The sequence below is a fragment of the Prinia subflava genome, chromosome 2 (assembly GCF_021018805.1).
Source record: "Prinia subflava isolate CZ2003 ecotype Zambia chromosome 2, Cam_Psub_1.2, whole genome shotgun sequence".
Taxonomy (NCBI): Eukaryota; Metazoa; Chordata; class Aves; order Passeriformes; family Cisticolidae; genus Prinia; species Prinia subflava.
Window position 1 is genome coordinate 23,005,098 of NC_086248.1, and position 144,179 is coordinate 23,149,276.

Sequence of the window (144,179 nt, forward strand, 5' to 3'; positions counted from 1 at the left end):
TCTGTTATACATTCTCAGCCAGCTATTTTTTCTGCATGATTTACTTGGAAGTATCTTTGCAACTCTACAATGTAGTAAATTTGAATCAGAAATATGAAAATATATAATCTGAATATTTCTCACCATGACCATGATGTCCCTTCTACCAATCCTATCTGTAAGCAGAAATAAAATTCCCTATGCAAATCTGCAGGTGTTGCTGGAGAAAAGATTTACTGTTTGACTAATTTGTCAGGGACTCCATGTTTAACTGTATAATTATATACATTAGCACTAGGATTCCTCACGTGACACAGCTCTAAGTAGCTACTAAACATTTGAAGTGATGTAGACCATCTTTTGCTCCTAGATTATAATGCAGCATTTCCAGATGCAGAGCAAAAGATGACACAGTTAAATACTCTTAGTGTGTACCCTTAGTTTTCACTGAGATGGATTAATATGTCAGCTCCAGGCAAGCTGCCTCATTTGTCTGCAAACAAGCCAATATCCAAAGAACTTCACAAAACCAGGCTTCACCTCTTTTTGATTTTGTGGCATTAAAACCATTTTTATAACCTACTTAGTGATAAGGTTTTTTAAATTTTATTTTATACGAAGAGATCTGAATTTTCCAAGTGCTTGTACAATGAAGGATTTATAAGGCAGATTTTCAAACTATAGTTGGCTCACTAGACAGCATTCTGCCCAAGTCCTAAGTGATTGAATGGCTTTGAGGGATGATTTCTTCTGGTGCAAGTAGTTTGCTTTTACCACATAGAAATGCTATTTGCCATACCAGAACTTCATAATCTTAAAAAATATCTCCCCTCCACACCATAGTTTCCAACACGATCCACAAGGAAATCCTTTCACATTGAACCAATTCTAAAATTTAATAGATTTATAGCTTTAGAGGCAGATTATTTCATTTTGCTGTCTGTGAGAGAAGACCATATCATTCCAGTTTACAGTTTCTGAACTAAGACAGAAAGCTCTGGTGCTGTTGGAGAGTTCATCTTTTTCAAAAGAGACAGGCTTGATGCAAATCCTTCTAATAATGAAGAACCTATCATAAGTTCTCTGTTATAAAGTAAGTGTTTCTAGAAGTTAATTACTTTCATACCCAGACAAATGAGCCCTTTTCATGTTTGAATTATGCTGCCTTCAGCTTCCAGCCACTGAGGCTCACAATGGCTTTTCTAATTAGGCACAGCTCTACTGGCTGATACCTACTGTCCATTAAGTTCTAAAGAATTAAGTTATCTTATAAAATGCAGGTAGAAACTGTGCTCTCTCTTGTTTGCCCTTCCTCTGCCCCACTGAGCTCTGGCTGCAGCCCTAATGAACTGCATATATTGGCTTTTGTGACTTTTATGAATTTCACAAAACTTGTGAAATACGCAGGTGAAGTTGGTGAAAAAGGGAAGGCAAAGGATTGGCAAATCCTTATCTACAGTTAAGGAAGTATGGTCATTGAAAAGGAAGCATGGAAATTCTTTCTAGGTACAAGTCCTAGATTTCATCTGGTTTCTTTCAGCTACAATGAAGCTGAGGTGCACAGGGTTCCCTGTCTCAAATATACAAATTTTTTCTTTAGTGAAAATTGAAGAATAATAATGTGAGCAGAAATGTTTTGTGACTTTCATCAGAATAGCTTTTTTTCAGCAGAGTTAGTTCCAATAACACACTCTTTAACCATTCATATAACCAGACAAAGAAAAGTGTGAGATTTAGTTTGAAGCAGGACTATAAATAAACAACAATAACAAAAAACAAACACACAAAACAGACCCAGCTCACAATTAGATGGTTAGCCTATACCTCTTCAAGCTGTCCAAGGACTTTTTCATTTAGATGTCATCCTTAAAAAGCAGACATTATATTTTACATCGTTTGAGAAACAGAACTACAGGAAAATCAGAGTGTTAAGTGAAAAACCTTGGTATTGTATATTCAAGAATGATTTAGCATGCAATTATTGAAATCACCAGTAGCAACTGCATAGTTCAATTTGCTAAAGGTGCCATAGTATTAAGCTATACTCCCTTCTTTTTTTTTCTAAAATAAATCCTCCTGTATTTAAACTTGTCAGTCTCAGTGCCAGCTAAAATTGAACTTATTTTGGAAAATGTGACTACCCTTCCATATCAAATAATTATATCTTTCATTAATTTTAGTGTTATTTCACAGATATAAAAATAATTCTTCTGTACCTAGGTTAGACAACAATGTCCCTTCATGTATTTCACTAATGATCTTTTACATTACGAGTCAGTGTTAAATTATTTTGTCAAATTAAAAGAAAAGTCAATTCTTTGACATGCACGGGTAACATTTACCCGTTCTTCATCTTCCTGACAATAACAGGCTGTGGCAGAAATGCTAGGAGGAAGTATGTTTCCTCTGGTAAAATGACTAGATCAGGACTCAAGAGACTGACCCTGCTGCAGACCATCTGTATGACCTTTGGCAAGTCACTTGATAGATATATGCTTAATAGCTATATCTGCAATCAGAAAATTATACCTGTCAGGTATGGTAGGGATGTATCTGTTTTATATTTAGGGGTCTAGGAGTAGCTCAGGATGCTGAATCCTCCACAAAACCATGAATTTGAGAATATGGCTTGGAATAGGAAAGAAATAAAAGAGTTCTGAATTAGAGAAACACTGCCAATCTACTGAAAAAAAAAATAAATATGCTATTCAAAATAAAATCCATTACATGATAATATACAATGTCAAGAAAAGAAACTAACAACTACTAGGTATTTGGGCAAAAGCCTCTTGAGCACCAATCAGAGATATGAGTACTGTTCACAGCTGCTTTTCTCCAGGCCCTGTGTGTAATTTCTAGCAATTCTTATTAGGTATTCTTTCCTACTGAAAACATTACAGTGTAGTGTCATGCCTGAAAATGTTTCCCTCCACTCTTTTGTAAATCACTCCTAGTACTTGATTGTTACTGCAAAAGGATACCTGGAGGGAAAGGGCAGAAAGGGAAATGTTAAATTGGTACTACTGAGAGAAATTCAGTCTCTTGGCAATCCTGCAGTACTGATGATCACAGGGAAGGAGAAAATACCAGTATCTGATTTGGCTGGCATGTATCTGAGGCATTCACTTAGTACCAAAACAACATTGTACAGAGTTCTTTTTCTCTTAAATAGATTTACAGTCACTCCTAACATAGTAAAAGGGATAGGAAAATCATTTTTTCCCCTGTGTAACATAATGGCAGCTAAGTTTACAGGACTCTGGGAACCATGTCTTTTAAATCTCAGACAAGTTTAGGATGCCTATTGAAAAGAACTTATATTGTGTGACCAGTTTGCACTACATTCAAGGGGCAAGAGCTGCACTGATGCACAAAGGGAGAAGCTGCACTAATGGAAAAGTCAGATGAATCATCTGGGATGGATCACTCAGCAAAAGGCTGTTTTAAGTGAAGTGGTGCAAGAGAATTTAATGCATGAGAGAAGATACTGTGTACAAGGAGAAAGGGTGAGAGAAAATACAGGCTGGTGAATGATAGCCACAGACTATGTTGTAAATGAAGGAAAAAATAATTGTCAGTGTATTATAACTCTAATATAATAATTAATAAACCCTAATTAACTGATACTAGTAATGATTACAGTGATTGCTGTTGTTATTTCAATTGATGTTTTGTCATTTTAGAATATCTACATAAACTCTATTCAAGCGTTAGTACACTTTGAACCCTCAGAAAAGACAACATTACAAAAGTCTGAGGAGAGTTCTTGTTTCATAGGGAGAAAGGAGGAAAAAAAAAAGACTTCTTGCTTTCATTAACTTTTCTTACCCATGTTCTCTTCCTTTGTTGCTCATCCCTGCTACTGGGCACATCAGCCACCTGTCAGCCCTCTCATCTCCTCTTCTTTTTGTCTCACTTTTATGCAGGTTTCTCAAAAATAAGGCAAAAGAAAAGTAAATACAGTAAGTGTGTACTTGTTAGACAGATGAGAGAGAGTGGAATTCCTTCACCACACAGAGGAGGTTAGATAAGAGTAAAAACAGAGTAAAAACTCCTCTTTGGAGGAAGTGAATAATGTCTGATAAATCATGCACTGCTTACTCAAAAAATTCATTTGTATACAAGTACCTGGAAAGGAAAACAGGGTAATAAATATTAATTTTCATTGCTATGCATAGAAATTCTTTTAAGTTACTATATCAAATGCTATTTGAATGACTGCAATATCTTTTTGTTGTTGATTGGGATCAAAGCCATCTACTATGGCAGTCTGGGACACTCTCACAGTAAAAATGTTCGGCCCTCAGCTCCTTGCCTGCTAACAAAAACTGTGGTCAGATATAAGAGTATTAATGATATTAATATTCGTAAAGCTTAGTCAGAAAGCCTGCAAGTAGTCACCAAAACTCAAAAAAGTTAATTCTAAAGGGATGAGAAAGGATGCATTAAAATATCATGTATGATATAGAACAAATTTTGCATGAGTGAAAAAAGAAAACAAAGTTCTTCAGCCTAGTGGGGAAAACCAGCAAAACTAAGAGTGAGTGAAGAAATTCTTGTTTCCTAAAAATGCATCAGGGGAATGAACAGAAGAGAAGGAAGTTCAGGGGAAAAAGCTATTGCCTAAAATGAGCAAAATAACATTTTTGGTAAAGGGTAATGCTGACACAAGAACAAATGAGCAAAATCTAGATGTGACTTAGTTTAGTCTACAAGTTATGATATTTTGAAACACTAGAAGAATAAGATTTTGTAACAATATTCTAAAAGAAATATTGAGCAACAATCTATGCTTTTTGGTCTGAAATATAGCTTATTACGGTCAGGCAGATATGACTCCATAATAGAAACTGCAATATATCATTGGGCATTATGATCCAAGGATCTTTATGTTTCTATTGCAGGTGTCTTGGGCATGTAGATGAAGATGGCTGCTGAAATTGCAGACAAGGATTTGTTTCAGCAACATTCATAACCTTTCTCCCCATAAACTCTAAATTTAATGGTATTATTATTACTTCTCCAATTTTCCTTGTGTTGTGAAGTTATCACCAGAACAGCTCAGCACAAAGCCTCATGTTCTTACCCATAAAGTCCATTGCAGCAGCACCTGCACACATTGAGCACATAGAAATTGCTGATATTTACCTGCATCTATGAGTTTTTTCTGTATATATATCCACAGTTAGAATATCTTTTTTTAACCAATACCTGCTGTTTGTGGCTGCCTGTATAACATTCTATGTACCAATTACAAGCAAGGGAACTGTGTATAACAACTTCACCCAATGGGATGGAAATACTTTAGCATGAACTCTGAAGTGCAAGGATCGAACATATAAATAATTTTTAATGTCATAGGAATATTTATTGCTTTTTCAAACTCAGATACTATATTGGTAAGTGTAGATACAGATTATTTTGTTGTAGAGAAGACAACAGAGAATGGCTCTGCAGATACTCCATCCCAATCAACACTGAGTAAGGAGTAGCTACACACATGGAACTACATAATATGAATCAACTGTTACTTATAATGGAACTTCTGAGTTAAATCTGTCAGTCCATCATGTTACTCCTGTGCCATAAGTCAGCATGTTACCTTCAGTGAGGTGCTTTTTGTTCTTCAGTGAACACAGCTCCATGAACCAAAAGGGTGTTAAAAGACTTATTCATAGCTACAGTTAGAGTAAAACAATTATATTGTAAAACCCCTATAGGTATAATGGTATAACTTTTTTCCAGTACAGGTTTTCAAAGAGAGTTATAATAGGAGGTCTGTAAGAGTGTATTTTTTCTGTTACTGAATAACAGTGAGTTGCTGTGACCCTTCCTCATTTCTGTTTCAGAATGGGATGTCCCATCCAATCTTATTCTCTGTGTCTTATTCCTCTTTCCTACCCCTAAAAGAATAACATAAGAAAGTTGTGCCAATCAATTTGTCTATGTAGACAAGACGAAAAGGTCCTCAGTGTTCAGAAAAAAAAGGCCATACTCCATGGCAGTAAGCCAGAGGATTTCTGATAGCTGACATTCAACAAACAGTAGTGCTGTTGAGGGAACATGGCAAGCAACTAAGGATACACAGTATAATTTGTTTGCATAGCCTTTATACTGTACAATAGGTCAACAGTGACAGATGCAGACACACCTGAACTTACAGTGTCTTGCCAAAGCCCGAAAGACACGTCTAGAAGTGAGCTGGCAAGTCTGTCTGTGACTGCTGCACCAAGTGAACTTTCTCTGCTGGGCCTCAGCCAGGTGAGGAGTTTATGTACATCACATTTTTTATTAAGAACAGCATGTCCTGCACATCTGAAAGTCATCTTGATGCCCATATCATCAATACAGAGAACAGCCAAAACTGTAAGCTTCACAACATACTTATTATAAATTATAGTCAAGTGATAGACACTTTAATGCAGAGATGGCCTTCTGGGTTGAATTCATAGACAAAAACCCTGCAAAATATTTTATCCACTTTCTTGCTGCACAAAAAGGTATTTTTTATAATTTCCCTCAAGATTTGCTTGGCTTATTCTTAAAAAGCCTCTCTATAGCTATTCCATAACCTCTCTTACACAGAAACAAACATCCAGTTTGTAAATCTTTTCTCTGTTTCTTTCCTTCCCTATGACCCAGTATATCCTTCTCAATATGAGAAGAAAACATTCCTTTATGTGACAATTCAAGTCTCTTTAAAAGATTAAGAATGCAACTTTCTTACAAGTCTTCATCTTTTGGTTGCACATGGGTCTATCAGATATGGAAGAACCTCTGTGTTTTGATTGTCTCTGGTACTTCCTCTCCCATATTTTTCTATGCAAGCAGGTGCTGATTCAATGCTCACGCTCTTTCCATCACATGACAAGAAGCTGTGACATCACGTGGAGAAGACTGGCACATTTTGTTCACATGATAGATGTTTGTTTGTTCAACTATGTGGCAGCAGCACAAAATCTTTAACTACATCCAAAAAAGTGGCAGGTTTAGCTCAACTCTAGAAATGGCTCCTCTGATTTGAAGCAGCAGCAACATCCAGTGAAAAGCTGCTAGTCCTGCTAGTCCAGCTGGAGCTTGGTCTGTGCCTGTGATGGCAGTCAATATTTTTTCTGTCACTAAAAAATACATCAGTAATGGATAATATTTGGAGTAGAGAGCATGAAGGAGAAAGAGAAGGGCAGTGGATCTGGCTGCTCTCTGCAGTCCTGTAAGTCTCAATCCACAATTACTTTTGCCTCTTGGCCCTTCTTCATACAAGATTTCCATTTTGGAAACAAAATTATCTAGAATATACTGTCCTGAGACTGTATATTTTGTTTTCCACAGCAAACTTTCTTTAATATGCAAGTACACTTTTGTAGCTATATATATCATACAAAGCGAGATTTCTTCTATAAAAAATGTGTGTGTGTAAATATAATGGTATCTTGTTTTTTAATTTATGGAGTGTTTCCTTCTTTTGCTTTGGTTAAGGATAATCAAGAGATCCCGTCTGACTTTCTCCACAGTAGGACCTATTATAAGCACTGGTTTTGTTATATCCTCTGTTGCACTTATTCTCTCCATAACAATTAGCCCTCACTTCCTCTCTTCATGTGGAAGCTCCCATCAAAGGCTTACACACAGAACTGGATTTGGTTTTAGAAAAGAAAACTCGTGTTAAACTAATTGAGAACCTCTTTGAGGAAAATGGAACAAACGTATCAAGATAAAGGGGGACAGCATAAAAAATTAAAAGTAAGCTTTCTTTTCTTTGCATACTGGAAATACCTCAGGCTAAGAGCTTATTGAACAGGACACATATATTATTATCTCCTTCTCAAGGGACCTGCTACCAAAGGCTTTTTGTCCTCACTATTAGTTATGTTGGCAGGTGTTCCTCGCAGCTCAGAACTTGGCCATTTGGATATCATGATTTAAGTTATATCAGAATCTCAATCTCCTGACAGGTGCAATTTGATGTCATTCTGTGCTACACAAAAATATATTTCTTAAATGCAACACATTGGGCTGCTACTTTTTTCCTGGCATAGAGCAGAACTTTAGTGAATACCACCATTTGATCTCAGAACATGGCTTGGAGCTCAACTGATTGATTGTTAGTGTTCATCTTATTCTTGTGAACCTGTCTCTGCTATTATATGACTTTGGTTTAATCTCACTAATAAATCCATACTTTTAATTTTAGCAATATCAACACTTATCTTACGCAGTCATATTTTGCATTCTCTGGAACCTGAGGGCTTAAATAAAAAGGAAGTTCTGTCCTGTATATGGAATCTCATCAGAACACAGACACTGGGCTAGAGATAGTTTCACATATAATTTTGGTCAACACTAACTTGAGGGGGTTTTTTCACAATATATTTTCCATGAGAGTTTCAAATTGCATGTGTTATGATCATTCTGCCAGGAGACAAAAAGGACAAGGACCAACATCCTGTGCTCCTACTAAAAAGTAGCTGAATGCCACCACCTGTTTTCCATGGGAGCCTGAGAAAATATATCGTGTCACCTGAACACGCTAAAGAACAGGACTTCCTCACCTGAGTTAAAAAGGAGCTGAAGAGTTACAGTTTTATTAAGTGGGGAAGGATGAGAGAAGCATATTAAGGCAATTTGGAAAACCTAAGTATTTGAAAGAAAAGAACTTTGGTGCTTTGGACTTTGTTTATTATCAGCCTCCCTGCTCCTACAGCTTGTCAGTATCTTGGCAGAGTGCCCCTCTCTTTTCTGGGCTATTCACCACTCATGGTTTTTTGCCCAGCCTCAGAGAAATCCAACTGTTTCACAGTCATCTGCTGCTGTTCCTATGTGATGTACAGTTTCCTGGGACTTTATTAGCAATACGATCTGAAAGCGTTGCTGAGCAAGGAGCACCACAATTCCTGTCCAAGGCTGTTGTTTTGGGGACCTCAGCCTCAACAGCTGTTGGTTTTGCCCCTTGCTCTTGTCTGCTGCTGTGAGCCATTTGAAGTCATGTTTCCTGTCCTCTCTCGACTTTTCTGGCTACACTTCACAAGAAGTTCTGCAGCAAGTACGTGTTTATTTGTTTAGAATTCCTGCCTCAGAGACTTGGCAGACTTCTCATCCTAAAAATCCTGTATATGGCTTTCTTGTCCTTCCATTTTAAACCAGGGATAAAAATGTTGTGTTCATCTCAACTTTATGGCAAAATCTTCCTTTCCAAGACACCATGGCCCAAAGTGTTAGCCCATATGCACGCAGATGACATCTGATGCTGAAGGGATCTCTCTGCGTGTGCCAATGAGAGCTGGCAGCACATCCCTTCCCTCAGAGGCATGACTCTCTATCTGAAGTTCTCAAAACATATAGATTACCCCTCTCTCTGTTCCCCAACAGATGTCAACAATTGGATCCGGCCTTCAGGCTTACACCTGGGGTTGAGACATTTCCAAATTACATGAACAGGCCACAAACACAGGAAAAATAGAAGAGTGCATTTGAACAGAGCCATCCTCTGTGCCTATTAGTATATGTTGTACTTTCAACGTGGAAGAAGTGGGCAGTGGAAGACAAAACCCACTTATGGTTTGTCTGCTTTAGGACATAATTTTAAAGTACATTCCTGAAAGACAGTCAAGGTAATTTTTAAACTGTCACAGCATTTTTTTGAAAACAGGTACCTCAGTGGCTTTTCAGTGGAAACCAGTATTTTAAAGCCAGAGATTTTCTCAGAAGTTAGGACAGAACACTACAAAGTGTTGACTGGCTGGAAAATGAAATTTGCCAAATCAATTATGTCGTCGATTTATCTACATGCGTAGCTCACCTCCTGCAGTAGCCAGCAGAAGCACTTCCTCAGAGGGTAATGCACCAATCTGATAAGCCATTAGCTATTTGTGTTGGCTTTTTCTGGCATGCTATCTATCAAAGAGAAATATACACATTTCTTACACAACCTCATCAGATGGTAGTCTTTTTCCTGAGACAAAAGGCTGGATGTTTTATTTTCCTGGAAAAAAAATTCATATACTTAAAAAATTCTGAAAATGGTTTTGAATGGATTTGGGAAAATAACCTGTCCAAAGTTAGAGTCTTCCTTTTCCCAAAATTTGTGCTGGTCTGTATATTACAGCAGACTTGTGCCTACATGTCAAATGGAATAAATCTGTTCTTGCCTGAGCCTAATATGACCTACGTAGGGTTTGCGTACAGTGTTGACTGCATACAGATGCTTGGAAGAAGTGCAGGATGCAGGAACTAAGTAAACCCATGGGAATATCCTGTCTTACTCAGAAGTGATCAGAGTTTGAATCTTTAGAGGAGCTGGTGAAGATTGTTCCTGTTCAGTGGAAAAAAGGAAAATGACAGAGAAACTATATCAGAGGATGGGAGATGCTTGTTACACTCCTGAGACGATGCACCACTCATGACTCAACTCTGAGTTAAGGGTTTGCTGTACCCTAAATCTATGTCAGCAATTATGAGTTATAAAAATTATACTAGATCATATGTCCCTTGAAAAGAAGAAATCAAACCCAACAAACAGAAAACCCGCAGTGATAGTGGGTAAAATATTCCACTGAAAGAACTACGTAGAAACAGAGGGGATAAAAACTATAAATGGACAAGGCTGGGAGAGACATTTTCTCTTTGTAAGACTCCTTGTACTATTTTATTCTGTCTTTACTGGTCTATGGTCCTTTATCACAGCTTGCTAAATTTATGTACAGTTGAGCGTGATATTGAAAATGATTAATGCTTTTGTTGCTGATTGGATTACTCCTATCTCATCAGTCTAAAGCATACAGAAAAATATTTAGAAATCTGCAGTTCGTACTCTTTTCCAAGAATTATAAATTCAGCATCTACCATAGTATCTTACATTCCCTTCTTCAATATTTTGAATGTATTATACTTGATCTATTGCAGGCTATTTCTTGATTTATTTCTCCCAAATTCTCACAAAATTTGTCTCCACACAGTATTGTACAGTTAGCCATGGCTTTTCATTATTTTCAAATTAGGAGTGATCATGCTTGCAATTCAGGTAGGTATCCAAGACAAACACAAATAAAAAACCTCAGCTGAATACTGAATCAGAACTTTACATGTTCCAGTTTATGTCTATTGCCTCTCATCATGTTGCTGTGCCCCTCCAACTGTGAGGCTCTGTCCCCTTGTATCCTCCAGTCCTTCAGGTGTAGGCAGGAATAAGGTGTCCTTTCTATTTCCCATTTCCCGGCTGCACAAAAACAGGTCTCACACTGTCCTTGTCTGATGGGTGCTTTATTCCCCTTGGCTTGGGGTCTCCACTAGACTCACTTCAGTGTGTCAATGGCTTTCTTGTATGCACTCATGTCAAAGGAAACACTTTTTCCAAATGGGGTGAAATTTCTGCTTTCATCTAGATGTGTGGGAGAAGTGGCATAAGGGAGCAAGATCTCAGTGTTTACAGCCCTGGTAAAAGTCTTCCTGGGGGCACCAGAGGACAGAGCTGAGTCCAAATTTCAAGATCTATATTTTAATTTGTCCTAAGCAATAGAATTGTGCTTTTTTCTTCCTCCTTTTTATTTTTTAATCCAGTCTATTTGCTTTGTCAGGGTTTCATAAGTTGATTCCCACAAGTCAAAGATATAGGCCTCTGTATGACCCAAGGAGCATTCACACAACAATCAATTTCTGCCATAACCTCCTGGGAATTAAATCCTGTGTATGTTTGGAATTGCTAGTTAATTATCTATGGACTGTACGACAGCCATAAAATATTCCACAGAGATCTTTAAAAGTATTTAATACTATTTAAAATATATTGTTTTAAAAACAAAAAATAAACCAACAAGCAAAAGAGCAAAACCACAGACCAAACAAAAGACAGCCTTTATTTATCAATGTGAGAAATAGACTGAAACACACAAAATAATATATGACTCATTTCCCACATTTTCAAAACACTGTGTGGATTTATGGCTATTTAGGATCTTTGAGACCCCCAAAGCATTTGTCATCCTTGCACAATGCTAGGAGTATGTTATATTTCACAGAATCTCTTTCTCTGAGGCTGTAATATTAGTCTCATTGTTAACTTAAACTTTCTATACATGCTCTCTACCCTGCTCTTCTGAAGTGTTTAAATTTGCCTTAGCAACATTTCACTTACTTTGTTCCATCTCATGAAATTTCTAATCCATAAACTCTAGGCTTTCAAAGGGTATTTTCCAAGATCATTTTAAGAAAGTCAGTCAGAACTTTCAATGTATGTAATAGTCATCTGTGTGGAGACAACCTAGGCACAAGAAAAATCCCTGGCCATAAGCACTATTAATTGTGCTCATTTGCCTTTACTCAGAGGTCATAAAAATCTTTATTTTTTTAAATGGAAAAAAACCCAACTCCACACAGAGAATTTTTGGCTTCAATTGTTTTTCTGAAATAGAATATTCATTTTTTGTCAGAGGGAAACCCATTTGCCCAAGCCTCCTTCCTTGAGATGCAGGCACAGCTCTTCTCCCAGGACAAGGTACTGAGCAGGATCATCTAAGCATGGCAAGAAGACAAGGGACATGGAATAAAATTTACTATCTTTCAGAAGAAGAAGCCATGAAATTGGATGCTTAGTGTCACAGAAGTGTTGTGCATTAAGCTGTTTACAGGGAAGTATGTCTACATTCTCCTTATGGAAAGGGCAAGGTTCTTGTAAATTGTTATGCAGTTCTACTTGAACTTTATCTGAGTTATCCTTGACTTCCCTCAGTATTGCCTCCACTAACTTGTCAAGTTAATCTAATTGACCACTATCGACCCTAGATAATCACAAAATCCTGAGAGTCTAGAGGGTTTTCAATCTGAAGGTGTTGCTTAGACCAAGAGTTGATCCGTGTCAAAGTTATAACTCCTTGTGCTTGAACTAATTGTCTGTGGGGTAAGGAGAAAGAAATAGTCTCTTACAAAAAAACCACTACCATCCTACCTTTATTAGCAAGTTAAAACCTACCAGGACTATGATACTAGTGGAACTGTTGACAAAAATAGAACACTGCACACACTGTATGCAGTGAGTTCTACTTATTACACTAATCAGAAATGTCTCATTGTCGCTTTGGGCTTTCTGATGTTGTGTATGCCTGTTATCCCACTTTTGTTTCACTCTAGCTGTTTAGAGGATGTCTTTTTATGACATGCAAATGCAGCACCCAGCAGAATGTCCCCTAGCTAGGAGACAAGACACTATTACAAAGCTCTTAATAAAGGTATCACTAACAATGACTACAGCTATCACAACAAAAGGAACAACAACCACCAGTTATTACTTTACAATAACACTGAACAATGTCAATGGTCATGTTATTGTTATTGCTACCACTATACCAGTACGCTTACTATCTGTACTTTGGGCAGCTTTTCTCAGATTTCTGGAAACAAGCAGGGACTTAGAGGCTCAGAGCTGTGCTTTGCTTAAGTGCACTCTACTTCCAGTAAAAACTGAGGCTGGGATGGACAATACAAAAGATCTATTACTGTTGGAAACTCTCAGCACTTAGTTCCAGGTCAATAAAGTTGCTGAAAGTCTAACCAAACACTTTTTTAGGTCCCTACCTGAGATGTTTTGTCCATGATTGATGACAGGTTGTTGTGGCTAAGATTAACTTCATAAGGGAGAGAGTAAATATATAGCTAAGACTATTTATTAGATGCCTTACAAGTGACTAGAAACTCACCCACAAATTAGGAAATAGAACTGTTCCACAAAAGGAAAAGAACTCAAAAAGGAATCCACTTTGCAGAAGAGAGCTATTTAGGCTCTACTGCAGAAAATGTTGACATGAAGAGAGGCTGCCTGATATGTTTAGTTCCAGAAAAGATGGATATGCTTTCCTCTGCTTGAGATGTACAGCTAGAAACTCTGTCCTAGAGTTGATCCTCTAACCCACTTTTATTTTTCTTCTAAAATAATGGTGATTCTGCTTTTCTCTTCAGTACATATTCAGTTGTTGGAATACTGTGGTATGTGAGTAGACCAGGTTAAACTGTCTAAGCTACAAAGCCAAGTTAAACTTGTGCCTGTACAAATGCACAAAGCCGTGGCCTCTATGGGAAGGCCTTTTGCTTTTCAAGAGAGGAATTTTTAATTAATCTCTATTGAAATGCTTCTAATATGTGAAATGATTTTTTTTTGGTGAAAACAGCATGGCTGAGAACAACTTATACCCTGTATTATTGAAATCCTTTGGCAGGCTCCAGTTCAAACCAGCATTGGAACCTCCACTTAAAATTTTGTAGAAAACCCAACACTACAATGTCAGAATTAATTAAATCTGTCTTTTCTGCATTGCTGCACTGCGTCATTAATTTCTTGCTACTGTTTTGGGATGGTTGGGCCTTTGCCTGGAATTTCCAATGAGGTACTCTAAAAAATGCTCATTACAAAAGTTTGTCTTACACACAGGATTGGGATAGACCTTGAGATACTCATCAGTGTTCCAGTATGTTTAGTGATGCACAGATATAGTCATTGAAATGTAAGTATTGGGAGCAAGACTCAGAGAAGTTTTTAAGGTCCGGAATCTGGAGCAGTCACCACTTCTATTACTTTCAGTTAATTAAAAGCCAGCACTTTAAATCTCTTTGGGGATCAGCTTTTTTGCAGCTATAGACCTTTACAGGTTTAGGCATTGGTCAGTAAAGTCTTATAAATGCTGCTGGCGCCTGAATCTTAGAAGCCCTTGGGTGTTTGAAGCAAAAAGTTTAATTCAGTCTTGTCAATCTATCTCGTTCTGTCTACCTTTAATCTCATTTCATCCTGTCAGAGCTGAAGTTTCCTCAAGAATAGATTAACCTTTGTGCATGGTCTATATTTGCTGATAGTAGTTATTTAGTGTTTGAGGATGTACAGCTGTTACTGAGAATTGTGCTGTTCATGTTGACTAAGATCCTTTAGGTGATATACTTTGAAAGATACTTTTGTTTTAGTGACTATTGTATTTATCATTAGTTTTTGTTAATACAGTTTTATTGATCAGACAAATATTACTTCATTATTTGGTTAAATTAAAAGTCCAGAAACTGAAAGATATAGACTTATGTAAGATCCTTGTTTTAGAACTTCATGACATTTTTATTAAAAAATAAGCACTATACACTGTCATCCACGTACATTCTAAATTAATTAAGAAGTAGCTTGCAAACTTATTTCATGAAGTATTTGTGGGTGAGAAATCCTGATTAAATAGATATAGTACTAGTGGTTGTACACATTGATTGATATATGAAACCAACATTTTCACCTGTATGCATTGGTAAAACTACAATTTACACCATATATGGCTGACACACTGAAGAGTGGCAAACTAATAAGGACAAGTCAATTATGCAGAGGAATCAGTTTCTCAGCAAGCCACCACCTTCCATGATAAGATGAATGCAATATATGTATCGAGGAATGAGAAACACTGGCCATACCTACAGAATAAGACATTATTCTGGACGATAAGACTTCTAAAACACTTATTAGTGTTTATTAGGAACTAATTACTACAAATTAGTACCTGAACATGAACCTACATGCAACACAGTGGCAGAAAAAGCTCAAGTTTGAGGTGGGATTGGAGGAATGATTTTATCTCTGTATGATGCATTACTGGGACTAACTTGACAAAACTATGCATAGGGTTCCACTGCAACTGTTGTGACTGACTTCTTAAAATATAGACAAAAAATAAATATAATTGTATTCCTTCTGTTAAAAAGTGATTGAGAAATCTGAAAGCATCTTCAAAAGAGCTGTTGCAATAATTCAACAGCTTAAGAAAAGGCCTTAACAAGGGACTTAAAGGAATCACTGTAGTTTATTTTAAAAAAGATTGAAAGGTGACTTAATTATAGTTTTAATCTCTTCCTGGCAAGAAATTGGCTCTTAATGGATTCTTTAATCTACTAGAGAAAGACAAAATAAATCCACTTATTATATATGGCAATCACTTCACCCACCAATGAAACAGAGATGCTTCTGGATAAGAGTATGGAAGTTAGCAGTGTTCAAGAGCAATAAAGAATAATTAAGGGCAGAAATAAAGCAGGATGTAATGGGCAGTCAAAACTACAGTAGCAGTCTTGAAGAGAAGGATATAATTTTTCCAAATGGATTTTCTCAGAACACAAGCCTACAAATTCCTATTATTTGTGAGGTATCACAGCTTCTTTAATGACCAAGGGGGGCAGAACTTCTACTTTTTGCACCACTCAAAGTATATTCTTGTGAGGTACATTAAGTGTCACAAACGAGAAAACAGAACAGAATCTCTTTCACACTGAGTTTCTCTCAAGTTGTGCTCAGCTCCCAAGGCACCCATATCCCATTCATGCAACTGTGAAGCTACATCAGTGATGGCTTCTCATGGCTGTGACAGGCTTTGCACAGAGGAAACTATTCCCAGTGGTACATTGCTTCTCACTGTGTATGAACACTATGTCATCATACGCTCTTGCAGTGTGAAAAAAATATGAGTAGCTGCTCATATCTGTCACTTGTTGGAACAAAGACTAAGCTGACAACTGATATAGTGGCTTGTGTTAATTTGACAATGTTCACTTGAGACTGAGATCAGAGCATTTATCTGTTATCTAAGCCAAATCCTGTCATACAGATGAACAGGTAGGGCATTCATTGTTTTCGTGTCACTTTGTCCCCTAAGCGTTTCAAGGACAAAAGAGCAGGAACTGTTTTATATCCAGTTTCTGCCTCAAGCAATTTTCAGAGTTTGGCTCCAATTGCATGGGAAGCAGAGACTTTTCCTTTCTAAAAAGAAAAAAAATGTGATAAAGTTTAGAAAGTGAAAAAAAATACCTTAATGTCTACACACAGTGATTGCAATAATCAAATTAAAGCACAGTTCTGGGGAGAAGAGCATGTGGAGCAAATAGCTGTACAGGCAAAGTCAAGAAAGACAGAAAGCACAGAAGCAAAGTTTAGAAGGAGACAGAATAAAAAGGGAAGTGTGGATATTGTCAAAGTCGACCTTCACATCTATCTCAGACTGATGGAAGTGAGAGTCCCTTATTCTGAGCTTCCAGTTATAGGAAAAGAATGGTACTATAAATTATTAATGCTCCTAATCATTCCCTACAGAGAAAACAACTGAAGAAAATTTAAAAAATCTTCACCCAGTCCCGTAGTCAATGCGTACAAGATGGCCTTATGCTAAGATTTCTCTAAATCACATAAGCACTTACAGTCTTTCTGTTTTTACTCTCAGAAAAACAAACCTTTGGTATCTCCAACACTGTCTTTTCAAAGTCCTAGTATGAAATTAATGAAATAAAACCCTAAGTACATTGTGAACATGCCATTTGCCATGTAGTGTTTTGAATGCTGAAAGTTCTCTCTATCATTTTTTAGGCTTTGTTGGTTTTTTCCTCTGCAGTTCTGATGACTGGAACTTGTTTGAGAATGCATTTAAAGAAAATATGAGGGTTTGCAGACAGTAAGATTCCTGGGATTGGGTTTTTGAAAATTCACTAGAGTTATGAAACACAGAAAAAAAATCACAAGGCTTGCCAGCACAGAATTAATAAAGTGAGAAAATAATCTTCCCGCTTGTGTCCCAGATACCTAGGATACCTACAAGCTTTTGCTTGTAGGCTCTGCATTTACAATCAGAAATTTTATTGACTCGTTTGAACTAACAGATTCCCGATTTTTACATCTGAAGGTCGATGCAAGGATTTTCTCAACAAAGCAGTCTTGACTTGAGGACTCACTTTGGACAAGAAATAAGCATTAAAGTTGTATGAGAAAAGCAAATCAGTAAAACTTGAGAATCGGTGGGAAAATCTTAGGTGATATAGAGAAAAGTCTTTCCTGATCTCTCTGGTTTTGCTCAGGTTTGTTCTCTACTCTAAATTATTTCTCGTTTTGAACAAAACTTTTTGCCTTCTTATTTAATTTATTTGGCTTATTGTTTGCTTGTCCTTAGCATCCCTAGTTTGCAGCAGTGCCTCACAATGTTACTAACTTCAGTTATGCTTATTTGCTATATTTTCTGCTCCTTATCAAGATCTAATCAAATAAACAAGCAGTTAGTTTCTAAGTAATTATAATGAATAGTTATGAATTTTCATATAAGAGAATGCTTATATACAAGGATTCATCAGCAGAAGTTTTTTCTTTGTTTGTTTGCCTTGATGTGAAGAAAATATGCATTCAAGTTCTGTAAACAGGCTTGCTTAAAATTGAGAGGCTCTAAAAAAACACAAGCATTTCTGGGTAACCCCAAAAATGTGTATTGTATCGTATATTTGTGCAACACCAATTCTGCCAAAGATTGTTACTGTTCCTTTACGGCTCAGGGAGCTGTTTGTCTCCGGGTGCCTTTAAGAGAGAGGGCAGCACTCATTTAAGGTCTCCTTCTCTTTCTTTCCATTCTGGCAGGGATCCTAAGGGAGTTGCTTCTCCAGGCCAACGTGGAAACTTTCTTTTGTTTCTCTCCAAGCTCCTTGCTTGGAGTAGGTCTCCAAGAAACTGCATTTCCCAGTCCTAAACTGTCCCTGAGCAAATTCCACAAATACTTGTCTGCAGCCACCAAGCCAGGACCAGGGCTAGGGGTCCTGTTTTCGGTGCCCAGCAGGACTTCTTTTCCCCTGCAACATAGTGCCAACTCAGAACTGCAGTGCTGACACCAACTGGGTCCAGCCTGCCAAAAATGTAGAGAAATTTACACTGCTAGTTCCTGCCACTGCCCAAGTTCCAGCCGCCGCTGTCAGCGGGACTGCCACTGCCAGGGGAGTGACCCTGTCAGCTGGGGTGGAGCAAACAGCTCAAGGGGTATTTGACTGCTTTTGGAATCAAGGCTTCTCTTTTGTTTTGCCCTTGCTGCCTTTGGGTTGTTGTTTGGAGGAGGAGGGAGATCTTGTCACTGCTGAGGTTCAGTTGCTCGGTTGATTTTTTTCCCCTCTGTTCTCTCTCTCTATTTTTTCTGTCCACCACATTGTCAGGAGAAGGGGGCTTATCGGCCCTCTTGTCTTTGACCCTTGAACAGGGACAGTGACAGTCCCAGTCCCCGTCCCAGTCCCAGTCCCAGTTCTGCAGAGCCTGCCACCTTGAGGGAGGGCCTTATCTGCCACCTTGAGGGAGGGCCTTATCTGCCATCTTGTGCTCTTCACTCCCAGGTAGTCCATGGGTTTCAGCACTGTTGTATCTGGTGCTTATTACTGTTATATTGATTGTTGCTGTTTCATTTCTTAATGAACGTCTATTTTTCCACTTACATCTTCTCACACACATCTCTCCTATTGGTGAAAGGGAAGCAGTTAAAACTAAAAAGAGACATAACTCATTTTGGAATGTCTGCCCTGTAAATTGTCTTAAACGGAGACACATTCTGTGGCAGAAGCCTTGGTTCAAGCAAGTCTTCTCTTCTTCCACTGTCTGTATCACAGTTTGGTGCAATCTTTGGTTGTACAATATCAGTAGTTTGTGTCAGGGTCTTATAAACCTCTGAAAGAAAATTGCTAAATGGAAGCTGTAAAGATAGCACTCCAAAGCCATATCAGCATTGTTGGAAATTTCATGTTGGAGGGAGCAGGTATTTAAAGCATGTTATTGCTCCCTTACCATGCACCTTCTTTTTAGTCCTTTCATTTCAGTAATATAAGATAAATTTATGTCTTCCTTGAAGAGAGAGGCTGCTGGAACACTCCAGGCAATTCTATTGCTGAGAGCAAACCAGTCTCAAGAAAGGGTTAATTCTCCTTTCTCACTGTGTTTGTCAGCTCAAAGAGGAGTCTCTCATGAGTCAACAGGACTCTGCTTCATTATCTTGCAAGAACCAATTTGGTTTCTGACCACATCCAACTATTCCTAGGAAAAGAAATCTCTAATTACAAGGATCAGAGAAGGGGATTATGGCAGGAGCTGGCCTGTGCCTCAAGAATGAAATGAAGAAAAAAAGCTTTCCCTACCCATTTCAAAAATTTTTATTAGCTCTAACTAATTTTAGATTAGTTTTAACTAATTTAGATCAGTTTTATTATCTCTCTACTTGGAAATCTTTGCTTACCATTGAATCTAATTGTATACAGGATATAGGGTAGTGGAAGATAAATAAATTCGTAAATAACCCAAATTGTCTTCTATACTTAAAATCTCATATTTTTGAAGTGTGATGTCATTTTGAACAAGTCCAGGAGGAATGAAGAGGGTAGCAAGGAAGAAAAGATCAGACAAGAATCTGAAGCTGGTGGGAAAGGAAGCTGGGTGACAGGAGGAGATACTGGGACATGGTGAGGACACCAGGAGTAGTAAGCAGTAAAGCTGAATTGATGTGAGGTGCTCCAGCAGAGTGTGGAACTGGCAGGCCAGGATCAAGGAACCAGGGACAGGGAAAGGCAGTCAACAGTAACTGAAGAGATAAGTTTAAAAGTCTCTCTGAGTACTGACACACAGTGATAGGACAGTCTAAAGTATCACACTCTCTGATAAGTTTCAGTAAAACACATTTCAGATTGATTGTTGTTTAGGATGTGGTTAATATAGGACTCTTTTGTAGACAGTTTAATAGAAGTGTGATATTTAATAAATTTGTGGCTGAAATCAATGAAGAAATCATTGAACCAGAACACAATATGGTTGTCCTTTATAGGTACTGTGGAAGAGGGGTAGCAATTTACTTCTGCGATACAAATGCTTATATTCGCCTCTAGGTGGGTAAGGTGAATGTGCCACATTGTGGAACTGAAGCTGCACTCACCACCATACCAATGCAACAAATTCCCTGGGGGAACCATTTCAGTCCAGAAATTCTCCTGAATAGCTTCCTGCATAATCGAAGAGACCTGTTAGTAATTTTTCCTTCTGACTTTTCTGATACAAGCTCTCTGCGTGATCTCTGAAAATTCCCCTGCAGCACTTCCTGTTGTACATTTTATACCCTGCAGAATATGCCTAGATAGGCTTGAAGAAATAAATTCATTGGTTCATAGATCACCACCCTTTGTGAGAGTTTGTGTCTTTCTTTGTCAAAATACTTTGAAATCATTCTCAAGGTAAACCAGGTTAAATGCAAGTAAAAGTTGGTAGTTATAACATACAAAGTAGACAATAGAGTTACAAATAATTATTAGGTATAGATGTGGAAATTAAAGTATAAATCAATTTAATTTGTGATTTGTGCTAAGATTAAACAGAAAAGACTACTGGGCTTTTTTTTCAGTCACTAGTGCCATGCCTAACATCTGTCTGTGAGGTGCTACTCTTCAGGTGGTGCTCATCATAGAGTATTACAGTGACAAACAACTGGATTTAAAAAAAGAAAAAACAAACCAACAAAAAAAACCCAGAACAAACAACACATTCCTTCCAAACAAACTTGTATGGTTTTTTGGTCTGGGGGGTTTTTTGTGTGTTTAAAAATTAGCTCAGGAAATTCTACACACAGGCAAACCCTTAAATAGTGGTGGGCAGCATAAACACTCTGAATTTAGTAACTGCAGCAATGAAGCTTGAATAAGAAAGAAATTTCTCCAAACTGCATTGTGCTGGGAAAGAAGGGATGCATTTTATTTCTTTGTCAGAATTTCTGAATGATAAGTAAATCACTACAGCTACAGATATAAAGGAACATCAGTAAATATTTTATTTCATCTTCCTTAAATTTAGTTGTTTTAAGTGTGTGTAGTCAACAGAAGGAGACAGGCTTTTTTAGAAGATGATTCTTCAAATCTCTCTAAGGGCTTTAAATAGCAGAAATCACTTCTTGTCATTCCTAACCACAGCATGAAGTTCTTGTCATTCCTAACCACAGCAAACTAATTTAGAACCAAACACCTAAGTTTTAGACCTCTTTCCTTGGCCCTCCCAAAGACTGAAATTCATCTTATCTAGGCTACAAACAGGGCAGGTTTTCTCTGCCAGTGTGGAGACGCATCTACAGAAGGCAGTTTATCCTGTTCTAAGAGTCTTTTGTAACAGGGGGAGGCAATGGCTCTCTTGAGCTGCCTGTCACTCCATTAGCTGGAGAAAGAAGCAGCTGTAACAGCTAGTTCAGATGGCCTAAATAGCAAAGTTGAAATTAATTTCAGCCCATGTTTTCTTTTTCAGCTTTGGATTTGGATTCTGATTTGCTGAAGTTTTGAGTGCACCTTCATTCAGCAGGAGGCACAACACAGTCTGAGCAGGAAAAAAAACCACACCACACTCAGAATGCTGTAAAATGAGCAAAGAAATAACACAAAGGGGATCCGCTAAAATTAGTGGCTAATCATTAGGAACAATTCCAACATGCTTCAGTTCAGCACTTATAAATTGGGATAGTGCCAGGCTTTCAATAATGAGAAATTTTGTGAAACTTAAGGAACTGATGTCTGACCAGTTTATTAATGTGTCACAGAATAGCTCCTGAACAAAATAGAAACAGCAATTTTGTTACATTGTTACAGCAACAATTTAATATTATGTAGTAAACAAGCTTTTAGAGAAATATAAAATATGAAACAGTCATTCACTGAGAGCATCGAGCACACCAGATGCTATAGTTCTCCTTTGGGCTCAAAACTAAGCAATGCCACTCTTAAAAGAGTTCACTTTAAGGAAAATATTCAGTTGCAGATCTACCTAAATTTGAATTTCTTTAGTTCTTCTTTCTTTATTTAGTACTCAGAATAAAGCTTAAGTAATACTCTGGTGTGTATCATATTACATTTTTTGCACAGAGATATGGAAAAAGGATGAGAGAGGTGATACTGGCCTTTTGCTCAGCCCTGTGAGGCCACATCTGGAGTTGTTGTGTCCCCAGTACAAGACAGACAGGGAACTCCTGAAGCAGGTCCAGTGAAAGGCAACAAGATTTGATTGAGGGACTGGAGCAAATCTCTTACTAGGAAAGGCTGAGGGAGCTGGGCCTGTTCAGCCTCAAGAAGAGACAACAGAGAGGGGAACTCATCAGTGTGTGCAAGTATCTGAAGGGAGGGTGCCAAGAGGATGGAGACAGGCTCTTCTTGGGGGTGTCAAGGAATAGGACAAGATGCTGGGGGTAGAAATCAGAAGACAGGAAGCTTCATCTGAACATGAGCAAGAACTTCACTGTGAGGGTGACTGAGAAATGGAATAGGTTGCCCAGATGTATTGTGGAGATGCCCTCCCTGGAGATGCCCTCACTGGAGATATTCAAAAAGTGTTTGGACACAGTCCTCAGTAATATGGTCTAGGAAACCCTGCTTGAGCAAGGTGGCTGAAATAGATCACCTCCAGTGATACCTTCCAACCTTAACCATTCTGTGGTTCTGAACAAAAGCACATTTATATGTATTCCCAAATATATTTATACATAAATGTATATATTAATATTTTATATATGTATGTATGTATATAAATGTCTATACATATGCATTTGCATTTGAAATTTTGCTGAGGTTTGGGAGGTTAGCTTAAGTCAGTGGAAAATGATTTAGTGTATAGCTGGAAGGTGACAAGGTAAAAGTGAGTGATAAATAATGTCTGGCATGAGTTATAACTTCCTAGCAGCTAGAATATCTAAACTAAAATACAGATTAAAATATCATTATTCAGTCTGTAGAAAAATTTGCAAACATCCATGATTTTACGCATAGAAACCTTCATGTTTCTAAGCATAGTACTGACTGCCATATTAATAGTTGATAAAAGTGTTTCAGAAAAGAAACTATAATTCAAGACCATTTTAGACCTGTAGTACATGTAGAATTTGATATTTCTATTGTTAATGTTCATGCAGTTTATATCCCTATAGATATTTATGTTGTTCTCTCTGTTGTGGTGCCTAAGTATGTCCTAAATAAATAACACTGGAAGATCCATTCAGTAGAGAGTCCTGGAAAAAAGGATCACCATCACAGAAGAAGCTTCAATGTGTAATATTCCTCTAAATGGCAGCATTACCGTCAAAAGACGGTCCTTTCAGAAAGCAATGGCAGAGGAGATGGACATAGTCCTGTAACTTCCCAACAACAACTTGTCAAATGTCTAGGTAAAGTCAGCCTGCATTTCTCTGATGATGAGGAAAACATGCTTTTTCCTCTACATCTGTGTGAAAGTCTTATTGTTGGGGGTTAGATTTGTTTGGGGTTTTTTTCACTTACAGATTTTTTTTCCCATAAGTTTCCAAGAAGCCTTGATGACTACTTAGTCAGAACAAAAGGGAGTACTTGAGGGACATGGCAGCACAAGGCTACACCTATTGTTTATGAGTCCCTGGGAGTGTCCCTCAGAGGGGAGAGATGATGAGCTTTGGGAAAGGCAAGAAGACAGAGCTGGGGGAGGGGAACTCACTCTTGCTGTCAGCCTCGGAGAGGATGGTCAGGCTGCCCCCCATTGCAGGAAGAGTTCACGGCCCTCACTCTGCCTCTGTCTCATACTGGGAAATCTATCATCATCTGCTGTGTACCCGGGAATCCTGAGCTCGCTTTCTCCAGCCTCCCCCCACCCCCGCTGCTTCTTTGGAGCTTTGAGGTTCCCCTGCTACTCTGTAGCCCTGCACTGCCCAGCCCTGCCGGGACACCCCTGCTGCTCCAGCTGCCAGCACAGAGCTCCTCATCTCATCCACCAGCCCGGGACTTTCCTCCCTTCCAGCTCAGCCTCTCAGAGTCCTGCAGGGGCACCGAGATCAAACTGCTCTGGGCTTTGTGAAAGTGAGCTCTCAAGGTTCCTGGTTCTGTTTATTATTAATGCTGTAGTTGTTGTTTGTTTGTTGTTTTGTCATATATACTAGTAAAGAACTGTTATTCCTATCCCCATACCTCTGTCTGAAAGCTCCTTTAATTTTTTAAATTAGAATAATTTGGAGGGAGGAGATTCGAATTCTCCGTCTCTAGGGAGGTCTTGCCCCTTCCTAGCAGATATCTGTCTTTCAAACCAAGACACTTCTATAGGCAAAATAAGTGCCTGCATTGGAACAAGCAACAGATAAGTGCACTGTGTGTACACTACACACACAGTGTATAGTGTACACACTAGGTATAACCAGTACTTAGATTAGCCCTCCCAGCTTCACCATTCATCGTTAAGGTCTTGAAAGAGACAACATTTGAATTAAAGCTCATCAAATCTATTGCAGTTGGCTACTCTTCTCTAAGTTAGGAAGAAAGGTGATATTTTCAGATTCCACCAACCAATTTTACTTCCTCTCTAATTATATTTAAATGACAAAAAAGTAATAAACCGAGAAAATAACAGTTGATCTCAGAACATGAACTAGTGGAAACGATTATCACCTTAAAGTAGTCATGGGTGTGTTATTAACTTCTGAAGAACCTGCTCACGCAGTTCATGTTGTAAACCAGCTGACAAATAAGCAGTGCAGCTAATTGTCATGGTTTAATCCCAGCCAGCAACTCAGCTGCACACAGCTGTTCACTCACTCCCCCAGCAGTGGCACAGGGGAGAGAACTGGAAGGATAAAAGTGAGAAAACTCATGGATTGAGATAAAGACACTTTAATAGGTAAAGTTGCAATAGGCAAATATTTAATAGGCAGAAGTTGCACACAGAAGCAAAGCAAAATAAGGCATTAATTTAGTGCTTCCCAAGGGCAGGCAGGTGTTCAGCTGTCTATGGGAGAGCAGGGCCCTCTCACATGCAATGGTGATTCAGGAAAAACAAATGCTACCAGTCCAAATGTTCTCCCCTTCTTACCTTTTCCCCTCTCTTTATTACGGAGCATGATGTCATATGTTATGGAATTTCCCTTTATTAATTATATATAATCCTTACTCAGCTGTGTCCCCTCCCAGCTTTTGTCTGCCTACAGCCCCCTCATTGGCAGGGGTTGAACAAGAAGCAGACAGGCCTTGGTGCTGTGTGCGCGCTGCTTAGCAATAACATCTGTGTATTATCAACACGATTTTCAGTGCAAATCTAAAACATAGTCCCAGAGCAGCTAATTTGAAGCATATTAACACTATTCCAGCAAACGGAAAAGTTTTCTCCTTTATGGTTTCAGTGCCTAGTTTCCTGTGCACCCTCTCCTTTAAAACATGAGACACTCAATTGGAGGAAAAATAAAAATTATACTGGTGCAAATTTAGTGGAACACAGTGAATGAACCATGAAGTCCCAATAGTTTGACCCTAGTCTAATTGAAATCAGTTAAAAATAGTCCCAGTGACTTCACTGCTGCAGAATCAGCCCCTAATCTCCAAGAAGCCTAAGATTTTACTATCCCTGAATGCTGAATGCCTCATTTGGGGTCTAAAGAAATATGTGATTAAAATCTAATTTTGTCACAAGATGTACTCAGACTGAAGCTGAGAAAATAATTGATCATGAATAATTTATATGAGGAAGTTTATCTCTTTTCTTTGTCCCTGAACATCCATGAATAGATCATCATTTCTTCAAATTCACTTTAGCAGATTTTCTTGATTTGGAATAAACTGTGTGCAGTTTTCTTCACATATTGATTACTTGATCTTCACTCTTTCAGCTATGTTAATTATTTATGATTAGTCAGAAATATCACAGATACTTCTTTAAAACTAAACTATATTAAAAAAAAATAAACCACCAAAAGCCTGCACAAGAGCTTAGTAAATCTTTTTCCATTTCTTACTTCAAAATGCAAATATAAAGGGGCAAAAACATGAGCAAAACAAAGTTGTTTTCTTTATTTAACGGACTGATTAGTTGGAGGATTTTCCTGTCTGACTTTCAAATCGATGTCTGGTGTTTTTTGTTTGTTTGTTTGTTTGTTTGGTGGTGGTGTTTTTTGTTTGTGTTGGGGGGTTTTGGGGGGGTTTTTGTTTGTTTGTTTTTTGGGTTTTTTTGGGTTTTTTTGTGGTTTTTTTGTGGGTGTTTTGTTTTGTTTTGTTTTGTTTTGTTTTTTTGGTTTTTTTGTTTTTGTTTTTGGTTTTTGGTTTTTGGTTTTTTTGTGTTGCAGTAGAGGACTGTATGGAACTAAGTTTCCTGTCCCTGTGTGGGTCGTATGGCTGCAATCTTGCAATACTAAATGTTATGTTTTCTTGCTTTATTTACTGCTGCTGTCATCACTTCAATTTATGTTGGTGTTCACTTTGGAAATTGAAAAGATCAACTATCTGTTTACTATATCTATTTCCCTGTAGTTAATAATGTTGAATTTGTGTTTGAGATATATTTGTTATTTCTTTATTCTCTTTTCATTTCACTTGTAATTTTCACCTGTGCATTTTATGCAAAAGCAAAGTATGATAAATTGGTAAAATTCAGAATGAGAAGTCAAAAACTGTGGGTGTAATTGTTCAAAAATTAAATCATCTTGTTAAAAGAAAAGGTGCAACATCTTTTCCTTAACATTTTAGAAACAGCATAGGAGAAACCCTTAAGAAAATGTTCTACAATATTATAATTTAAACTGTCAAAAAATACATAAAAGTCATCCAAAACTGAGAATGAGCCTATATGTATTTCCAAACTATCCTCTAAAAAACTAAATCTACAAACTAAAATCTAGAATTGATCACGAAAAATCTGGCACTGTAAGTAACTCTTCAGAAACTATGAATCTTGAAAAAATATTGTATGTTACACACAGTTATTAAATTAAAAGCAGTAGGGGTATTATGGTAATATTTTCATAATAGACATTTAATTTTTAAGAATACTGTCTTCCTGAAATTCAGTGTGAAAAAGTGACACTAAAGCTAAGAATATTCTCACATGAAATTAGATCACATGAATCTAAAGAAGTACTGTAGTTATCATTCTTAGACCTCTGTTTGAAAGATACATTTGATTTTATTAAAAATTAATCCACCATTAAACAAGACTCAAATTGTAAGGAAGTTGAAGAAAGGTCTAAAATGATTTTTTAAAATACAAAGTATTTAATTTAATTTTAAATTTTCTCTTCAAGAAAAGGTAACAAAGGAGGAGGATTTCTGAGAAGCAAGGTTAGAAGAAGTCTTGGAAAGTATTCAAGGTGAAATATTAAATAAAACAAAAGAGTTAATTAAAAGTTGTTTTGCTGACCTTTTAAGTCAGTCACTGAAAAAAACCCCAGACAGCCTCAGTATGCTAGCAGCAAACACCATCTTAACTGTGATCAGAATGACAAGCTGAAGGATTATATTACCACTACTAGCAAAACAAGTGGATCCTCAAAAGTTATAGGTTTGTATACAGTACGTGTTTCTTCTGCTGTTCTCGTATGATCCTGCTACTGGTTTAAATGTTGACCCTCTCATGGGAGTAAAAGGAGGAGCTAAAAGCATTGTAATTTGCAAAGTGATGCATTTGCACAATTGATAAAGATACAAAAAGAAGAAGTAAAAGTGTTGAATTTAAAAAAAAATTTAAAAAAATTTAAGATGGTGGAAAAAGTAATTTCTCATAGCAATTTATCATTCAGGTGGTGAAGAAATGCTACTACAACCAAGATGGAATGCTTATTTTGTCCTGATTTGTAACTGAATTAATTAGAGATGTATTTTGCTGGCAATGGTTCAGTGCCATTGTTTTTAATACAAATGCTAGTTTATCCAATTTGATTCTTTGTGGAGAAAGTATCAAGAAATATTTAATTAGGGAATATGTCTCAAAATGTGACGTCGTAAAAATCAGTGTTGCAAAGACACATCCCCAAAATTACACTCAGCTAGTAGTATCAATTAGATATTGAACAGTCCTTATTGTTTTGTTTTCTCTGATTTGAACCTGTATTTCAGCATCCAATGGGAATGCCCAACATCCATGCTAAGAGTTCTCTCTCTCCAGGCCAGGGAATATGTCTCCAGTTCTATAGAGTTTATGCATTAAAAAAACCTAGAGGAACATTAAGTTCTGGATGAGCTTTTTTTATTTTGTTTATTTTGAACTAACAATCAATGCTCACATTCATTTCAGAAAGAGAACTTAATATTTTATCTAAAGAATGAGTAGGATACAGGAAAGAAAGACTGTTTCGCAGTAGCTAGGAGCTTCCTGAGGGTACAGAGCAAGAATAAACAAATAGTTTAAAAATTGCGTCTTACTTAATTCTTTATAATGACTTGATAAATATATATTTGTACCGGGAAGACTGGAAAAATTTTCTGTCATAATGTTATCCTCAGGTGTCTTATCAGGCATGATTCCTCCAATCCAGCTGGTTGAAAACTTGAGGTTTAAACACTTCATAGAGCCAACAGTATTCAGTAATACCAGATGCTGAACTGATGACACTGTCAGCATGTGTTCTGATATCCTGCTCATCTAAATGCAGAGTGATTAGGAAGAAAAATATTTGATTCTGATCAGAGACCTGGGTTCAGATCTTCACCCTGTTAGCTTCACATGTACAGGTAGAAATGTCAGTCCTGACTGGCAACATATCTTTTTTATTTTTGTCTCCATCTGTTGCGAAAATAACCTTCAAAAGTTGTTAAAAACGAAAATGTTTTCTTTCTTATGCCTTAGGATAACCATGCTAGGTTATCCTCAGACATAAACATGCCACATACCGTGTTGCACTCATTTGATGACATGCAGGGTCATCAAATAAGGAGATGGTTTCTACTGTTGCATCTATTAAATACAATAGAGTGATTTTTTTATTGTCTAAAAATTCCTTGATGCTTTATCTTTCTCAATGATTGAAACAAATTGGGACTCAGACATTTTTCACCACAGATGTCTATTAAGGAAGCACATTATCTCTGGTATATTTTAAAGCAAAACAATAAGGGGAAAAACAAGTAAAACCAAGAAACAAATAAATACACATGAAAAACCCCACCACAACCAAATCCACAACCACAACTTTTAGCTGACCCATCTGGTTTTTCCAGAGTCATCAGGAAAAGTCTGTACATTAACCACTGTAACATTATGAGGGCAGTAACTTCCAAGAAAACAGCAGTACCGAGCAGCATGGGGACCACAATTCGTCCAGTGCTGACACCTGAGAAGCAAGCAGCTGCCTGAAAGGTTGGTCTTTGTGCCCAAATGAGTTCTTACAACTGAAATTTTATTCCTGTTTCCACAACTCCAATGTAAAAGAGGAAAGCCTCTGCTAGCCTCTACTGGTCTGGACTATTTTTTAACCATTTCAGCCTGGCCAACTTCACTGGCTAAACTAATTCAAATCTATAAAATGAAAAGGCCTTTGGGCACTTTCCAGTCTCTAAAAGTTTCAGACTTTGTGACAAGTGACAGGTGACAGGTGTACTTTTAGAATATATTAAGGAAATATAAAAGCTTGTGATATGCTGCATGATTAAAGCAAATCCATAAAAATTATCTTCCAAAATTCAGTCCTTGTGGCTCAGTGGTATTAAGAAGAGAGTAAATATAGTCTAGCATCTTTTAAAATATTTTTAAAGCATACACTAATGCTACAAAAATAATAAAAATACATTTTCGTGCATATCTTGTTGTCTGTAATAAGGTCAGGTAATAAAACCCAGGAAGAATAAAGGCAATTTAATTATTTCTGTAGGTCAGTGAGCAGTTAACATTGGTATCCTGGTATAAAACTAGATTTAACACAGATGGGATAGGTTAAACGTTTGAGTATATGTATGCCCAAGATCATAAATAACTGTCAGAGGCTTGCAAGAAATATAATTCTCAAAAGGACCTTTGTAAAACAGGAATGTGAGTCCCATTGAAAATCTCATTTAATTTCAAGGTGTGCTCTCAAGATTTATATTCCATTAAGTATTTACCATATGTGCTTCTCTGAATCAGATGGCTAGAATCCCCCTTGAATTGCCAAAGGGAAATGAACACATTTGCTAACCTGTAAATGTCTCTTGTTGACTTGGAAGTCACGCGCTATGTGATCTATGGTTTGGAGGCTGCTGGTGGAATGGACATTGATCCATAACATCAAAATGAAGAACAAAAAAAATTTCTGTCAGTACCTTTGTCATTTCTGCTGTCAACTCTTTTGGGACTGTCAAGAGAAAAAGAAAAATAAGGTCATTTCCCTAGACTGTAATGCAGAAAGAGAGGTAACTTTCAGTGATTAGAGCTGGCAAAAAGCTTTAAACAGAGCCATTTCCACAAGAGAGTACCATGTAAGTGACTGGAAATCTCCTGGGGCTTAATCAGCTTCACTCAAATTTAATAGCAATAATTAAAGCAAAGCAAAGTTAAAATTAATTGCCCAGTTTAAAGTTTCATGTTTTGTCTCTCATATGATATTCATCCTGTATCGTACTGAACATTATATTTAATAATATTCTTTTGTAAAATAACATGAAATATATTTTCAACATTGAAGGAAATTGTTTCAGCAGTATGAAAACTGGTTCCAAAATCAAAGGGGTCAGAATTTCCATTCCTGAAAAGGTGGGCTTTTTGACCTGTTTGTGAACAGTCTTGAATTGCAAAATCCTAGAGTATCTCACAAGTTGAGAATTCTGCTTTTTGGACATCCCTAAATTTTAATTTTTCTATGGCATTATTATGGTCTTTATTAGACTCAATATACTTTTCTAAATAAGCAATCATGAAAAGTGAATTATGAATATACAAGCAGCATATTGAGAGCATAAAGAAACATGCAGATTATGGTGGCCACATCACGGAACAACATCAGGGAGGTCCAAATGAAGGCTAAAGATTGTGATTTCACTCATAGCATTTTCCCTTTGGGTTTTTTCCATAATATCTATCATATGTTATGCTTTGTGTGACTATTTCTGGATTCTGCCTGATAGAAAATCTTTTAATGGAAAGGAAAGGGAGATAAGAGAAGTTTTCATTATATTTGTGTATATCATATTTCTTCTATATTCCGAACACCTTAGAAATGATAAAGTATTTTCATGGTCCAAGTCTACATTTGCATACCTATCTAGGCTAATTTATTTATCAAAACAGTACAATAAATCGTCACCTAGATCCACTGAGCTTTGAGTCTACAATTTATTTCCCTCCAATCTGCTTTTTACAGTTCCAAAACTCCTAAGCTGACTTTTGTCTTTTAATTTAAAAACAACTCTTTCCTTCTGTTACTCCCATATTAGCAAAGAGATGTCTTGGGAGCTGCCTGGGATATGTCTTTCCTATTGGCCAAGTATTTTTGAGGAATGCTTGTGATGCTGGCAGTGTTGTGGGGCCCTAGCCAGAGCTCCAGCACCTGATGTTCCTACATTCAGGGCCAAGTTCCCCTGCCAGTATTCTGAACATACTGAGCAGAGGTGAAATAGAACACATTACAGTTCAGTAGCAGATGACCAAAGACTGGCAATTCCCTGAGAACAGTGGGACAACCTTCAGCTGTAGCTTGACAGAAGGTCCAGCAGCATCAGCTGGCTCAGCAGGCTTCCATTAGCCTTGGTTCTCAAACTTAACAGAGGCACATTCCTGTCCATCTTGCAAAGGTTTTTTTTCCAGTTACAGAAAAAAATATTCAATTCACAATCACCTCTGCCCCAACCAAGCAAAGAACAAAAAAAAGACCACCATAAAACATCTGTAGGGCAAGGTTAAAATTCAGTCTAAGCTGCTTCCTTTCCATACTGATCAGAAGCTCAGATGTGGTGGATTAACTTCGTCTGGCCCACCAAGCCTCTCTATCACTCTTCTCGGAGGTATGAGAGAGGAGACAAAAGGATGGGGGTGAAAAAAGAGCTTTTGGGTGAATCAAGAGAAAAGCAGTTTAATAAAGAAAAGCAAAGGAAAACAAAAATATTCATTCTCTACTTCCCATTAGGAGACAATGTTCAGCCACTTTCCAGGAAGCAGGGCCTCATAGCAGTTACTTCGGAAGGCCTTAATAACAAATGTCCCCTCCCCTCCTCCTTTCTTTTAGATTTTCCTGTAAAGCACACTTCATATGGTATGGAATATCCCTTTGGTCAGCCTGGGTTAGCTGTCCTGGCTCTTTCTCCTCTGAAGCTCTTGCCAATGCACATCCTGCTGGCCTTTTGAAGGGAGGTGAATTTGGAGAGACAACCTTGATGCTGGGGCATCACTGCTCAGCAGTAGCCAAAACACTGCCCTTTTACCAACAGCTTTCTGGCTACAAGTACGAGCACAGCCCCATAGATACTACTATGGGGAAAAGTGACTCCATCCCAGACAGACCCAGTGCAGCAGGGAATAAATATCTGCATGTGTTGTTAGTCATTTTGCCCATTCAAGTCTGATCTAGCTGTTTTTTCAAAGACTGTGGATCCTGTATCTGTACTTGCAGAAACATTTGTGTGCAAGGAATTTGCTAAGACTGTATGCAGAGCCACAAGATGTCTTTGTTTTCCTCTGGGACACAATTACTCACTTCTGTCACCACAGTTAATGCTAACCTTGTTACCAACTTTACCATTTATTAGCAGCACCTCTCAAGTTTTCCTGCTTCAGTTCATGATGGGTAGAATAGTAAGAAGTGAGCCCAGAGCATGTTGAGTAGTGTGATAAGAAGGGATATTACTCCAGGCTGTAAGATCCTAGGTGGCACAGCATCAAACTAAATCATGGGCCCCCAGCCTTTACCCTTCTCCCTGCTCCCCACACAACAGGCTAAGACTGGGAAGGCTCAGGTCATCTTGCTGTGAAATTGGGTCATGGAGTATGGAGAGGACTTTGCACTCTGTAAAGATATGGAATTCTTTCTTCTCAGTGCACTACATAAGACAAAAACCCCCACTTTGCCCAAGGGGAAACAAAGATTGCACATGTAGATGAGTAACTTACCTGTTCACTAATGGAGCTGTCATCCCTGGACACAGCTAGGGCTGAGACACAGGCCCAGCTGTTTGCCATGCAACACCTGTGCTCCACTCCTTTTCTAAAATAGCAACCTTCACCACCATTAGGCTGTCTGTAAAATGCTGCATAAGACTGGCTCTCTGAGCTGCAGAAAAGAGCCTTATGCACCAATACTGAGTTTCTTTCATTAGTCACTATAATCTGATTTCCTCTTTTTGTGAGGAGTCAGGCTGTGACAAATTGTTTGAACCGACAGGCCTGCCATGAGATATGGTTTGCATTGTTGGCAGTTTTCACAGAAGAGGAAAACAGAGAAAAAATACATTTTGCTGAAACTTCTCTTTTGCATGACATTAGTAGGGGAAAAGAAGCATACTTTCAATAAATATTCAGTGAATACCATAAAAGATCGTATGTTTCTATTTCCCTTGACTAGAATATTTTACAGTTTTTCTGTACAGCTACAGTATGAGGTAGTTTTAATTCTAGCTACCAGTTAATCTATGCTTCAGTGCATTATGGAAAGCCCATTCTCCTCCCAAACCTCACTCAGAGACAGATTATTATTTCAGAAGAACCTGGGGATTTATTTAGTATTGAAATCACATATTTAGTCTGGTTTATAATACTTTCTGCAGATAGATGTTTTAATCACTGTGATTGTAAAATGTGAGGGGGTCTATGATTAAATATGAACAATTTTTATAATGTACCATATACTCTTTATGCAGTAAAGGGAGGGTTAGGCTGCATTTGGCCCAAATCTGAATTTATGAAATAAAGAAGGATGTTTTTCAGCCTTAGCATACATTCTGATTTGGGCACATTTCTAGGGCCAACAATTAGAAGGGCCTGAAGCAGGAGATATGGTCTCATAAAGAAGAAAGAAAAAAGTAGTTAGTCATGGTGAATAATGACTGTGAAGAATATATGAATTGACTTCCTAGAATATACGAAAGGTCTCTCTAGTTCATATCCTCTTTTAGGCAGTGGGTAAACCAGTGAAATTATTTGCTTGGAAAGCAAAAGATTCAGAGTGATGGAAAAAAAGAATGATAAAACAAGATGAAGAGACACTCACCTTAAGTGTAAGTACACAAATGGGGAGAAGGAACTGAAGCACCACATATGGCCAGAAAACTATGACATTGCAGGTATAAACAAATTGTGATGGGATAGCTCTCAGGGGAGAAGGAAATTATCCCTCTTTGAAGCAGCAGCTCAGATGTGGAGATGGGCAACAGGCTTGTTCAAGGGTTAGAATCAAAGAAGAAATCAGTAAAGATGTCATCATGGTGGGACTGCGCTGCATACACAGTACAGGTAAGAAAGTGGACAATGCTTCTCATAAAAAATCTTTTAACAACTCAAGGAAGTCTACAGATCATAGACTGTTCCTTAATAGGGGCTTTAACCTCATTGACACCCATTGAAAGACAAAAGAGCAGTATGCAAGCAATCCAGGGAATTTCTGGAAGTTAAGAATTGTTCCTTGATACAGGCGCTGGGTGGGCCAGCCATAATTGTGAACAGCTGTATTTGATATTCAGAAATGAGGAAAAGTGGGTAAGGATGTGACTCCAAATGGCAGCCTTGTCTGTAGAGACCATGAAAGGAAGCTGAAGATTGTGAGAGTAAGGAAGACAACTACCAGAGCATAGACTCTGATTTTCAGAAGAGCTGATTTTGGATTATCCAAGAGCTGGTAAGTGGGATCATTTGGAATGAAAACTTCAGAAAAAACTTTGCAACAAAGAAGATTTGGGAGTTTTTCTGAAAGGAACAGGTCATACAGTGACAGCAGGCACAGACAAAATTGTGACTAACCAATGAACTCGTACTCCTCATTCAGTCTCTGGAAATGGATACAGCTGATGTGTTTGTGAAGCTCAAGGGAGAATGTAGGGAGCCACCACAGCTGCTGCAAAGATAGTTTAACTTAACAAAAGAAGATCAAACTTTGTTTTAGGTAATGGTTTACATAATTCAATTGAGTGATCAACTGGTTGTGTACATGGCTTTTCCAGGGTTAGCAGTTTCCCCGAGTTAAGTAAGAGTTTGAAAGTTTTTCTTTTTTCTTGCAAGTTAAGACAGAACAGCAAGTGGAAAGTGTAGATGTGGCTCAGTCCAAGATGGAGTATAAAAGCTGAACAACAACCAAACAAACTTTGAAGAGAGACACAGACTGCTGCTGGCTTCAAGCTGCCTATTCCTTCCTGGTAATGAAGAAAAAAAGCATTGTGATGGTGTGTATATACAAACAGGCAGTAGGAATCACACTTGCATCATGTTCCGAGTATGCATTGCAAGTGTTGTGTTCTGCACAGTATAGAGTATTGCAATGCCATTTTAGTACATTGCTGTATCACTCTGCCAAATTCCTTGTAATTTATTCAAATAAGTAAATGTGTTATCAAACATTAACTCCTCATGTTGAATATTTTAATGAAGCCAGTCAGAGAATACTGGACTCTGAGAAAGGTCATCAATGACATTTTTATCTTAGCTTTCATTGATGTCTCCCGGGCCTCTGTGCTTAGCAAAAGGCACAATTTTTTTTCAAGGAAAAAAATTGTTACACTGCAATGAGTTCAGCCAGGAGGTTCACAAAGATGATGAGGGCCAGAGCACTTGCTCTGTGTGAAGATGCTGAGAGAGCTGGGCTTGTTCAGTCTGGAGAAGAAATGGCTTTGAAGGAACACAGCTGCAGCCCCTGTGCCTATGGGGAAAGTGTTGAGGAGATGGAAACGAGTTCTTTGCATTAGTGCATGTTGGGAGGATTGGACCAAGATTGCAAATCAAAACAAGAGAGACTGAGACCAAATATGAGGAAAAACCTCTTCACCATAAGGCCAGTCCACAGCAGAATACGTTGAACAGACAGGTTGAACTAAATCTATCCTTGAAGGTTTTTCAACGTGCTGAAAACCAGGTTTGAACCCATACCTGGCCCTGCTGTGAGGAGGAGGCTGGGGAGAGACCTCCTGAGGTCCTTTTCACACTCAGTGAATCTGTGACTCTTTTCAGTAGGGACACATTACATAATGAGAAAATAAAGCATGATACTAGATACTCCCTGTTTCTAGAAACCTGAAAGAATGTACTGAGACAGCAACTGAGTTTCTATTTTATGCTCAATAGTCCTTCTTCCATTAATTATTCTAATTAAGTTATAACTTCTGCCTCAAGACTATCCTGTGGCAATAGCATCAATGGTGCTTGCAGTAATTTGTTTGCAACACACTGCCCATCACCATCAAGGCCCCTTTTGTATTATCAGAAATGGTAATTAATTGTTCCTTATTCCTATTCTCAATCTTATTTATGATTTCATCAGTGATTTTTTTTTTCTCTTTTCTGGTCTCAGTCACCACAAAGTTAAAGAATCTTGATTCATTCAACAGCTTTGAACATAACTCTTGTGATTCTCTGAACCTTTGCTTAGCTTTACCAGACCTTTTTTGAAAAGGTGCTGATGAGGACAACCAGATCTGCCTGTAGTGTTCAGGATTTGAGTGCACCATAAATGTATACAACAACATAATAATGTTTCCTGATTTATTCTCTATCCTTTATTAATAATTTCTAGCTTGCTTATTTGTTTGGCACAGAACACAATGTTGTTGTGAGATGTTTTCAAACAATTATGCATAACAACAATTTCTCCTCTGAGTGGTAATGGCTAATTTAGAAGCTATCACTGTGTATACATACTTAGGCTTGTTTTTCTCCAGGTGCATTACTTTGCATTCATCAGCACTGCATTGCACCCACCACTTTATCACCCAGCCACTCAGTAATATCATGAGACTCTTCCTAACTCTCTTCATCTGGCTCTGAATTTTAATACCTGAAAAATGTTGTCAGGAAACCTGTCACCTCATTGTGTATCTTCTTTTCCAGACAAACGAGTACACTGAATGATGAGGTCCCAACTTAATACACCATTGTATTTCACTTGTAATTCCCAATCCCAGCTGCTCCTTTGACTTCCTTTTAACAGTGTACCCCAAAATTCTAGCATCTCTTTGTGAAGCCTGAATTTATACAGAAGTTAAAAGAGGTTTTTTGCTCCTAGAAAAAAGTTGCAGTCATAGTCATGGTTTTCAACATTACAGTAGCTCTTAGAAAAGATCTCACAAAGCCAGTTTGTTTAACAGCACTTGTTTACTTTTTCCCTTGCATCAGTTTTTCTTCCTCTGCCATTAATCAATCAATTTTGCCCTCCTGTTGGGGTGTTCACTAGAGGGTTCTTCCCCCATCAATTTTCAGATCCTTTCTATTCCTATACCATTTTAGCCCCACTTTATTTTTAGACTTCTGTTATTTATCTAGACATCTAGACATCTTACTCTGTTTCCCTGTCTTTATGTGTCTTGTTCACAAAGGCCTCTATTTGTTGAGACAGCATTTTGATTGTATTTTACCTGAATTTTATTTGCACCTGAGACAGATGTGTCAGGTGAGATGTATAGAGTTATTATAAACCATAGGAGACTGCAAGCATGCTTCCATGTGCAGCTGTGGGTCTCACAATACGTGAAAGATAACTCCTGCCAACTCTTTCCTTTCTCTCCTCCCTGAGAGTCTGGCTCTGCATTTCTAATTCCTTGGTCTTGTCTTACCAGTGCAAATGACTTCATAACACATAAAATATAAATAATACAAACAGATTTATCAAAGAATTCTTTAATTCTAGGGCTAATTCTACTACCTATTGGCAATGGACTGGACTGAAATTGCACAAATTAAAAACTGCCTCCTCAGTTAAAATACAGTATTATATTGCAGTATGCCTGATTTTCTACCTCAAGATTGCACAAAAACATTTCTATATATAAAAACATGTTATGTTATCATTTTCATACTCAGTGAAGAGTGAAACTGTGCAAGGGCACCCAGGCTTTTCTGTTTTGCTGTGGGGAAAAGGATATATAAAAGATAAAATGACCCTTAGAGCATGACAGGAACTATCTTTATCTTCACCAGTCAGGGATCTTATTGACCTTTAGGAAGAGCAGAATTAGATTATTCTCTACCAAGAGAAAAATAATATTCATTCTATTGCAATCCAAATACCCAGCTTTTGTCTGCAGCAGATTTAGAATTCTTGCCCCTAAGTTGAATTAAATAGAATTCATAAAACAAATGTTTAGAGTGGAAGCCATCTTTTATAATCATATTTGGGAATACTCACTGCATTCAGGCCCAATCTTTTGGACTAAAAATGACCATGAAACAGGCAGCTCCATGCTTAGTAACATATCTTTTCCTCAAACAGATACCTCCTTCAGGTGCAATTAAAAACAAATATTTAGAAGAAAGATATTTTTTTTCTCAGAGAACAAAATATTTTACATATTGTAAAATGAGATTAAAATTATATAATAGAAGCATTGTTATAATGTGGGAAAATGTCATTAAACTAAATGAAACAGGGAAAATAATTTCCACAAAATTTTTGCTATATTTTCTGTCCTGAAAGCTCAAGTTTTTTCATGAGAATATATTAAAAATATTCAGGAAAAATACAGCAGGGAATCTGCAATTCAGAAGCATTTATAAAGTGCAGTTTGTAAAATGTTTCTGAAGATAAATTAAAAGCCCAGCTCTGGAATCAAAAGATCTTTTTTTCATGGAGAGGAGGAATAATAATTGTTATTATGGCAGTGTAGTATCTCACATTAGATTCACTTTACTGATACTTCCAGTTTTGATCAGCAATTACTGTGTTTTAAAAGAAGTACAAACAACAGAAAGTAAATTATAATTCACGCTTTACAGAACATATGTATTTGATGAGCAGATTTCAAATATGCATAACAGAAAATCTCTATTAAGTAACTAGCATTGTAAAAGTCTGCAGTTGCCTTTTCAAATATTATCCACAGAGAACAAGAAATCTTTTATGTAGTAATTTGTTACAAAATCTGTGTGGCAAGAATAGTCTTCAGTTATACAGGACACGAGCTGCCTTCCTGTGGCATGATTGGCAGAAAGTTAATCTACACTTTCAGAAAGGAGCTCAGAGACAAATTCTTTAAAGAATTGTTTATATCACTTTAAGCAATCAATAATAATTACATTATATACTGTGTTTTGAGACTGTAATGTATAGTCTAATCTAATCTGTTAAATTATTTTTTTCAATCAAGATCTTAGTGTTGGATATCCTTATGACTATGCTTGGATATGAATAAAATCATTCCATACATGAATTATTAGCATAAGTGATAAAAATAATTATGCATTCCATTTTAACAATGAGGAACAATTGAGGGAGATTAAGTTCCTGTACATACAGGTTTGATGGATGCTTATTTAACATTACATGCCAGAATACAATGCAATACAATACAATACAATACAATACAATACAATACAATACAATACCATACAATACAATACAATACAATACAATACAATACATTTTTTCAGTTGGAAGTTACCTACAACAAATCATCTTCTCCAGCTGCCTGACCAATTCAGGGCTGACCAAAAATTAGGGCATTTTCCAAATGCCTCTCAAACACGGACAGGCTTGGGGCATCAACTACCTCTCTAGGAAGGCTTTTCCAGGGTCTGACCATCATCTCAGTAAAGAAATGTTTCCTCATGTCCAATCTAAACCTCCCCTAGTGTAGTTTTGTCCCATTCCCATGAGTCCTATTACTGGACAGCAGGGAGAAGAGATCAGCACCTCCCTTTTCACTTCCCCTCCTCAGGAAGCTGTAGAGAGAAATGTGGTCATCCCTCAGCCTCCCTTTCTCCAAATCTGACAAACATAAAATCATCGGCCACTTCTCACAGGACTTGCCTTCCAGCCTTGTCACTAGATTTGATGCACTCTTCTGGATACATTCAAGAATCTTCACGTCGTTCTTAAATGCAGGGGTCAAGGGCTGCAGACAGTGCTCAAGGTGAGGCCTCACCAACACTAAGTACAGTGGGATTGTCACCTCTTTTGACCAGCTGTATTTGATGCACCCAAGAATGAGGTTTGTCTTCTTGCCTGCAGGGCTCACTGCTCAGACTAACTGCTCAGATTTCCACTGAAAAACCTTTTCTCCTTTCTGCAGACTTTTCAACACTTGGATATGTTCCTTTACAGCTGCATGCACTACAGCTCTCCTGGTAAGAGCTGGTGCAAAGGAGACTCGTGGAGTCTTTACAGCTGCTTGAAAGGAGGTTATAGCAAGGTCATTGCAGGGTCAGCCTCTTCTCCCAGGTGACAACACAAGAGGAAATGGCCTCAAGCTGTACCAGAGGAGGTTCAGGCTGGATATCAGGAAAAATTTCTTAACTGAGAGGGTTGGCAAGCATTAGAATAAGCTGCCCAGGGAAGTAGTGAAGTCACTATCCTGGAAGTGTTCAAGAAATGACTGGGCATGGCACTTAGTGCTATGGTTTTGTTGACATCGTGCTGTTCAATCGAATGTTGGACTCATGATCATCGAGATCTTTTCCAACTCTAATGATTCTGTGATTCTAGAGAAATACAGCAGTAGAAAAGACAGCATTTGTACTATCAGCAGAAATCAGTTAATTGAGATGATGCTGCTTAATGAAACATGTCTAAGACTTTTTTTAAATTAGACCCTTTGGTGTTACCCCTGCACTTTTACAGGCTCTGTGCTGAAAGCCTGCCTGATAACATTAAATGATGTGAAATTATGTAAAAGTTCTCTTAATTTCACTGTAAGTAGATCAGAGACATAATTCAGCTGACTGTCTTTGCCAGCATAAGAGTGTTTTGAATGTCTTGCTTGAAGAGCAACCAATAAGCAAGGAGCTAAGACACTTTTAAGTCTGCATTGTGATTCAACCAAAATACCTCCGGGCTGTTTTCCCTGATATTTTGAAACTTCTAGCAAATGATCAAAGAAACAGCCTGTTGGCATAAGAGGGAGTGCTGTAACTGATAAACACCTAAAACTGTGGACTCTCCCAGCTTTACAAATCAGAAATGGCTTGCTTCACAAATCAGTAAGTAAAATTAACATTGCTAAATGAGCTTAGTGAGGACAATAATGTTGCTTTTTATCTTCTCATAGTTAGTCCTATTAGACACATTGAATCGTATGCTATAAGCAACATTGCATTGGACAGGAGAGAACAGGCATATAAAAATAAACATAAAATAGCATTTTTGAAAACTGAAAATTTAAAATGTTCGAGAAACAATGATGCTGTGAGCTGATTAAAAAGGAGACAAAACAACAGCATTCATCCCGCTGGAGTTTCAGAATATTTCATTTTATTTTCACAGAAGCAATTACATAAAACTATATAAGAAGATAATAGAGAGATGTTCCAAAGAAACAGACATCATCTAAACACAACCCCTAAGTCCTTAACACATTTGAATGATGTAATTGCCATAATGACCGCTGTTTCAGAGCTACATTCTCTGTATTCTCCTGACCTATGCTATTATTCTCTGTGGTAACCACAGCTCACATTAAGCAACAGCCATCCTGAAATGAATTTTTTTTTCTCTTTTTTTGTGTTCTAATATTTCATCATATCAAAAGCAATCTAGAACACTCATAGGAGACAATTCCCTTACTGTGTAGTAAGTCCTGAGAGTCAAGAGTCATGTGTTCCATTTGATGCCTTGGATGAAATGACCAACACTGCACTGACACAAACTTCTGCACAAAATTCTGCACAACTATCCAAACAATCTCACACCACTTCTACCCGTCTGTTTAAGATTCAAGATTCCTCCTCTACATATCATTTACAGGCAATAAAAAACCAGAAATGTACTATCCAAAAATAGTATTTGCCAACTACAAACAATTAGACTTCAGATTTCCCCTCAGATTTCCTGGTCATTTATCAAGATGAGTATTCTATGGATGTATTTTAATATCAATACAATAAAATTGATGGATTGGGTAAACAGCAAGCCACAAATTTCTTTACACAGTTCTCTTTTACAACCTACTTCTACGCTCTTTTTCAGTTAAAGTTTGCATTTGAGTGCTGACTACATCTTTGCTGTGACAACCTCTCTCCTTCATGTAAATTTTTCTTTCACAGGATTTTTACTTTTGCTTATTTATTTTCATTTTATATTTTTTACCCTTTTACCCTTTTTTACTGCCAAAACCTTTGCTTTAGCTTGTGGCACTTCCTTGCTGTATCTTTGCAGTATGTTCTTTGTAGCAAGTGAACCAAGATCTCCATGTTTTGGGTGCCTGTCAAAAGTGATGTGGGAATTCAAGATCAAAACAGGACTGCAATCCCATTTGTTGAGAAGCTGCTCACTTTTCCATTCCCAAATTCTACAGTGAGGTACTGACAACACTTTAGTTACCAAGGGTTTTCTTTTTGGTACACAGCTATGTGGGATTTGACTGTCTTCCCTATCATGAGGAGGTTTTTGCCTACTATGAGAAAATGGGTAGAGTGCTCCATCCTCCTTCTCACCCCTCTGCTACCATTCCCTGTTCCCAGAACATATCTACAGGAGCAAGCAAGTCTATTATGTTTCATCTCAGCAACTCAGACACTGTCTATTTGCTCCCAAATTTATCTGTTGGATCACCAACTCTGCAGTAATCCTTCCAGGCCTTGCTTCCAATACTGTAACCAAAGGACTATCCACATCCTGTGTAGATCCAAAAATGTGGTTCAATACCAGGTAGGTACTGGGAAAGGGAAAGTGAACAGGGTTGGAGCTTTTGTTCCCTTATTAACAAGCGGTCTCTTAAATCTGTTTCAAGCCATAGAGATTTTTGTATTTTTTTAATTCAGTTGTCAAACCAGTTATATGATCTGCAGTAGCAGTACTGCAAGATTACATCTTATTTGGACTTCCACCAGGACAAGATTGCTGCACTGAAAATATTTGTATTCCAGTCCACCTGTATGAAAGAAAGTAGTGAATTATGCACTTAACAGTGGTTTCAAAATGTTAAAAAGTACTGAGTATTGCCAACAATTTAATGGAATTACAGTAATCTATATTAAGTAAAGTCCAATTTTATTTGTTGAAGTTATGGCATTCTGGCCTAGCTCTGAATGATCAAAATAAAAATAACTTACTTAAAAGTAAATTAAGAAGAATATTTATATCCACAACTTGTGTAAACAGCTCATCTAATGGAAATAAAGTGAATATGTAGTGCAAAATCATTTACAAAGATTGCAAGGGACTAACGGGATTCACAACTAACAAAAACATTGAGAGTTTATGCCATGAGCCAGCTCTGAGCCTCTTCCCTCTGGCAGAGGCTTTATTTCTGTAAACAAAAGGAACTCAAAATGCATCAGATTTAGGTTCTGAATATAATTTTTATGCACTGAAAATTAGCAATATTACTATAATTTTAGCTCATCATCTGACATAGCAAAGCCAAATAAGACAGTAATAGTCCTTCTATTATGGGCTTCACTTCTAATTACCAAGATTATCTGATAAGCCCCAGCCTTAGTTTTCTGGAGACAAAATATTTGGAAACAAAAGAGCTTGGGTAAACTGAGTTAATATAGGACTGAGGGCAGAGGATTATAAGAATATAATGTGCCATGATATGCATAAACCCAAGGAAGGCGTAGCACTGTCATGAATGTTTGTGAAGGTGTATGGGTTTTGATAGCACTGGAGGCAGAGGCAAAGAGTAGCTCTATGGAGAAATACATTTTATCAACTTTGAAAAACTACTGAGTGATTTTAAAAAATTTGCAGTGATTTTCAATATATCTCTCAGAAACAACAAGGACTATCAATTCTCAAACTCTGCAGGAAAATTTTTGTATCTAATCATACTTATTTAGAATCACACAGAAAACCTCTGAGTTTTTTTATCAGCTCCATGTTTCGAATGGGTTGAAAAACAGGAATATGATGTTTTTACTTTTTCTCTTAGAAAAGAATAATTGTTACATATTTCTGAAGAACAAAAATATATATAAACTTGCTATGATTCGTATTTCTTCCAATGCAAATCACATACAGAGGCTCCAAATTCCAGGTTTAAGCAACAGATTGTTTTATAAAGTATTCACTAAGGGATGTTTGGAATAGCCACCACTTACAGCAGCCCTGACCCAAGACTCCCTCCTGTCCAACTGTCTGGGGATCTGGGTCTCTGCTTGGGCTGACAGACACAGCTGCTGCTTTTCCGCTTGCAGGTCCACCCGGGAGAAGGATGAGCATATGTCCCAGAAAAACACACACGGAAACACACACACACACACAGAGGACACAAGACACAGCTAGCTACACAGGGAGGGTGCTGCCTCCAACCATGCCTACATATAGGACTGACATAAGAGGTAAGCCCAGAGAGCCCTATCTGCTCATTCTCTTGGGCTGGCAGAGACAGGAGGTCACTCATGCAGAAACACATATGACACTCTCCTGCCCCATGAGTCACCAGCTCACTGGTTCAGCCCTGTGCTTGGTGCAAACAAATACAGACTGTTGCCAAGCATCATATCACAGAATCATAAAATCATAGAATCACAGAATCATAGAATCACAGAATCATAGAATATACTGACTTGTAAGGGACCCATCAGAATCATGAAGTCCAAATCCCAAGCCTATGCAGGACACCCACCATGTGCCTGAGAGCGTCCTTGAACACATGAGTTTAAAGGGAGCTGCAGTTTTAGGCCAAGTGTTACAGAATCACAGAATGGCTGGCATTGGACATTGGAAGGGACCTCTGGAAGTCATCTAGTCCAACCTCCATGCTCAAGCAGAGCCAGCAAAAGTCACTTCCTCACGACCATGTCCAGATGGCTTTTAAATATTTCCAAGGATAGAGATATCCAAGTCATCTGTAGATATTCAAGTAACTTGTACCTTGTTCCATACAAAAATGGGAATTGGATGGGAATAGGAAATAACTCTCACAAAGCCTAATTTTATACACATAAGTACCTTAAGAGTAATTGATCTCTTTAGAATTCCTGTTTGGCCAAGGGAAAGGCATGGTATGTAACCAGGGTGCTCAGAATAACTCTGATTTCCAGGGAGGATGCAAAGCATTCACGGGAACTTGGCCACTTATTATGCACTTCAGTTCCTCTTCTATGCCATCCAAATTCTCTCCATTGTCCTCAGGGCACGTGGCATGACACACCTCATGTTTAGAAAGCTAAACCCTTCTCTCTATCCTCCTGCAATGCTGGTCTTGGCCTTAGTGCTTATTGGCCTACGCTGCCTCCATGCTGTTATTGTGTTTGGTTGGCCAGACCAAAGCTGCCAGGAGCATGTTAGAAAGCAAACAGCATGGATGATCAGTCACATGCCAGTCCTCAAACCATGACTCAAACTGTTTAATTTCCTTTTATATAGTCATGGTATGGAAGCTGTTGCTCATACCATGCTTCTAGACATAATCACTATTTTTGTATGTCATTGGTACCTATGATTAAGTCATGAATTCACTCATTTTGGAAACTGCTGTAGACTTTGTCAGAATAACAGATCTTCAAAGGTCACTCTTTCACAGCTCTTCCACAGGAAGGATGCCACAAACCCTCCATCACCCTCTTTAGTCAAAGTCAGTAAGGTTAGCTTAACCTGTCAATGCAAGCAGTTGAAGCTAAAGTAACTTTGCTAAGGGCAGATTAAAGAGAATTCACATGATCCTCAAAGCAGGAAGGGGATAAAGTGAGGCTCACTGGAAATGAGTGTATGAGTGGCAGGCCTGGGATGAGACAAAAACCATTAGCCCAGCTGAAGTGCATGCACACAAAATGCAAACACGATGGGCAGCAAGCAGGAGGAGCTGGGAGCCACCATACAGCAGGAAAGTTGAGACATAGTTGCCATCACAGAAATGCAGTGGGATGACACAACTGGAGCACTGCAGTGGATGGCTGTAAGCTTTTTAGAAGAGAAAAGAGAAGGAGACGTGGTGGGGTAGCACTGTATGTTAAGAAGTGTGTTAATTGTGTGGAAATTGATGATGATGAAGATGACAAGGTTGAGTGCCTATGGGTAAAGATTGGGGAAAGGTCAACAGGGCAGACATTGTGGTGGGAATCAGCTACAGACCACCTAACCAGGGCAAACAGTCAGATGAGACACCCCACAAGCTGGTGGCAGAAGTCTCACTGTCAACAGCCCTTTACTCATGGGCAACTTCAACCTGCTGGATGTTTGCTGGAAATATAACACAGCAGAGAGGAAGCAGAGATTCCTTGAGTGTGTGAAAGACAACTTCCTAACAGAACTGGTAAATGAGTCTACCAGAGGAGCTGCCCTGCCAGACCTGTTGTTTGTGAACTTTGAAAGACTGATGGGTGGTGTTAAAAATCTTTTGGAAAGCACTCCCTAAAAAAAAAGGGACCAAGGAAGTCTGAACATACTTGAAGAAAGAAATCTTGAAAGTGCAGGATCAGGCCATCCCTGTGGGCTGAAAGATGAGCCATCAGGGAAGAAGAGGGTGTATTACTTTTTGAAAAAGGGGCAGAAAACTCAGGAAGTATTTAAGGATGTCATTAGGTCATGCAGAGAGATAATTAGAGAGGCAAAAGCGCAATTAGAACTTAACCTGGCCACTTCTGTAAAGGATAAAAATAGTGGTTTTATAAATACAGTAATAGCAAAAGGAGGGGCAAGGTAAAGCTCCATTCATTATTGGACATGAGGGGGAATATAGTCACCAAGGTAAGGAAAAGGCTGAGGTACTTAAAACCTTCTTTTCCTCCGTTTTCCACAATAAGATAGGTTGTCCTCAGGACTGCTGTTCTCTTGAGCTGGTAGACAGGGATGGGAAGCAGAATGGACCCCCTGTAATCCAGGATGAAGCAGTCAGTGATCTGCTGAGCCACTTAGATGCTCACAAGTCCATGGGACCAAATGACATCCATCCTAGGGTCATGAGGGAGCTGGCAGAAGAGCTCACAGAGTTGGTGTCCATCATTTATCACCAGTCTTGGCTAAGCAGAGAGGTCCCAGGTCACTGGAAGATGGCCGATGTGAAGCCCACCCACAAGAAGTGCCAGAAGGAGGATTCAGGAAACTGCAGGCCTGTCAGACTGACCTCAGTACCTGACAGGGTTATGGAGCAGATCATCTTGACTGCAATCACACGGCACAAACAGGACAAACAAGGGATCAGACTAGCCAGCCCAGGCTTAGGAAGGGCAGGTCCTTCCTGACTAACCTAATGTCCTTTTATGACCAGGTGACTTGCCTGGTGGATGAGGAAAAGACTGTGGGCATTGTCTACCTGGACTTCAGCAAAGGCTTTGAAAAGTCTCCCATTGCATTATCCTGGAAAAATTAGCAGCCCGCAGCTTGGACAGGAGTCTCTTTGCTGGGTTAAGAACTGGCTGGATGGCCAGGCCCAGGGAGTGGTGGTGAATGGAGCTGCATCCAGCTGGCAGCCAGTCACTTGTGCTGTCCCTCAAGGATCAGTGTTGGACCCAGTTCTGTTTAATATCTTTATTGATGATCTGGTGGAGGGGATTAGGTCTAACATTAGAAAATTCCCAGACAATATCAAGTTGGGTCAGTGTGTTGGTCTGCTGGCAGGTAGGAAGGCTCTGCTGAGGGATCTTGACAGTCTGGATTGATGGGTAGAGACCAATGGCAATAAGACCAAGTTCTTGGCCCTACACTTTGGCCACAACAACCCCATGCAGAGCTACATACTGAGGGCAGAGTGGCTGGACAGCAGCCAGGCAGAAAGGGATCAGGGTGTATCAGCTGAACATGAGCCAGTGTGTGCCCAGGCGGTCAAAAAGGCCAGTGGAACCCTGGCCTGTATCTGCAATATTTTGGCCAGCAGGACCAGGGCAGAGATTGTCCCCCCGTACTCAGCCCTGGTGGGACCGCACCTCAAGTGCCATATCCAGGTTGGGGACCCTCCACCCAGGAGGGGTGTTGAGGTGCTGGAGTGTGTCCAGAGAAGAGCAGCAAAGTTGGTGAAGTGTCTGGAGCACATGTCCTCTGAGGAACAGCTGAGGAGTCCGGGTCATTTAGTCTGGAGAAGTGGAGGTTCAGAAGTGACTCTACAACTGTCTGAAAGGAGATTGTATCCATGTGAGGACTGACCTTCTCCCAGACAACTAGGGAAAGGACAAGAGGACACAGTCTTAAGCTGCCCCAGAGGATGCTTAGATTTGACATCAGGAAGAAATACTTCACAGTAAGGGTGATTAGACATTGGAATGAGCTGCCCAGGGAGTGGTGAAGTCACCATCCCTGTAGGTGTTACATGGCAGTTATTGCTATAGTCTACTTGACATAATGGGGCTCAGACAAAAGTTTGACTCTTTGATGATCTCTAGGGTCTTTTCCAGTGTAATTGTTTCCGTGATTCTGTGATCCCTCCAGGGCTTCGGTGGTCAGAGTGTGCAGACAGAAACCAGCAAAAGGCTACTAGTAGAGTGGAAACATAAGGGGTGGTAAAACCATCATGGTGGTCATGGGAGCTGGATTTTGAGGATTGGGCATCAGAATGCAAATAAATTACATCTTGGCTTATGAACACTTGCATGTAATAATCGGGCCATTTTCAGAGAAAGCAGCAATAAGCTGCTATACAAGTCAGAGGTAGTTATCAAGTGAGTGAAAAGTTCACACTGATTGCTGAACCATTTATGGACTAATGTGCATTTAAGGATCTTGACCCAAGTCCATCAATGATTTGTTTTAAACAGAAGTTGATGCCATTACAAATCTCCTGAGCCCCATGCAGCTGCAAGCTTTGCAACAAACACAGCTCTGCAGTCCTGTAGCTATCATTTAAATAAAAGGCTCTCTTTTAGGGAAGAAGTCCTTGCCACTGGAAAAGAGCTTTAAGAATACATATCTGCTGTGTCTGACAGCAGCTGGTAGCATTAAGCCCTTCTCCTTCTGGACTTAGAATCCTTGTTGCAATCATTGATAATATCACATGCTGATGCCAGTGGTGCTCATCTGCCAGTGACCTACAATGAATACCATTGGTGCATTGAGGCAGAGGAGATAGATGGCCCCAAATGAGAAATCCTACCTCTTCAACAAAGGGGGAAAGGTTGTGTTTTACCCTCTAAAAGAGGAATGGAAAGGAAAAAAGAAAAAAGGAAAAAAGGAAAAAGGAAAAAGGAAAAAGGAAAAAGGAAAAAGGAAAAAGGAAAAAGGAAAAAGGAAAAAGGAAAAAGGAAAGAGAGATCGTCAGCAAGGATTCACTCATCACTTTGTGGTTTACCTATAATATTACACTGTAATTCTGATTTAAGAAGTCACACGCACCTTCTCTGTCTAATGCCAAATTAGCTACAAACATACCTAATTGTAGTGATGTAACTCTTAATGGGTTTGTGGTTTTAAGCAGCTGAAATTATCTGGTGTTATAATAATGTTATGGTCCCACACACTGTTTTGTCTTCCTCCACACACTGAATTTATTTATTTACCTAAGGGATTGCAAAGGGGCCAGCAAACCATTGTGTCAGCATGATGATTAGGGTCTGTGAGTTGCTGACAAAATGGAAGCAAGTGGCTAAAAGTAGAAAGGGGATGGAAGAACTCTGCTACCTGTGCAAAAGCAACAATGATCAGAAGGATGGTATTTACTGCTGTTCAGACATAAGGCAATCTCAGTTTCTTTGTATTGACAGCATAGACTTGAAAGACATCAGCTGAGCATGGATACACACATTTGTAAAGATGAGGTTTCTAGTTTACCTCAGCCATTTTTTAGAAAAACATCAGAAAGGCTGCATTAGAAATAGCTCTTAAAAGATTGAGAGATACTTAGTTTAGAAATTAAATCAGCCTCCAATTTTCAATCAAAGGTACTGTATATGGAACTCTTACATTCCTATGGCAGAACCACAATGTGGAGTTGCCAGAGGTATGCTGCAGCTGCTGTTGTTTGCTTATAATATTCCTTGGCTGTGTGCAGCATTTCTGAAAATCAGATGTCTTCAGTGAAGGGTGAAGTTTCACTGCAGCCCCACTTGAATCTTCTTCTGCAGCTCTCAATTTCATGTCCTTGCTTTGCCTGGTGCTGGAATGATATTTAAAATTCAAACAGCAGGTGTATCGCTTATTTGTTCTTTCATATCATGGTATTCATTGGTACCAAGACTGTTGTTAGATGTGTATAGTTTGAAGGAATAGAGAGTGACAACATATGTACTCCTAAGATTTGACATGCTCTTTCAACTACCTAAGGAGGCAGAGTGAGTCACAAATACTTCTGAACAGCTTGTTCCCAGTGCCAATATTTTTTCACAGTGGGAGAGGCATCATGACTGTGACGGAGTTCATGGTCACTTTCAGAATAAACAGATTCTCATAAAAAACAACTTTGGAGCAAACATTTCATTGTCAAAAACACCTATGTGCTGCTGCCAAGACACTTTGCATCCTGAAGTGGTGCTCCTGAAAGTGACATTTAGCTTGAGAGATCCCACTTTTGCTTTCTTCTGGTGTGCACATCATGGTGTTTCCTGCTGGTTGCCAAGCTGCAGATGGCTATATTTGGATAACGGTGTCTTTTTAGAGCACTGATCTTTCTGTTATCAGCATTGGTAATACAAATTACAGAACAATCCTTCACATCCACTGAGAGTCACTAAGGGAATTATATGAGCAAATGAGATCAAAGTTTAAATTTAAATATAGAAAAATACTAACAACACTTCTTGAACAATGTTTATTATGTTGAGAATATGGCAAAGAAAATATACAGTCACTGCATTAGAAATACAACTTAATAATTAATCTCATAAATAATATGCTAAACACTATTGTTGTTTCAATTTATGGGGGGTCCCCAGGGAGTGCCCCCCAGAGACCCCCGGGGTCCTATGGGTCGTGGGGTTCCTGTGCTGGCAGGCAAAAAGACTTCAGACGCCGGTGGGGTGCTGATGAGATGAGGGTTTATTCAGAGTCCCACTCCAGGCAGGGAGCATGGTCCTGCGGGAGAGGGGAAAGAGAAGGGGAGAGGGGGAAGGGAGGAGAGGGGAGGGGAGCGTCCGGAGGCCTCCAGGGGAAGGGGGCAAAGAGGGCGAGACCCCTTGCGTTTGCATTCTTAACACAGAGGTTCAAAGGGGCGCGGTAACATTCTCCAGCCAATGAGGTTACAGATACAGGATACTGCAGGGAGGGTACAGACTTGGGATAAACCATACATTTTCCAGGGGTCAGCAAGAGCAAACCATTTCCATAAAATGCAATCCCACAATTCACCCTTTTTTTCTTTAAAATGTGAGAAGAGAAATATGACATATGACAATTAACAATTTAAAAATGAAACAGTAATTACACAGTTTTGCAGCATAAAACCAAATACAATTGCAGTAAGGATTCTGTTATACTGTGAACAGTTTACCTGACTTTGTAATTGCAGTAAACGGGTTATGTGGGTTTATATTGCAAGATTTAAACAAATTACCAAATTTGTTTGAGCCTTTTCAGCGTGACTGGCCTAATAGTGTCTAGCCTTTTCCAACTGGCTTTTCAGACCACCACAGCCCCCAGTTTAGGCTGTGGCACTGACCTTGCTCCCACTCTAGGGACAGGAAAACACGTGGAGTTCCCCAGGCTCCACACACGGCCTCAGATTCTCACCCAAGGATCTGAGCCAAATCACTCCTTTCACTTTCCAACTGGTTCAACCAAAAGGACCTACACTCTGCATGCAATTGTTTACATTCGTCCATATGTACCCATTGGGGATTTTTTTCGTCCATACTTGCACCAGAAGTGTCAGAGACCTAACAAAAGACCCCCAGTTTTAGGTCATCAAAAGAAAAACAAAAGAAAAAACTACAAAAACCGTCAAATACTTTCTCAGACACTCTATCAGGTTATCAATCACCCTCAGAACTAACTGAGGACAGCATAAACCCAAAAGTGTTACTGATTCAATAGTCTACCACTGAATCGTGTCTTACAAGAAGACAATTTAAAAACTGCTTCCCTTGGATCTACATTTGTGACCTGAAAAGGCCTCTGCTTTCTAAATCAGAAAACAGGGGAATCCTATAATATTCACACACACAAAACTAGAAAGGCATAATTGTAAAACTACTTCATGGGGATGGGAAGGAAATGGAGGGGTTTGGGACATCCTGCTGATTGGCCAGAACAGCAAGGGACAGGGGCAGAAAAACAGGGAAAGGGAATCAAAGTAGCATTAACAATTATACAATGCTGTAAAACTGGTATTACAATTTCACTTTAGCTTTGGGGTTTGGTTTCTTAGCGTTTACCTTGTGTGACTTGGAAAGCAGAAGATGGGACTGAGGGCACGTGGCCATGGTGGCCATGCGGTCACAGCGCAGCACGTGGTGTTAGCTGTGCCGTGCCGGGTTTAGCAGGAAGGGGTTAACACTCGGGGGTTTGTTAAGGGAAAGGGGGTTAGGGAGAAGGAGCAGCGAGGGGAGGAGGGGGTAAGGGTAAGGAAGGAGGTTACACAATTTACAAAACTGAGTTTTGGAAGGTGCGGGGCTTGGGCACAACTGAAGTCTGCTTTTTCCTTCTCTGATGGCCGTCTGGCTGAGTTCCTTGCGCTGCTGTCCAGGGGCGTTGGCTGCTCGGGCTCGATCGATGGTGTGCAGGGCTCTTCTCGCCGCTGTTGCCGGGCGGGGGGAGGGGCGCCTGTTCTCCGCGCGGCTTCTCCTGGTGCTGGGGCCCGCGCGCGCTGCGGCGGGGCCGGGACCACGTGTCTGCTCACGCCGGGACTGCCCCGCACCGCAGAGGGGTCCCGCTGGGCCGGGGCCGTGCTGCCGCTTGCCGTCCGCGCCACGGCCGCCGCAGGGCCGCTCCGCCGCTGGGGCCGCGCCGGCACCCGGGCCCGCGCCGGTCTTGCTGGGCCGGCCCCGCACCATGGGCATGAGCCGCAGCAGCAGTCCCTCTGCGCCGGGGCTCATGCTGGAGCTTTCACCGCGGCAGAGCCGCACCGCCCGCGCCACCCGGCGGGGCTGTGCAACCCGCGCAGCGCCGAGGCGGGCCAGGGCCCCAAGGGGCCGGGACCCGGGCCCGCGCCGGGCTGGTCAGCGGTGGTGGGATGGCGGCGTGGTGGCTCACGAGGTCTCTGCGCGGTGGGGGAGGGGCCGCCCCGGGCCGCGATGGCCCAGAACGGCCGCTCCACCGGAGACGGCACCGAAATGGTGTTACCATGGTCCATCTTGTCTCAGGGTCGTTGGTGCTGTTGCCCCACATTGGGCACCATCTATTGTTGTTTCAATTTATGGGGGGTCCCCAGGGAGTGCCCCCCAGAGACCCCCGGGGTCCTATGGGTCGTGGGGTTCCTGTGCTGGCAGGCAAAAAGACTTCAGACGCCGGTGGGGTGCTGATGAGATGAGTGTTTATTCAGAGTCCCACTCCAGGCAGGGAGCATGGTCCTGCGGGAGTGCGGGAAGGGAGGGGAGGGGAGGGGAGGGGAGGGGAGGGGAGGGGAGGGGAGGGGAGGGGAGGGGAGGGGAGGGGAGGGGAGGGGAGGGGAGGGGAGGGGAGGGGAGGGGAGGGGAGGGGAGGGGAGGGGAGCGTCCGGAGGCCTCCAGGGGAAGAGGGGCAAAGAGGACGAGACCCCTTGCGTTTGCATTCTTATCACAGAGGATGAAAAGTGGGCGCAGTAACATTCTCCAGCCAGTGAGGTTACAGATACAGGATACTGCAGGGAGGGTACAGACTTGGGATAAACCATACATTTTCCAGGGGTCAGCAAGAGCAAACCATTTCCATAAAATGCAATCCCACAAAACACAATTCATTTTATAATGCCCTCTCATTTTCATTAGAAACAGACTTTTAAAACTTGAGTGCTGTAATCAAGGTAAATGTGTTTTTAAGGTAGGTAATCCCCTTTTGTTTATGCCTGCTAGCTACATATTGACTCTTCTCATCTGTATTAGCACACAAGCACTGCATTTTAATTAAGTAAATAGAGTTTCCAATTAGCAAACTGTAGTTCCTCACATATTTAACCCAAGCATTTGAACTTTTCCAGGATTTTTTTTTTTATCATTCAAGTTAATTTTGCATATTCGTCATGTGCAATTAGGCAGCTCAACTAAGAGTTTATTCAACACTCACTCAACGACTAAGTGCAAGTCTACTGAAATACTTATTTACTTTTGCTATTAACAAAGGAGGAAACCACTTATTGAAATCAGGAACTATTCAAAAATTTTAACAGGTCAAATTATATACTGAAATGCAATTGAATGATATATTTATTAGATAACTTCTGTTATGCTTGGAAGTTATTTCTTGCTTGGATCCTGCTACAAGAAAATATTTCAGCAAGAAGTGTGGTTTGCAGCTCTGTTCTCCATAAGGAAACACAACTGTCGTCAGTCAGCAAAGATCTGCCTATATAGGAATCCCCAAGTGCTGAAAGACTTCTATAAATTATCCATAATGTACTGTGAGTTCGCTGCACTGTTGCCTGGAAACCCAAAGCTTAGATCTGACTCATCTGGGAAAGATGCTAAAAATACTAGCAGCACGCTTGTCAGACTCACAGATTAAAGATTAACTTTAGTATGTCTGGGGTGCCCTGGCCATCACCACTTTTTGAAATTTCCTACAGACAGTGTTAAATAGGCAGGAATGCACAAAAGTGTTCAGAAAATTTCAGGAATGTTCAGATGAGACCACCTTTCCATTCTCAGTTGGATTTTCCTCAGTTTCAAAAGGAAAAGTAAAGATGCAAGTACAGATGCAGAGATTTGGAGTAATTCTTTGTCTTCTATTGCCATTTTTAAGTTAGACATTCTTCTAGGTCAGGTGTTTGATAATTTCCTGATAAACACAGAAGACTAAGTTATTGAACAAAGTAGATCCTACTTTTAATCTTTGTATAGGAAATAAAGGAAAGAAAATATTTCTCTATTACACCTACTTGTAGAAGAGAGCAATAAACATGACAAATTGTAGTATTTCATCTGGTTTATTTTTTTGTCCCCTGATATAACACATGGTCAAATAGGAGAATTATAAACATTTTTAGAACAACAACACAGAGTCACACTCTTGTAACACATTCTCCTTCTCTCTAAGTCTGACCCCACATCAGTAATCTTAGACCCAATGAGATGTGGTTTATGTTCCTAGCTGCTCATTTTAAATTGCTAGCAAACTGACACATAGATTAGGGCATTATCTGAGATTGCAAAGCCTCCATTCTACGGCATGGTGAGCAACATATGGAAATTACTATTTCACTTCTTATTTTTGAATTAATTCTTCTATTGCTCATATATGCATAGATGCTTCCTCACAAGCTGATAAAAGTGATTAAATTGAGAAGAATGTCAGACATGGTGCTCTGACTTATATATTATAATTCTAAAATTTAGATTATTATTGAATAATTAAATGTTTCCCTATATCTAGTGATAGCAGCTTCTTACTACCAAATGTATTATGACCTCAGAATTTTGCAAAGGAAAATAAAAACTTGACAAAGGAACAAGGATGACTGATTGGCATAAGAAACACTGCTTCACACTGACATTTAGAAACACTGCTTAAATACACACATCTGAGGTATAAATCCAAAACACTGAGTGAATATGTGCCTGTCTTCATTGAGATAATCACTTCCACAAATATAGCACAAGGTTGGTATAGGCACCATCTTCTGTATTAATCATGCCCATAGAACACAATGAAACTTGATCGGTGAGTCCATTTAACCCATTGATGGGTCAAATGGACATACTTAAGCTACTGAGGTCTCCTTCTACCTGGTTTGCATTTGATTATTATTATTGTAGTGTTTTCAATTCAAAAATGTAAATAAGAATCAATGATTAACCTGAGCCACCATGATGTAATAATCATTCATTTCAAATTAAATGTCCTGTCCAATACAAAATATATCTCAAAGATACAGTATTTCACATATCAAACAACAGGATTTGTACAAACTTCAATGTTTCTGTGACCTAGATGCAGAGGTGAAAAGATTACCTTTGCAATATAAAAAGCCAAGACAGCAAAGTCCTGGCAGAAAGTGCTAATTTCAAGTCCCAGGATCTGTTATGAAGGACATGAGGACAGGAGCTTCTGGCACCACTCTCTGCTCAGTAATTAGAATATTAGCTAATAGTAACTGTGTATAATGTCATAATGACAGAGAGTAGTAACACTTGGCTCTCACTCAGCCTGAGCTCTACAATTGACCTCCATCCAGAAACAAACTGGCAGTCACTGAGATCAGTGTTTCACAGACAAAAATACTACCTATGCAGACAACTGTATTTTGTAGACACTTCCCTTTCCATTTAAGCCTATAGACCCACACAGAGTATACTATAGCAATTTTATCTCAATCTCACAGAAATACAGATTTCCTTGGCAAAGGGTACCTTGAAGTAAAAAGGTTTTGCTCTCCTTATCAGTCATAGCTATTATCATCTGCATTTCAGACAAATGCAAAAATGCACATGCTGTAGTGATACACCTTGGATAGGCCTGCATGCAGATCCCCAGGCTGCCTCTCAATGAGTTAGGTTCAGAACTGGAAGAGATGCAGCTACAGTGCACAGACTAATCAACCCCTATCCAGGGGCTATTCATAATCATATTTATTGGGCATTCAACACAACTCTGATGTAGGTATATTATTTCCATGAGCCAAGCTTCTGGCTACACCACAGAGCAGATTAGAACATTGTATGGCTGATGAAGTGTTGTTTTGGATAGAGAAATCAAGCCATTTATTATGAAAAATGGCCATTTGGAAAACACAGTAATGCTGGCCTACCTAATCCATCTGGTTGTGCCCCATCAAACCAACTTTTAAATGGCAAAAAACACAGTGGTGAAATATTCCATATAGCTAAGAAAGCTTTTGAAGAGTAATGATCCATTTACTGCACTAGATTTTAGACAATTCCATAGTAGCAAAGAACCTCACTCTGTATAAGAGGGGGGCTTATCTTCATGACCTGTTCCAAGGTACTGACAATACCAAAAGCACATAATTACTTTACCCTTGCATAAGGCATAAGTGTATACTACTTTTTAAACAAGAACAAGAAGAAAGACTCATTGTTTCTATAGGTGTGAGGAGGCTTTCTTTTGTGAGTCTCCTGGTTCACATATGACCTTTGTAAATGTAAAATGTAAATACACACCTTCAATTGGGGAAGATAGTTGAGGTCTGATTTCATTTAAAAGAGTTTTATGCATTTAAGCATATAACGTGCATTCATCTGTGTATTTGTTGGTCTGTCTATCTGTCTGCTGATGTATTCTTCAGCTGTGCAGAATCTTAAGATCAAAGAAAGCTGGATCCACTATATTAAAGAGATATCACTCTCTGAAACAATCACTTGGTATCCAAACATCATATGCACTACGTGCCATACAAGGAGCTTCATCTATTTGTCAGAATAGCCATAACACACTCTTCATATTAAGCTGAATAATCTACATCAATGATAATTATTAGCGTGTCAGGTTCTTTTACTGCCATGAATACAGCCACAGGGAAAAATGATTCCAAGTCAGCTCAGTAGCTTGCAATGGTCTCTATAATATTTCCTTTCCGGCATAAGAAACACAGACCCTTGGTTTTGCTTGCATCCTTCAGCCTGGTGAATAGGTTCTGTTTTGCTTTTGTTTAGTATTATACTCAGCAGGTCTGCTTAATAAGAAACAGGTATCACTTGCATTCATGAGAAATACATGGAAAAAAACACTGACTTTTTTTAAAATATACACAGGGTAATTTGATTTTTCTTTTGGTAATATAACTTTTTTCAGCTTTATTTTTCACAGCATAAACATAAACTAATGTAAGGTTTTATCTTCCATACTTTCTCCTTTGACTGCAAGTACAGACTATGGATAGTGTTTTTAATCAAATGCTACTATTCTATATGGAAAATTTATTTCTTCATACTTTAGGATGCATAGGAATTGGACTATTCATTCTAAAAGGTACTATTTTTCTTACCCTAACAATTTTAAACAAATAAATAATGTCTAGTTTTTCAGCTGCTTTAATTTATAATACAAATTTAGCAGAACAATCTTTTTCCCAGCTTTTGAAATTGAGAAGAGGCTGATGCTTTATTTTGCATCTTTCTAAGCATGTTAATGGAGAAATGAAGATATAGATAAATAATGAATGGTAGCTGAATAATAAACTAAGTGGGGAATCCCATTACAGAATTTCTGCTTGTCACAAAACACAGCTCCAGCTCTGTGCTGCAAACATGGATGACTACAAGAGACCTAGGTGCAACTGGGAAGATGACTCACAAATTTGCACATTTTAGAGTGGTTTAAGACTGAATCCTATAGGCTACAAAAAACACTGAGACCTGTCCTTAGAAGTCAGAGTGAGTGCCAAGCTAGAGCACTATCTTATAACTCTTATGATTAATTTTATAGCCTTTTGAGGAGACAAAGCTGCTATTCCACTACAAAGAAAAGCTGCAGAGACATTGGATGGAACTATTCCAGTTCTAATTAACCTGCCTAAATGCTAATTTAGGCAGCGGAGGTTGTATATAATCATTCCGGTTTGCAAAATATGGCTGTGAATGAGATCCAGAGAGCCCATTTAAGTGCTTAAAAGAGTGAGTCATGTATTCTCAGAAAGTGTATTCAGAAAGCCAGACATCTCCATCTGCAGCCAGCCAGTCTTTCAGCATCTATCACCTACTTCTTGAATCACAGGCACTCCCTGTGCACCCTGCACAAGTGTGCAATCACAGTGTGGATGTGATTACTACGGTTATATCTAACACATTATGTGATACATTAATACAGTTATATCTAACACATTACATTATCTGTATCATTATCTAATGTGTCTATACATTAATATAGTTAGATCTGAACTCTATCTGCTTCCCAAAATAATTCTACTCACGACATTTTCAAGGCTTCCTAAAATACATGAAAAGCAATAAATCCAGCAGAAAGCACTGCCTTACTGGCTAGTGTTCTGGTCACGACAGGAACTTTTCAGGAAAGAGGAGATCTGTATTCCACCTCATGTTTCACATTACATGGATCCTGGTCAACAGAGAAAAAAACCATGGGTACTAGGATAGAACATTAGGGCAGAAAGTGGAGTTTCTTCTCCAGGAAACAGGCCAGCTGTAAGATGGGGATAACACTCCTACTTTTCTGTGTCCTTCATGTTCCCTAATGAGATTAATATTTTCCACCTTTGTCACAAGGAGCATGGAGGAAACCTCTGGCTGGTGCCACTTGGAGCACTGAGTTGCTGCAGCATGCAGCACACCTGGATAATGCCTCCTGCACCATCCTGCTGGGGCCAACTGCCCACACAGGAGGCTCCCAAAGACACTTTCTTGGTAAATGCCTGCATTTTCTCATGTAGCTGTCATTATGACAAGGAAAATATGCCTACAGTAACAACTGATTTGTTGGCTTTTGTGCTCCCTGCTCTCCCAATCCCTTTTTCTTTCTTGTCTGCTGATGCTTTGGAGATTTTATTAAACTACACATTTGCTGCAAATAATGATTATATTTTAAATATCAAAATTCTGTCTCATACTATGAGGCTTGCATAAACACCATTAAAAATGGGTATTTGTGGTTATATGTAGGAGGTCCATCTGCTTCCCTGACCTTTGAAATGTGGTTTGAGGTATAAGCTAGTGCATGAGCTGTTAATATTTCTGTACATGTTGCAGCTTGGACGAATGACAGGCTGGTCTTACTGTCTTGGGGGTTGTAACTTTAAATAGTTTGCAGGACACTTGCAATATGTTTGATGTTTTATCTTATTGTGAACTTAAATAAAAGAATAAATGTTCTTTTTTTAAAAATAATATCACATCACTAGTAGATCAGATGAACAGTCTATCAAGTCTAATACTTTACATCCAACTGTCTCTTAAAATTTGAAAAAATACATATATGTATACATATTCATATGTTTGGAAGGGGGGTGAGTGCTTGTGTTGGTGAAAACTTATTGTGTAAAGATATTACATCTGTCCAGCTGGTTTTAATACTCTGCCCTTATCTAAGACCTGTCATAAGTTTTAGGGAATTGGATATCCAGTTGGAGAAGACACATGTGTAAAGTAGTAGAATAATCTGAACCATTTGATTTTCTGTGATTTTTTAAATTCAACTTACCACTAAATATATAACCCTGTCTAAAATCAATAAAAAACATAGTAGTGGAGGAGAATCTGGGTGACAATTAGACTTCTCAAAGTAGTTAGGAGTGGCAAGTAATGTTTTTTGTAGACTCCAGTTTAGGCTTAATGGTATTTAGTATCTTTAGCAATGATGAGCAATAAAACCAGTGCTAATAAAACCTGATGATAAAAAAATCATTGACTACACCTTAATAATAAGTCACTTATATGGATCCAAGATGATAAATTTATATTTTCATATTAGGAAGTAAAATCATAATGGCAATTGTGTTACTTGTAGCCATTTCTCAAAAAAATGGCTTTGCTAAAGAGAGGGAACATAGAACATACCCTCTCAGCATGAAATGCTGGCAATGCAGGCTAACACAGTCGAAGCATGACTAAATTGGGGAGCTTGGACCTGGAATAAGTCCAGAGAAGAGGACTAACAAGTGCTAAAAATGAATCTGTGGATTACTCTATTCAGTTCTGGCAGTCACATCTTAGAAAGAGTGTGGAAAAATGGGGTGACCTTCAGCAAAGAACACGACAGATTTTAAATTCCTCTCTCCTTCAAGGCAATGAATCTTGCACTTGTACCTGCACAGGCTTGCCGTGTTAAGGGATGTACCACTCACAAACATTACTCTAGTCATAAAATGAGCCAGGTACTTTTCAAATCTAGCTCTGATATTTTATTCTGTGACTTCCTGTGGCTATGAATTCCATACACTGAAAATAGATATGTCCATAAATCACCTTTATAACCATTGTTGAAAAGTAGGTGTTTAGGGAGTTTTCAAAATACAGTTTTTTTCCTGACATATGGTAAGAGCTCTATTGTTCACAGGGAATTCTGATAGACTTTAAAACTTGCAACAGGAAGTATTATAAACCATGCAGTGAATCTACCGAGCTTCTTCTAAAATGTAATGAGCCAAAATATCTCTCTACTCTTTGGAAAGGCCATTAAATATATTTTAATGGGATATCTGGTAACAGTTACCAATTTTTAATATGCTGTAAGTTAATTTGGGTGTGCCCCCACAGTTATAGATTATACAAAAATGAGTTACTGCACACAAAAATTAGTTTTTAAGTGACAATAATTTGTCTTTAATTAAAAAAAACCAACGAAGTGATAATATGCTGACAGAAGCAAATATTGGGAGCATGGAAATTTTATTTGAATGAAAATTTTTGTCTAATTGAAGGAAACATTGACAGTAATCTAATGCAACTTTAAATAATAGACAGGAATTTTGAAAGGGATTAACAGTAAAGGATGTAAAAGATAGCATGATGAAGGAATAAAATTCATCCATAACATAATTTTCTTAGACCAATAACTTCTGTGAGTTTACATGGTAGATATTTTGCAATATTTAAATGCTTAATATATTCAATGCATGTTTCCATATCATTAAAAAGGTAATTTCTAGAAGCTTCAAATATAGAACAGCATGGAGGAAAAATCTAACACTTTTGCCTCAAGGAAGACACAACATACTATAAACTGCAAGATATAAAACACGTATGAAATTTTAAAAAATTAAAATTAAAAATATTCAGGTTTAATTTCACACAAATAGCAAAACTCATGGATTCCTCCTGCACCTTCAGAACTTCGAGAGCAGGGAAATAGCTCTCTAAATTTTGGTAATCTGCTTCATACTGGCTTCACTCAGTCAAAAGAAAGGCTTCAGATAATTGTTTCTTAAAACTCTGACTCTGAAATGCAAACCCTTTACTGCAGAGCAGCCCTGGCTCTGCCAGCAGCGCCATGCCACACAGCAGTGTCAGTCCTCGCGTGTCACCTGCCCAAGCCTTCAGCTGCCCACCCAGCCTGGAATCTGCAATCTCTTAAGCTGCTGAGCTACATGGCAGCAACACTGATAATAATGTTTTGGAACTAGGGGTCCTGGCTTTGGACCTTTCTGATATAGGCATAAAGAAAAGTATTCTTTGGCCCATAAAATTAAACAGAAAGTTGTTGTGAGGTATTTTCAGAATCTAATTACATGGAACTCTGTAAATACCATGTTTTCATGGTTTTATTGCAAAATGCTGGTCATCAACTTTCTTGAAGACCAATGTAATTCAAGATTGCAGGACTTTATTGTTTAGGACAGGCCAACTCCAGACATTTCACATCTTTTTCTCAGTGTTTTGAATAGCAGTTCTCTATGCTACTAAGTAAAGAAAGGCATCATTGGAGGAGGACTATATAGAAAGGATTAAAGTGAACAGCTGAATATTTAGAACTGCCACTAACAAGTTACAAAAATATTGTTTAAAGTAATTTAATTTCATTCAGAAATGGGACAAAACTCAGAAAATACAAAGGCTTTGTGATCTGTTCAACAGTTTTCATGGAGGAAACTACAGCAGCACCATGTGAGTTAGTGTGCATATTATTGGAATTGCACTTATTTTCATTTGAGGATTGGGGGGGGGGGGGGTCCTTACTCACTCAGGAAGCATTTAAAACCCCAAGGCTGCTCAAGCCTAATTCCTGTTTGTTATAAAAATGCTGACAGACTTCTACCAATTGCAGAGAAGCAGCCCTACCATTTCACAAGTTTAAAACTTAGACATAAGCACAAACCCTTCACTATCAGGCTCACTGTTCTCAGCACAGTTTCTCAATCACATGACTATGACCAATTAGTACAACCTGTCCCATATTCCCATCTCCTGTGGTTTGCAGCACTTCAGGGTGTGATTCTGCCCTTACAGATGGGATGTGCTATCCTCCATATGGATCAGGGTGTTTGCACCTCCGAAATCTTAGAATAGAATATTGCAGCTGAAAGGGCCCTATAAAATTCATCTAGTCCAACTGCCAATGGTTACTAAATTTACTAAATTTAAATACGCTTAAAGCATGTATAAAGTATAATTCATTAATATTACTATAAAAAGTACTGGTAAAATATGTACAGTCATTCAGAAATATACTTCAGGTTTCTTTTAAATGCATATATATTACTATGAAGGAGAATTCACAAGCTCTGGTCCTATTTTAGTCTTCATTTGCAAATATCATTAATACTTTCACAGGAGACTTACTTCTATGCCTAAAAGATGATCAAATCATCTAAGCAGCTTGATCTCAAGTACTGTGAAAATTAAGCATCTCTGTGCCTCCACAGTGCATCAAAAAGAAACATAGAAATTTCAATTTTTGGCGTATATGATCCATGATACAACCTTGGGAAAATACTAGAATGTAAATCCAGAATGAGCAAAAGGTCTAGTCTGAACCCAATTAACTACTATTAACTATCTAATATCCAAAATAAGTTTACCAGTACTTTTGGACTCTTCAGGATATATATAAGTGAATAACTGTATGCTTGCTGTGGAAGAATTTGCTACTGCCCCCACTTAAGGCAGAACCACCAGTGGTGGTTGTGATGGCTGCATCTAGCTTACTCTGAACTTTGCGGGACAGGTGACAGACAACAGGGTAGCCAAAGGCTGTCTGGAACAGTGACCCAGATGTCTTGCTGGCATGCAAATAAGATGATAAGTCATTAACTTTGAAATCTTAACTAAGTACTATAAAGGATTGATTGTGCACATATAATCCTTTAGACATAAACCACTGATTGAGTAGGAGTGCATCCAGACACACCTGTACTTGCCTCTGAGAGATGGTTTAGGACACAAGGAGAGTTTTTTCTGAACCTCAAGACTCAGCTAGAGTTAAGATCCTAGCAGTTTTGCCTGACTCTGTTCTCTATGCAGTAAATAATCTGGTGTACCTTGCCATCAAATCCTGTCAGACCACTGTTGCATTTACTATCAAACTTTGTTATATCAATTAAGGTGTATTGTTACTTCTCTCTTACAAGTGAAGTGCATGGCTCCATCCACAACACCTATACTTAAGAGGAAGGTTCCGATGTATAATTTATTATCAGCAAAAGGAAAAAAAAACACATGATGTGTAATAGGCAAAATGTTAAACATGTGGTTTTGTACTCTTAAATACTGTCATGTACTGCTTTCTTCAACTTGTGTCACCCTTAGCAATGATATTGACTTTTACCTCAAACTTAGTGGCTGTTGTTTTTTGTATTTATTTTACTAATTCATATCAGTGAAATCATCAATGAGCTGATAGTTCATTAGTGACTGCTTCTTATTCTGGAATGATTTACTGTATTCAAAAGAGAAGCAGGTTGATTCATTTAAATGATCCCATTTATTATCTTGGACCAAATGTCTGGGAGAATAATGAATTCAGCTAAGGACAACCATCTTCATTTTGTCTATAATAATTTGAAAGTCACAGAGATGTTATTGGTTCAGAACTGAGTACTAGGGAGCTTTTATTTTATGTGTTCATTCATTTCACCTGCAGGAACATATAGGATGATGGAAAGTAAAATTAATAACAAAAAATATAGTGAAATTGGTGCAGGGACTGGGCAGAATGAAAAATAAGCTCAGAGTTTTGTATAGAAGCAGAGAGAAGAGAGAATGAAGGAAAAAAACATCAGTAGAGTCATCAACTCTAAGCCTATACAGGGAAAAAAAGAACAGTGATGTCCAACAACTGCGTTATACCAAAGACTTTCTAGGATTTGTAGCTCATTCTCACAAAAGGTTGTAATTCATGAGATTTGCCACATCCTAGTAACAACTACTACACTTATAAGTAAAACTATCACAGAACTAAACCTTTGAAAGTTAGGGTTTCAGTTCCAGTCCTCTGACAAAGATTACTGCCTAGGTTTGATCAAAACATTTGCTTTTTCTGTCTCTTAATTCTTCATTTAATAATAAGAATTAAAATATTTCTTCTATTTAGGTTAATGAGGTCAAATCCACTAATAAGTGGTTCAGGGACTGTTTAAGCCTTCTTGCAAAGTCATTTCTTCCTAGTATATAGACTTTGCATAGGACTTTGCACATCACATAGAATCCAGTGATAAAGTGCATTGTGTGCATATGGGGCTTTCTTGAACCTGCAGTCAGGATATGAAGCCAAATTTATGTCAGAGCATACCAGAAAGAAGGCACTTGCTTTTGACCAGCACTCATCTAGAGGTAAAGAAATTTTGCTGGGATCAAATAAACAATACTAACGTGGCATGAGACCAGTCAGTGGGGAAGAAGCCTCACTAAACAGGGAGCTTTCCCTGGGACTCAAAGAAAAAGAGTTTACTGTCTTTGGAAGGAGAGGTAGGCAACTCAGGAGCACAAGGATGACAAGGCTGTCATTAGGCCATGTAGAGAGAAAATTTGAAAGACAAAAGCCCATCTAAAACTCAATCTGGCCACCACTATAGAAGATAAAAGTATTTTTTTACAAATACATCAATAACAAAAAGACAGCCAAGGAGAATCTCCATCCATTATTGGATATGGGGAGAAAATTGCTACCAAGAGTAAGGAAGAGGTTGAGGTACTGAATGCCTGTGTCTCAGACTCTTACAGTAAGCCCCCCGAGCTGGTAGACAGGGACAGGGAGCACAGTAATCCCCCAGTAACCAAAAGGAAGCAGTTAGTGACCTGCTCTGCCACCTAGACACACACAAGTCTATGGGAACAAGTGTGATCCACCAAGGGTACCAACACAGCTATTGGAAGAACTCACCAAGCCACTCTCCAGCCTTTATCAGCAGTCCTGGTTAACCAGGGAGGTTGGCCATCTGCAAGAAGGGCCAGAAGGAGGATCCAGGGAAATACAGGCCTGTCAGCCTGACCTCAGTGCTAGGCAAGGTTACAGAACAGATTATCTGGAGTGTCATCACATGTAGGACAACCAGTGGATCAGGCCCAGCTAGCATGGGTTCATGGACAGCACATCCTGCTTGACCAAACAGTTCTCCTTTTATGACAAAGGCGGCCTGCCTAGGGGATGAGGGATAGGCTGTGGACATTGCCTAACTTGACTTCTATAAGGCCTTTGACTCTACCTCTGACAGAATTCTCTTGGAGAAGCTGGCAGCCCATGTCTTAGGTGCAGTTTGGCAAGTAGAAATCTGGATAGATGGCTGAGACCAGAGCATGGTGGTGAATGGAGTTATGTCCAGTTGGTGGCCAGTCACAAGCGGTGCTCCCCAGGGTTCAGTGTTGGGGTCACTCCTGTGTAACATTTTGTCAATGATCTGCATGAGGAGATTGACTACAGACAACACTAGGTTGGGTGGGAGTGTTGATCTGCTGGAGGATGGAAATCTGGACATGCAAAGGGATCTGGACATGCTGGATCAATGTGCCAAGGCCAATTGTATGAGGTTCAACAAGGCCAAGAACTGGGTCCTGCTCTTCAGTCACAACAAACCCACACAGAGCTACAGGCTGGAAAGCACATATTTTATAGTGAGTGGCTGAGGGAACTGGGATTGTTTAGTCTGTAGAAGGGAAGGCTCAGGTGAGACCTTATCATGCTCCACAACTATCTACAAGGAGGTTCTTGTGAGGTGATGAGTAGCCTCCTTTCCCAGACAACTTGCAATAGGACAAACGGCTTCATGTCCCACCAAGGGAGGTTCAATTTGGATATTGGGAAAAATTTCATCACCAAAATATGTCTAGGCATTAGAACAGACTCTCTAGACAAGTGGTGGAGTCACCACCCCTGGAAGTATTCAAAAAAGAGTAGATGTGGCTTTCTACAATGTGACTTAGTGGGCACAGTCATACTCAGTTGAAGGTCTGACTAGATGATCTTACAGGTCTTTTCCAATCTTAATGATTCTATGATTTTATGATAGACCAGATGTATACCCTCCATCACTACTCATCGAAGTAGATGGATAGTTTAAATAATTTTCCATTTTGCAGGAAGCCATCTCACAACTAAACTAAGCTCACTGCCTGCTGTCTTCTGTCACCAGTCTTGCCAAAAGTACCAATCACCATACTTATTGCAGGCACGCTGTTGGGATAGAACAATGGCCTCCAGAGGCATCCTTTTCCATCAGCTGTACAAAGAGTGCCCTGGGCATTGCAGGGTTAAAGCTTAGTGCATTCTCTTTAAAATGGTTAGCATATTTCAATTTAATTGTGATTTATCAGAGAAAAAAAATTATAATGACAAGATCTCCAGAGGTGTGTGTGGACAACTTTGCAGTTCCTTTCATAACCAAATAACTACAATCAGCAAAAAATACAGAATAAACAAAAGCATACAGATCAGTTTGGGAGGGTTTTCATTCAAGCACCTTGCTCTAAATTCTGATTCTCTTTGAGATTAACAGCAGTACCCCAGCTATATTCAGGACTGCTCCACTGAGATGTTGTGCTGCACACTATTTTCTGGAGTTATTAGATCTACAAAATGATAGACAAAATCACCTAGAAAGCCTAATTTTATAGGGCTTCACAAGACTCCTCTTGCTTCCTACTATTTACTAATTAAAACAACTCTATCATATTAGGAGTTGATTTGCATTTGATACCAAGACTGTTTAAACCTGAATGTTGTCAGGTCTTTGTTTCCCCCACAAACAATAATGATGTTCATTTCATATATTATTGCAATAGTGTTGACCATTTCATGGTGATCTTTGGAATACCTATTGCTATGTTTTACAAAGAGTCTTTTGGGAGATACAATACATTCTCTGCAAGGCCCTGAAGAATGAAACATATAATTTATCTTTCAGTTCTCAAAATCAGCAGTCATCCTTTTGATAAGAAAATATCATGTGATTATTGTGTTTGTCTAGGTAAACACAAATTATTGATATGCAAATATCAATAAGATAGGTGTAAGAACATGATGTAAGAACCTCTCCAGATATTAATATGAAAGCCTTAGGACACTTGGCTATTCAATTTCAGACACAAGAATTCTTACTGTTGTTGATGTCTAACCTTTTTTTTTTACTATCATTTTGTATACCATTACTACATGAATCACATATAGTGTTCTTATTTTGTTGTTTTCTATTGTGGATAACTACTCATTTCAGCCTTGACTTTGAAAAAAGCAAAGTGCACATTTAACTGCAAGTATCTGCATAGCTTTATGAGCTTCCCCAAACCAAAGTTTGTAACTGGGGCAAGAATACCACTCATTTGGTTTTGGTTACATTTCCCTCCAAATCCAAGCTTTAGCCTTCATAACAGTAAGTACAAACTTCTGAATGTTACACAAGGTTTACAGGCATTTCATAAACACCCAAATAACAATAGAAAATTGAATACAGAGACCTGTTTTTAAAAAAAGCCATAAAAATGATACTGCAGACTTGAGAATGTTGCCTGAGGAGCAAAATTCAGCTACAGTATTCTAATAAAAGCAACTACAAAATGGAAAGCAAATTATATCTGGATGAAAACAGTTACTTGGATAAGAAGTCATTCTGCAAGCACGTTAAATGATAACAAAGGATTCAAAGGAACCTATTTATAAAATAGGAGGATTGCATTATGACAAATATTTTGCTGACTTTACATTGGAGAAGCATGGGATATGCTTTGATGTTTCAGAAATTGTTGTTTCTTTACCACTTTACCCACATTATTCTGATCCATATAAAAGGTCATTCAAGTATAAAAAAAGCTAAATCAAAGATGATGATGTGAGTGAAGACTGCAGAAACAATACTGACACATAGAAATAATTGACAAAAAGGTCAAGAGAAACCTTACACAGAGGCAGATTTGCAGAATTATTAACCGTCCTTAATCATACCCCCATTAACTTCTAAATGAAGGAGCCAAGCAGTGTCAACCACAGCAACTCCTGCTCAATCACTTGGTAGAAGTCAACAGACAGGGTTCTGCTTGTAGTTGTGAAAAGAATACGTTTCCTGGAGGAAAATTAAGGTAACTCCACATCAGTCCGTAAACCCTGGATACAATTAAGCTTTAATCATAACTTTAAAATTAGCTAAAAATGTTTTTGCAACCTAGACATACTTCTTGTAAAAATCTTGAAAAGGCAGATTCTGAGAAGCAGTTCAATATTTTTCTTACTTTTGCCTCAGTGATGCAGGAGAAAAATCTACAAAAGCACCTGCATCACAAAGAGGCATGGTCTGCTCTTAGCAGTCTGCAGTCCTCCCTATACAATGGGGATTCCTTGCAGGGGACTTTTGAAATTTTAAGGATGTGAGTACCATAAACAGAACAGGTGCTTAGGAAGCTGAAACAAGACACAGTAAGGTATTTTTACATTCACATTTGTTCTTCAGGATAGTCAATGTATATTGCTGATTACTTAATTTTCTTTTGATTACATGCTTTCATCCTGAGATATGTTTTTAAGAATTGTGTGAATCTCTTTGAGAAGGAAGGAGCACAGTTCCATCTGACCATTGGATGGCTTTGCTGAACAGATAGCAAGATCTGATCCTCTAACAGCTGGGATAACAGGTATACCTTCTACATTAGTTACTCCTACAAAACTACTGAATAGTCTTTTGACCTGAACAACCAGCTAACCTCAAAACTCTGCATAGCATAGCATAGAATAGAAAAGAATATATTTGCAGTTAGAAGAGGTCTAAAATTACCATCTAGTCCACCTGACTACTTCAGGGCTGGCCCAAACACAGGATTACTTCCAGCACAGGAGTATTTCTTATTCACTCTACATATCCACCTCTTTTCCTGTATGCCTTATTTCCTGAACAGTGTAGAATAAGCATTGCTGTGAGTTTCCTTGCTCTAGGGTCCTGGCCAGACCCTGTTTCTCCCAGGGACTGGAATACTGGGATTACCTGCTGTTAACCTGGGGTGAGTTCAGACTTCACCAACAGACTTATCATAGATGGTGGTGATAACTCCATCATTAACCTTTTCAAAATAGCATGTGTTGCCAACACATTTTTGAGATCATTGAATCAGATGTCTGAAAAACCATATGCAGGCTTCCTAATAGTACATAAATAATTAGTGTGCAAAAAAAGTAATTATGAGAATTGAAGACGAATTCTGTAGATACGGAAAGAAGAAGCACATGGAAGAAAGGGAGGAGAACAGAGAGATGAAATACGAAATTAAAGAAGAAAGACGTTTGAAAGTCAAGAAAGAATATGACTTGCTCAAAAATGACTAGAGACTTTGAGATTTCTCAGTTTTGGCTGTTCAAACTTTAGGTGGCCAAAAGACCTTGATTTCACGGGAAAGTGTTCACTCATTCTTGAAAACTGTTTATATGTAACCTCTGGTTAATTAAACTGTAAGGCAAAATCTCTTGTAACTTTTAAGCTACTGAACCCTAAAATCTTCTCTAAAAGATGGGTAGGGTCCCTAAAACAAAAAAAGAAGAAACAGAAAATTACTAGGTATTAAAATATAGAAGATAGAACATAAAAAAATAGTGCAACAGGTTTTTAAAATTTGTCTATTTACCTGGATACAAAACAAAGTTGTAAAAGAATATCAGTAGTGCCCATTTGACAAGGGTGAAATTATGTTTTTGTTTTAACATAGTTTTTCCTTATCATCTACAGAGCAGCCATTACTCTATACCATTCTTACACTACCAGCAAACTAAGTGCCTGTCTATCATTTCCAATCAAGAATCACAGAATACATGCAGATTCTTATTTTTTAGCATCTTTGGAGTATTAGTTACTTGTAAACAGCAAGCATCTGTATTGATCATCCTTTTCATTTCATTGGCCTTATTTGTTTTCCAAGATGACCACACAAATAAGGTGGGCTCAGATATATTTTCTCCATGAGGCAGATTGTCAGACCTATTTTTCTAGTAAGTAATCCTGGCCTTTGGCAGCCAATGAGAGCACTTGCTCCTGAATCTAAATACTCCTGTTAGTAGTCAAGGTCAGTATTTAGGACACAGATTGCTGATTGACTTATTCACAATTCCTTCTCAGGCCTTCCAATCTGCTTTAGAGACACAGGAGCAGTGCAACTCAAAAAAATCAAATGAACAGGAAAAAACAGGGCTTCTTCTTAAAACAACATTTGCTAGCTGCCTGTTCAGATAAGGAAATGCATAGCACAATGTGTGTGCTGGCCAACCTCCAAATCCCACCATGAATCACTGGACTAGATCCCACAATTTGAATTTGATCAGAGGATGCCTGAAAAGGACATGTTGCTGGCCTTCCATGAGGAGAAACTATTCTGTTTTGGGCAAGGGGAGATAATGCTCAGCCTGAGAAAATGTGCAGGTGGTGGCTCTGAAAGGCATTTACAGCTTACAGTATTGAAACATCAATAGATTTTCTTCCTCATCTGTTAGAGCCAGCTTTCCCTACAGTATTGCAAAACACAGGTACAAGGCATCTTGCTTTCCTTGCACAACTCTAGCATGGCAAGGATGAATGCTGGTGTGTCCTCACTGCACCTCAGCATCATCTACAGTTTCAACATGCCAGCATGCCAATGCTTGTCAGTCTGAGAAAGCCACCAACACTTTTAAACCACAGTAAGGCTGCATTCATTTCCTAAGAAGCCAAGTTAACTGAACTGAGATAAAAAATAATTATTCAGGGATAAAAACATTAACTACATTTGGTGCTATGTAGCTGTAATAGAGCAGCTAGGGGAAGAGCAAAGCTTCTTAGCAGCTGTTACAGGAATAGAAAAGACAATTAAAATTCCAGCTGCAGAGGGAGAGAAATGTTCAGTCTGGGGTAAAAATAATAATCAGGCACAGAGAACTTCAGAGGAAATCTGTTGCTTTTTGGTCCCAAATAAGCTGATGTTCTTAAAGGTCAATTGCAGACAGTACAACTGAGCTATCAGCATCATAGTTGATATTTCAGTCCCCATCTTCTCCTATTCTAACACCTATCCTAGAGAAAGGGCCTGTGCTCAAAACTGTGTCAAATGTGACAGAGTTCTCACATTAGGAGTACTCTCAATTCTTTTGAATATCTCTCAAATAAAAGATCTAGGTATATCACTATAGGAAAGGTATATCACTATACCACTAAACAGTGTTCTACTTTCAGCTCAGAGATAAACAATTCAGTTTGAGTAGAGGCATAAAGATTCTCAGCACCTATCACTGATGTAATCTTTCAGCTATAGGAACTAATGTCCTCATTCTCTTTGTTACCCAATTTCCCCTCAACACCACCTTCCCTCTCTCTGGCAACAGCTGACAGGCTGTCAGGCACACATAAACTGTTGGACCAAGATACACCTCCAGCCCTTCCCTGACTTGATAAAAATGGACAGGGGAGGCAGTAATTTCCCCTTTCGTCATCTCCCAGACAAACTATATTTTCATTACAATTAAATTAAAGTGACTGAAAAACAGATTTGTCACCGTGGCCCATGTCAGCAAGGTCACAGGCCTGGAGTTTGAGGGAAGACTCAACCACAAGAGAAGATTAGCTTACAACACTTCATCTTGATAATACTTGAGTCACCAACCCTCTATGAAACAGTTTGCTATACAACTCACAATTCCCATCTCAAACCATCATGCTAACATTGCCTCTTTCAGTGGTGATCATTATAAAAGAATGCCAACAAACATTGTGCCAGAAGATGGCATGGGACAGTTTATTTCATTTTCAGCAATAAATGTTAGCATCTGTGTACTGTAGAGTACCTTCTCCCTTTTCCATCAGCTCAACAGTATTTAAATGATTTCTCTCCATTATGCTATGCTAAAGTATATAAATTGGGAGCACACTTTCACCTACATTGTTCCATATCTTTAAAACCTCAGACTGATCACTGTTGATGAAACCTGTTCTAGAATCACACAACAGTATTGCAAAGTATTATCAGAACCAGGGAAATGGCTCAAGAATTATTAATTAAAAAGCAGAGGAACAAGGAGAATGTCATTGGGGATAGCAAGTATTTCCCAAGTATAGGAATGGACAAGATATTTTTGACTCTTTGAATAATGTCACAATAGTCACTTAGTTAACTGCCATAGGTGTTGAGGTAAATTTATAATACTGATATTTCTGGAGTCAAGAGAGGATTTTGCTTTCGGGGCGTCTGTGCTTTTGTCTACAGTATGTAAAATATCCTGTCAGCCTTTTTCTCGAGAGATGATATTACTGGCATTTTGTTGTTCTGTCTTCCCACATCACTTTCCATTCCATCTTGTAAGAGAGGCTTGATGCAGCATTTGCTTTAAAATTCCCAAGCACTACTAATGCTGTTGGGTTTACTACTAGATTTAGTTTTCTACTGATGTAGACTGAGATTTCTGAATGTAGAGTCCCATAGGAACCCCTTGTAAAACCCTAAATGATGATCTTGTTTGACAATTTTTTGGCTTTTAAAAGAGCTTTCTTTACAGCATTTTCTTCTTTTTTTCCACTTCCATAATAATAATAATAATAATAATAATAATAATAATAATAATAATAACACCTCTTAGTTCTTTTGCTTGGCAAAAAAATCGTCATTACTTTATGCATCCCTTTTTATTTTTTATTTCACTGAGGGCTTCAAAGGTATTGATGAATTAAATAAACTTTACAGGATCCCCTTGAATAAAAAATGGAGTTGATTCTGTTTCACACACTTTTGCACTGAGGATCAAGGAAGTTAAAAATCCACACGCAAAAAATATACATAGAACTCTTACCCATGGATTTGACAAAAATATCAGGCTTAAACAATTTGAACACAGATGGACAGAAGCTCATTGTCAAAGTTCATTAAAAAGCAGCAGGTGTCTTCCCACTACCTTTAGAGTTAGGAAGCATACCAAAACCAGCACAAACAGCTTCCTCCTGTTCAGATTTGACAGGCACACATCATTCTTGCCCTTTCCAGTTCAAGCTAATGAAATCCTGTCACAACACACAACTAGTATCCAACAATGAGCCTCTAAAATGGGGAGATCATGACTGGATTTACATTACTACATTTACTGATTTTATATCCATTCAGAGATGCCTTTCTACCAAAGAAAGAAATTCAGGAAAAATTGAATATGATACCATAGGAAGAAACTAGAATTAACCCAAAGCCAGACAAATCCTATCAGACAAAAATTGAGAGGTAAATATGTTAGAGATAGGGATTAACACTTCTGTTTACAGTGGCATGAGAAAAGGAACAATAGGTGCTATGGGAGAGACTCTCTTTTCTATTAAATGTACCTGGAACCATCTTGATCTTACCCTGTGTGTACATGATCTCCAAAAGGAAACACAATATCTACTACCACTGAATTACAGAAAATATCTATGAGGACACGAAAATTTCAATTTTACACAGGCTAAGGACTAGATCCCACCAAAGTGTCAGCCACATTCAAGTCAGACAGGGCTGAAAAGGCTCTACCATGTACCTTCCCAGTGGGGCCACAGACTCTGGCTGAGGTTTGGCTGATAGCTGTGCGTCTCAGAAAGCTGGTAGATGGAAAATTCCTCTCTGCCTGTGAAAGACCTCACAGATACACACTGGTATGTATCCAGTTTCTACAGGGGAGTCTAAAGGTTGTTTGCACACTGAGTGGTAGACCAATTCCAGTCAAGTAACTGGAAATTTTAAGTGCATCACAACTTCTATAAATATGCCTAAGTCTATGGACCAAGTGTCTTCATCAGCTTGTGGTTCAGATTAAGCATCCTTTGTCCAACACAAACAACTGTAGCTATGCCCCCAAAGACAATGTGAAGTCTTCTTTTGCCTTTATTTCCAATCTTATGTAAGGATGGCTCTGTCCATCCTACATTAAAAAGTTTGATTTTAGATCAGTTATACAAGAACTGAGACAAATAAGGTCCACGTCCTCGTCCTGGGATTTTTTGAAAGCCAGCTTTTCCACATATATATTCCACATATTCTCCATTAGGAGAATACAACAGGAAACAATTTGTTGTGCAGCATGTGTAAAGGCACCTTTCAAAATACTTTCAGCAAGTATATGTGGAATTTCAGGTACTTCTTGATTATGTTGCAATTAAGAATGGAGGAAAGAGATGCGGCTGGAGGATGACTAAACCCTGTTCCAGTTTTAGCATGACTTAGTTTAAGATCTCTAAACTGAAAAGTAAACATTTCAAGAAGACCCTAACTGAGGGTCAGAGACAGGACTAGCTGAGCTGAAGATGCAAGCCGAGTTATAAATTAATCAGTGTGTGAATATAGATCTATATTTGATGGCAATTAAATATCATTAATTGGATAGAATTTTTTTCATCTGAAAATCAACTACATTTGTAGAAGTCAAGGAGAAGGACAAGATAAATAAAATTTAAACAGGGGTGAGGATTAGACCTTTCTTATACATGCTTTATCCTGGTGTAACTCTACTAGATTTTGATGTTTTATGAATACCACATAAAGTAAGATGGATATTCTACAACTGGTGCATCTGTTAAGAGTTCTGGCTGGTTAAGACTGGTTAGGCAATGCACACTGTTCCTAAGTTGCCTTTCCTAGAAATCAATGGGAAGTTGCACTTAAAAATACAACAGTATGGCAAATAAACATGAAGGCCATGAAGATACTGATCCAGTGTAGAATTTCCTGGGAAAATCTTGGACAGTGCAGGCTTAATTACATAAAATTAGCTTAATGGTTCAGTTTCTGCACAAATGAACAGTGGTGTAGAGACACTGCACATTGTTGCAATTAATTGTTTTATAGTTTGTCCTAATTTCAGCCAAGGACATGAGGAGGTGGAGCCTAGAGCCATGTGGGCATGTCTAGGTTGCTGTTCTATGCCACTGACACCGTGGCTGGGGCTGGGAGCAGGGGATTCTCACTTCTGAAAAGGTGGGTGTGGGTCCAGGTGGCGGAAAGAGGTGGCTCCTTTTGTCCTTTTCAGGGGCAGCAGGTGGCAAACAGGGCAGCAGGGTAACTCCACTGGAGTCCTGACCAGGGGGTTTGTCTGCCTTTGGTTTTCATGGGCTTGCGGGGGAAACACTCGAACACTTGTGCAGAGAGGGTCCAGAGGGCATTTTGTTCTCTTTGTCAGAGGGCCAGGCAGTGTCAGGTCAGGTTGGTCAGTCGGTGAGCATTTATTGAATAGGAATCACCCTCTTTTTGTTTACTTTTGTTCTTAATGTTGTTGCTGTTACTGTTGGTTTTCTCACTACATTTCTATTTCCAGTAAATTCTTCTTATCTATACTTGGAATCTCTGCCTTTTGTCTGTCACTCCAAGGGGCTGGGGGGAGGAGCATCTTGTGGTTTTCTATTTTAGTGGAGCACTAACATGATTTCTAAACCATGACACAGTTTTATAAAGGAGATATTTCTGTGGTATTAACAACTTGCTCACAAGCCTGTTAGAAGCAATGTAGATTTCCAGGCATAGATCAACACACGGAAAATACACCCAAAAGATTAATGTGTTGCAAATGTTAGAGAGATTATATCAAGGATTAACTGTTTCACTCTATTCTATTCGTATATACTTGCAGAATTTCAGATAAGTAAAAAAATTCACTAAGAGCAATACCAGATGTTTTTCAGTCTTTCTGCTATAATTGTTGTAGAACAATATAAGATTATTTAGATCACTAATAATATAAAGAGAACAAAGGCAGACATATCTTAATCGGTGTTCTTAGGAGAATTACAGCTTCCTTAAACATAGGAAATATAGTCATAATCATCATGCTTTCTTATTTGATTTCAAGACTCCTATAAATTGTTTCTGTGTAAGCCATCTATGTATCTTTCATAAAATGGAACCTGGAGTCACATTTGGGATACACAGTTTGGTAGATACATGTTCTCCACACTGTACATTTTTTTTCTCTTGCATTTGGCTACTTGCCTGAACACAAATGTTTATAACAAGGAATCCATTTTGCCTATATGAAGTATCATAATATAGAATATGAGCTAAAGATATGTCTGAAGTATTCAACAAAGTAGACATACAAAAAATGACTGAGGCTTTTCATCTTTTAGAGAATTACTTTGAATGGCTAGAAATTATACACCAGTGAAAGGGAAAATGTGAGGCAGATATTCAGCACTTGCTTTTCTTTATTCATTCATTACCAATTTAGCAGGGTTGACAACATTTTTTCATGTGATGAAATTTTGATTTGTATTGAAACCAAAAATCAATTTGCTTTCTGATGGACATTAGTTTCAGTAGAGCAAATGTAAAAGCTTCACACCTTTCATTGATGCCTGAATTAGGCCAAATTAAAGGACTTGATATGCTTGATTGAGTGGTTATATGCCACTTGTCAATATTACTAAAACAAGCCATACTGAAAATCACAAATTAGTAACACTGAAAGAGCACAGGGAAAATTGCTGGAAGATATTTGGGATAATGGTATTTTCTAATGGTGTAGCAATAGATATGTCAAATCACAAGAATTGCATGCAATTATGCTTCATCTATGTTTAGAGCTTTGACCTAAGTTTCCATTAATATCATGAGGATTGCTAGAGGAAAAGTCAAGGTAAAAATAACCCAATTTCTATATCAAAGTGTTCATACTTGACGAGTTAGAACTTCTACAAGTAAACATCAGTTTTGAATAACTCATCTCCTGACCAAAACCAAAATGCCAGCACAGCATCATTTAGGCCCTAAAGCTGTACAACATAACAGTGAGTGAGGTGGCAACAGCTCTTTTTAGGCATGTTGTTTAATAATTTCCCTCATGAGGAAGTTTTCAGAAATTTCAGAACTTAAATTATCTCTGCTGGATATTTATTTTGTTTGATATTTCTACTAGACCTGTATGATTTTAATAAGTAGGAGGCCTAGGAAAAGTTTGATTTGCAATGACTGCTCTCTTGCATTGACTATACATTCTTAATGCCATTCATATGATATTTGAATGTAAGAACTGGTGATTGCAACTATTTAATATAGAAAATGGGAGCTTTCATCATTAAATCACCATATTAAATTAATTTCTCTGCTTTTTATTTTATTTTTTTAAACTTCTTCATTTTTTTCAGGAGTTTTCCTGACATCTCAAAGTAACAGTAGCAGACCATAGATGGGTCTTTATTAAACAAATTATTGTTTCTTGTTTTGATATCTGTTTCTGCAAACTCTGGAAAGAAACCTGTAATAAACCAACTGCCAGAGCATTAAGATCATAATAGTCCTATCTGGAAAAAAAAAAATTTACTTAAATGATTCACGATAATATAAAATCGTAAAATTATTTGGATTGAAAGGTATCTCTGAGATTATCTAGTTCCAACCCCCTGCCATGGCTAAACAAGATAAACACCCCCAGCTCTCCCAGCTGCTGCTCACAGGACTTGTGCTCCAGACCCTTCCCCAGCTCCGCTGCCCTTCCCTGGACTCACCCCAGCCCCTCGGTGCCTTTCTCACAGTGAGGGGCCCAGAACTGGACCCAGCACTCCGGGTGTGGCCTCAGCAGTGCTGAGCACAGGGGGACAATCCCTGCCTGCTCCTGCTGGTCACACTACACTGATACAGGCCAGGATGCCACTGGCCCTCCTGGGCACACACTGGCTCATGTTCAGCCAGCAGCCAAGCAACACTTCTGGGTACTTAATTTACTCATTATTTTTGTTTGTGATCTGAAACCAATCTACATATCCTATGTGAGCTCTTTTTAGTTTACATAATGCAAAGCATGGCAAAATATTTTTTTCATACGGAAATATTTTCTAACACAATAAATGCATGTTAACTACTAACCCTCAATTTCTTCTTCTTTCTTTGGTCCAAATAGTGTTCCTATTGAAACACTAGATATATAAAGATAGGTTTGGGGATCTTATTTTCACCTTGTCACCTGAAATATTTCAGTAAAGAAAGTCCTAGAGTTAAAATAGATTTTTTTCTTTTAATTTTACACTGCAAGAACATCCAAGACATTTAACTCAAGAAAAGCCAAAAATTACTTCTCCTATGACTATATAATGTTTTTTTTACACAGCCACCTGAATTAAATACCTTGAAAAGCTTCTCATTGCTAGTCTGATTTCATCTTGCATTCATTACCATTTTTTAAACCATTTGTTATCATTCATATATACATCATAGTTTTATCCATCCATTTCAAGAGAGATGAATTCAACAGGCATATGTGCAGAGAAATCGCACTAGAAATGGGCAACTAAATAGAGACTTTATGTTTGGAAACGACACTTGAGAAAAAAATACATTCATTTAATTCAGGAAGTAAAATATAGAAATCAGTCTGTAAAATCATCAGGGTGACAGATGAGAGGGAGAGAGAAGAGCCATTTTAAGCTAAAAAATTGGCAACAGAACAAATCAGTTTGAACTAGTCATAAATAAACTTCTTCTGGATTTTACCAGAATAATAAAATAATGAAAAGTGGAAATTGTCTTCCACCTGGATAGTAGAATAAGAAACAGCTGATTTCTCTGTAACACAGAGAATTCAGTTCTATAGATCTTAATGTCTTTTATTGTTTTTAACAATTGTTTCTTCTACAGACTCTCTATAGACCATGTCATTCACCTTCCATACTGTGTTCATTAAGAACTAATCTGTATTCTGCAAGTCAGAGTTCCTTCTTCACCAGATACTGGCTCAACTGTCCTTAGGAAAGATAGTGAAAATTCCCCTCAAAAATATCAGTTTGTAGTGGTTGGTGTTTTGGTGGGGTTTTTTTGTTGGTTTTTTTTTTGTTTTGTTTTGTTTTGTTTTGTTTTTTTTTACTTTCTGCCTCCATTCCTCAAGAAACACTCCGGAGAAGTCCAGTGTATAACCAGAGACTCCTAGTGAGTGATCTGCTTGCTAGACAACCCATCTAAACCAGTTCTTTCCATCAGGTGCCAGGTTGGGTTTTTTTCTGTTTGAACAAATCTACTGTTTCTGGCTGCATAGGGACACCTCTGTGAATACTGAACTGTCAGGAAAGCAGAAGAGCAGAGAGAGCTAGGGAGGTGCACCTTAAAGGTGAGAAAATTGACTTTGATTAAGATAAACAACACCCATTGTGCTACAGAAAATTCAGAAGCAGTTGATCGGTAGATCTTCTGAATTATCACTAAATATACTCAGCAGTACATTTGAGGATTAGGCATTAAAGCTGGGAAGCAGACCTTGAAGAAAAAAAAATAAAAACAACTTTTGGCCTCCAAAGCATATTTGCTTATTATAAAAATTGGTAATTGGATTTGCTCTTCTGCAATTCTCACCACTCAAGCAGTCCAATCTATACTAACATGGGAAAAAAATCAATTCTAGGGGGTTTTCCTAGGCTGTTTATCCTTGGCATGTCCAAGTTCTATCAGTTAAATTTTAGTCACCACATAGCACTTTGGGAGCACAGTATTTAATTATCTTCTTATGTGTGTACATCCTAAGGTCAGCTTCAACTGTGCATTAATGTCAGATCAACTGTATAGAAATAGTTCAGATAAACTGTATTCTTTGATCCATCCCTGCATCCCCGTGGACATCCCTTTCAAGCAACAAGTCTGTATCCTGCACAGTTACATTCCAGTGTACTTTCTCTGGCTAAGATGGGGTTAAATTTCCTCATAGTATCCTATATTGTGCTGTGCATTTGTAGCTGAAATAATACTGAGAACACACCAATGTGTTGGCTTTTTCTAAGTAGTGCTTGCACTGCATCAATGCTCTCCCTCCCCTCCAGTAGGCTGGGGATGAGCCACAGACTGAGGGGACACATCTAGGCCAGCTGACCCAAACTGACTTAAAGGACATTCCCTACCATATGACACTGCAATCAGCTGCTGAGGGCAAGGAGGCAAATGGGGTACAGTCGTGGTTATGCTCTTTGGTTCCAAGCAACTGCTATAGGTGTGGAGGCCCAAAGAATGGCTGAACACCTGCCTGCCAATGGGAAGTAATGAGTATTAAGGTTCCTCATCTCATTCCATGAGCTTTTCTATTTTATTTTCTCCCTCTGGTCTGTTAAAAAGGGAGAAAAGAGCAAAAGGCTGGGGGTCAGGCAGCCTGTCAAGGTAAACACACTACACAACTGATCCCACAGCTTACAACCACAGAATTATGTAGGTTGGAAGGACCTTTAGCAATTTAAACTCCTTTGCTTAGAGCAGGTTCCCTTAGTGCTGGCTGCTCATGGACTTCTCCAAATGAGCTTCGAATATCTCCAAGGATGGAGATCCCTCAGCCTCTTCGGAAACTCATTACAGTGTTTGATCACACTCTTGGAGAGGTTTGTTTCCTAATATTGATCCTAATATTGACTGCCATCTTTCAGCTCTTGTCCATTACCTCTCATTCTTCCTCTAAGAGTCCATCTCTTTTGTCTATTTCCTTCCATTAGATAGTTGAGGACATCAGTAAGATCCCCCCCAGAGCCATCTCTCTCCAGGCTCAACAAGCCCAACTCCCTCAGTCTCTTTTTGCAGGGAAAATTGTTCCAGCTCCTGACCAATCTTGCTCCAGTTTATTTATGTTTTTCTTGTACTTAACTAACACCTGGGTAACATTATTTCAGGGGAGAAGACGCTTTCTCAGTAAGTCTGATTATGTTCAGGTACCTGCAGCTTTTATGACTCAGATGCAATTCATACATAGATGCATAAAATGGAAGTGTTAGTCTATTGTAACAAAGGGACGATATTTCCTTAGACAGCAGCTGGCATCCGCATCTATCTTAAAATCTTTTGATCTCCTGATGATAATGAAGCTAGTTGTAACTTCTCCTGGTCCCACAAGGTCCTGTGTCTCAGCTGGCTGTTCCAAAATAATTACTCTCCATGGAGCAAGTGTTCACTTTTAGACCTGCAGGAGAGTTCTTTTGATCTCCTGCATGCCAGGAAAGTTTCTATCCTTCTTCAGAATAGTTTCTCAACTCAGTGTTTTCACAGGCGATGATATCATTTTTTTCCCTTGCTTCCTGTGCTCTGACTTAACTTGAACCATTCTTCTTGTGTCCTTAAAAAAGATATCCCGATTTACTAAAAAATGCAATCTTGTGAAAATATATCAATAATCAGTTCAATATACTGACTAAATTGCTCCTTATCAGTAGCATTTTAAATACATAACTTGAGTATTCAAAGCACAAATGTTTTAAGAAGTTTCTAAAATCTCCTTCTGGGTTATAAGGTGAGATTAAATATTAGTAATTACTTTTATCTGGATTCCCACCATATCATGTGGGTGGGAATCCCACCATACCAGAGGAGAAGACACCAAGTTAGCTGTTTGGTATTAAGTTGTAGGAGAAAAGAATGCAGATGACCCTGCCCCTGATAAATAACAGCTGTATTAATTACCCAATACAGCCTCATCCCTGAGGAGTCACAGCTATAACCAATAAAGATAAGTGTTATAAAAGGGAGTGGGTTAGCTGCTGAAGAAGGGGGAACACTGAGGAAGAAGGAATGAGAGGATTACAAAGAAGATGATCCTGGGGAGAGAGAATCACTGCTGTGAGGTCAGTCGGTCTGCAGTCAGAGCCTGTTGTTGGAACCTGCAGTCCCAGTCTAGCTGGGTAAAAGCTGCAGTCAGAGTCTGCAAACTGATCCCTGCAGTCAGAGTTTAGCAGGCAATAACCAGCAGTCAGAGGCTGCAAGGGAAACCTACAGCAGGAGCTTGCTGCAGCCAGAGCCAGTGAATAGTTGGAGTCAGGATGGCTGAGCTGTAAAGAGGAATAAACCAGGACCCTTTTCATGGTGTGATAAACAAGCAGTCTGTGTCTTGGCTCATTTCTATCCTCTGACAAGAGGGCTGCAGCAACATTAAGTCTTTCACACATGGGAAATATTTCCTATGTAACTGAACCCAGATGTAAAGGAGTTCTTTCTATGTCAGGCTGCCTTCTCTAAGGATGCTGGGAACCCTACTAAGACCAGAAGTTAAAGAAAGCAAATCACAAAACCTCAGAGTTCTGTCTTTTAATGCAAAGGCTCATAACCTTCCATTAACCTGACCTGAACATTCAGAAATTATTACAGAGCACCTCCAAACAAGTTTCACATTTGCTAATCCTTGTTTTCAAGGGAGATCTCAACTTATCAGACATCTGCTAGAAATACAACCCACCAGAGAGAAAACAGTCCAGAAGATCCTGGGGTGTGGAAGATATCTTGCTGACGTAGTTAGTGGGTGTGCTAACTGGGAGAAGTGCCACACTGGAAGTGCTGTTAGTGAACAGAGAAGGACTGATGGGTGATGTGATGGTTGGAGATCCCTTTGGCCCAGAGATCACAAAAGGATGGAGTTTTTGGTTCTTGGAGAAATAAGGAGGAGGGTCAACAGAATTGCCACCTTGGACTTGTGGAGGGCAGACTTTGGCTTGTTTAGCAGTCTGGGTAGCAAAGTCTCTTGGGAGCCAGATGTGAATGGCAAAGTAGCCCAGAAAGGATGAACATTCTTCAGAAGAGAAATCTTAAAGACCAGAAGTAGGCTGTCCCTGTGTGCTGAAAGATAAGCTGCTGGGGACCAAGTTGGCTGGAACTCAGAAATAAAAAAGAGATTTTTATGATCTTTGGGAAGAAGAGGAAGGCAACTCAGAAGGATTACAAGGTGTCACAAGGTTTTGCAGGGAGAAAATTGGACGGGCCAAAGCTCAACTAGAACTTAATCTGCCCACGATGGAAAAGACAATAAAAAATGTTATGAATACAGAGAGGAAATAGCAAACTGTACCAAGGGACATTTTAGATTGGATATTCTAAAAACTTTCTTCACAGAAAGTGTTGTGAAGCACTGGATCAGGCTGCACAGGAAAGTAGCTGTCACCATCCATGGAGGTATTTAAAAGAGCTGTAGTTGTGGCACTTAGAGGTTTAGTGGTAGACTTGGCAGTGCTGGGTTAACAGTTGAATTCAATGATCTTGAAGGTATTTTCCAACCCAAACAATTCCATGATTCTATGTGGGATTGCATTTTATTGAAATGGTATGCTCTGGTTCACCCTTGGAAAGTGTATGGTTTATCCCAAGTCTGTCCCCTCCCTGCAGTATCGTGTATCTGTAACTCTATTGGCTGGAGAATCTTACCGCACCTACCTTGAACCTCTGTGTTAAGAGTGCAAATGCAGAGGGCTCGCCGTCTTTGCCCCTCTTTCCCCTGGAGCTCTCCAGCGGCCCCCTTCTCCCTCTCCCATTCCCCCTCCCCCCTTCCCTTCCCCTCTCCCTCAGTGAATAAACTCTCATCTCATGAGCACCTCACCAACCGACTGGAGTCTCTTTGCCTGCCAGCATGGGAACACTCACGACCCTAGAGCCCGGGGAGCTCCCAGGGAACCCTCCCCGGGGACCCCCCCAAAATTTAAACTACAACAATTCTATATCAAGGATCAAGATGAATTAGAGAAAAAAGCCTCAATAAAAAAAAAAAAAAAAATCAAGTACTAGAACTAGATCAAACATGAGTTTTCCTCTGATGTTGCTCAAAAGGCAGAACTTCTTTTATTTAAAGGGTAGTGCTTTTTCTGAAGTTTTGTGCAGTGATGACCTGGAAATGCTAAAGACACCAATGAATAAATACTAAATAACAAATAGTGAATAAAAATAATGAATAGGTTAAAAAAACCCCAAACCACAAGCAAACAAAGAAAAACAAGTTCCTTGAGGATTATTTAAAGCATTATTCACTGGGTACAATTATTAAAATGTTGTGGTGCTGATGATGGAATTGTGTTCAGCAAAATGGTCTTCACAGATGGACCAGAAGCTTCTGGCCTCACATGAATTAAACACTGTGCTATCTAAGAAGAGGTGTTACACATACAAAAATGGTCCTCTGAAATGAATGGATGTTATTGCTCTTTTCCAGTCAATAAAATGGATTATTCATCAAGTCAAAGGCACAAAACATTGACAGAGTGTTCTGACTACTAGCACTGCTCCTTCTTGCTGAGGTAAGCTGGCTATAACAGGGAAATGTTTTGAGGAGAGGGTAAAAACTTCAGAAATTAGGGCTTTTTATTCCAGGAAAGCAATACAATACAGGCACTGTGGTCTAACCTGCAGTGATGGCGTACTCAGCCAGATCTGGGTGATATCTTTAAGTTAAATATGTTCACCTTCTCTCTGAAGAGGTAAGATTCAAACAGTCTGAAATGACAGACAAGTTGTCTGCATTTCAGAAAGCTTAACCAGGGAGGATGGGAAACAACAAGAACAGTGATGTAACATGTTTGAACTTTTTGAGGACTTCTATAAAAATTAAAATATATGTGTATACAATGAAAGCACATAACTGAACTCTGTGTATTTAGAAAACAAGCTCAGGAATTATTCTGAGATGACAAATGACTGTTGAACTTAAGAAGTCTTTTCAATGAAGCAACTTTTAATTGTGCTTCTCTGATCACCAAAAATACTGATTAAGCTTTCTTTTTACTGTATTATGAAGATAAATCAGAGACACTTTAACCTAAAAGAACATTTAGCCTAGCACTGTAGCACTAAAATAATATTCCAACTGATACAGTTTTCCTGCCATTTGGGTCTATTGTGAACTATAGGTTTCAGTATCTGTAATATTAACCAAAAACTGAGGCTGTACATCTAATCCTCTGTTCTCCACCCCTCACTTCAAGAAAGACCTGGAGGTGTTGGAGCAAGTGCAGAGAAGGGCAAGGGAGCTGGTGAAGGGTCTAGAGAATAAATCAAATGAGGAGCAGCTGACAGTGTTTAGCCTGGAGAAAAGCAGGCTCAGGGGAGATCTGATCACTCTCTACAGCTGCCTGAGAGGAGATTGTAGCAAAGTGGGGGTCGGCCTCTTCTCCCAAATGACCAGTGACAGGACAAGAGGAAATGGTCTCAAGCTGTGCCTGGGAAGGTTCAGGCTGGACATCAGGAAGAATTTTGTCACTGAAAGGTGGAATTGGAACAGTCTGCCCAGTGGCGTTGTGAAGGCGCTTTTCCTGAAAACATTCAAGAAGTGACTGAACATGACAGTGCTGTGATTTGGTTAATATGGTAGTTTTTGGCTGGAGGTTGGACTTGATGATCTTGTAGGTCTTTTCCAAATTTAATAATTCTATGAACCTATGAAACCTCAGAGGAGATTGCATCTTGCTTATTCAAGGATAGGTTTGCAAAATCACATGGAATAGTAGAGCTATTCCGTCATGAAGCCAGCTGAGTTTCCAGCCTGTGTCTCCTTGAGGCGGTGCCGGAATCCCGCTAGCTCACCACGCACCACGCCAAGTGTGGGACACACCCCGGAAGCGACAATCCGAGGGTGGCTTGGAGTGGGTGGTCAGGTGCACCGCAGGGATAAGGACGAGGAGGAGGTCTTTTGTATGGGTTCCAAGGAAAGCTTTATTCCACGGAGAGTCCAGGGGCAAAAGACCCTGAGCTCTGGTGTGCAGGGACTTTTATACAGAGGAGGATCTAGGGGAGAGTACAAGTTTTCAGCCAACAGGGAGGGAGCAAGGGAGGATCACAAGATGGAGATGACAACACTAGAGCCAACATGGAAACTTAGAGGGAAGCAGTGTAAAGGAGCCAGTGGGGCCTCCAACACAAGGGGATTTCCAGGCAGGGGGTTGGGACAAAAGAGGACTGACAGGGAATATTCAGGATCAAGGGGCAGATTTAGGACAAGACAGACAGCTGGGATAGGAGGGTGCAACTTCAACTGAACTATTAACATAGGGGATAAAAGAACAAACTACTTAAAGAGAAAACACACTGCAACATCTCTTACCTTCTTACTCACTGAGTAAAAACAAACAAAAAACTCCCTAATGTGCCTCAAGAAAAATCACATTTCAAGAGCATTACACTGCAAGTTATCTTCTAAGCAGCAGCTATAAGAGGCAGTGATTTTTGATAGGTGAGCATTTGATCAGCTGTCAGAAAGAGAAATCACATCAATACCAGCCTGAATTAATGCTCTGACATGTGCTGACACTTTTCACAGAACTCCAGTGAGTGATGCTGCTTTTCTCCAGGATTTGTCCCATTCAGGCTGGCAACAATGAATCAAGAAAGCTGTGTAAACAAAGCTCTGATGATCAGGTGAGTGAGCAATGTGGATGAGAAAGCATTAGTGCAGGAAAACCCTGTAGACCAGGCTGTGTTTTCCTGTCTGACCTCCAGTCGGGATGGAGAACAATTTCTGACAGCATTGCTTGGTTTACAGAGCCGTTCAAAAAGACTTGCTGCTATAGGTAATGGCTCAGTAGTCATTATGTACTTTCTCTGTGCTTTTCTCTGGGAATAATATAGGGGGAGCTGTTCTTTGAGGCTCTTTCAGAATCGTATTTTCCAGTGTCACTTCTTACCTCTCTCAAACAAAAATATTTGAGAATTTTTCCTAAGAGTCCTCTCTCCTGACAGCACCTGTTGAGCAAAATAACCTCAGAAGAGGCATGAGAAGTGGCATTTTCATTAAAACAACTGCAAATTCCCTGTTACTTGTATAAGTTTATTATTCCATTATTGATGTTGGCCAAGATCCAGGCTCACTGTACAATCTTACAAAATGTGCTACAAAATGAATTTGCTACTACAATAAAGTGCATCTGTCACCCCAATTATGCAAAGCAACCAGTTGACTGCAAAACTGCATCAAAAACTGAATTAGGATCTTTCACCCATTTATACAAGAAATTTTAACATGACATACATGTTTATTTTGTATTAAAGGTGCTATATTACCACTACTACAGAAAATTGAGTCTGTATGAGAATGCAATTACCATAATATATAAAAAATTTTTGTACTTTGGTCAATACCTCAGTTACTGTGAACAATGTCTTGCAGAATAAAACCTGACTTATCAAAGCCATATTTTAAAAAAAGTCCAAAAGAATCTTCTTACCCTAACAATTTTATCAAAGGGGCAGATTCTGACACCCTTCTTCATATTGTATAACAATATATTCCAATAATATCCTCAATAATATCAGTAGAACTCCTTGGGCTTTAATATATTAATAATTATGATAGTATTTAAATCTTACTTTATAGATACCTCTCATATGCACCGCAGATACCTAAATTTTGGTGAGAATCCGGTGATGTCAGCGGGTGAACTGAGGTTTGAGTTCATTGTTAGTGAAACAAATAAGCCACAGAAACTTTCAGGATGTTTAGGTCTTGTTGAATTTTGGAGGTACTGAATAAGGAGATTGCAGAACATCCATCATCAAAGATTTATTAGAATATGTTCGACAAATCTTTTGGAAAGAGACCTTATCTGGCCTTGGGACAGACTGCTGGACAAGAAAAGCTCTTGAGGTCACTTCTAGTCCCAGTGTTTCTGATTTCATGATGTGACAGAAGGCCATAGCTCTATGCCATTCACATCACTAAAATCCAAATCAAAACCCCAGGTTTCATCCTGAATGCCTAACATGAAGACAAATGTGACGTTTTGTTTTACAGTTGCAGGACTGTTTTTGATGTATACTTTCTGAAGAGTAAGAATACTTCTTTATCTTCACTGGAATAAAATTTAGGAAACTCAGTATATTTTTATACATTCTGAACATACTTTCAGAGGCTTTTTAATAGCACTCTTCTGTAATCTTCCTGTTGTTGCCATGAGTTTTTCCTGGTTTGCTGAGCGTTCATATTAAAGGAGAAATGTGCAGTTTCTCACGCTGGTGAATTGTAAACACAGGACCATGTTTTGTAAATATTGGCAATGTTATGAATTCCTTCTCCAAGAGAAGGGGAGGTTGAATGACAGCCTCCTAGACCAATGTAGTAAGATAAATAGAATTCCTTCCTCCAATCCACAGGCCTAATAAGAAAAGTATAAAAGTAAGTTTTTGTAAATAAACCGAGTCTTCTGCCCTGCTGCTCTGTTGCACCCAGATCTGTGTCCCCAGTCTGTTTTCTGGCTAGGCCTCCACGGTGATATCCTGTCAAAAATTCATATTTTGATAGCTTTATCTTTCAATATCCATATCAGCTGGAGCCACACCAAGATACAGGCTATTTAAATGCCCTTCTCCTGGGATTAGGAAATATAGAGGGAAAAATTCTGAAATAGTTAGCAACATGAAGAACTTCTTAAACATATGAAGAACCACTTCAAAAAAGCACTGGTTTTTGGTATTACCTATTGATGTATATTACATAAGTCTCAATTAAACACCTAACATCTCCACAAAGGCAGTACAGGTGTGTTTTCACAGCATGTACATTGTGAGTGGAAGAGCCTCAAGTTCTGGAATGAGTGCATCTGAAATGCTACTTATGAAGGATATCTCCAGCTATGGGATTCTCTGACTAGAAACACATGGTGGATTTAAGACTGTACACAGTCTGCTGGAAGAGTCATGTTTGTAGATGATTACTTGCCCAGCTATGCAGGATGTACCTAAGAATACTTGAAGAGTGCTTGATTATTTGCCAGGAACTGACATACATTATGTAATTACATTTTATGTAAGACCTTCTACATCTGAAACCATTCCAAACTGGATCTTTTTCTGCTTGTGTTATAGACCTAATCACGAGTCCATCAGTAAGTCTATGTATTTACCAGGTATGCTTCACTTCTCATGACAGAATCCACAGCCAAGATTATAATTCCTTGATGGTAATAGAGGAGAGTCCTGGGTTCTGTTTTACACTGCTAGAACTGTTTATTCATCTGTCTTTAAAAGATTCCTTGACACTGGCTTTCAGCAGAGCTTAAAAACAGCCACAGGATTCACCCTTTCCAGTAAATATGTAGATTTTAAGTAAGCACTGATTTGGAGATAACTTCCTGCTCACTTGAACCCTTTTTAATACTTATGAACCTGGTGCTATTTCCAGTACCATATTACACCTTCAACAGGAAGGCTGCATGAAAAATCTTTCTCAGCATAGTCTTTAACTTGGCAGAAAGTAGATGTTTTTGATGGGATAAGGTGGAACTTTTTAATTTCTTGTACAAATATAAATTATATAGTTAAGAACTGACCTTCTCCTCCGACAGAGTTTTCCTTATATTGGTGGGCAGTATTTCCTAATTGTGCTTTTAAATAAATACAGCCACATTGAACATTTACTGCTGAATTCAATATGGTGAGTGTTTGTAAGGTTTCTTACAAGCATTTTTAGTCCCTGGGCACTGAAATTTCTGCTTTTTTGAATGATGAAGAAGCCTAAATGTTAAACAGATGGCAAGACACTGTTGAGCTGAGATGGTTTTGTCACCACAGCACTTGAAGGCTTGGGATACTTCACCATCTTAATGTTCAGGCATTTATCTGGGTAGGCATAGTTGCTTTGTGGATATAAGTTTTGGACTCATTCCTGAATTTCATCAGAGTTGCACTCTATTTGCCCAAGTACTTTTTTCAGATCTCTCCAAGTCACTATGAAATATGAAATACAAAATAAAGACACAAAAACTGGGAATATGTAGCCCACACTGAAAATGAGGTGATTAAAATTCATCATAAATGTCAGTGAATAGTTCACTTACTATATATTAAATTGAATTTTGACATGACAGTTGTCAAGCCACAGATTCTGCCAGTCACACATGTCCACTATTATTACTGACTCATCTATATTCCTGGGTTTTTCTCTCTTCCTGGATTTCTGGAACACAGAGTATTAAAACAGAAATGTTCAGGAAGTGGGGCATTTTAGTAAAGATTTTCTATAAATCCTTAACTTTCAGTTCTTGCTTTTTTTGGTTATGTCCACATGACCCATACAATAAGATGCAATAAGCCTATTCTTGCATGTTGAGGACAGATATTGCATACTTCAGAATGTATTACTTTAGGAATCATCTCTTGGAAGATGCTATTGTCTGTAACAAAAAGGAAATAACTTCAGCTAAAAGTGAAACAGTCATCTGTGTTTATTTTACTAGTTATTATGTTCGGCTTTGGAAAAAAAAAAAGCAATGTTGCAGCTAATAACAAACATTTTTTTTGGTTGTTGTTTCTATACATTTGCAGTAGTACATAGTTGCTTTTCTAAATTAACTTTATTACAGGGAAGGGACAAAACTGGAGAACAAGACAATTCACAAGCAAATCTCCAACTGACATATGACTAAAATATGAGATACGTTCAAGCAACAGCAAAAGTCATAGACCTTTAAAGTATTTTAGTGATTTCTAAATATGGCCACTGGCATAAAAAATGAACTGGCTGCGTAAACCTATCAATCATTAATGTAAAACTCCTACTGCGTGCCTCAATACCAGCTCCAGTCCCACAACCCATTTGCATCACTTGGATTTAACCACAGTGATAGCTGTAGTCATCTGATCTGACTGACAGTATTAAACACCTCCTTTTCGTGTGAGATTAGATATGTAGAGGAAATACACTATGATACAAATCAAAGACCATTAAATTTGTTGTTTGTGCTTCTTGAATAAATGTTTTGGTTTATATACAGCTGTAGAAACATGGTATACTGAGAGGGACTCCTGAGTGAGAAGACAGGCACTGGTTTTCCAAGTGTTTGGCATAAAACTAATGCTCACTCATACAAAGTTCCCTGGGTTACATCATCCCTCCACCACCACCAAATCTTAAGGGCTGAAGGACAGGAAATTCTATGAGTTTAGCTTGCCTCACCTGAAAAAAACCCCTGTCCAAAGTCCTGCAGCTTAGACACTTCAACCAGAAGAGATTGAAATCATAAAGGTTCAAAAATTTTTAATTCCTTCACTGTTTTTGACTAAAGAGAAAATTGAACTTCAAGTAGTCAAAAACCTAATAAATCTGGGTTATGACTTTATTATTTCTTTATCCAGGAAGCAATTTTAAATGAAAAAGAAGATGGAAAAAACAATGTAAGTTTTAAATGTCCTTATATTCTTTCAAGCTGTAACTCCTTGTTCCTAAAATATGTTTTTACCCTTTCATCTTCCTGCCAAGTGAGTAAAAGATTATTTCTAAAAATGAGCAAAAAAATATTTATGTGTTTTTTAACCTTATTTGAGGGATAAAAGGATAACAAATAATTTATTTTCCTGTTTAAAGGACAATCAAATAGGGAATTCCGAATCTTCATGTCAACAATAGACTATACAGGGCCTAGATAGCCCAAAATTGTTCATGTCAAAGCTTTCAATACAAAATGTTTTTTGAAATATGTAACAATAACAACAACAAATTCCTAGTACAGGAATTTGTGAATAGAACGAGACCAGTTTTGGCAAATACATTATTTATAGCAAACCTTTAATTTAGATCCTTTCTTGAAGTACTACTGTTAGCTGTCAGTCACTTCTGCAAACATATTGGATGTCACATTGTCACATCAAGACTTCTGTGTTTGTTTGGCTGAATATCTTCTTATTTACTTTGATTGTTTTAATGCCAAGAAGTACAGAAAATGGCATTACCTGGTAATGCAGTCAAATATTCACAAATAATTTCAAATACAGACAAAAAGTCTTCCTTTTTATCAGTAGTTTCATGTTTGGATTACAAGACAGATTCTTTTCTCATTTGTTCCTCTGTAGATTCTCCTTTCCTAGATTGAAATACTGAGGAAAACGTAAGCTCACATTACAATGTGAGTAGGGTCGGAACTCCCTTTTATTGAAACAGGCTTTCTGAAACACTTGATTGCAGTGTGATACTCACCAAACTATAATTATCAACAGGGAAGAATATCCTGCATTGCACTTTCTAAAAGCAGTTTGCTTAGGTAAGAGCATTAACAACAGTATCAGCAGCAAAAGCTCCTGGCTGCGTGCTAGGCTGGGTACATGCACAGAAGGAGCAGCTCGTGTGATACTCACGGGATGCTTACCACAGCTTGAGAGCCTGGCCCAGGCCCAGCTTTATATTTGGATGACACCAGTGCAGCAGTCACCTTAGTCCTGTCGTGAGGCAGTGCAAACACCACGTCCCTGACACGTGGTGCAAGTGCAAAGCAAAGCTGGCTTGAAACTCCTCTGCTGAGCTGGGGAGCGCAGCCACTCTGCACCAGGTGTGCACCCCCATGGTGACAGAGACAGCAAGGGGAGGCTGGTATTAGCAAGTGCAGTATTTCTGGCATAAATATGCAAATCTACCTCTCTACAGGGAAAAATTAATAGAGGTGGTAATGATCATCACCATCTTAGTTGTTCATATTGCTTAAAAAAAAAAACAAACTTGAGTGGGATTGTTATTGCGTTTTAATTGCTCTTTGCAAGTTTTATTGATTTTATTCTGACATACATAGAAGACAAAGTACATATACCGTAACTGCTAGCATTTAAAATGGAAAATAATGGTTTTTAGCTGCAAACTGGGGTATACTACAGCACATCAGGAGATTTCTTTGTTAATTATTTCCTGTCTTAGACATGCTCAGAGGTCATTCATTGCTTTCTAAATTTGAAAGCTTATTGCAGACCAGTCCAAGGTTATATAACTCTCCAAACATAATTGTTCTCTGTACAATGTTAGCTAACAAGTAATTATAACTACTAGCTGCTCCCAGCTGATAATATGCTCAGGAAATTAATATATTTGGAGTTGTCAGTTTAGGTCAAATTATTTGAGAAAACGCCTGACTTGAGAAAATGCCTGACTTAAGAGAGAGTACAAGTAAAGAGAGAGTAAAATGCCAAAAGAGAGTATTCAGATATAAGTAATTGTATAGCATGTGCTGTCCTTAAAATTGAATAATTTAAAATTGAAATCTCTCAAAATTTACAATCCCTAAGATAATTTTTCTCAGAATTTTGAAATTTTGAAAAAGCATTATATTGATATCATTTTGAGAAATACTGCAAGATCAACTCTAGGACCACATGCCAGGTGGCAAAGGAGATACATGGTTTGCATCTATCTTTAACTAAATTGCTAGTTCAAAGTCAATAATTGTATAGCCATCTTGGATACCAGAGGAAGCCTCTTCTACCATCTAGTCATACTAAATATACACTTACTTTCAAAGTAATGGAAGTCTTTTAATTTAAAAAATTCTGCTTTCAAAGATTTTCTTCCATACATTGGATTGTGTTGTTCTGGGTTTTTTCCTTGAGTTTTAACACTCTTAGGACACTATTTTTCTAAGTACTGTATTACAAAGAAAAACTAATCAAAAACCATCTAGGAAATAAGAAATTAGGTGCCAATGAAAAAATAATTTCAAAATGAGGAAAAAAGAAAAGGGGTGGAAAGGAGCCTGGTAACTTAAACCCCCAGTTTTCTCTAGACGCTGAAAAATCACTGGAGCACAAAATTCAGAACTGAGTTCTTAAAATTATTACAGTAACATTTTAGCAAAAGATACAGTACTGATTTCAGGCCAGAACACATGGCTAGAAGAAATGGAAAATGTCACAACTTTCAGTGATTTGAGAGGCCTTTCAGCTTTGAGATGTTTAATGGATCAGCCATCATTGTAGCAGAACAAGAAGTGCCAGAGAATAATCTACATTAGTGCTCAGAGGCCAACAGACACCAGCTCTGCCAGGAGCCCTACAGCTATGTACAACTACCTGTATGTCTCTCAGTGCCTTTAGACCTCAAAGCCAGCACTGGTATGGGCCCTTTGCCATTCTTTCACTAATTTCACCAGGATTTTAAAGCATTTTACATTTATTCGGATTATGTACCAAGGTAAATGGAACTGGACCAATAGGCTAGGGAGTAACATTGGCATTTTTGCCAGAAAATATGAGAATATATGTCATAAAGTGTTGATTCTCCAGAAGTCAATGTGGAAAGGGCAGAAACCAATGAGAACATTCCGTTTAAGAATATGTACTCATCTTTTCTTTTTAATTCTTCTAGGACATGCAGAGTTCCAGAGTATCTTTTGAAACTGTGCAAGTTAATTTTAGGAAGTATATTATCTGCACCAGAAAAACTTCTTGCAAAAGTTGTTTCTTGTCCCAAAACATCAGCTTTGCTTTATGTGTTTATCAGCTGTTGTCACCTCAGAAATACTACATGTTGTACTACAACTGCATAGTTTTTTTCAGCCTTTCCAGAAAAGAGTTTTGAGTTTTGAATGCCCTTGTATCACATGTGTGAGGACTTAAAGAATGCAGCTGCATGTCTGAAAACATGGTCTCCATAAGATAGGTCACCACAACAGGAACTGGAGATAAGCACAGACGGCAAAACAGGAAGACATTAATTCCAGGCCCAAAAAAGGTGAGGGTTTGGAATTAGCATATCAAACAAAATGCCACTGTGGAAATTGTGGAAACTTAAAATTTATCCAGACAAAAAAAATTGCACAGTGGAAAACTGGGAAAGGATACACATGCCAGCCCAAGCTGTGGGAATGGCATCCATTCCCATGGATACCTGGGATTGGACTGTACAAAAGTGTTACCTCCACAAGAACGATCCCTAACACCAAAGACCAGGATGAAGAAGGACCAGCAGGATGTCACAAGAATCCATATTCTGATGATATGTTTTGCTTAATCTCTCTCTCTCTCTGTCTCACTCTGTCCCCCTCTCCCTCCTTCCTCTTCCTATTTCTTTTTATCTCTCTACCTCACATTTACTGTTAAATAAAATCTGCACGATTGATTTTGCCATATGGTCTTGTTTGCACCTTAATTTAGGCAGAAGCATCTTTTCTAATCAGATCTTAACAACATAATTCTCCTTCACATTATATTTCAGAAGAATGAAAAATCTCCTCTGCCATTTAGGGCAGTATTTTGAATAACTTCATCCCAACAAAACCTGTCATTTTATAGTAGATATTACAGTATCAAAGTATTTTTCCTGCTGAATTTGCTTTCTCAATCTTCAGAGACTTCACCTTTACTCAGAAAAAGCATGCAGTCAGCTGAACTAAAAAATGTTGCGAACCCTAGTGGGCAGCCTTTACCCAAGATGTACTGGCTGTTACAAAAAAAAAAAAAAAAAAAAAAAAAAGCCTTTTTGTCTGAGACATTTCCTGTTATTCATTTGCTTTTCTTGGTGGAAATTGCAAAATATGCATTTAGTTCACACTGTGCATGCTTTGTAGAAATATGTATCCCCTGTATGCCTCATTTGGCTTAGAGTTGTGGTAGTTCTATACCCATTCTTTAAACACTTCTTAGTTCCACTGGGTTGAGCTTTCAAGTCTATTTCTCTTTGATGCACCTCCTAGTTGCTGGGGCTTGTTAAAAAATGACTGCAAAAGACCATGCTAGAGCCATCACACCACAGAAAGGCTCTAATATACCAGAGAATATGCACTGACACCCTATGTGAGCTACACATCCACCCAATTTCCCAGATATCCTCAAATTAATTGCTCTACTGCTCTACTTCTCTCTTTTTTTTAACATGGCCAATGGCAATGTCACATCCATCTGGCTAAAGTTTTGAGACTCTTCCTGAGGATACTCATGACTTAATTCTCATCTTAGACAGTAAACTATTCTCCTACTGTCTTAGCTATAACTGAACCATGCTGTCACCTATTCCTCTCCCTTTCAACAATGATCTCCAAAGGAAGACCTGTAAAGAATTGCATCACTGCACTTGTATCTCATTTTGATCCTCAGCAGAGACCTCTGTTTCTTCGGCATCCTCTTGGTCTTCAAATTCAGGTGGTTGTGTCTATGTACAGTTTATAAATTATTGTACAGCTTACTCTGTGAAAGGAACACCATTATCAGCAGATAAGTAGACCCAGCTACTTAAGCCCATGTAAACTGTTAAGGTTCCTTATTTACAGCAGATTTTTTTTTTGTGAAATCAATAGAATAGTTTGTAATGGGATCTTTGTCCTCTTTTAAATTCACTTCTATTCATACAGTTTGCTGGAGTCAGTCTCTGATAAGGCTAACCCACAAATACCTGCCAGGCAAGAGGCAATTTCTATCAATAGAAAATCTGTAAAGGGCAGCTGGAGTTATTTAAGACAGGAACTGAAGTGGCTTTTAGCTGCCTGAAAAATTATATATTCTTTGTGAGACTGGTGAATCTTAGCACTGGTTCACTAATAATGTGGATGGTGATACCTCACGACATTATCACTTCACAAATTAATAGATCTTTACTCAAAATTGGTTCTGACTATCAGAAATCTAAGAAGTATAAGATGGCTATATATTTGGGAAAACACAGTAGCTTTTTTTTTTTTTTTTAGGAAACTGGCAAGTTCTGGTCATGTGGTTTATAAGCTCATATTCACATTGATAAACTCCTACTGATCTAATTAATCATACCTATCTCATCAAATTTACTGTCAATCTGGCCTCCAGTTTAGAGCTAATTAAAAAAAAAAACCTGAAGTGATTATAACTTCTAAAGACACAGCTTATTTTCACCAGAAAAAAAGTAACTTTGAGTAAAGTGCTCTCTTTCAGTAATATGCAGCTTTCCTGACCAAGCACATTTTCACTTGGGCTTGGTTTCACATACTACATTTTTAGCCAGGTTTGTAACCTAATTGTATGAGAGAAACACAATTAAGTATTTCACTTGAAAGGGGGAGCTATTAGTTCAATACCAGTCTTCCCCATTAAGTGCTAATGTCACTGAGGACAGAAGATTTCCTTTAGAAGTTAAGGGCATACATAGTAAAGAAGGATACGTACCAAAAAGGGAGTTATTTCAATGCTTTGAATAATTTATTTGACGTTTACTAGTATCACAGTATCTGGTTTACTCATTTCACATAACAAAGCACATGCCTGGTCCAGTGCTTGCAGGCACCATTTAGATCTTTACTGCATAGTAGACTATGAATATTTTCTAAAGTTAATAAAGCATTCTTTTCCTTTCACAGCAGAAAACTATTCTGGTACTAAGAAAAGTGTAGCATTCAGCAAATATTTTGAGCTTTCAGCTATATCTGTTGTTAAATTAGCACAATCTTTAGTTTTCACCCTTTTCTGGCTAATCTAGCCAGCTAGAATAAAACAACTAACCCATTATAGTGTTTGGAAAGAATACACAGTAGAAAGCCCAGGGATGGAACCAGAAGCCAGTTTTGTCTCTAAAGTAGATTCAGAAGCTACCTTGTGGATTTTCAGTAAGTGTGACAAAAGAGTTGGAGACTACAGCAGGCTAGATTCTTTTAGCTACAACTAAAAAAGAGATCTGAGTCACTTTACAGCATTTTGACTTCATGAAACCTGTAGCATGCTGTCAACCTACACAGAAGTCCAGCCTTTCATCTAAGTAAATCAGGCTGCAGGAAATGAGCCAAGTCAAGGTCACAATGTAGGGGAGAAATCTTGGATTCAAGTTCCATATGGAGTGTCTCTTTAGGAACTCTTGTGTTGAACCACACAATAAAATGGGAGGAAAGCAACGTGAGGATTGCTCTCAACATCTGTAACTGTGTTACAATTATAGAATCTTTCACACTGTATCATCAGCAGACATCTTATAGCTACAAAACTTCACTGGCTGGTTCTGAACTTCTGACAAATCGACCAAAAAGCCCCATCTCCATGAGCTCCTAGGAAAGGCCAATTGGCTTAGGCATGAGTGCTGAAATGTGGCATCCTCTTCACTTCCAGGAATAGGTCACACAGAATGGAGCTGAGGAGTCAGCAAAAGAGGACAGTGATGGAAATAAGCATAAGGTAAAAGTTATATGAAGATCTATTTTTGGCTTCAGAAGAACAAAAGGGAAACTGTGTGTGGGTCTAGGTTGGGAGCTGTTCCTGTGCTGTTCTTCAACAGTTTTTATCTTAATTTCAGAAACTGAGTGCCATGTTTGCCCACCAAAATGATAATCACCGAGTTCTACAACCTTAGAGTCAACAGATGAGTCAGTGCATTGCCAGGGAGGGAAGGGAATGGAAACAGTGGGACCACAACGAGAGGCTTGTGGGAACAAGCTTAGGAAAGAAAGGATGCCTACTGACATCCCTGTGATTTATGTTTCTACTGGTTACAAGACCTGAGGAGAACAGCAGTCCAGAAAGGGAATTTTGACCATGATGAGGTAAAGGAAAGGAACTTTTGGTAATAGTTGTAAAGCAAGGTGAGACAGAAGAGAGAAAGCTCTCCTGGCACAAAGGAATCTGCACTCAACTCAGTTTGTGAGTCAAACACAGACCAGGAGATTGCACCCATGTTTACATTTTGGGATACAGCCTGCTCTCGGTGCCTCAATGCAAGGGGCACGATGCAACCTGTGTTTATATGTCCCATGCAATCTTCTAAACCATGGCCAAGCATTGTCCAGGACAGAAAAAGCTGGCACCAGCCAGAATTGTGCCAGGGAGCTTACAGATAATGATACATCAGTGCTCAAATTGTGCCATGGCACAGTGATTTTATGTCTTATGGAAGTAGCTTATGAAACTATCTTAGGCAGTAGGAAGGAGGCTACTATGGTATGCAAGACAGCATTACTGCTATGACAGCACTATGCAACAGCTGAATATAACTTTGAAATGCATTTGCAAGTAAACCATAGCTGCAGTACTTGAAGCATCTGAAAATTTATGAAATTAAAATCCTTCACCCATATGAAAAATAACCCCTTACACTGGATGCCAGGTAAGTGGTAAATAGCTGGCCACTACAAAATCTAACTATGGCATACTAGCTTCTCCTGTGTTATAGGAATTCATTCACTACATAGTTTTCTGGAAGGGACACCTGTTAGGCCTAATTTGGGTTATATTATGAATTACAGAGAGAAAACGCATTTCTGTAAATTTCTGGAATTATCATATGGGGACACAGAAATTTTCCATTGCTTAAGTGGTAAATTCAGGGTTTTCTGTAGGTTGCAGCAAATTGTGGAGATTTGTGACATCTTTCTGGAAGGTATGCTGGTGGCATGCTCTTCTGGGAATGCAGAAGAGCTATATCATTCAGATTAAGTCACTAAGAATTGACTCTGAATTCTCAAGCAGTTTACTAAACTAGAAGAGATTATAATAAATGGAAAAAGTGAGAAGCCAGCAACAGTCTCTCTCTCTGAGGGCATCCAAGGCAAACTCAAGCAGATTTTAATGAGTTTGTTTATGGGAGTGCAGATATTACTTCTGGAATTACAAGAGATGCATCCATAGAAACCAATTTATATTACCATTCCACCAGTGCTGTTTCTAAGTTGAATGAAACAGAAGATCACAAGATGGGGTGATGAACTCTAAGCAGGACAGTTCTTCTGTTTTACAGCAATTCAAAGCAAAACACACTGTCATTTTTGGGCCCCCAGGGTCACTATTTGAAGATAATCTCTTTGGGGGGGGCGGTGGGGATCAGGTAAACCCATAGCCCTTCTTAATTCCTGGAGGTGTTGATTGCTTATATTTCAGGTAATACCTATGGTGAAGAAGAGAACTGCCAGCTATCTGTATGGGCAAGGCTTTACTGATGTCGAGCTAAGGAACAGGCAGGCCTGTAGCTGCCATGGTCAGTCTATATTTGGGAAAGGAGCATGCCAGGAGAATGCTGCAGGATAAGCAGCAGCCTGCCAGTCACTACAACTGATGTGCTCAGACACAGAGATCACCTGGTTATTATAAATCATACAAGAGTAAGGCAAAAGTTGGAAAACACACTAAATTGTCATCCTAAACATTTACCTCTCTAACATGAAGGGCAGCTATACTTTCTCCAGTCCTTCTAAAAACTTTCAGTGAAAGAAACATGCTGTGGTCTGTGGGCTGTCTCTTCCAGTGTTTTGTTAGTTTTACTGATATCCAACCTGTATATTTCTACTTGAAATTTACTAATTTCAATTAAATACTAATTTACTTTACAAAAGCTTGTTTGGTTGTAATAAGATTCATCAGTCTCTGACTGCTTATGCTGCTCCACCCAGATGGAGACCTTGAGGTAACACAACAGATCCTTGAAGGATGAGAGAGAGGTTGGCACTGCATTAAACCCCAATTATTCCTTCCATCCTGGAAGGATCTTTGCTTTTATGAATCAAGTCAAATGCTATAAATTGTTCACAACTGGTAACGAAATTAGCTCTTTCTTCTTTTTCAAATGCTTTGTGTTTAACTAAGTTTTCAGAAAAAACACAACTGATTTCAGTATTGCCAATGGGGTTTCTGCTTTAAAAAAAGTCAGAGCTTCCTGTTTCCAAATGGACTCCATATTTCCAGATTTTTTTCTATAAACTGCTACTTACATTAAGTACATTTTACTGCATATAGAAATGAAGTGCTGCTCTAAGATATGTTGATGTTGTCTGTGGTGCCCACCGCTATAGCTGCCTTTAGATTATATTCAAATTCATGCCAAAAACTCTTAGTAAGTCAGTAAAGCTGCTTTCACTTGCACTATTTATCATTAATCTGAATAGAACTTACATGGACTAACAAATGGAAGAAAATTAGTATAAATCTTAAATGAACCAATCCACCTATAAAGGAATCTGAGATTTTTAATTGCATACAGAGATGTGCAAGCAAGAATCAGTTTTGACTGACCATTGTTTTATACCATAAAAAACATAGAAAAAACTACAGCAAGGACAATTTGTGTTACAGATTTTACTTACAGAGAGCACTTGGAGGTCTCTCTGTGTAAGGACTGAAGAACTTGGGGGTTAAGTACTCTTGGTACTCCTAAAAGGAAGGAAATAACAGAATAAAAATCCTAGCAGAAAAAATCCCAAAATCTAGACAGCAACCTGGGAACAACATTTCATTCCAGTAGTTATCCAGAAATCTGATTTCCTTTGCTTTGTGTCAGGCTCTTAGCATTATTGTTGCAGTTAAGGGAACTTTATGAGAATGATTAAAATAAAACTTCTTGGAGGAGAGGTGCCACAAGAGACTGCAGCATCACTTGGGAAGTCATTTATCTACTGTGAAAACACAGGTCTCTTGCTTTATTAAACATCTCTGTACAACTCTCCTTGATATCTGCAGCCAGATATTCACCTGGCACGGTTCCATGGAAATCAATGGACCCATATTGACTTACACAAGCTGAAAATCTGAACCTCTGAGTTTATTACAACATCACTAAAAGGGCTGATTAATTGTAGGATGGCATCACAATATGATAATAATGCTCAGAAACCTCCAGAGTGGAATAGAAATTTATTATGTCTTTCTGCAGCGTATTTATTTTATGTAACCTACCTCTTTTTCAGTTGTGGGGGAGCTTTTTGTTTTATTTTTTAAATACGAATGGTAACCTTGTTACCATCTCTGGTTTACCCTGCAAAAACATCATGACTTTGTTGTACTATGTATTTCCTGAAATCCTGATTGTCACTGGGTCTCTGGTACACAATGATCCTCTTGAAGAAGAGGATACATTCTCCATTTGACAACATCCTACAGAAGATGTGTCCTTCCTGTCCTGTACCTCCTTCAGTCTCAACCTCTGCTCCACAGAGGGGCTTGCTGCCTGTGCTGCTGGCCAGCCCTGATACAGCACAGCTGGGACAAAAGCTAAGCTGGAATCAGGATTCTGGGACAAAGCTGTGCAGGAGAGACCTAAAAAACTCTGTCAAGGCCTCCTCCAGCTTTACTCATGCATTTAAGCTGTAGCTGTTTTCCTTGGTTCTGGTCTGAGCCATGCTGGAGGTGTGCCTGTGCCTGGCCAATATCCTGACCTGATTTGACCTCAGACTTTCCTGAACTATTACAGTCACCAGTTACCATCACCACACCTGCCCTGTCCCCCTTGCTTAGGCACAATTAGACTGACCCTTTCTTATGAGAACACTGTCCTACCACCTTGCCATTGCCCCGGCTCCTGCTTGCCTTCCCTGCAGATTAGCCTGCTCTTGTTGCTTACTGAGAAGATGAAAATAATGAAGTGAAAACCCTTAAATACAGCACAGAACTGCTACTGCAGCAGGCATAAATAAGAGATATGTTGTTGCTTTTCCAAAACTAAGATAAACAAATGTCCCTTACAGGATCATTCTTATTTATTATTATATTTAGCAGGAGTAGCAAAAATTGAGCCTCTCTTTTTGTTTGTTTTGCTATGCATAAATCTTCTGTTTACTAAGAGTTCATAATCTCAGAAGGCAAATGGCAGAGAGAAAATTGCATCCAAAACACCATTGTACAAGCAAATAATTTCTCTGCTTTTGCTTAATTTTAATAATGTGAGTGGGTAGTGGCACGTTTCCCACACTGTAGATGTATCAGCTGTCCTGCAGAAGTGTGAGACACGCTCTAGGGTTTACCCCAGCCTATTGGTGTCCTGAGGAGTCCCTGTAGCTCCTGCAGCTGTGACACAGTGCCTCGGGCCTCCTTTACCCACCACATGGGGAAATACAGACAGCAAAGGAGACCAGGTCCTGTGCTATAGGGAAGGTTGGGCCTCTTCATGAAGGATCCCACACAGAAGTCACAACAGAAGAATTGTTTAGCCCCCTGCAGCCTCATGCCATCATTCCTGTCCTGTCACAAATTCAGCAAGGGGAAATGAGATGAGCTGGTGCAGAGGGGCAGAGATACATCCCCCACAGTATCCACCTTGCTGAGTCTCATGGGCTAGGGTGGGAGGAAAAGCCGAGGTCTGAATCAAACCATCCTTGACTGGCTTATCTCCTAAATCTGTTTCATGGTACATCTGGGTCAGGAGAGGTAAAATGAAAAAACCCCAAAGGTAATAAACTTAATGCATCAGGCTCCAGCCCTGGTTGCATAGTTTAATTCTAAAAGAAAAAAGTCCTAAAACTTACTTATAAGACCATAAGTAGTCAGTAACAATGTAAAGTCAAAATATTTTTAACAGACAACTCTTAGGAGAATTAAACTTTGCAAATGGCAAGTTCTCTTTTCACAGAGGAGTGTTACAGTGCTGCATACTCACCCTAGCAGCAACACTAAATGTTAATAACACGAAGAAATTAGGTACAAGTCTGATATTTTGGTGTAATGTTCCTCAGCATGAGTAGCTTCCTAAAATGGCAGCAGGCATGACACATTAATTCTAATGCAGCTGCTGATATGAAATGGTGCTTTGAAGTGTTTTGGGGAGCCAGGATGGCAGCAGAAGCACCCAGGTCCCATGACATGCCAAACCTAGAGCATTGCAGTTCAGCAGCTCATTAAGCATTTCAATCATGCCTTGCAGTTCTCTGAATTGTGGTCTTTCCAGTACATCAATTTTTTTTCTCTAATTATATTGATTTTAGCAAATTGCAGTGTCCTTCTGTTGATTTTCAACTACGTATAGCAAAAACTTGCAATGTGAGAGAAGAAACAAACTCATTGTGCTCCAGCAAGTTATTCTATTCCTTTAGACCTTCCATAGAATAAAACAAAGACATCAGAGTAAAGAACATATGAAAATATTGCAGTTACTACGAAAATAAACAGAAGCTAAGTTTTTAAATTAATATAGACCTTACATCCATCACTCAGGAAAAAAAGACCAGTCAATTGTCTGGAGCACCAGCTCTATAATTACACACCCATTTATCTTTAGTGTGTGGAGGATTTAATTGCCTATGCCCAGCTCTATCTTTGGGTCATCACAATAGACCGACTGTGTGCTAGCACCTGCCATCTGCAGGCTGTCTTCCCACACCAGAGACCTGAATTCTAGCCCATACTCCAGACTAAATCATGTTTTCAAAAGGCAGAGAACTCCTAAAAATCTGCTCAATTAATTAGGGGCTGCCATACAACTTCCAGAAAACCAGCAATGCAAGCCCCATCTTGTTGCTCCCCCATGAAGATGAGCTGTGCTTCCCTGACAGGGTGCCTGGGAAAACTCGGGCTAGCCCCTTCCCAGACCTGATGAGAGTGGCCCTCCCTGACCACTCCTGGTCTGGGCAGCGGTAGAGCAGGGTGCCACTCCTCCTCGCAGCAGCAGTGCTGCTCTGCAGGACACCTTGGGTGGAATGCGCCGAGGGTCAGAGTAAGAGACAAGGGAGGGATCTTCTGTATGTTTGCCAAGGAAGGACTATTTCCAAGGAAGGGTCAGGGACAGAAAACAAGAACCAAGCCTGAACCAGAATTTTTAAATGGGGATGGAACAAGGGGAGGGTATACTACAGAAACCAATCAGCGACAGAGGAGGAGCTCAACGAGGGACTTAAAAAACCATGAGCATTGGGAAAATGCAAGGGGAGGATAGAACTTAAGAGGACCAACAGGGTGTCGAGGAGCATAGAATTTTCTGGACTTGAGGCGGGGTCAGCCATGGATTGACAACATTAGGAGGCAGGGTCAGGGAAGGAGTTTGGGCAGGGGGTTGGCTCAAGGGAGGATTGACACAGGACATTCTGAAACAAGGGCAGGTCCAGGGAATGAGGGACAGTTGGCAAAGGGGAAGTGACAACTCAGGAGACACCAAACAATGTGGGGGAAAACAGGAATGTTTTCCTTCCATTATAGGAACCACAATAAAACACTCATCTAGGGACCACACACCACCACAATTCCCCTCTACACTTTCATTTTACAAAACAGTTCAGTAATTGTACTGCTGGATCATGCTAGAGTAGGACTTCTGCATTGGTGGAAGTGCTCTGAAGTCAATGTAGCTAAACAATATAGCTCCAGTCATCTCATTCAGGAAGAAAAATACTTTGGTGTTTAGGAAGTATGTATCTGTTCCTGTTTCTGTGATCCTTTTACTCATTTTAGTGAATGATTTGCTAATAAAAATATCTAAGCACGTTGGGGGGCCAATAACCAAGCCTGGAGCGTTTTACCAAGCTAGACGGTATGAAGAGTATTTTAAAGAACAGTGGAACCTGGGCCATTCATTTAAGAATTTATATGGTACATACAGCCACCTGCTGCATTTCTGGATGTAGGGCCCATGTGGTGGGAGATAACTGGCTCATCACTGCAGGTAATTACCTTATCATTAGAGGAGAGTATAACACAAATATGCATCTTTCTGCAATGTTCTCTTCTGGTTAACCCTGAGATACTCCTTGTTCACTGCTTTTGGTTTAGGCTTTATTAGAGTAAATCAGTCCTTGATTGGATTTAGTTCATATATGTACAGATGGTTTCGAATTTTTTTGCATCAATGAGTCATGACAATATATATTGAAGAAATACAGAGATATATACAAGACAATATATATATAACAGATGTTTATTCTTCTGTTCTTTGTTTTGGGAAAATGAATACATGTTCACATAACTGGGGTTAATCTGGCATCTAGCAGGCAATTTGCTCCTACATTTTCTGACCTTTTCAAGTTTTAAAAAGCCAGAAGGATACAGTCTATAGTTAGTTATATTTAGCTGTTATACTCTGTGCATTTAGTCCTTATAGCAAGAATTTTAGGTGTATACAAAGGGCAGAATAATTTACACAACAGAAGCTTGAAATTATATGTTTAGGGGCATTCCACATGACTTACACTTCTTTGTGTTTTGAAGTCCCTTTTCTCTGTAAATCAGGAGACACTTTGGTGGGATCCATTACAGGGACTTAACAGCTTAGTAAAAATATGTAGCTTCAAAACTCAATTTAAAATCTGTTCAGGTACTTGTTAACCTCACTAAAAATCAATGGACCAAATCTCATACATCTCATATATATCACCAGAATGCCATTAAATCAAAGAGCTGCCTTAGGTAAGTGAGGAAGGCATTTGTCCAGTGGGGATGTTCATTCAAGTAATCCTGCTGGCTTACGTCTATCCTTGTTATCAGACACTCAGCAATGTCAAGTTAATTAATTAATTTCCTTTCAAGTGTTTTTTCCCCCATCAGCGAAAGAATTCCATGAAATGAGCAAGAAAAAACTACTGCAAATCATTAACACATAAAGATAGGAGAAGTGCCTTACCTTCTGCTGCGGCCTGCAGTCTGCTGCCAAAGAGACTGAGAAAACAATACCAGTTCGCATTTGGGGCATACCGTGTGGCAGCCTTCAACTACAGTTGTTATTGAAGCTTTAGCATGTCAGGCACAGCAGCATTCAGGGATGGTGTGACTTCATTAAGGCCATGATAGTCCACTGTTAGCCTCCATTTTCCATTAGACCTTCACACTGGCCATGTAGGATTGTTAAAAGGCGAGCAGGCCATGCTGATGACTCCTTGGCTCTCCAGCTGATGAATCAGCTTATGGATGAGAGTCATATTTGGTGAGATATTGCCATCAGTGCACTGTGGTGCTAGCAATTGGCACCAGTTGTTCTTCGACCCTCAGCAACTTCACAACACAGAGGTCCTCTGAGAGACTGGGCAAGGAATACACCTGCCTAATTTCCTCCATATGCAAGAAATACAGAAAGCCCAACCTTTTGGGTCCTTGAAACACCCTTCACTGAGACTCTGCCAAGGACGCATGAAGTCTCTGGACCAGTCATGACAGGGAGCTTTTGCCACTCATTCCCAGTGAGTGTCACTTCGGCCTCCAAATACAATTAGCCGTTGGGACACGCCGGTCATTCCAGAAATACAAATGGGTTCTGCTTCTCTGTAACCTGGTGGTATTAGGATACACTCTGCACCAGTGTCCACTAGACCCTTATACTCCTGTTGGCCTGATGTGATGTACCAGGCCATCGAAATCACACAGTCCAGTAAACCCCATTGTCCCATTCCTCCACCTGGCTGGAGGCAGGGTCCCTCTAGTCCTGATCATCATTTTCTGTATATACAAAACAGAATTCTCTTTATTAAGATCAGAAGTAAGATCAGCTCTTTTACTCTGTTTGGGAAACTGCCTGCTTGAAACAGGAGCAGCAGTTTTCCTGAAGAAACCCAGTGTTTTGTGGGTGTTTTTCCTGCAAATCAGACACCCAGGAGGGGGTTGAGGTAGATTTTCTTCCCTACTTTCTCATGTCTTTTCCATAGTCACTCAGGTAAAGCCACAGGATGGTCTGGGGTGTGTAATCACTGTATCTTCTCTCTTGACCAGCAGAGTTCTAACTCCTGATAGCTGAGATACTGGTCCATAGAGGTGTGAATTAGAACATATCAGGTCTGAATTGCTGGAACTCTTGGAACACTTTCTCCACAGGTGAGACACAGCCCCATGGGGGAAGAGAAAATTTCTTCATGTTGCTGGAATTGGACAGCCCATTCATCCACTGTTTTTCTCTCTCCATCTTTCCAGGTTATTACTGTCTATGAGTTGGTGTGTGACAATGGTGAGCTCCATACAAATTTCTACCACCTGGGTGACATACACTTGATTTCATCTGGATCTTTAAATAATTTCTCATTCCTCATCATAACTCACTTCCACCATGGCTAATTCCCTCAGGTGCTGGATACCTTCCTCAATGGTGATCCATTTGCCTGAATGACATAACATCGTTCTTGAAGGGAGACCTTCTTCTACTGCCTAATAGAAGTCACATCCAGAGGCTGAGGTCTTGTGCCCTTTTTCCAATCCCTTTGTCAATTCCTTCTCTAGGAAAGGATCCTAGCTGCTTGGTTTTTCTACCCTCTAATTGCAGGCCACTGGTCCTGTTATCCTAGCATTGGAGCAATCAGGTGACAATGTGCTGGTTGGGATGAAGCTGAAATTTTTCACATATCTCACAGCTCTCTCAAGGACACAGATTAGGTGGTTACTGCCTTGTTTATGAGTTTTTTCATTTCCTCTTCCTTTTCTCATGACGGCACTTGGAGAATCCTGCCTTATCTTATTCTTCCTCTTCCCTTTCTCGTAGGAATTTCTCCCCTCATTAAAAAAGATCACATTTGCATCCAGTGTTTCTTCTCATGTATATTGGGGCAACTGTTACCAGCATGGGTTGGTACCCTGGTTCAACTTCATACTTGCCAGGGTTGGAGGAGCTGCAGTTCCTGTCTCAGGGGGTTGAGTAGCCCCAGTGGCTATGGTGGTTGCTATAGTGTCTGTCATGTTTTCATCACATCCAGAGACCTCCTTTTCCCCCTAAAGAGTGTTGAGCAGGGCTGGATCTTCATGGGCCAGGCCCCAGCATGTGGCAGTGATTTGTTTCTCTCTGGAATTGTCAGGGTCACAGCATATTTTTTCCAAATATTTTACCAGTTTTTCTGGATTCTGCACTTTTTTAGGGGTGAAGTTCCAAAACATTGGAGGTGTCCACTCACCTAGATTCTTGCCCAAACTATCCCACACATCCTGTCACTCATAACTATCCAACCTTGGGATAGATCTCTGGGTACTATTCTTAAGTATTTCTTCAACCTTAAAACAAGACCAGAAATTCATTCAAGAGACAGCAGTAGGAACATCCTTGTTTGAACATCCCAAGGATTCAAAATTCTCAAGAGCTTTTGTAACCAGCCTGCAGGAAAAGGGGAGGGTGAAGTAGTGAGGGAGTGTTCCCTCTTGTCTCCCCCACAGATCAGCTCTCTGAGGAGAAAAGGTGAAGTGTAATTGTTAACAGTTTCTGAGAGATGGTTCCCAAAGTAGAGATGACAGTAATGCTGAGTACAAATACCAGATTAGCCTCACGACCACTAATTTTATGATATCATAAACCAGTGTTACACAGTACAGCAAAATGATAACCTTAATCCAGCCCCCAGGGATGATAAATAGCACAACAGGGAACATACAGCAAGTAAGGTCTTACATAACATAACCCTGAGAACAAGCACAAATTCTCTGAGAGCAGATAAATCAACAGTGTGATCAGAGACTATTAAACCAATACAATGAACTTCTAAAACAAATTTTTTTAACACATCTCTGGTCAGATCTGTTATCTCAACCCTTTGAACCTGATGTTGGGTACCAAAAAGGACTGTTGGGGTTTAACCGCAGCCAGCAGCCAAACACCATACAGCCATTCTCTCATTTCCCTCTAGTGGGATGGGGGAGAGAGGGAGAGAAGAGGGAAGGAGGTAAATCTTGTGGGTTGAGCTAAGGACAGACACTGTAAAGGGAAAGGAAAACAATATTAATGATAAGAGGATATATCAAGCAAGTGGTGCACAATGCAGTTGCTCACCATGAGCTGACTGATGCCCAGCCCATCCCTGAGCAAGGGGCTGTCTCACCTTGTTGGCCAATTGCCCTTAGTTTTATTGCTCAGTAGAGTGCTGATTATGGTACAGAATATACCTTGTGTCTCTTGGGGTCAGCTGTCCTGGATGTGCACCCTCTTCCAGCTCCTTGTGCACCTCATGCCTCCTCACTGGCAGGGCAGCATGAAAAGCTGAAAAGTCTTGGAATCGGGGTAAGCCCTGCTCAGTAACAGCCAAAATATAAATGTGTTATCAAACACGCCACTGCATCAGCCACTAGGAACAAAAATACCTATCCCAGACAAAACTAAGGTACTAGTTCTTTCTCTCCCTCTTCATTTCCAAGCTGACAGCTCTGAATCAGTGAGACTATCTAGTATCTCTAAAGTTTTAGACTGACTTAAACTTGGTTTCCATGAAGGACTTCAGAGGCCAAGGAGTCAAGCACCTAGGGAGATGCTGTGATGAAAAGAAGTAAAGAAAGGCCAGCAGTAGAGGAGTGGAGGGAAGTAATCACAAAAATTAACTTCAGCCCTGGGGATACCTGACCTGCTTCTCTAAGCTTCTTTATAAAGAATGGAGGATAATTATGGAACAGACAAGTCAAAGCAGAAACCTAATTTTAGGCTGTCTGAAACTGCACCCCCGGGGGAACTTCACTCGCCATCACAGAGCTCCAGTGTCCACATTTTAAAAAGGGATCTTATAAAAGTAGTCTGTGAGCAGACGGGAAACACAAAAATCATTTAAGAACTGGAGAAAATGTCTCTCTTCTAGCTTGGTCTGTTTATCTTATCAGGAAAGAAGACTGGGATGTGACTAGATTAAGGTATACAAATGCTTTCATGAGTAAAAAATGCTCATATACCAAAGGGGACTTTGATCAAGCAGATGAATACATAACTAGAACCAATTGTCTGGAAGCAGAAGCCAGAAAATTTAAAGTAGAAAATAAACATACATTTTTAACAGTGAACAGTGGAACATACTATAGAGGAAAATTATAGATTCTCACGATTCAGATTTTCAAGTCAGGACTAGGCTGAAACAAAAGTTTCAGTGAAACTAAGGGTCTCAGCAGCATCACTGTCTGATACTTAATGGCCTGTGATATTCAGGAGATTAGATAGTCTCTCTCAACCTTAAACACCATGAAGCTTAATTCTATGAGTCTGTACCAGTCACCAGTGATATAAGCCTTGAATAAAAAAAAACGCCCTAAATTCAACTCAACAGTTTGATAACTTCTGGTATCTTTCAACACCAACCAATCTCTGCAGAATTTCTGGCCATAACATCACTTCTGCTGAGAACAGAACAGTTAAGTATAAGGTGAATACAACTGTTGCAATAACTGTTTATTAATGGGGGATTTTTTTCTATTGTTTATAATAGTTCTTAAAAACAATACAGTGGCTGTAAATTTATGGCATAAATTACCATAAGTATGATAATATATATGATATTTAGCAGCTGTAATTCACCTAGAAATCAAGCTACAGAAAAGGAAGCAGAGTATATTGCTGTGATTTGCAAATATTCATTAATTGAACACCACTCTAATGCTGTGAAGTGAGTAAACATTATTAAGGAGATTTTACCGAACTTTTCATGTCTAGGAAAATTGGCTTGCTCCAAGTTGTGTGTGTATATATATATGATAAAAATAATTTTTTAAAGACAATGAGGAAAAGAGTATCAAAACCCATTTAATAAGTCCTGAGCCTCTTGATATTAGTTGCAGATTTGAGATAAACTTTTAACCAGCTTCATATCTCAGCTTAAAACTAAATCCATCCTAAACACTGTGAAATGTTTTTCATTCGTTTGGTATCTGACCTGAAAACCTCTGCTTAAAGAAGTAAAATGATCACTTCAAATATATTTATTTTCTCCTTTTTCTGCACTATGTCTTGTTTGACAATCACATTGAATTACTGGATAAAAAAAAATTCCTCCCTCTCTGCTCACTTTATAGTATTTTTAATATATTTCCCATGAGGGTAAAGTGAACTAAATTCTGCTAACAGAAACATTTGAAAATCCATGAGAAAAATGTCCAGGGAGAATGATAATGGGCCTTTATTTCAGATGTTACCTTCAGCTAAGTAATCTGATGCTTAGATTTTTCATGTACTTAAAAAATGAAGCTGAACATTAAGACAAACCTTATGAATTAAAAATGTTTAATATTAAATGAGAAGTATCTAAATGATTTGGGGCAAAAAATATAAATTCTACAACTTGTAACACTCTGTTCAAAGGGAACCCATACAGGGATGGGGGAGTTCTCCCCAGTAAATTGACATACTCTATTAGTTTTGGAGCTGTTTTATGGGACTTCCAACACAATAATTTTGACAAGGTTTGACTTGAGCTACTGGGGGAAGACAAAAACCACTGAATGTAACATTAAGTTTTAATGTCAGCTTTCTGTAGCAGGTGGTTGCACTCTCGCTGCTCACACAAACTCTTACACTGCCCACATGTCAGCATGACTTTTCCCTGCCTTCACATCCTAGAGGAGTAATGGGCAGGAAGCCATCACAAAACCATGATCTCGACCTCTTCCCTATTCTGGCCCTCAATTTCACACAATTCCTCCCCTTAGCCATGATCCCACCTTCCCCTCAGAGTGAAAACTGCAGAAGCTGAGAGGTTTCATTTCTTGAGTAGACGGGCCACAAAGCTTTCCTCCATCTAGCCCTTGGTGTCTCCAAGCAGGAATTATTACCTCACCATTTCTAACTGACTTCCTCTGTGCCTTTTCACTCAATAGCTATACAGATTTACCAGGGCTCAGCTGTCTGCAGTAGTTTTCAGTTCAGCCACTTGCAATCTATTTGAAGTTTCTCTTTCCAAGGAAATGGCGTTATGCAGAAAAGTGACATGTGTCACCTGGGAAGCATTGACCTTGCCTTGACTTCCTGGCAAGGTCATTGCAATATATATTTGTATATTTTTTGGTACTTTCTTTATATGTAACAGTACTTATTTTGCTGGACCATCTACTTCCAGTGCTGCGTAATACATTTATCGATTATCTGGATGAGGGGATCAAAGGCACCCTCAGTAACTTTGCAGATAAGAACTAATTGGGAGAGAGTGTTGATCTGCTGAGGGGTAGGAAGGGATATGGATCAATGGGCCAAGGTCAATTGTCTGAGGTTCAATAAGGTCAAGTGGTGTGACCCTTGGACCACAGAAACCCCACGCAGAGCTACAGACTGGAGGCAGAGTGGCTGGAAAGGGGCCAGGTGGAAAAGGAGCTGGGAGTGCTGTGTACAGCAGCCAAACATGACCCAAGTGTGTGCCCAGGTGGCCAGGAGGACCAGTGGCATCCTGGCCTGTATCAGCAGTAGTGTGGCCAGCAGGAGCAGGGCAGAGATTGTCCCTCTGTACTCAGCATTGGTAAGGCTGTGCCTCAAATCCTATGTTGAGCTCTGGGCCCCTCATGACAAGAAAGACATTGAGATGCTTCAGCATGTCCAAAGAAGGGCAATGCACTCTGGACAAGACAGCTTCTGATCACCACCTCACCAGCTCTTCTCTGTTCACAAATAGCAGGTTAAGAGGGGCACTTTCCCTTGGCTCACTCACCAGCTCTTCCACATATTCCAGAAACCTCCTGGACTGTTCTCTCTCTGCTGTGTTGTATTTCAAGAAGATATCTGGTAAGTTGAAGTCCTCCTTAAGAACAAGCACTAGTGATTGTGATACTTCTCCCAGCTACTGAAAGAAAATTGTAGACTGCTTTTATTGCCAACATTATGGAATACTTGGTCAGTTGCTTAAGCAAAAACAAAATACTTAAAAATGTCTCTATTAATGCAAACACACATAGAGGAAATTACACATAATGGTTGCACATGCACAGTGTCAAACATCTTCACATTTCTCTATTATGAGTCATACTAAAGTACTGTCCTCAAACGATGTTTTCCTAAAACAAACTTCCGTGTAGTCTTTGTGAGCTGGAGAGCAGATTTACTGATTTTTAGCAGCATGTTAGGTTACAGGTCATTTAAACAAATTGCTTTTGACTTTTGAAATGTGCATACTGCCTTTGCTGAAGGACCTGTTGGCATGAGAAGGCATTTTTGAGATGTATTAGACATGCTAGTTATACAAAAGAGCATGATGTAACTGTTACATTTGTACACGAAGGCACAGAGGTGAATATGGATATCATTCTCCAGAATGATCAGTTAGGCTTTTGCATACAGAATTTGACCCAGAATGTAAAGATCATCTTATTTTCCATTTCAAAAGAGCAAGCTTTATTAATATATCATCAACAATCAAAATATTTTATAACTACTACCCTTCAAAACAACTTGAACTTTTCATGTGAATCTTACAGGATGGGTTAGATGTGCTAAAATTTTAATTTTTTTTTTCCTTCCACTGTCAGATGGTCTTCTCAAATGATAATATTTAACACATGCAATTTCATCCTGGAGCAATCTGTGGTAGATCTGACGATATATTGTCCGTCAATAACTTTCTGTCAAAATCTTTTGGTAGCATCATTTTCATGAAACCATCCAGAAGGGAGCCTTGCTGCTTCAGGCACAGCCATGAAACAGTTGTGTTGGAAACACAGCTTAGGACTATGCCATTTGGTGGGACAGTGACCAAGCCACAGTGCAACTCAAGGAGATCCATGAAGCAGAAGAGGAAGGTCATTGAAACAGCTTTTCTCCAGTTAACCATAACTATGTTTTCACTTACCATTCCAGTCAACCTGTGTTCATGCTACCTAAGACACAGAGCCTGAAATACAATTTTCAGTGCTATGAGTTTGTAGACCTTAGTAGCAGAACTAAAAACAAACTAGATGCCTCTTCATCACAGACCAGCTCCTTATGCTAAGAGCAATGGGATGTTTCTTCTTCATGCCCATGCTGCATTTCAAATCACTTTATCAAAATATGTTGATTGGCACATGGCTATGTTTCTGCAGAAACTGCTTCAATTTGAACATATTTGCCCTTCTATCTGAATGTCATCAAGGATATTCTCCAGGAATAAGTTAGTATGGCTGTTACTCCTTCACATCCTCCTTCTACATTTGCTTCTGGATATTGCCTTGAAGAAATCAGGCAACTACTTGTTGAGGAATACATCTGAAGCTTCCTTAACACTACAAAAGGTTAGGTTATACAATAATGAAGAGAAACAGATGTTACTTGTTTATGAAAACAAATTTCCAGATGGTTCAAGATCACCACATTGTGCAAAGCTTAAACAACTGCTTGCTTTTATTGTAATTACTCTCCAGTTCCCTTTTGTCATCACTCCCTTACTTCAGTTTGTGTTCCCGAGTTTTATGTTATTTGAGACATGAACTTTATCTGCTAATAAAATTTCTAGAAACATCTGGAGCAAAAATGGTAAAACAGAAATTGTAATAATGGAGCACAATAAAACCATCCCAATTACCAGAAATACAAAAGCCCAACCAGCCAAGTAGTATAACACCTATTAGTTTTGAAATTGTTTAGGAATGAAGTAGCTATGCTTTTAATAAAAATATGTACTTTCTCATAAATGTCTTACCCCAATAGCAGGAAAAAGTCAAGTTAATGCATTGGTCACAGCCTGTTGTTCACACAGCGTGTTTCCATACAGCAACAGCTTCTAAGTCCCCAGAAGGAATTTTCTTCTGCCTCCATCTGATAATGAAACACTCTACAAGCAACACATTATTCTACCTCACAGAACCTTACCTACGACCTCAGCAAAATAACAAGTATTCAGCCCTGAGATGTTTGCCAAGATTGGTTGTGCAGTGTTATACTCTAGCACCTGTTACAGTACAAGTCCCTGGCAGACGCTTGGCCCTGTAGTGTAAAGAAGACCTGCATGTAGTTAATGCCCGTGGAAGACATAAAGCCTCAGCACCTTGGTAAGTGCAGATTCAAAAGAAAGTCAGTGTAGCAGTTTCCCCATGGGATATAAAACATAACTCCTAACTCAGTCAGGTTCCCACTGTCCTAAGAAGAGCCCGAACTTGTGCGTCACACGTACCTCTGTGACTCTTGTTGCATGAGGTGTTGGGAACCTCTTAGAATGCCTGATTTCATCAACAGCGACTGCATAGGTTGATTAACTTAAGGACTGACCAGACATGGTGCTACACTTGATTGCCTCAACCATCTCTGATAAGGTAGTCATTTTCCACAGGATATGCAAGGCTTCACAATGCCTGTACCTGCATATGATTGTGGATGCAATATAAATTCAAGACCGAATGTGACATGGATTCATGCTTAAAATATTCTATTGATCGCCCTGATCCTATTCATTGTGCTATTACAGCTACAGGCTGCTCTTCAAAGTAGTGCCACTGAAGCATGCATTGGCACAATTGGATACTATTAACTATGTCCACTGAAAACTCATTCTGGTATTTCTATGCCTTGGTGAGGTATAAACTGTAAAAGCATGCAACAATGAGCATAGCCAACTCTGTTAATATTTTTACCTGGGTAAAAATTATCCTGAAGTTGTTATTTTCAGTGCTGAAATTTTTAACCTAATATTCAAGATATGATCCAAATACACTTATTGTTTATTCTCCTACTACAGTTTTAAGTGGTTTTAAGAAAAGGTTATCATTCAGATGAGCTGCTTCTCTGCAACTGTGAGACAGCAACCAATTATAGATGCCTCAGACAGATGGGATTCTGCTCCTCCTATGCAGGATCCCAATTATGTCACATACACACTGGCACAAGGAACAAATAAAGAACTGGAAAGAATAAGGACTTAGTTTAACAGATGCATTTGTGTAAGTCATTCTGGGCTTACACCTGAGTCATGGTGCCCTGGTTTTCTAAAACAAGCATACACCTGCTCATTAGTGGCATTGGAGCACCCCTCAGTGGGAGCAAAATATTAACTTATCCCCATATAACTGGATAGCCTAGAGATATGAAATGTGTGAAATGGTAACTGTGCTTTCCAGGCAATGTATGACCAATTCAGCATATTCATCATTCAGGTCACTTGGAACAGAGACGTGAGATTATTAGTAGTACATCCCATCTTTAGCTCTGGAGAGTACTGCTTCATACAAAGATTTTAAATTTCTTCTTTTCACCCATTAATCATAGTTATGCCTGAAGGTTTAAGAAGAAGCATCAATGATCATGAAAGGTTTCCTTTAGACCTTGTCAAACCAGAGACCAAACTGGGACTCACCTGTCATATGTTGGATATTCTCAGAATTCTTTCATTTCCTTCCTCTGTTTCCCACTTTGGCCTTTTGGAAAATATACTTGTTAGGTAGTGCCCTCCTTTTTGATATGTGGGCTTTGTATTTCTACAGAACATTTTGTATATAAGTGTTTGAAGTAGCTGAATCACTCCCAGCCTACAGTGTACATTTTCAAAGGGACTATAACCACAGAGAAAGAAAATTACAGCTTTAGTTTATTGGAAGAGCTGTACCTGGCTTAAGTTAGTTAGCCAAGTGAATAAATGAATGAGTGTACAAACAACTAGAAGTGACATTTCAGTTACTTTTGCTAGCCTGAAAGCCATTAATCTTGTAATTAAAGGGTCTGAGATTTGAAATCTTATTACAGTATTTCTGTCAATGACATATTTCCACAATATCTCTGGGTATAGAACTCAGACAAGTAAAAACCATCTTCATCATTTTCTCTCCAGCCAAAGATTCAAGCTGGGACCAGTGCACCCCCAAGCACTCATCACAAGTCATTACCCTGCAGAGGGAACACAGCCAGGGAAATGTTACAACATTACTATTACTGCTTTTTTTGGATTTAGTAATAAATATTTAAGAAACTAAATCTAGCCCACATGAAATGACAAATGAGCATATGCCAAATCCCCACCTACTTAATGGTGCACCTTAAGATCTCTTCTACTCGAGATAAACAGCAAAAATAATTCCCTTCTCTACCACTGTGAGCTCTTATTTTCCTTAAACTAGAATCTCCTTCAAAGCCAAAATCTACTGTGATATTAGTTACTTTTATAAAAGTGTCTAGTCTGTTTCCAGAGTGAGGTTAAAACAACTGCAGACAGCACAATACAAGATGATTTCCTTTGTACAGCTAAGGGTGTTTCTCAATCTTTTTCACTTTGCAGATTCCCAGTCTGGTCTGAAAGAGATGCAGGTCTTTGTACAACAAAGTTAACCTTCCTGACCATAGAAACACATTTTCTATATGCTTTTGCACAGCATTTCAATGTAATTCAGAGTCACAAATATTCACAGACCCTGGAGTGAAAAATCAACAAAACTGTTCTTTTTTCCATTGACATGTCATGCTTTTTCTCTCATTTACTACTCACTCAGCTGGTAATACTTTCTCATAACTAATTTTTGTGCCAGAAAATTTGCAAAAATAGATAGTAAAGAAACAATAATGAACCATGAGGAATTTATAAAAATATTTTATATCAAAGAAATTAATTTTTAAATGACCCCATTATTTGAACTTTCACCACATTTTTCCTAAATGTAAATGAACAATATCAAGTTTAAATGGATAGGCATGGTACAGATTTTGGGAAATATTTAGACTTCTTAGAAGTTAGTTCTAGTCATTCTAATATTTCTCAGTTTTTGATAAACTATCAAAATTCTGCAAAAAAAGTAAGTGGTTTTGAAAATTAGCTGGATATAGAGTATATTCTCAATTCCATTTTTACACACATTTTTTTAAGTTTGTTTGCATGTGGGAGTAATAAAAAACATGTTCAAAATCCAAACATTTTTCATAGGTTGATGTGGACCAATACACTATTTTATCAGAAGTTTTAAAAACACTGACAGAATTGTTGGTCACTTGAGAAAATAACCTAACAAAGAGATAAATTCCACAGAATTTAAAGGTCCTTTTTATTTGTCTATTTATTATGTAGCATCAGCAATTTACATATTTGGTGTATCTGAACTTCTTTAGGTCATGGACACAGGAATGAAAAACACTGTGCTGCACTTCCAATATTTCTAAAATGCAAAGACCTCAAACAATTCCCTGAATGCAGTTTAGTTCCACCTGAACAATGACAAATTAAACCCTTTGTGAATCAGATGTCTATGTGCCATTCCTCCAAACATCTGCTTTTCATTTTGCAGCTTCTGCTTCCTTAAAAGCTCATGTCATATAATCTGCTCCAACTTTAAACCACTTTAAACCCTCTTTTTGGCATTCATCTACAGCCAAAGAAAACTTTTTAAAGACATAAAAAATTAAAAACTAAAAATAAGACACTGACAAAGTGTCTTCTCATCTGTTTATTACTAACTTGCTTTGGTCTAGAAGATTCTGGAGAAGTTCCCATTTCAAATATGTATTTCTATAAGGAAGCAGAACATGGCTTTCACATAGACTGATATCTCTTACAAAAACATTATGAGGAAATTCAGGAGCAGTAAATGCAAAAATGCAATCATATAACTTATTTCTAACAAAATTTAAAGCATGACATAGCAAATATTCTGATAGAGACAAGTGGTATAACTAAATTTCTGTACGAGATTTGCCTTTCTTTCAGTCTAGCCTAGAAATGCAAATACGCATCTCTTGAGAGATCCAGGTGAAGTCCACAGAGAGAGCCTGAGTGCTTAGAGGCAGATTCTACTCACTTTTATCAAAAAGGATATCTTAGAAACTCAGTCTCAGAGGCGTTGTTTGAAAGACACATTACACACAGAATTTGGCTAGTCCTTGAAAAATACAACCTCACAAGATCAGACTAAAAGAGTTTCAGTATGAGAAAATCCAGTCTCTTATCTGTTAGAGATGACCTGGTTTCTTGGGGGTTGATGTTAATAAATCAGGATGTAATTATAACTATTAGATTATTTCTGACCATAGAAAAACACTAAGACAATTCTTTTTTTCTTGGAGCAAAACTAGTATCTACTCTAAAATAAAAAGCAACATACCAGATGTCACTTATATTTCCCAGTTTTAAGCTTCTCACCCAGTCACAGATCAGGCTGTTCATCCTTGTGGCATTATCTGTCTATGTAAAGCCAGCAGGTTCTCAACACAGCTTCCCTTCTCCCAGAGCACCAGTCATGGCCAGTGCTGTCTCCCTGACCTGTCCTGGGAGGTTACCATGCTCTCTTCCTAATCTCGCATTAGGGCTCTCTACAACAACACCCAGGCAGGAAAAAAGGAAGGAAAAAAAAAAAAAAGGGCATGTACTTGGTATCAAGTAAATTTTTTCAAGTGTATACCAGACTTGAGAGTTTTCAACTTTTTTTGTATTCTTTGTTTTTTTTTGGTCTTGCCTTCTTCAGTTTGTTCAGCTTGGAAAACAGAAGGCTTCAAGAGGACCTAATTGTGGCTTTCCAGTACCTGGAAGGGAGCCTACAAGTAAGATGACGAGAGACTTTTTATTCTAATAAGAGGGAATGGCTTCAAACTGAAAGAGTAAGTTTAAATCAAATATTAGGAAGAGGTTCTTTACTGAGAGGGTGGTGAGGCACTGGAATGAAAGTTCTGTCTAGAGAAGGAGTGGATGCCCCATCTTTGGAGATGTCCAAGGGCAGTCTGGATAGGGCTCTGAGAAATCTGGCCTAGTGAAAGAGGAATTGAGACTAGATTATCTTTAGTTTCCTTTGAACCTAGGCCATTCTATGATTCTCCGATTTTTATTGGCAAGGACTGTTTTATCATAAGAGATCTCCCAGGTCCTGAGCAGGCTCAAGAGAGCTGAGTGGTAGAATAACAAATTTTAGGCAATAGTTTGTATCTCCTTGTGCCCACTGCAGTTGAACTGGGCCCAGACATTTACCTTCTGGGTAAGTCATATAAAATGTATTGCAACTTCAATTCATATTAATTTAGTTCCACCCCTCCAATATCATATGGTCGCTAGACTAAATAAAAGTTGAAGTTTTTTCTATGTTCTTAAACCTAAAGTTAGTGTGTGCTGGGAACAGTCTAATAAATTGTTTAGTGTGAATCTGAGAAATTCTGGAAAACAATGTATCATTTCAGGCTAGTTCTGTGAAACTTTCCATCAAAAATTGAGAAAAAACCCACCAGAAATAACACTTAAAAATACATCAAGGAGCTGATACGGTGACTTTTTCCCCAAGAAATCAACACAACTGCTGACATCCAGTGCAATTTTTTTAGCAAAAAATGAAGTTTATTCTTATAAACAATAGTTATATCTCTTTGACTAAAGCTAGTTAGACTAGCTTATTATAACTAATTTATATAACCTGATGGAAACTTCTTAGTGGGTAATCTTGCAGTGATTCAGACACAGTTTATAAGTCTTATGTGTAAATTTACAAATTCAACCAAATCAACAAAATCTCACCTAATTAGAATGTCTACTCCAAGAGAGCATTTGTACCAAGCCACTCAAAGAACTCACTTCAGACAAAAAAGGATATGGCTTTGTGGTATCTAAGATGTTTAAAATGCATAAAATTGCAGTCAGTACTTTGACCCATAGTCTCCTAAGAATTAATTTTTGTGTGCTCCATATGCCAGAAGAATGTGCTGCACGATCTCTCTACAGCAGCGAAGCCAGAACGAAAGGCACCCTACTGGTTTTGTTCGACTGCTTATGGCTTATTCTTTTACCTCCTTCTCCAGAGAGATCCTTGACAGTAAGTCTGAGCCAGAGTTTCACATAGTTCTCACAGATCCAAAACTTTATTCAGGTCTTAAGGCATTTTTTTATTATAACTTCAAATATTTAGGCAATATTAAAGACTTAATAATAAGACTAATAGAAATTAATAAGAGATAGCAAAGAGACTTCAATTCAAGCAGTGAAGAAAGCTCTTAGCTCTGACTGCCAAAAGCTAGATGCAATCTTATTATTAATGGTATTAACTCTATTGACCAGACTCTAAATCTAGGAATATTAATAAATGCAGAAATAAAAAGAACATGAGCTGAAATTCCAATTATTTCTGACATTCGTGAAAAGTCTAGTCGTAATACCTTGTCAGGAAAGGAAGAGTTTGCATTCTGTGGAGTGTCAAAGCAAAATGTATGCCCTTACAGAAGATCCACTTTTTTTATTATTATTATTATTTTTAAATTGTTGCTCATTTGTTAGCCTTTAAAGTGCTTTTCTCAATATACTTTTTTGTTATAGTTTTGCTTATAGTTTCAATTTCAATAAACAAACTGAAAAAAAAAACCCCAAAGCATATGTTTGGTTAACATATGTTAAAATATACCTCAGTACATGAAAACCATTTGACATACTTCTATTGCAAAAAAAAAAAACCTCTAGGGCGAAAAAAATTAGCGTGCCATGGAAAAAAAACTTCCTAAATACAAAAACTTTCACTTTAATATGACACCTTGCAAAGACTGAGACACTGATCAAATATACTTTCTATGTATACTTGTAACCATGACATTAATACATGACCAAAGTATTCTCAATTGAATTCTATACGCATAAAACTAGTCGATATTTTTAGTAACACTTTGTTCAGTGTCTTGGTTTGGAAAGACAGGTATCTGCCAGGGAAAGTTGGAACTCCCCTTAGAAATGGAGAATGTAAATCCCTTCCCTCCAAATTACTATATTTTTGCAATTAGGGGCTTTCAGACCAAGATATGGGAATAGCAATAACAGCTCTTTTACTAAGAATATTTTAAAAACCAAATGTAGTAGTACAAAAAACCAGCAAACAAACAAACAAAAAAATCCTAGAAGCAGTGACAGAGTCAGAGATACTACCTGACACCCTGTTGTCAGGCCAGGCTGTTGGAAGCAGTCCAAATAAATCCTCCTGGAGTAACAGATGTGGTTTTGTGGAGTAGAGATGATCCTGTAGAAAAGGGTCCAGTGATGGCGAGATGGATCCAGTCTCTGGGAATCCAGTGGAAAACCCGATACCTGGTGTTCCTGGGCCTCAGTTTTCACCTAGGTAGGAATAGTTGGCTCCCTCCACCGGGTGGTGCATCTCACAATGGGATGGTGTAATGTGTCATGTCATTGGTGAGCCTTAATGGCCCATTAACAGAAGATATGCCCCTAGAGGGAGGATGGGTGGTGAAAGAGATAAGAAACACTGCTCCACCTGGTTTTAACAGCTGGCCCATTATCAAAAGACACCTGCCCCCTCCCCCCTGGAGTTACAAAAGATAAAGAAAAACATCTCCCCAACTGCTTTCGACAGATGAAATAGAATACACTTCTTTTTTGTTACATAACCCAAGACGTTCAGAAACCACCCCAGTTTCATCTGCAAAATTTCACAGCCTAATTTTTAATATTCCCACTAAATTTTAGGACAAATGAGATGGAAAAAAGACTGTGGAAATTCCAAATTTGTAGAAAGCATAATCTGTCAAGTCTGCTCCCACTAGCAACCTTGATTTTTTTCCCTTTCCTCTCAAAACACAGTCAGTCCATGGGGAGCCAGGATTTTTTTCTGAAAGGTCTCTATTTTTCTCAAAGAAAAGTGATAAGGATAAAAAGACTTGGAGACAGGCAGATTTTTATTCTTTCATTTTAATTAATCCCTAAAGTTTTTGTCCAGTGTTACAGGAACTGGGAAATCTGACCTTTCTCAAGTGTTCCCAGAGGAAAGAGAGATAAGGGATAGGTTTCAATAGCTGGAAGCATAGTACTCCTGGGCTTACTTCTCTCTGCTGAAAAGGCCAATTTGGAAGGGGCAGGGGGGAAGAAGGGGAGGAGAGAAAAGAAAAAAATAATAAAAAGAAATAAAGGAGAGACAAGAGGAAAAATTACAACTAGATACACTTAAAAGCATATTAAAGTTAGTTGCCTAGCTCAGCTAGTCAGTTATGCTGCTCTTTAGTCACTGGAAGGACATGTGATATCAGTTCCCCAAGATTATTATTTCCATTGCAGGAAAATAAACAGAGAGGTGCTTAAAACATGCAAAATTAATAACCTGGGGCAACTCCAGAAGGGACTCCACCATGATGGGCTATCAAGATCCATCAGGGTCTCAAACAGTGGCTATCAGAACCGTCCATTTCTTCCCAAGGGAATCTAGAAAGTGTATACTAGACACTCAACTCTTTAGCCAGCTAGTAGAGAAAGTGAAGCCCACTCCACTGTGGATAGCTATATCTTTCATGCAGTGATTTCCCCAAGCGAGACAGAAATTATTCTCAAATTCAGGAGGCTTCTCAGAGAGACAGTCAGTCCTATTCTCCAAGTTTCCAAATGCCACCCTTTGTGCCTGCCCCACACACACAAAAAGACAGGCAGCAGTGCTGAGGGGCAGGGGCAGCAATCACTGTGGTGACCCTGCCTACCAGTTATATCCAAAGGGAGGAGATCACAATTCAGATCACTACAGGAACTTATCTGACTCATGGATGCTTCACAGCTATAAGGCAGCAGGACAGGGTTTCCATTCTTTTTTTTATTTCAAGCTATACAGGAGCACATAACAGGTCTGCCATGGACATGAAGGAAATGAGCTCAGATTGCTACCAGCAGCTCTCCTGACACCTCTAGCACTCTGGCCAAGGACAAAGGCTCATAGTTTGGTTCAACCACTGCCTCTAAGACCCCAGCTTGATCAGCTGTCATGCTAATGACTAGATGGTGGGAATAAGTTACAGAAAGAAATCCACCACTGAGCACTGCTGTTATTAGTAGCAGTTAAAACACTGCTTTGGAATCTGCTCTCTCTGTCCAGCTGAGAGCTCCTGCCCAGAATTTCTGCCAGTGTGTCCAGCTTGGCTTCCTCTCAATCTTTTAAGAATTAACATGCTCAGATTAACCTCCATCACTAGATTAAAATTGTTGTATTAAGTGCTTATCAAGTGCTTATTCCACCTGTTCTGAAAGTATATGGGAGCTTAATGCACATAGCCCAGTGTGAACACTTACAGAAAGCTCTGAAAAACTTGTAAGAAAAATTTAACAGGGCTGAGGAAAGGTGATGAGCAGGCAGAATAAACACAGGGAAGCAATGACACAACAAGAGGCACAGCACAAGCAGACACAGTTTAAAGGGAGGGAGTTTAAAGACTTGCAAATATTTAAGCAGCAGGAATCACCTAACAGGTGGTTGAATTTGTGAAGAGCCTATTTTTTATTTGTCTAAGTCCTGCAGAAAAAAATAAAAAAGACAAAGATCTCAATTTATAGTAATTTTTCACTTCGAGAGAAATTTGCATTTTGTATGAAGAAAAGAAGAAAACAGATGCAAGGAGGAACGAACTATCACTATAGAGTATAATTAGCACTACAATGAGTAAATGGGCCCCCTACTTAGGGTGTGAAAAGTCCTAATAGAGACAAATAGCACGGCTGCCTGGCATGGTACATGAAAAAATAGCTTCAGCAGTTCACTGAATCATAACAGTTCACCTAATGTAATGACTGCAGAGAAAAGGTATCTGATCTAAAGAAGTGTTTTATCTATGTAGGACATTTTTTGTCCTGAAAGCTGTCAGAATCACCATCCACCTGAATCCTAGAGCCTATTCGTTTGAGTTGAAGAACAAAGAACCACATCTTGCCTATCCTTTGTGTTCAACATGAAAAAGTGCCTTGACCAAAAAATAAGTGCCAATCTTGTAAGTCAACCCAAGCTTGACTTAATTTAAGGCATTTCAGTAGATTTTTGATCAGGTATAGGTTTAACCCCAAATATCTTTCACAAGCACTTTTTAGGACAGACTTAATAAACTGCATCCCTTTCACACATGTTTAGCTCTGTCCCTGCAGTAGGAGGGGAAGAGTAAATCTTCTGTCCAAAGGGCAGAAACATTTCAGCAAAGCAAAAGGAATCCCTCAGCACAGCTACCACATAGGTCTATCACACCAGTGCTATGCAAAAACAACTTAATTTCATGATGGCCCAGTTTTTGTATCAGGGCAATTCTAGCCATTCACATTGCACAATGTGGTGGAAAGTAGCGTCTTCGTAAAAATTCACTAAGCAAAATAGATAAGGTAATGGCAGAGACACCATTTAAAGAGTACTCTGGAGTCAGGTTTTGTGTATTGGAAAATTAGTCATCAATGTTCCTCCAATGGATCCAAGCCACTGGTTTTCCTTTAGCAGCAGTTCTACAGGTACATTGAACTGAATCAGTACATAAAGTTACCACGATTCCCCTGAGAAGACAGTTGAAATCACATGCCAATTAAATTTTTTCAATGTGTTCACCTAATAGCAAAATATTACACAGCCCAGTAGTGTTCCATATATATAAATAGCTTTCCAGAAATAGCAGCTCTGCTGTATTGGGAATTTCCCAGAGGACCAGTTATGGTTGTTTTCTATGTTAACACACTTGCTGTAGAGTGAAAATACTGAAACCAAATACATTAGCAGTAGTTTTCTTATTGCCTACAAATGGCATTTAAGCAACAGTAATACTGCTTTAGTCTTGAAAAGCTTGTGCTTTCAAAATTTTGGCAAGTTGCTGGGATAATTCTGTGCTCCGTTCCCAATGCATAAATCTCAACACAGTGGGTATATTCTCAGTCAAATTACTGCAAGGGGAGGAAGCCTTGCAGTTGTCTGAGTGCAATGAGTTTGGCAAGATAGCTCTATTATTGTACTTTTTAATCTGACTTTTTTTTCTCCACTGCTCAGCAAGAGCAAGTAAATCAGAACAGAAAATGATTCCAAAATGTAAATTAGTGCATCTGATGTAGGGAACTAGTGCATACAAAAAGTCTTGTATCAAAAACATTTCCTTTTCTAGTTCACTGCTGGCAATCCAAACCTTGAAATTAAAGAACTGCTTTTCTAATTCTACAGTGATGTTAGTGTTTCCTTTAACTATGCAGTACATGGGCACACACATATCATGTGTCTTTGTTTAGAGGCTGCAGTTTCTATTAAACTAAATTACTTCTTTCTGTTTCTAGGGTAGCCTGAAAACAAGAGCAGTTTCTACTGAATACTATAGCATTCCACAGAAACATACATGCTAAAGGCATCTGGCAAAATGTTACTACAAAATGAAGTCTCACCAAGGCACTGCACAACTGAACCCAAATACACGGAAGATGACATTGAGGCATCTCAATGCTAACACCTTAGACTTTTAGCCTAACGAAGTACATAGTCAAAACAGCTGAAACCACAATCCTTCAATCACTGCATCTTGAAAATTTCATTACAGTTATTCTAATGACTGTGTTAAGAGTTCAGAACCTGTAGGGTCAAACCTCTTAAAAGGTAATGTTGACAGGCATTGCTTGAATGTTTAGTCATCTTCACTATTGCTTCTGGCATATGAATTTCAGTTTATGGTATTTAAATAAAATGGAAATAAGAATAGGCACTAAGCATATACTGTTAAATTTCAGAATACATTATTTAGAAGATGCTTAATTATTGCTTAATAATTAATTGTTGCTTAGTAAATAATTTTTTAGGAAAGAGAGTAGATAACACTACTGAGGTATAGAGATATACAGAATACAAAGGATAAAATATTTCACTCAATTATCAGTAGGTTCACAAAATCACTAAACTGTAAAAAATCAAATATGGATCCCATTGCAGAAGTTGAGCTCCAGCTCCTGCTTTGACACAGTGCCATATGATACAAGGAAAAGGTCTGACCCTGACCCAGTCTATCATTAGAATCCCTGTATATCAAGAAACATGTATTGCTTCACTGGCTCTGCTGTAGTTATGTACAGACACTATTATTATTTATTATTTGCATTATGGTAACTGCCTTCAACGACCAAAGCTTGAGTGAGCTAGTCATTATAGAGACATTTACAAGGCTCACAGTTTTCATGAGAGGCAGTATATCAAAAGAGACAAGTGTGATTGGGAAGGATGACATTACAAATGAGCAAATCGAGCAGGGAAGTCTGTTGAAGTCACACTGTTTCTGTGTGTAAAATTATAATCATCCTAAAGCATATTTCAAAACAACATTCTATATTAGGCAGGCAGGAAACATATCTGCACAATAGAAGATTTTAAGAACTCTTGTTTGCACAAAGTGTGTAAAATTTCTAAGAATTTCTTCACCTTTCTGCACACCTCTCAGTATTCTAAGGAGGGTTTTTTCTAAAGTCATTTCAGTCCTAACAGATTGTAATATATATTTGGGTCATGGACAGAATTAATAAATCACCATCACTTAAATTAATTTTTCTGTGTGACACTATCATTTTGCTTGATTTATTATCATTATGCATATAAGAGTTTTAAAAGGTTAGTAATATTAGATTATTGGGAGAAATAGCTATCAAACATCCTTTATGAAACTGGCTTCTATTTCCCATTTGAGTTTAATAAGAAAGTAGTTATTGAATAAAAAGATCTTAGCCTTGAACCAAACAATACTTCTTAGAAGAGCCAGTCATTATTTTGTTGGATGTGATGTGAAAGTGAGGCATTTGCCCTGAATATAGGGCAAAGCAAAAAAGATGCCTTTCAAGTGCATCAAGCATGCTTCTGTAACAAAACTGTCAGCAATAATGACTAGAAGCATGAAAAGAGTGGAGCTCTACATTTGGCATCATGTCAGCATAAGGTAAAATAATTATTTTTGAGAAATTTTATTTATTAGAACTAGCTATGTTCTTTGACTATATTTTCAGCTATGCATTAAGATAATTTAGGACTTTAGGCTAAATCCCCAGATTTAAATCCTCTCAAGTATTAAGTGTGTTTGAAAATAAAATTTCAATCCAGAACGTAACTTCTGAAGTTGGCACATTAAATCGATAGAGTAAGCCCATATCTTCAATGCAAGCATACCATTGTAACTTTGAACTGAACTGAATTTTGTAGGTTTTGCCCAAACACCAACTCCTATAAAATGTTTCAAATATGATCCTTAGAACTTACTACCATCTTAGCTACAAGAACTAAAAATCAAGCTTCAAAATTCAAAATTGTCTTTACAGCAAGTATTCACAGTGAAAATGTAGCTAAAGTTATCCAAATCACCAAAAATTCTGTGTTTAGATTCTTTTACCCCTGCTTGCAGACATCATTATGCTTCATACAATTTGAAAACTTCAAGCAACTATGTATTTGCTTGAACTGTCTCCATAACTAGAGAAATTTTTTCACCTTGAAAATTAATAAGCCCATCAAAGACTTCTGTAGCAGATAGAAAAACAAGCAATATGAAGGGGGAAAGATTACCAAACAGTACTTGGAAATGTTTTTGATTTTACAGTGAAACTTGTTTGACAGCTGAGCTTTAACCATAATTCCTTGTTTTAGGAATATGGATATGAAAGGATATCCTAGGATATGAAAATCCTATTTTCCTTTTAATAAAAAAGATGAAACATTAGTGCTACCAACTTCCTATTTCTGTAAAAGTGACTGAAATTATGTCTTGAGAAGATTCAAATCTTGTACATGCTTCAAAATAACTCCAAGGATTTTTTACAGTTCCATTGCTGTAATGCAATGGCCATTTTGGAGAGAAAACCAAGGCTGATTTCAGTAGTTTGGTGATATCCCAGTACTTGGGTGTTTTAAAGCAGATGCCCAAGTAGGAAATCTACACTGTTCTCTGATACAGCAAAGGCTCTGCATTTAGCTTCACTGATGGGTCTCACTGAAGACACAATCTACCAGAAATTTACTGATGCATTAGGATAAAAAGTTCTTACAAATATCCCTGTTGCAGTATCTGCAGCAAAGCTGAGATATTTTTCAAAAACTACATATATATATATATGAAACAACACAGGAAACTCTTAGCACTTCAGCTTCAACATTGCCCATGTAACCAAAACACCTCTCCTTTCTCCAGACATATTAATGACTGTAAATACACCTGAGTTTTAAGGTAAAAGTCAGAAAGCAGATGTTGAAAGCAAATAATTAACACTGCTTTGCTCAATAAACAACATAGCAAGGCTCTATCTGCGCATAGGGGGAAGTTTGTAAAAAAGAAACAATTTGCTGTAGGCTCACACAATACATGAGGGAGAACTCCAAAAACTCAGCCTTCCTGACACATAGTAGTACTGCTTTTAAAAGTAACTTAAGCAACTGCTAATTCAAAAGCTGAAGCTAAAGGACATCTGATTTGAAAACAATACTTCCTGCTCTGGATATTTTCCTTAGAATGGGCTCTGCAGGTAGTTGAACCACAATCTAAGAATCTTCTGGTACAAGGCTAAGCAAGTTTGAGGAGAAAGACCAGATTGTATGTTTTGCACTCAATAAAACTGTGCAATTATTTCCATAGTGGATGGTTTTGAAATCTGAAATTATGCTGCAGGTTCTCTAAGCACTATGCTAAATAAATGGTAAATTTATATTTCTAGAAATTGAAATATATCCTATTGTACTAAATGCTCTTAGCACAATTACATAGAGATGGTAACAGGGAAACATTTCAGTAGCAAATTAAATTAAAAAATCCCTTCCAATTGAGTTTTCAAAAAGAGATCTTGGGCACTTTTTATTTTTATGCTGGGAACAGATGATCCTTTTGGATATTCTCTCTGAGGCTGAATACCAAATTCAATTACCACAGAGTTGAATGGGAGAAGTTCTTATGAATAAAGAAAAAGCCATTTCTTTTGACTCTTGAGCAAAACATACTAGAGAAGCATTCAGACGTCCTGTGTAACCATAATGACATTGGTTGCTAGTTAATTTCTAAATATTTCCATGAACAAAGAACTATCAGGATTGATAAAAACTTGACAGAAGTAGATTAGGCAAATGATTTTTTTGCAATTCTGTGATCATTGTTATAGAAGATCTTAGGCAAAGGAAACACCTATTACTTTTTTGGGCATGCTTGTGCAGACTTCCCTATGAATTTGAATGGAGAATATCTGAGTATCTGCTGAAATGTAATAAGAACCTTGAGATCTTTAACAATATCAAACCACTGTTATTTTTATGACTCTATAAACTGATATCTAAATCAATTCTATTTGGACAGATTAGAGTGGAATGAGCACCTTCAGCATTGTCTAAACCTCTACTGAATTGCTTTCAGCCACATTCATCTCTGCTATAACTCAATTGATATGAATTTTTCTACAATTGTCATGTATGTTGGTCTTAGAAAAGCATCTAGATTTAAATGCACACATCTTAACATTTTGTAGTGCTTTAAATCCAGTGCTAGACAAAGAAGGAAATTCCAAGACAAATTATTCTCAAGTTTGCCAGGTTTTAGCTGGCAAAATCACTGGTTCATGACACAGATCTTTTCAAATGTGATGAAGGGAAGCGAGATCTACTGAAAAGTCAGTTTCTAGATTTCAGCAGTTGAGGAACTTTGCTGTAAACGGGCTGAATAAGTATTCTTTGACTTCTTCCGGTTATCATGCACTCCAAATCCCCCAAATACAAATTCTGATGTGGGATCTGAAAAAGTAACCTAAAATCAAGTACGAGGTTCCAGCCTAGTTAATAACTACCAGTTATTTTATCTTTGTGATTATCAGCCGTACAGAATCTACATAGCCTTGTACTGTATCTATGTACATCAGTTCAAAGTATCACAAAAGCATTTCAGTTGCCTTTCTGCTATCCTCTTCTTGAATTCTTGACTCCCAGGTCTCACAAAAGACTGTTAATTACTAAACAACTCACATATAAAGACAATTAATGATAACCTTGCATTGTCTCTGCCCTTGAGAATGTCTATGGGCTACCCAGAAACTTTTCCATGGGTTTCATTACCTTTCCCATCCCTTGTATTGGCTTGAAAAGAGCATTGGAATCAGATGTAAACAAACAGAAGTTTTTAAACAAATACTTTCCTCCATTTCTTTTCCCCTCTGGGTGTGTTCCCAGACTACTGTATGAATTACTGGGTGTATCCTGCTATTATTACCCTTTATGGGAGAATTGTCATTTACTTTCCTGCAACCTGGATCAGACTACAAGTTATATAACTGGAAGTTTCTGCAAGGGGGATAATATTTTATTGCTAACAAATGAAGCTTCCTAACATAGCTCAAAACAGATCTAGGTAGTAGCAAATAACAAATATTTAGTTCTTGTTATAACTTTCTCCTCATCATAAGGTCACCTCTAATAGCCATTTACTGCTGTCTTATAAATAAAAGGGCAAAAACTTATTCCCCAGAATTTTTAACTATTTGCCTCTAGGAAATGCCATAAAACATGGGTTTCCACTTTAGAGGGAACTATACTGCTTTTTGTCTCTAAAATTAATAAATCCTAAATTCTGGCAGGAAAAGAACTAATAACATGACTTGTTTCCAAGTTCCTCTCAATTGCTATGCTATTGGGCAGTTGGCCCAACATCACAGCACTTTGTTACAGTTTTAAGCCAACCATTTACTCATTCCATGCAGCGTAGGAGCCGACCATTGTCTCCCCCAGTAAAATCTTTTCCTCAGTGGACTTCAGGCACCAGCAAGGTGGAGATACACTAGTGCTGTAATGAAAACATCTGGCTCATTTGATAGAAAAAAAAGAGGGAACTGAATTTAAATCATAATCCTCTAGAAACTTTGAACTGCAAAATAGAATTTGTGTTCTGTCAAGAATTTAAGCAACCTCATATTATTAGCATTAATTTCAGATCTCAAAAACTTAATGATAAATAAAGCATTTTAAAAAATTCTTGTTGATGTGGTATTTTGTTTACTTGGAAGGCATATTTGACAAGAAAAGAGAATTATAAAACTTCTTCATTTCCCCTTTTTTTGGACAAATATGTTATAACTGGTGGAAGAACTATTTCAAACAGAATTGTGGAAGCAGGTTTACTAAAGATAGAAGTAAGCTCCAAGAAGAAAATATAAAGAGCAAAAAACCAAAGAGAACCTTTAAGTGGTGCTGGATTAAGGCAATGAGAATGTATGAAACCAGGAAAAGGTCAAAGATCAGAACATGAGAAAATTGAACCCTACTGGAATTGCAGAAGAAGCTACTAAAGGGATTAAAAATGAAGGTAATGAGGGACAGATAAGAAATTTTTTTAGCAGCATTTCAGGGACTGAATTCTAAAAGGCAAGAGCTGTAATGTGGGACCACAATAAGTCCATGTAGTGAGGGTAATGAAGATTTTAGGGGTAGTTTAATAAGTAATCAAGTATAACAATTCAAAAGCTTTGGCAGAGGTCACTTATACAATCCTCAAACATGTTAGGGAAGCTTGAGTGTTTTATTGCCTTAAGGCAGATATAGAAGCATAAATTTTATTAGTTTTGAATCATAAACACTAAGATTTTATTTAGCAATTAACTTGACCATTAAGCTTTTCATTATTCAGAGAAAAAGATACTACTTTTCAATACTACTTTTTTCATGTTAAAAAAAATGCCATGGTTGAAAGTGACAGGTCCACAACTCATAAGAATATGTTGATGCATGAGAAACTTCCAAGGACTGCCCTGAAAAGCATTTGAGAATCAAATAACCATGTAACTGAAGGATTACAAGAGACAAGCAGATTGCAAGAAGATAGACTCCAAGTAAACAACTCATAAGTAGTACACAAGCAATATTAAAAAATATTACAAAAAACATTATCAATTAGTGAGCCAAATCAAAACTCATTGATACAGAAAAACATTTACTGAGTAACTTACACCAGCCTGGTGGGTTATCCGTTTCTACACATTTGCATTAATGAATCCATTAATATCTCTACCTTTTCCTTCTCCTTTACGAGAAAAAAAACATAGCTACAGATCTTTCTGTAATAGAATTTCTTGAGACTCCAGCAAAAAGAGCAAAATTCGGAGAGAGAGGTGGGAGTCCACAGTGACTCATCACTACAATGCAGAGAAATAATGAGGTGAATCAAGGGAATAGAAAAAGAAGAAAGGTAACAGGACTCATGGCTTTTAAATATGCAGTTTCACAGGCAGTGGCACTGTGACATGGGGAGGAGATAATAAGTAAAGCAGAAGACCCCCTAGCAACATTCTGAGGTCTTGAATATTTTCTTCTGTATTGTTTTGTTTTCAAAACAGGCAATATTGTGAAAGAGCTACCAGTTTATAACACACAACTGCACAAAATGCAGAAGGCTGAACACATGGATGAAAGGGATTCTAAATAAACTGTAGGCAGGAAATGCAGAGAAGACGGTTTGAGATTTACACAAAGAAAGCAACATGAAATGAAAGCACATTATACACCATTATGTGTAAGCTGAGGGAAATATAGATCAATTATTTTAAGAGGAAGAGTGAATAAATAATGAATAATACTAATAATGTCAAAAGACTTGCTGCCTTTTTGGTATGAACCTTTGGACAAAAAAATTAATAACCATACATATAACAAACTTCATAATAGAGCAGTTCAGGCAAGTAAACAGGTTACAGAATACTTAGAAATATGGGAGGTATTCAAGACAGTAAATGGGGTGGATTTCAATCAACAGCTTTAAAGAAAATAGCAAAAGGGATCTATGAATCATTGGCAATTAGTAACTTAAGAGAATTTGAAGGGAGAGAGACAGATGTCAGTGAAGACTGGAGGGCTGGAGAACAGCCAATATAAATTTAGTCTTTTTTTTTTCTTCAGAATGAGGAAAATGTAGGATTGGACATAATCAATCTGAAAAGATATTGTGGAAAAGTATTGAACTATCACTCATCTAGCCCCTGAAGGAAATGTGATAGGCAAACATCCCAAAAGGAAGTATAAAAGCATACCCTGTCATAACCCAAGACACAATCTCATCATTCACACTGTAGAGTCAATGGGGAGAGCAAAAGGTATTTCCATCTTTGTTATGGAAATGCACTGCAGCTAGGATTATCTTACAACAGCGAAAAGACTGGACAATAAATCCGGTTAAAGTCTTGTGTTCAGTAGTTTCTGGCTGTACCTATCAAAATCTTTTCTAGGTTTGTTCTGGGCTTTCACTAATAGCTTGAATATTGGAGTAGAGTCCATACACAAATAATTGCACAAAGAGCAAGCTGAATGAGAGGAAGCACTTTAGGAAAAGTAACTACCTTCAGATTTTTTTGCGCAATTTACAAAACAATCTAATTTAGTAAGACAAAATAAAACTAAAAAGTAAGAAAAAAAGGCAGAAAAATGCCAATGATGGGTTGAAAGTATAATAGGAGGCTGAAAGTAATTCAATATATATTTTAATCTGACATGAATCATTGTCTTGGTTTGGAGAGACAGGTGTCTGCCAAGGAAAGCTGGAGCTTCCCTTGGAACGGAGATGCCTCCCTCCAAATTATTATAATTTTGCAATTAAGGGAGCCTTCAGGCAAAGATATGGAAATAGGAATAACTGTTCTTTACTAGGACTATTAAAAATACAAATGTAGAAGTAAAAAAAAAAAAAAAAAAAAAAAAAAAAAAAAAAAAAAAAAAAAAGCAAGCAAACATCCAAAAAAAAATCCTAGAAACACTGACAGAGTCAGATTATGACCTGACACCCTGTTGGTCAGGATATTGGGAGCAGTCCACATAAGTCCTCCTGGAGTGACAGATGTGGTTCTGTTGGAGTAGAGATGATCCAGTAGAAGGGTCCAGTGGTGGGGAGATGAATCCAGTCTTCCTCTAGGAATCCAGGGGAAAATAGGCTGCTCTGCTACTCTGAATCTCATCTTTTATCCAGGTAGGAATTCTTGGCTCCTCCCACTGGGTGGAGCACCTCACAATGGGATGATGTAATTGTATCATGCCCCATTAACAGCAGGTATCCTCCTGGAGGGAGGATGGGTGGTGGAAGAGATGAGAAACATTGCTCAACCTGGTTTTAACAGCTGGCCCATTATCAGAAGGCACCCGACCCTCCCTGTTACAGTTATAAGGAATGGGTTATACAAGAGATAAAGAAATCTCCTCCTCCCTAACCAGTTTCAACACATGGATAATAGAGTACACATTTTTGGTTACATATTGCAACCCAAGACAATCAGACGTGCCACTATAAGAGCCTTCTTTTTCTGCTGCCACACCTCCTCTCTTTTGCAAGGCAGAAACATTGGTATAGCTGTTCTGCAAACCATACCACAGACATAATGTAGGTGAAAACCTCTTTTGACAGATTAGTTTTCTGTTCAAAGGAGGGACATGAGAATGGAGAGAGGAAGGCTGCAGAGGACTGACTTATTACAGGTTGATTACAGGTTGATTTTAATCTGGATTCACGATGTAATACTTATTCTAAAAAGTTCCAAGAGGAAGGCCAGATGTACGACGTCAGAGGTAGCAAGTCACACTGATGAGCACCTGTTCTCCAGCCCTCCACTGCAGCTCAGGAAAGCACATCTAAGAAAGGGGTAGATGATGTGGAAGGAGTCCAGAGGAGTACAGTGAAGATAGGTCTTTGAAAGAATTGAGGAACTCCTAGCATTGATGGGGTTGGGTTGGAATCAGCATTTTACAATCTTGATACGCTGCAGCATGTTTCAAGTACCTCAGGTTCCTTTTAGGCACATTTTTATGATTTTTTAAATTTATTTTAAGCATTTTATATTTAAAATTTTATAATTTTAAAATGTTTTGGGTTTTTTGAAAAACACTTCATTTTTTGAATTTACAAAAACTGTATATCTGTATATATGCTTTATCATGTTCTGTTATCTCTATTCTATGTAACACAGCAGCATCCACCAACTGTCCCTTAAACTATGAGTTACATTCCAGTAATCTGAACTTAATCTTATGTTTCTTCATTTTCTGAATGCTTTTCCAAAGGTTTCATGTTTAGAAGACTTTATAACTTTTAAATAGAAATTAACACATTTTCAAATAAGGCTGTTTTCAGTTGTTTTCAACAACAGAGGTGCTGGCAAAATTTCCATAAATAAGATTTGAAAATTACTGCAGGACTACCAGAAATCTTCAGAGAAAATGGTGATATGAAATGGTGGTATAGGCAGATTCATGACATCTTGACTTTTACAGCTGCTAAGAGTATATTTAATAGGCTGTTGAAATAATGGTTAAAGAACTCCACTGAAAGGTAGTCTGCTGCCAGCAATAAACTTCTTGGGTAAAAAATCATGAACAGCTGCCTGGAAAGATATTTCTATGAAATCTCTGGAATCAATTTTTAGCTTACTAGTCTTAGTCCATTTGTGGGACTCTCGGGAAAGACAAAAAAGAAGAAGTCCTTTGACATGGTCCCCCCCAATATACTTTTCTCTAAATTGAAGAGATACAGATTTCAGGGACTGACCATTTGGTGAAGGAAGAATTGGTTGGACAGTTGCATCCAGAAGGTAATGGTCAATAACTCAAGTCCAGATGGGCATTAGTGACAAGTGGTGTCCATCACAGGTCCCTATGGGGGTAAGTACTGTTTAACGCCTTTATCAATGCCATGGACAGTGGGACCCAATGCAGCCTCAGCAAGTTTACAGATGGGCTTGAGGTATGGGTAGATGAGCCAAACATGTGCATTCACAGCCCAGAAGGTCAGCAGCATCCTAGGCTGCATCAAAAGCAGTGTGACCAGCAGACCAAGGAAATTGGGTGATTGGGTGAGCAGAGGGGTGATTCTACCCCTCTGCTCATCCTTTATGAGACCTCAACTAGAGTATTGCATCCATCTTCAGAGTTCCCAGCACAATAAAGACATGGAACATGCTGGAATGATCATCATGATGATAAACAGAGGGCTGGAACACCTCCCCTGTGCAGGGAGTCTGAGAGAGATGGAGATGTTCAATCTGGATACAAGAAGGCTCTGGGGAGACCATATTGCAGCCTTGGAGGGGGATTATAAGAAAGGTGGGGACAGACATTTTAGCAGAACCTGGTGTAAAAGGACAAACAGTTATAAGGATGGTGAAACACCAGAAAAGGTTGTTCACTGGGAGGTGATGGATGTCCCATCCCTGGAAATATTCAAGGTCAGGTTGGATGGAGCTTCGAGCAATGTGATCCAGTCGAAGATGTCCCTGCTCATTGCAGGGGATGTTGGACTAGCTGACCTGTAAATGTCCCTTCTAACCCAAATCAGCCTATGATTCTATGATTTGATGAGACTGCTAAAGAGCCTCCAAGGGCTGAGGTGTGGGAGGGAAGGCTGGGAGGAGCAGTATTTGGTCTTGGGAATAGTCATCCAGTTATCTCCTCATGCAGACTGTAAAAACTGGATTGAATCACATCATATTGTATTGGAATTATTTCTCTACTCATCAGCATCCCACTTCAGCGTAACATAGTTATGTTCAATTTACTGACTCTGATGGCTAGAATTCTGGGAAAGCTGCACTCTCTTTTGTGAGATGGAAAAAAAGGAAAGGAAAAAAAAGAGAAGAAAAGAAAGGCTTATGAGCTTCCCTAAGGAAAAGAGACAGAAAAATAGTTAATCCCATCTCCTGTTTTACTACAAAATGAAGTCAATAAGTATATTTTGAGGGTTCAGTCTCCAATTTCCATTTCTTTAATTTGAACCTCAAAGTACAGGAAAAATAACTTCAGCCAGGCCAAATATAAAATGTATGCTCAGTCCCAAAAAAAAGTTCAGTGTTTTCTTGGCTATTGTTCACAACTCTGAAACAAGCTATTCTGTTTGCAGTTGTAAGGGCTGGATCAATAATTATCTTTGTCCTAATGTTTTGCTTAGATGGAAGCAGAATGAAGAGTCATTCTTGCCTCTTTAGTGAAACAAATAAAAGGAAAAAAAGAAAAATTTATTTATTGGAAATATTTATTAAGCTGGTGATAACCATAATACCGCCAAGCATTATAATAATATTAAATACTCAGGAGGGTCACTGAGGTTTTGGTGACCTGTGATATGGAGGAGGTTCTCTCTCCCCTCTCCATTTCAAAACCTCTTTCTGCATGGCTGGTCCCACTGGGGTGCTTGTCACTGAGGGCAGTGGAAGCTTGCAGATCCCAGAGACAGCCCCAGTCCCTGCCACCAACTCCCCTATCCCCATGACAGGATTCCTCATCATCAGGGAAGTTCTGCTCTGCCATTTTTTGCTGGTGTTTTCTGTTAGCAGGGAAGAGAGCTGGAAAAACAGAAAAGAAAGTGGTGAAAGCTCCTAATCATTTTCTGCTAAAAGAAGATTGTCTTGAAAGTGTGCAGGTAGCTCAGTGTGTCCATTCTCCCTTTAGCAAAGGTAGTGTGAGTGATTATTGAGTTAGTAATTCTGCATCTGTCTTTGTGACTTTTTGGGCTGAGCTACAAAACCCAAAATGTAGTTTAAATGCACATAAATTTGGAACAGTCCAGGATCCTAAGTATGTCTGCCCAGCTTTCCAGAGATCTCCTCATCCTGCCTATAGCACAGAACCCCACACCAGTACCTCGGTGCCATCAGCCCCTGTCCCCAGGATGCCACAGTGGGGCTGGTCTCCAGCTTCCCACAGCCCAGCCCTGCCCAGCCATGGGCTGTGGGCTGTGCTAAGCTGGGCCCAGCCTCTGCCCAGCCTCATCCCCAGGGAAATGTCCAACATCTGGGGCTGGCGCTGTCTGGCTGCTCTGCTCCCAGCTGGGATAGTGAAACGGGCCTGGCTGCCCATCCCTGCCCATGCTGATGAGGTCTTCAGTGACTCCCAAGGGAACTCACACCATTACCACACCTGTATGTAGACACTTGCACTGCAGACAAATAAATGCAGATGTTTTAATCTGAAGCTAACTCTCATTCCTGGAGGTCATTAGAAAAAAAAAAGTCTGGTATGAGATTTCCTGGACAAAAAATCTGTTTGACTTTGACTAATGTGAAGTTTTTATTGGTGATATGGAACTTGATATAGCTGAGTACTACTTCATAAAACCCTGCAGTTTTCCTCTGGGTGAAATACGCAGACTTCTGAATCATTCAGCAAGATGAGTAACATGACCCTGTCAATCAGCTCAGTATCTCCTAAAAATCCATAAAGGTTTATTAAACTTTTGAAAGGCAATAGTTGCTCTCTAATTCAATCAGAAGCTTTGTTTCTCTGAAGTGACCAGCAAGAATACTGGAGCAGAAGGATCTCAGAGGTGCAGCTGAAGTAATAAATAGATACTGATGATTTTTGTGAGATCTCCCATGTTTTCTGACAAGTTCTTCTTTAAGACTATATGAGGTCTGTATATCAGTTGCATCTGTATTTCATTGCATGGAATTATTTTATAAAATAAAAATCTTATCTGAGAACCACAGTTTGCTCTTAAATGCATTGACTCTTGGGCAGAAACAGACTTAACTTATATTTTAAAATCTGAATGACAAGAACATTGCTAGCATTTTATCAAGAAAAGGTTTTCAGTCTGACATATCACATTTTCTTTGTGTAGAAAAATAGCAATTGTACTACTATAATCAACTAGTGAGGTGTCATATTCCCAAATGGATACAAATCACAGTTTATGCCCATGAATAAATGCTGCAGCACCATAATTAAGAGGAGCAAGAGGCAATGCCTTTATCGGCTGGTGAGCAGTGACTTGAGCTGATGTACAGCTTTCTGATTTGTTCTGAAGATGGTGCTGCTGCTGGCACTTGAACTGTCTCTGCCTGTGTTTCTTTTTTTTTCCTCAATTGCCCTCTACAGAAGGTTAATAGTAGGTTTAGCATGCCAAAGTTTTGTAGCCAGTGAATCACCATTCAGATTTGTCAGTTAGTGATGTGAAACCAGCTGCTATTTTAAGTGGAACACTTACTCTTGCCCTCCACCTCACTTCACAGATGCTCTTCAGTTGTATGAAGAAATTGATCATTTTGTTTCTTCTGCAAGCCTTCAGAATGTCACTAATTTCTTATTTACCACAAATTCTTCATCTTGTGTAAGTAATACTGTAGAAGCGTTACAGTTACCCAATATGCTCTGCACTGTTCTCACAGCTGGATAATGAAAGAATGAATGATATCCAGCACAGAATTAAAATTCATAAGTATGGAATTTGTTGTAGACATAAAACTGCATTCTGTCTATAAATATCCTGTAATGATGCTGTGAATTACTATACTTAAGTTATTTCCAGGTTAAAAATTCATTACTCCTGCTATGAAGAACAATTACAGACAGATTAGTAAAACCAAGCTGATTTTACAATTATTATTTTCTTCTGACAGTCATACTATTTGCGTTTTGTATTTCCCTCAACCTAGACAACTTTTATTTGGAAATGTCAGCCCAAAGCAGCTGCAGAGAGTCAGCAGCTGAGATTTGTGTTGGTTTTCTTATGTCTTCTGGGGAATTTCTGCTCTCTGCTGCACATTATAAATATTAACATAAAGGAGCAAGATGAAGTTTTAGACATTTTGATCAACCTCAGGAGGAGTCACTGTCGGCAGGATTTGACCAAAACCTTCTGTTTCCAGACCAAAGAGGGAAATGGCTGTCACTACAGAATAGTGACATTTTTAAGCCTGCTTGCTCATCTTTTTTTTTCTATCCTATCATTATGATACTTCATCATAGATGCTCCTCTGATCTCCAGTTTCTCTCTGCTCACAGATCATTCTACGTAAAGCTTTTGATAGGTCATTGCAACAGGGAAGAATATGCACATAGTTCAACAGCTACAGTGTCATTTTTATAGGTAATGGAAACACAACTCCTTTAAAATAACATCTCACTCCACAAAAGAAAATTTATAATTTCATTGATTACTTAAGGGAAACATGAAAATATCTGCCCCAAATTATAATTTAAAAATTATGGCTTTTAGTTAGCTTCTCTGTTTTTCAGGAAGAACATTTTAACTGTTACTCAGCTTGAAATAACTCTCTACATGATATGAGAGAAAAAAAGATCTCATAAGTAGAGAGACTGATGTACTGTGTTGCTAGTACTGCCAACTCTTATCTTGTCTTTCAAACTATAAATCAGTTGCAGTAATTGAAGCCCATCAACTGAGAGATTTTAATGTATCCTTCAAAATTCAATCCAAATTTCAAGAATCCATTATTGACATCCTTTATTTAATAGAAGAGCTAAATAATATACATTATTGTCCTACATCCATCATCATGGTACCTAAAATCATGGATAAAATTTGTCATTCAACCTGAAGACATCCTTGCTCGTTCTAAATGCTTAACAATGCGAAATAACAGGAAAATTAACTTCTATTCCTTCCACACAAAATTAACTCTGATAAAGACTAAGTAAAAAAAATCAGACCAGTATTAACTACTTTCCACTGCAAAATTATATATATTTTTAAATTGTGACTGACACATCTTTATGCTCAGAATAAAATGTTATTTATACATAATACAGAAATATAAATTACCCCAGATAAAGATCACTTGGTATAGAAAGAGTTAAGCTAGTAATTTCATGAGGGTTGAGAATTTCCAAAAAAAATCCTAAATACTTTTTAAGAGTATACAGAATCACCAGATACATCAAAGTATTACTTGAACAAAACAAACAAGTATCTGATTTCTCTTTAAACCTGATATAGATTAATTCAGTACTTGAATCTTTGTCACTGGTACTGATGAAGAATAGACATCCAAAACCCATTGGATTGATTCTCCATTTAGAATCAGTTTATACTGTTTTTCCATCATTTCTTAAGCTTTCCAAATTGGATTACTGAGGAAGTATTAGCCTTTGGAGAAAGTCTTTACCTGTATGTACTTTTTTTCTTTTGCCTTCCATCCTCAAAGTACCGAGGCAGATTAAATAACCAAGAATAAACTTCTCTGAACCTAAAAAGGTTTTGTCTGGATTTGGTTCAAAGTTAGGATTGCTTCTTTCAACCAATAATTTTCTTTCATAAAAATGAGTTAATTCCTCTCAATATACCATGTCAGGCAATGTAATACACATCCTAATGGAGACACATATCTTAAAAATATCGAAGTTCAAATTAGTAATTGCTTTACATAAATAGTTGCTGTGGAGAAGAGGAGGGAATATTACATGTCAGCTTCCAGAAGCAGCTGAGATACAGTGTGAAGAATATGTGGCTGATCTGCAATGATTTATTAATACTCTGTATTACCTAGTTTTGCCTGTATTAGCTTGCCAGAATGTTTACTATATGTATAAGTTGTTTTACTTTTATAAGAGGGTAGTTAGAAAACTGCCAAGAAGAGAAAATAAAGATTCTCAATAAGCATTCTCCTGGTATACATTTCAAAGACGCTAAGAAAAAATATCTGAATTATTGAGCTATTCCAGGGATCAGTCAGGTCATTTCTTTTCCTAACACTTAAGAGCAGTAAGATCAGAGGAATAATAACATAGCAAAGCAGTCATTTTAGAAAGAAGGTGGACACTTCATAACACAAGATTAAACTTTGAGCTTCTGACAGTGATAAAAAGAGGAAAAATCTATAGACAAAAACTTTCTACTAAGCGTTTTAGCTCCAGTGAGGATGCAACTGACCATGATTACCTTTTCCATGGTTAAATTAACACTGTGAAAGGTACAGAATCCTGACCTTATTTGGTACATACTTGGAAGAAAATATATCACTTTTAAAATCCCTGTTACAAATCAAAACCATATTTAAATGAAGGTCAAACTATCAGTACATGTAGACAGTGGTTCTTGCAAAGCATTTTGGTTTTTTTCTAACTTAAGTGATCACTAAGATTGATGACCAGTAAAAACAAATTGCACTGCAATATGAAAGGACACATATTTTTACTGGCCTTGCATTGCTGGTTTTTTTTTCCTTCCTGCTGTCTTTTATTATACTCTCCAAAGCTTATAAAGCAAAAGTGTTTCTTAAATGTTTTTCTGTGTTTAAACTTCTCCCTTCATGAAGCAGATCGCCAAACAAAATTACTGCCCTCAAACTTCGATAAAATGGAAATGAATTTTATTGAGTTAGCGTTCATAAATTTTCTCTTAACAGACAGAAATTCTAAGAAGTCTGGGCCACAGTTAAACTACAGGGATAGAAGCCTCTCAAAATCCTATAATTAGCAGCCACAGGATCTTTGTAAACAGGTAATGTCAAAGGAATCAGAGGCAAGCTAGCATGAAATAGTAAAAACAAGTGGCTTCAGCAGCAAGTAATCAGCATCACAATAGGGAATATTCAGGAAACAAAGAGAATTAATTTTGAAAGCTTCAGTCCTTCAGAATAAAAAAAACAATCCACACACTTCTGCATATCCTTCAGTTTACTTGTGTGAGTAGGAGCAAGTTGACTAGAAAGTGCAGAAAGTTAAAGAAAACTCGCAAACAATTTCAGTTGCTGCACTGCTGTTC